Source organism: Columba livia, chromosome 12 (genome assembly GCF_036013475.1).
Source record: "Columba livia isolate bColLiv1 breed racing homer chromosome 12, bColLiv1.pat.W.v2, whole genome shotgun sequence".
In the NCBI taxonomy this organism is placed as follows: domain Eukaryota; kingdom Metazoa; phylum Chordata; class Aves; order Columbiformes; family Columbidae; genus Columba; species Columba livia.
The window spans coordinates 3,075,801-3,206,974 of NC_088613.1; the positions used below are offsets into that span (position 1 = coordinate 3,075,801).

Here is a 131,174-nt window from a genome sequence, read left to right on the forward strand (position 1 = left end):
AGGTACTTTCAGTATGTTCCTTTACCCCACAAGGAGCTGGGGAGCCGAGGGTGGCCAGAGGCTGCTCCTCGGGACTGGTGTCCAGGAGGAAAAGCTGAGGGTCCACACCATAAGGGTTTGCTCAGCACCCTGCAGAGACTTGCCCACTGTCTTGGTTATAGCTGAGATAGTAAATTTTCTTCCTAGTAGCTGGTACAATGCTGTGCTTTGGATTTAGAATGAGAATAATGTTGATGATACACTGATGTTTTGGTTGTTGGTAAGCAATGTTTATACCAAGTCAAGCATTTTTCTGCCAGGAGGCTGATAGTGCAAAAGAATCTGGGAGGGGGCACAGCCAGGACCCAGACTGGTCAAAGGGATATTCCATACCATATCATGTCATGCTCAGTATATAAACTGAGCCAGGATGGCAATCACTTCTCTGGGACGGGCTGGGAATTGATCAGTGGGTGGCGAGCAATTGCATTGCACATCACTTGTTTTGGATATTCTTTTATTATTATTATTATTCTCTCTTCCTTTGCTATCCTATTAAACTGCCTTTATCTCAATCCACGAGTTTTTTTCCAATCTCTCCCCCATCCCACTAGGGGTGGTGGTGAGTGAGCGGCTGTGTGGTGCTTGGTTGCCAGCTGGAGTTAATCCACACCACCCATGCATCAGAACACGTTAAACTGCCTTGTCTGTATATTATCATTCCCTTCTTTTAGATCTCTCCCATTGCAAAAAGGAATCCCCTATACAAATGGATCTTTCTCAGCTGTGTGTTGTGGGTGGGAGACATCAAATATGAAGCAAATATATTTGATCTCCAGAGGGCTCATACCAGAGGGAAATGTGTGTGCCTCACCAGGCAGCCACCCCCTCCAGTGTTATCAGACCAAGGAAGCCCCATGAAAGATGTTTTCTGCAAATCTACTGCTACCAAGGGGTGCAGCTTCAGACCTTGCCTGCCCCTACCAGAGCTGCAGGAAAAGGGCTGGGATTCTCAGGTGAATTGACTACAAATGCACTGTGTGGTACTGGGCTTCCCTCCTTTTCTCTGAGAACTGCTTCTAGGAAGAAAATAATAATTGCTGAATGAAACCCAGAAAAAGCTGCCTCATCAGCCTCTGGGCAACGTAAGTACCCATTTCACAGCTGGGGGAAATTGAGAGAGCTTGCCAGGACACCACAGAGATAACTCCGGTCCCCTGGCTGCCTGCTTTTAGTTTTTTCTTAAGATGTTCATAAAGAGGCCATTTTGGTGATTGTGAGCAAGCCCCAAAATAATCTCTTCTTCTTAGGCTGTGTACGACAGGGCTGGAGATGGCAGCACAGGAGACCATCTGGCTTTGCCCCTTCTCCAGAGGTTAGGTCAGCAAGCTACAAGAAGAGTTCATACGAGTTTGGACCACAGGATCTGGGGATTGCAGAGTGGGCCTGGCTTTGAACCCAGGGTCTGGCATGAAGCCTCTGAGTCTTGCAGCACAGCAGATTCACCCTGGTGGGAAGTTCTGTTGTGGTTCACACAGTGCTGGGGGAAAAGGTGTGAAATGCAGAGGTTGCAGGGATGGTTGGCTCATAGGTTACTGGTATCCACTATGACGGCGGTTCTGGTGTGAGGCATGGCAGGGGCGACAGCACAGCTGCTCTTGGTGCTGCTGAACTTGGTGATGGTCTTCTCCATAGCACTGTGTTGCTGCAGGATTCTGCTCTGCACTGCTGAGATGGGGTCTGGCCGTCCAGCCAACACCTCAGTAGTGAGAAGCAGTGGGCAAGCCCCAGTATTGCTCTGTCTTTCTAACTGACTCTCCTATGTGCTCAGCTGGACCAAAGTCTCTTGAAAATCAGGAAAGTTTGGATGCAGGTCCGAGCTTCCCAGCACTGGCCCCTCTGAGCACTCCCCAGATGGCTTTGCCTCCCCCAGCTCCTGCCTCCTGTGCACCCAAGGGAACCAGGACTGCCTGCATGCTGCTGGCACTGCCTTCCCAGGAGAAAGGTCTTGCACACGGAGGGCTACAAGGTATCCACCCATTCTCCAGGGGTTGGGATGTGGAGGTGGTGTACAAGGTCACTGGACTGCCATGCAGCTGTTCCCTGGAGAAGGGGTGGCTTGCCCGTGATTGTTTGAATTCAATAGCTCTGGAATCAAAGCACTGTCTGCTTTTCCTGCAGGTACGAGTGGGGTTTCAAGGAAAAGGGTCTACACTCAGCTTGTTCTCACGGTCCATGGGCAATCCTGGATGTACTGTGTCCTGGGGCTTGTCCTGGGAGATGGTTGGTGGGGACAGCCACCACTCACCAGCGCAAGAGCTACTGCTGAGGGGTTTTGGTGGTGCTAGACAATGTGTGTTTTCTTTGCAGCCCCTGATGAGTACCTGAGAACCTTCCTGAGGTGTTTCAGTAAGTCTTGACTCACTGAGGCATGCTCTGCCTTTTAGAGAGGAAGGTTGGTGCTGAGCACCCAACATGTCATACAGACTGTTTGTGGTCAGTTCCAGTTTTGTCCTGTGGATCTCAAGCCCTCTATCACCCCTGTTTTCGTGTGGGTTCTTGGTGTGGTGTGGGGGCCATATCACCATCTCCACGAGCATGTTTCCTGACCACGAGGAGCAGAGCTGAAGTAGCTGACCGTTGCACCCCTCTTGCAGGTGGCAGGAGGATGCAGACCTGCGTGTGGTGCAGGTTCAGGTCAGCCTCTCTGAGCTCCCATGCTGACTGTCTCACTTGCTCCCTCCTCCTTCCCCATTCAAAATACCAGGGTGCTGCCTCCTCTCTGGTTAAACAAGGAGAAGTACCCATTCCTTTCTGAATTGGAGTGTGTTGCCATGGCAGCAGCTCAGCATGTTGGGTGAGCAGGAGGTGAAGCGACCTCAGCCATCTCCCTTTGAGGGATGGAGGGAAAACCCTGGGATGCTTTCCTAACACCCCTTCTCCCCGTGACCCACCAGCTCAGTGTTCCTGAGGGTGAAGGCTTCCTTGCCCCACCATGGGAGTCTCCCTGGTGCCCTCCTCAGCGCAGCCCTGCAAGTGGTCTCTGAAAAGAAACCCCTCAGGCTGGTGGTACATGGGTGAAAGGCTCAAGCCAAGATAGTGGTTATTAACCAGTTGGTGCAAAGTGGAGTTTGGGGGAGCATAGCAGTTCTGCCCATCGCTTGGAGCTGCATGGTGCAGGTAAGCTGTGCCAGGGCAGTGCAGGGTGTTGGAGCCAGGCAGCCCTGGCAGGGTCATGGTGACAGGGTCTGAGTTGGATGTTGAAGCCAGGATCCAGAATGGGGCTGGGTGGCATTGGCACAGATCTGGTTGCTTGTAAGCTTGCCACCTCCTGTGTGGGCATCTGCCTAGTCTGGTTCCTCCAGCCTCGGGGATAGGGGGCATGTCTCCTCCATACAGTTGGTTTAGGGTGAGAGCCTGCAGAACCAAGGTCTGCAAGGAGAGATGTTTCTAGGCTGCAGGTCTTCTTCCCTCTCCTTCCTCTGAGACTTCAGTCACCCTTGTCCTCTCTCTGCCTCAAGTGACGTATTTTTCAGTAGCTGTCCCCATGTCTGGCTGTGCCCCAGGATGAACTGCCTGGGTGCTTTGCTAGGTGGGATGGTCTGCACCAGCTCGAGTAGAGAAGGCTGCTATCTATGGAAAACAAGATAGGCTGGAGTAAGCAGAGAAGAAGGAGCCTAAGCATGTGCCTTCAACCCTTCACAGCTTTCCCTGGAGGTCAGAGGAAGCCCTGATAACACACCATGCAGAGGGTGAAGATCCTGCCAGGGTTCGTGACCACGATGTGGATGCAGACCTTGCTGAGGAGGCTGCCGGGGCTGTTTTGAAGGTAAGAAATTTTAAAGGTACTCTGGCACTTCTCCGGGAAGCTTTTGGAGCATATGCAGAGCAGGAGTCCTTGCCTGCAGGATCATCCTTGCTTCTGAGTCCTCAGATGGTGATTCTGCACTTGGGTATCCTGCTCCATTTGTAATCTAGGCCATGGTGGCATCTGCTTGGTGTGTGTGATCAGAGGGATGGGGAGAAGGCTTTCTGTCCCAGTTTCTGGCTCTTTCCCAACCCCATGAGGACAGCTGTTGGTAGCTATACAAGGCAGAGGAGTGGGGAGATGGTGACATGGATAATGCAGAGCAAGAGAGTGGCACTTTCTCACCTCATGGGTGGCTGTAGGTGCTTCTGAGTCTATTCATAGCTCTGTCACTGGCAGAGCGCTGTCTAGATGCTCTTTGCTTGGCTTGTTTCTTGAGATTCAAAGTTTTTGCTCTTGTTGAGAAGTGAGGATTCAGCAGCCACCCTCCTCTTCAGACAGACCCACGTTGGCCAGGCACAGGCAGCCTTAGCTCCTGTCTTGTCATGAGCACCTTCCTTATCTAATGAAATGGATGTTTCTACTGACAGAAACCTAGCCACGGAAAAGACCCGAGTCCCTGGTGATGGCCTCCATCTCCCCCACTCCCATTCCCATGCGAGCTCTAGGCACTGACTTTGGTGCTAAAAACCATCTTCTCGTAGCAGGGAGGATTCAATGGTGTGCAGAGCAGGCAAGCTATGGACCATCTAGACTGGAAATCTGGATTTGCTGGCCGCAGGCACCCTCCTAGTCCTGCATGTACCTGAGTCACAAAGACAACATATTTTGTGTGTTCGCACAGGGTTTTGCAGATGTGAAGGTCAAAGCGCACTGCAAGCTGTAACCTTTGAGCGTGCTGTGCCATTGTTGTAGAAACACATCCCAGCTGTGCTTTCCCCCGTTTCAGAGTTTTTGTCTGCTCACCATCAGCTAGTCTTAAAAATACATGGGGCATGTCAAACTTCAGAGAGGGTTCACGTGGACCTGATGTAATGGGAATCTTGGAGGCTTCTCTGGTAAAGAAAAGAGCCAGTGTCTTGGGGACAGTGTGTTATAGGAGCAGGATTGTTGTAGCAGAAGAGTCTTCCCCATGTTAAGAAATCACAGGGAGCAAGGATATACCCAAATGGAGCTTTGCAGCCCTGTTATTCCCTCTTCTTCTTCCAGGCTCCTGATCATTCTTTCACCCCTGGCTTGCTCTGGATAGTTTTGAATGCCACATGAATCGATACTTTTAATTAGCTGCCATTCCTCATTTCTGCTTTATTGCTTCGGTAAGCAAATTAAAAGTGAACGTGTTGTGGTGAACTGTTACCCTGTGTGGGCTGTAAGCACATGCTGTTTCTTGCCCCTGGGAGGACTGGGAAGCTGTCAGACACTGACAAAGGGGCTGAGAGAATGGAGGGAGGGTTGGATGGGTGGGAGGCATGCAAAGGAAATGGAGAAATTGCTGGCTTCTTTTGGGGTGTGGGGGGAGTTGGGCAAAGCGTCCCCACTTGAGATGAAGAACATGGAGCCACCCAGCTCTCTGCTGGGTGGCCAAGCTCCTCTGTATACCTCCATCTGGTTTTCATGGTAGGGAAAGCCTCTGGACCGAGAAGGTGTTGCTGGCATGGGGCACACGGGGGGGTTTTGCTAGAGTTCAGCAGCTGCACACAATGCCAAGTTTTGGGATTGCACAGTGGGGCAGAATCTGGGGGCTGTCGGGCCCATTCCAGCCTTCAAGGTGGTACCTGTCACATCTACCCCTAGGAGCATCCTGGGGGAGGCTGCAGGAGGTGGGGCAAACAGGACTGGACCCTGCTAGGCTTTGTGTGGGGCTGAGCAGTCCCTTGCTAGCAAATAACCTGAACTCAGCCCTTTCTCAGCCTGCGACACCCTTCCAGCCCTGCTCGGAGCCAGGTTAATGTTGTGGTCAGCTTCGTGGTGCCTGCAGGTGGGAAGACCCAGCAGCCACAGGGGGGTGTTCTTTGTCCTGCAAAGGGATCCTGCTGATCCCCGTGTGCGGGAGCAAAGGTCTCCCTGCTGCTACAGGGGCTCAGCATGGTGTAACACTCTCAGGAGTTTGTACAAACTGGTAACATGCTGCTGTCTGCATGGTTATAGAGATACTCTCCCATGGGCAAACTTGCCCTTCGCAGAAGTTTAAAGTCTCACTTCCCTGCCTCTGACCTGGGCTGCTTCTGGGTTTGGGGCTCAGCCACCTGGAGCATGGCTGATGTGAGCTGATCCCTCTTATCCCCTTAACCTGCCTCTGCAGTGGTATCAGCAACAGACTGAGATTAGAGCTCTGCTTTTGCACTGTGCCTTTGCGTGCCAGTTGCTTTGATGCAAGGAGGGGCTGGTTGCTGAAGGGGCTTTCAGAAGTCACAATGGCTGCAGCGGACAGCTGTGCAAGGCGGAGACGGTGAGTTAGTCTGTGCCCTGACCCACAAATGTTGCTTGCAGTGGGGAGAGCTGTGAGGCATTAGCGCTGATTTTGCCCTGAGAAGGGTGTCTGTGAAGGGGGTGGTGTTGAGCCACCAGGAGGATGGCAGGTCCCTGCATCCCATCCACCCCGGGAGGCAGGGCAGGATCGAGATGCAGTGGCTGAGCTGGGGGATGTTATGCATCAAAAGCTGAATGCACTTTCTTATGCCAAACTAAGAATTTCTTGTTAGTCTTATTAAAACTTTTAGTAATGTAACCAAAATTGCAATGAACAGTTGTTATTGTTAGTCTGGTTAAAGTGATACTAACACTGACAGCCTATTGATTCTTCAGTCAATACTTAACAAATGCCATCAGCAGTGCTGCATTTACGAGCTGTTGTGCAAGTAAAGGCTGATGTTTCCCCTGGCGCTGGGTGCCCCTGGGTGCCTTGGGGTGCAGGGTGGGGGGCAATGAGCCATCATCCTCCTCAGCTCTGCCAGGTACAATGTGCCATTCAGCGTGGGGGTTTCTTCCTCCTCTTGCTTGAGTCCATTTGGGGCTGGTTTTAAGTGTTTTCCAGCAGGTCTCACACTTGGCTCTTTCTTCACTGGTCTGCGAGTTCGTGTTGCAGCTAGCTTGACTAAACCTGGTGCCTTGCATATATGTGTGACCGTGTGACCTCTGCTGCCTGAAGTTTTTGTTACCCTTGGGAGAGATTTTGCTCAACTCCCAAGTCTGCATTGCCACCCATGAGATGTGGGTGGCTCTGGGGTCTTCTGTGTCATTTATGCCCACATTTTGGGGCTTGGGCTAACAATGTTGCCACTACAGCTTATTCTGGGGCCTTTGGTAGCTCACCCTACCTCAACTAAGGACTTTAAAATAATTTTTCTGTATCACAGTTATGAGTAACAGGTGCTATACTCCACAACGAGCCTTTTCTACTCCCCTCCTGCTCTGGTGGTCCTTTCTTCCTTCTGCCTGGTCTGCAAGACCCTGGCTGATGGTTGTCCCGAGCAGGTGTCCCTGGGCCACCCCTTGCATCCTCAGTGCACTCATGAATCTGGGCTGGCATGAGCTACAGAGCCCAGGCATGGCTTGTGCCCACTTTTCGATGCTCAGGCCTGGAGGAGGACTCTGCACCCAGCAACCGGGCTCTCCTGCCTGCTCTGCAGCCCGCAGATGGTGCAGACACATTCCACCCTTGAGGAAAGGCTTCAGGAGCCCTGCTGTTTCCCAATGCTCTCCCCTGCCTGCTTGCCCAGCACACAGTGAGTCTTATTCCTTTTCAACCCTCTGTGATCCCTGCAAATCTCACCATAATCTGGATGCTCCTAAATCTGGGTCTGTTCTGTACCCTGCTACCTGGATAGTGTCTGCTTTGAGAGTTCCTGCTGTGGCCACATGCTGCAGCATCTCCCTGGCAGTAAATTGAATTGTAAGACTTCTGTGTGAAGTTCTGCCTTGTGCTGGTGCACTCTGGTTTCTGATAGTGTGCTGGCCTTGGAGAGAAAACTCCGTTAGGAAAATAAAAACCGTTGAAATGCAAAACCTTGAATGCAGCCAGAAGACAAAGTGTGGTCCGACAGTTGCTTTGGCTTGTCAGAGCCCCTGAGTGATGGGTGCCAGTGGGCTGCTTGTCTTTAAAAACAAAGTTTTGTAAAAGAGAAATTGAGGGAAAATGTTTCATGAAAAAAACCCACAGAACAACAAGCAAACAAAATGCACCAGACCCCAGCAGTTTATGGAAATCTTTCTACTGCAAAGCAATGGCAAAGGTTCCCTGTAAATTTGCCTTAGCTTTATTGCTTTCTGTGAGGACTCAGATTTATGGAACTATTTGCTTGGAGTAGTTGGTTATTATTCCTTTTCCCTTCTCCAACCTTGGTCTCACACCAGGAGGACAGCAAGGCTGTGCTGCTGGTAGACCCCAGGCTGAGACATTTCCTATCTGCTCATCAGCACAGGTCACGTCATCTCAGGAGCCAAATCCAGAAAACTTCTCAGCTGCCACCCCCAAACCCAGTTCTGGCCAGGACTGGTGAGCTCTTTGGGATGCAGGGCAGGGGGATCATGTCAGGTGGAGGCCCTGGGCTGACCTTGGCATCTTCAAAGCCCTGCTGGAGCAAATCCCAGTGCCTGCAGCCTCCCATTTAAACAGCACATAACTGCCAGCTTAAACCCATGCCCTTCCTTCCCAGTCTGTTCTCTGTTTTGGAGTGGGTCAGCTTTACACTTCAGGGTCTTCAAAGAGTCAATGAATTGTATTCATGTTGTTAACGTTCTCTGTAAATTCGGAGAAATTATGAGATGAATATTTGATGAGGCTAATTAAGGCTGAATTACTGCCACACTCCTCCTTCCTTTTCCTCAGTTGTGTCTGTTGTGTGGATAAACATTGGGTTCCCTAATATGTTCTGTCCCAGAATCCCTGGTCTTCCAGTGGTCACGAACTGCCATGTCCCATGTTGGAGCATAGCAGCTTTTAAACCAAAGAAATCAGACTGAGAAGTCCCCAAGACCACAACTTGCTGGAGGCTGGCATCATGGGGCAAGTCTCCGTGTGCCCTTGCTCTGTTTTTATTCTCATGCTGTTTTTCTCCTGGGGCCTGTTATAAAGCCTCAGATTTTGAGGATCCTTGTTCTGCATTGGTGAGATTTAAGGTTGTGTCAGCCTTTGGCTGCTGCAGCAGTTATTTCAGACAAGACCTGGCACTTTTCGGGAATCCTAGAAGGATTTCCCTACCACATCAGAGCTGTGTTTATACCGTGAAGCTGGAGGTTACTTATGACAACCATGTCATTTAACACATGTGAACTTGGTAGGCAGGACAGGGAAGAGCTGCTGGGACCATTTCACAGAAGGTGAGATGTGTCTGAGAGACTCATGCCCTGAGGCTGTAGGGCTTTTCCACTCCAGCACAAGGCAACACTGGAGGTGTGAACAAGCTTACAGTGGAAAAAGTGCAATAATGAGAGGCTCAATGCCAGATAAGGGAGAAGGGGAGCCTGCACTTGCACCTGGTGGTTCCTCTTGCCCTGCTCTGCTGCTGGAGATAGGCCAAGGAGATATGAGGAGTCTGGTGAGTGCTGGCAGCACTGGGAGTAACCATTGCTGTGCAGCCTGCTGAAGCCTGGATGGAGCATCCCTCTGGGACAATGGTGGACTCCAGACACTGTCACCCATCCCGGCCTCAGTTTCTTTGCCCAGGAGCATGTTGGAGAGCACCAGAGAGGTGTGGTGAAACTCCTGTACGGGAAGTCCAAGCATGCACTTTCAAAGACCACAGCTTGCAAAGAGCATGGGAGTAATTTGAACCATTGATTTTGAAGCCCTGGACTGTAGTCTTACACTAGAGTATCCAAAGCTAGAGCATAAACCTTCTTTGCATCCTGCGCCTTTTTTCTGACCTTCCCAAGAACCTAACAGAACTTCTTAAATAAGGACATGCCCTTACAGCCTCACTGTTATTATCCTTCTTCTGTGAAAGCAATTTCCAGCTGAAGTGCTGGGACTACAACGTGGGGACAGTTTTTATTGGAGGCACGAATCTTCTATATCTGTCTGCTACTGGTGGTTGTTTTCTCACTTCTCTCATTTGTGGCTGTGGCAGAAGGGCAAAAAATGGTCTTTGCATCAGTGTCTTGGTTGTTGCTTGCCCAGGCAGGAGCAATCTAGTAGTTCAGACAGAGAAATAAGCACAGCAGCCTTTCTGTCCCTGAGTTGCTATGGGCCATGAAGTAACCAAGGTTTAGCCCCAGGATTTCTATGGCACAAGGCTGTTGTAACTCAGGACATGTCTGCAGCGCTTTGTCCTCCTGGATATCATCACCATGGTGTGTATCCTTCCCCACTCCTGAGAAGGGTATCTGTCTTGGATGTTCCCTTGGCCATATTTTCATGGAGCTACATGTTCCCACTTCAGCCTTTATGAGCACTCCTGGGAGCAGTCACCTGGCACTGCTTGGTGGGGTCAGGATTTGGGGATTTCTGGGGATTTTCAGCCTCACTCGGGAAGGGCACCAGTCTTTCTGTTGGCTTTCCAGGTGAGTCCACATATGTACTTGCTTAGCTTTGCCTGAAGAACAACAGGGCACTTTACAGTTAGGAGCCATCCTTACGAAAGCTGTGATAGACACAGAACACTGAGACTTGCTGAGGATCCAGACCTGTCTTCTGGCCAGGGTATGGGGTTTCCAACCCCACTTTGTCCACCACATGTGGCTGTGGTGGCCACTGATGAGTTTGAGCCCCTGATAGTGCTCCAAGCTCAGTTCCTTAGCAGAGGGTAAACCAGTTTCCAACTGTTAACCTTCATGACAGATGGACGTCCCAGTGGTTTTGGGTGTCAATATTGATATGCTTTGGTGTGCTTCGGCTGTGTCCAGAGATGGGGTCTCCAGCATGCTTCATCCCACAAAAAAAAGCATGAAAATGTGGACCAGACCCTTTGTGAGGGTTTCAGCCCTGCCAAGCCCTGGAGAGACTTGCCAGGGGATGCCTGGCCATCCATCAGCTCAAGCCCTCTGAAAACTGACTGCCTGCTGAGTAAGGAGGGACTTTGTTCACCTGCTCTGAGACAGAAAATCCTTCTCCTGCTCCTTGTACTGCTTGCCACAGCATGGTCCACATTAATGATAATGAGTTAACAAGCCAGGGTAAGTGATAGGGCTTTGTTCTTGGCTTTTTTTTTTTTTTTTTTTTGTTCCCTGTTCACCTTTAAAGACATGAAAGGAGAAAATAAAACAAGAGCAGCTCTGAGGGCACACCTCCATCCTCCCCCTTTGCTCAGTCTTTATTTTCTCCTTTCAGCTGCCTTTCCCTGCTTTGCCCTGATTTAGCCAGCACGGAGAGCTGACACCGCTGTCAAAGATGCCCTTATCTCCAAGGGTACTGCTGGTGTTTTGGATTCAGAAGCGGCATTAGGATCGAGGTTCTGACTAATCTCCTCTGATAAGCTGTGTCACAGCAGAGTTGCAGGACAGAGGGTCCAACACCACAGCTCAGGTGGCTCTGCCTGATTTGTATTTATCCCCTTTCCAAGCACAGTCAAGGGGATGCTCCAGCCCTGCTGAGGGGGAGTTTATTCTTGACAGAAAGCATCTCTGTCTGCTGGGGCTGCTCATCTCCCAAGCCCCTTACCAAGACCTATGTGGGCACCACGTGGTTCCCTGCTTGGTGTCCCTCCTCACCGGGAAAGGGGAACTCACAAAAGGGAGGCTTACATGAGCTACACATTGTAAAGCAGGACAGGTGTTCTGTGGTAAAAGGAGTGACAGGCAGAAATAAGCACAAAAGATTGGATAGATAGGAATGAGAGATCGATAAACCGAGACTAAAGATAGCAAGAGAGATGCACTGAGGGCTGTTGACAGAGAAATAGGTGTTGCAGCCAGAAACATCCTTGAATAAGAGAAACATCAAATGAGAGACGTGAAGCTTAGAGAAGGATAATTTTAAATGCACTTCACTGCTGGGCCAGGATTAGCCCAGACTATACATGTTTAATGCTTCCTTTTTTCTCTCCTGATTTTAAACCCCTGAGTGGTGGGATGGAGCAGCTCCTCCAGCCCCACTCTCAGTTACGGGATTCAGACCTCCATATTAGAGTCAGATCCTTTCTCAGGCACCAGTTTAGCCAGTGAAAAGCTATTTGGAGCAATCTCATGGAGCTGGGCTGTGTAACTGCCGCTCTTATGGTCTGTTGATCAAACCTATGTGCAGTGTAGCCATATTTCAGATTTAAATCCAGTTTAGCCATAATTGAAACCTGCCTTTCTCTTGACCCTGACACTGCCAACTGGAAAGAGTGGCAGTTTTGGAAAAGGATAAAAAATGTAAAATAAGCAGCACTGGGGTGCTCAGGTACAGGGTGTCCTGGGGACACAGCCTGACCAAGGGATGTTAATGGGCAAGGATTTTGATGGATAACGGAGTAAAGGCTTCCCAGGTGTTGATCCCTGGCAGACTGATTTGTTGCACTAAATCTGGATTGGTTTGTTTTTCACCTAATGATGAGTGAGCTTATCAGGGAGTCCCTGAGGCATCCTATAATACCTGTCCCAGTTGCCCAGGTATTCCCAGTACAAGTCTCTGCCTAAAAGCCAATTGAGGTTGAGAAAGCCTCATACTCTGAAATTGCTTTACTTCCTAAGGGCTGGTTTGAGAAAGGAGCAGAATTGTTCAGCAGCTTCAGAGCAGCTGTTAATTTCCTTTTGTTTTCATTAATTAGGCCAACTACTCCCCATCTTCCTCCTTCTCTCTGGGCACTTAAACCCTGTGAAACCACCCCTTCTCTTAATGTGTCCTAGGAGGCCCTGCCAGAGTAGATATCCACCTCCAGGGGCTGCGATGGAGAATCTTCTCTGACTTTGTAGGCTCCTTTCTCCATCATCTCCTCCACAGCAGAAGACCCACAGCCTTCAGCTCTGCTAATGTGCAGCCTGACCATTAGACAGAAAATAACAGCTGTGGATGGGGACAAGTGACGGTGAGCCATGCTCTGCAGGGGTGGGCTTCTCTCCACTGCCCTGCATCTGGCTGGGAGGGTGAGGAGCGGTGGAGCGACTGGCACTGGTGCTGCTCCGGGAGCACCCAAGTCCTCTGTGACAAGGGATGGGGGAACATGGGAACAAGATCCTCTCTCATGCCAAAGAAGTGTTTGCAGAAGTGCTTGAAAGAGATGATAAAGGGACGTGGCTGCAAGTTCTGTGGCAAGGCTTGGGAAGTTTGGAGAAGCCTCCAGCTCCTCCCATCCATTGGAGCATGCTGCTGTCTCATGGTCACTGTCCACGGAGCCCTGCACCCTGGCTGATGTCTCTGCAAACCTAGTGGGTCTGAAAAGCAAGGAGGACTTGGAGGGGTTCATCTGCTCTAAACATGACCTAAAAAGAGAGAGGGTAGATGTGAAGTGAGAGCCTGAGGGGACTCATTTATCTGAGGATGGCTTGCATGCCATCTCTGGTAAGGTGTATCTGTTCAGTGGTAAGAGCAAGGGACGCAGTGAGCTGTGAGAGGGGAGTGAGCCTGTCCTGTCTGGGAGATGCCTCACTCCCCAGCACAGCCCTTCCCGAGGGAGGTATCCACGCTCAGAGCACTTTGTTCAACAGGCTCGCGGTGATCAGTGTGTTGGAGCAATTTATCAGTCCTGATGCATATTTAATGCCAGAATGGTGAGCAGAAGTGGAGCAGTGTTTTCAGACGGGTGAGCTGCAGAGCTTTGCTGTGGCCGTTAACAGTCCTGCATTAATTATGATAGAATAAATAATTCACAGGGCTAATAACAAAGACTTGCTCCTGGAAGAAGAAATGAGAAAGCAATATCTGCCTCTTGCTTCCGAGCCAAGTGGACAGCAGAGCACATGGGATCTGCTGGGGATACCGCACTGGCTGGTGACATTTTGGGGGATTTGTACCCCTTGCTGGCCCATGCACAACTCGGGAATTGTGGCTCTCCCCAGCACCTGCCAGTGTGTATGGAAAGCCCAGGGGATGAGAACAGGAGGCACCAGCTTGGCTTGTGGGCCCAGGCACTTGTTTTCCTGCCACTCATGTCAGTGAGCAGGGCAGCAGCTCCCCAGTGCTCCCTGCTCAGGTCCTGCATCGGGTGTCTCTGCTGCAACGCCTCCATAACCCTTCTCCTGCCCTCCCCTCCGCCTATCACACCTATTGCCAGTGACTGTCTCATTTTACCTCTCTGTTTAACCTTGTCAGGTGGGAAGTGCATGGACCCTGAGCTCTGCAAGGGCATCGACCCCACAGGAATCCTCCCCTGTGAGAGGCAGCTCCTGCTTGGCCCCTGCCTGGCAGCTCTGGTTTGTCCTGCCTGTATCTCCTCTGTCTTTCCTTGAAGCCACCCATTCCTCTCTTCCTTTTCCCCACAACCTGCAAACATTAATATGGATTGTTTTCTTGTGCCACTATTGTCCTTCAGCTTAAATAGCTTTTTCTGACCTCCCTGGTGTTTTTTGTGCAGATGCATTTTTAAAGAAAAAAGTCACATCGCTGCCAGTTTGCTTTACCAAAGCTGAGCAAGATATCTTCTTCTATACTGTTTTGTACCATGTGCCCTCTGTTCACCAGCTCACTCAGGAGCCCTTCTCTGTTCCTCTTTAACCTTCTTTATTGTGGGTAGCCTTCTGGCTTAGCCACCACGTGGTGAGTGACCCTGAGCAAGTCATTTCACTTGTCTTACCTCACCTTCCTTCCACCTATAGGGAGAAGACAGTGACACCATCCTGTGGCATGGGGTGGGTTAGGTGCTATAGGAGGTATAGAAGCTTTCTCCTTCCCAGCCCTGGTCGTTTATGGGGATAGGGCTCATTTCATTACTCTGTGAACTTATATCTCAACAGAAACATAAACTGAAGTGATATGGGACATGAGTGCTGTCCCAGACTGTTGCAAGCAGTCTCAGAATAGCTGAGTAGTCTAAACGAGCATCCAGAGTAGGCTGAATGCTGGTGACCCACCCACATGTCACCAAACACATCCTAGGTCCTGCCTTAAACCTAAAATTGGGAGGAAAATGTAATGATAAAATGTTTTCCAGGGAAAACAACAGCAGCTGGGAACTTGTGTGCTGCCACTTTTCTGATCTATTGGTGCTGAAGGGTTTTCCTGAGGGTCTAACCAGTGCTCCATAGACTGCTGTGAGTGGCATTGTAATGTGTCCCCTAGACAAGCATTTTTTTCTTCTGGGGTCCCATCACACTCATAGTTTATGAGATCGTTTTCTTCCTTGGCCATTCCCAACTGATGAGCCCTTGATGAGCAATGGAAACAGCTGTTCCTAACCCCATGCTCGGGAGCCTGAGCCTTGCGTGCTGTGCTCCTCATTCTGCCTCTTGGTGGGCTCCAAGCTGTCTTCTGCTCAGTGATGGGCTGTGCACCCTTCATGTGTTCCTGCTGCTTTCTGGCTTTGTACCAGCATCAAAAGTCATCAACATAATGTAATGAATGAAAAAATTATTATGGGTCACAAACTCGCTCTGCTGGTACCTTCCCTCCAGCCTCATTCTTTCTGTTTCAGGACTCATTTTTGGCTAGTTTTGGGTTCTCCCACTCCCCATATGTTCTTGCTTTGGTCACTATCCCCCATGGAGCATCAGCACTAAGACCAGAGAGGTAAGATTGCTCTGTTCCCTTTGTCTTTCTCTTTGAAGACAGTTATCACATTAGCCTGAGAGGATGAACCCACTATGTGTTTTAACATGTTTTCTTTTGTGTCTATGCTGTTTGTCACCCTTTTCTTCCCACTCCTGCTTTGCAAACTCCATCTGTTGAGATGGCACAAGTAACAGAGCACACCTAAAAACCAGGGATTGCATTTACATGGATAAATAGCCACCTTTGGACCATTCTCATCCAAGACAAGGGACATTTCAGAGGAGATCAGGATAACCCCAAGCACTGACTCTGTTGACAGAGAAGAATGCAGCAGATTTCACCTAGAAAGTGGCTGTTTGAACAGAGGAGTGCAGCACCGCTCAGTAGTGCTTACGTCTCAAGAGTGGATGTTTACACACGGGAATTGCTTGTTCACCTTGCTATTAGAGCACAAAACAAATGTTTGCCCAGGTAAGTGCAGATCCTAAGCTCAGGTTTTGCATTGGGTGTGCAGCTTTGGAGCTTACATGCAGGCAGGCACTGCCTGAGCAATCACTGCAGGTTAGTTGTCCTGGTCTGGACGCCTGAAGGCAAAGCAGCGGCTTGAAGAGCTGCTCCAGGTCTCTCCCCAGGTGCAGATGGAGTGGGATGAAGGGCCCGGGCTGCATTCACAACCAAAGCAGAGCTGAGGGAGGCAGGACACCATCTCGTTTATCAAGACTTCAAAAGACATAATATATATACTGGCGAAAAATAGCTTTTAATATTGTTGTTATTAGACAAATTCTCTTTCCCTTTCTTTTTCTTGTTCCAAGAGGACTCGGTGAAGAAAGCCCCTGACGGATTTCTTTGTCTTTTCATTCTAACCAACAAATTCATATTGCACTTTACTGAGTCTTTGAAGAAAGTTCTGGGGCTGGTGTCTGAGCTTAATCGCAGTTCTCCTTGCGCACCTGTGAGAGATGGCAGCTCATGCCTCTTTGCATTCAGCAATGGTGTTACAAAACCACCCCAAAAATCAATTTAGGCAGGCAATAAGCCCCAAACAGACTTTATTCTAACCAGAACTATTTGTCAGAGAACCAACTAGGAAGAGGGTTTGTCCAAAATTATTCAGCACTCCAACAACATTATAAAACACAAGTTTGGATACACAGCTGTTTCAGACTTGAGGGATCCCAAAACTCTGGAATGATGATTCAAAATGCAGGAAGCATGTGGGGGGTTATATGTAGGGTCGGGGGTTTCTGCCCCAGCCAGGTGAGTTTGCGTGGGCTTTTGTTGCAGCAAACATCGGTTACTGTGCAGATCAGAGGGAGCAGATTGCCAAAACGGCTGTGATGAGGGCTGCTGTTGTGGTTCTCATGCTGGAGCTTGTGGGCTGGAGAGGAGGAGGCAAACCAAAATATTTATACCATAAGATGTGCACTTTTTTGAGCTGAAGCCTGGGCAGCATCACAGTCACTCCATATGGAGTAGACATCGCTCACCTGATTTCTTTCTCTCTCCGGGAGAGCATGCCACGGCTGCTTGGTTGTGGCAGGGGAGGCAGGCAGCTCTGTGGTTGGACTCTGGGGACATGGGGGCTGCAGTGGCTGTGGCTGCTCTTCCCCTGTCCCCTCGTACCCTGGGGTCCCTGGCTGCAGCCTGGGGCTTCCTTCCTCGCTGCTGGTGCTGGCCCATGGTTGGCAGAGAGTCACCTCATGTGGACCTCAGGATGCAGGGAGGCTCCTGGGTTTGCGCTGTTACTTCTGAGTTCATGCTCTCCAAGTGCTTGCTGTGAAGGCTCTACCCACCGGACACGTCTGCGCTGCCCAGAGCTTGCCAAGCTGTGTGAGGAGCTGAGGGCTGGGATGGGGGCTGGGGGACACGCGGGGTGCAGGCAGAGCTGTGCGTGTGCACTCCAGCCTGGACTCTGCTCAGCTGCACCCCTGTATGCAGAGACAGATGAGATGGGGAAGAGGTTATGTGCAGCTTGTCCTGGTGAGAAAAGGACAATCTCAGGACCTGTCCCTCTCCAGCCCTAGGAAGCTGCTGCAAGGCTGTGTTATCTTTCCTGTGGCTGGAAATGCAGTGCTATTAATCAAGGCTGTGGGAGCAAGGATGTGCAGGGCCACTGGTGTGTGCCAGGGGAACAGGACTGGTGTGATGTCCTCAGTAGCTGAGTACTTTGAACCTTTGAGATGAGCCTTTTGGTGCATCCTACATTTGGGCTGCAGCAGCCTGGTGGCGTCCTGACTCTCCCTGGTCTTTGGGAGAGATGCTGAGCCTCTCCGCAGTGATTTCTGTGTTATTTAACCTCCCTCTCTTTGCAGCTGGCCGAGAGCTGGCCCTCTCTGACAGTGGTGGTCAATGCTTGGCCCTAACCAGCTCTGAAATCATGGGCAGGAACATGAGCTGCTGCCCACAGAGTGGCAGCCAGTGTGGGGGGACTCATTTTGTAATTATGTTGCTGAACAGCGGCATTAAATCTTCCAACCTGTCCGCTGGAGACAGCCCCTCTCATCCTACCTCTGACAAGATTTAAGATGCTCACAGATAACTGACTTTCATTATTGCTGTGCTCATAAATTCTTCTGTTGTCCTCTTTCAGGGGGGCTCCTGCCATCACCTACATGGTGCCCACTCTCCATCTCCAGCAGCATGTCACCTCCCCCTGCTCCCCTTGTCCTGTGGTCTCTGCCCATCCCTGCTGTCCCCTCGCTTCCATGGGCTGTTGGCTGTTGTGCATTTGCTATCTTGTCCCTCCCACACATATCTTCAGTGACAGGGCCAAACTCTTAGCTGATGCAAGAGCACTAGCTGGGCAATTTTCCCTATTGTTGCTCATATGGTTTCCCATTGCTCCTACGCTCTTGCATCTAATGTCTGACACCAATGAGTCCCCCTCCCATCCCTTGACAGTTGGATCACTTGATGGATAAAGAATTGATTGGATGATTGCAGCTAACAGCTCAATGTTCACATGGAGGTCAGTGATCAGTGGTGTTCCTCAGAGGTCGATATTGGGACCAACATTGTTTACATCTTTGTCTGCAACACAGACAGTGGGATCGAGTGCATCCTCAGCAAGTTTGCTGACTACACCAAGCTGTGTGGTGTGGTTGACACACTGGAGGGAAGGGATGCCACCCAGATGCCATCCTTGGTAGGCTTGAGAGGTGAGCCTGTATGAACCTCATGAAGCTCAACAAGGCCAAACGCAAGGTCCTGAACATGGGTTGGGGCAATCTCAAGCACAAATACAGTCTGGGTGAGGAATAGATTGATGGTGGCCCCAAGGGGAAGGACCTGGGGATGCTGGTTGATGAGAAGCTCAACATGACCTGGCAAAAATAAACTTGCAGCCCAGAAAGCCAACTGTGTCCTGGGCCGCATCAAAAGAAGTGCGACCAGCAGGTCTAGGCAGCTGGGAGAAGATTAATGCTGACTGCTAGCTATGGACCATAGCAGGACCCCAGAGCTTGGGGGCCACTGGGGTGGCAGATGAGGTGAAACAGCCATGAATCAAGGAGCACCGTTTCAAAGAGAGACTGGTGGGGAAAATGCAGAGCCAGGGCCAATGCTTTCAGATGCTGCCCTGGGAGCAGGGCCAGCCCTGGCTGAAAGTGTGGGGCCACTGATGCCCAAAATGCAACTGAGGATGGAAGCCAGTGGAGGGAAGACCTGCTGAGCATCAGATTGGGTGCATCCAGGTGTGGAAATCCCAGGGGCTGTTGTGGGGCAGACCCTGCTCTGTGGTCTCTATGGGGAACTCAAAGTTTCATCCATTTGGTTCACAGCTGCTCCTGCCAAAAAATTCGCATTTGAGGTACAAGACACCTGCCAGCTGGATTTAGGTTGGCCTGAACTGTTCTCTGTAGTGTCCAAACAGCCACAGGAGACAGAGCCGGGCTTGCAGACCATCTGCCTGAGCTACTGGCAGGGCTGTGATGCCGGCTCTAAGGGGAGCTGAGCCCTGTGCATGGGGACCGGGGTGTGGGTGTCCCCCTTGGCCAGCTGTGCCAGAACACCAGGCAGCAGGGAGGCCCCATCCCACCACTGGTGGCACAGGTAGAGACAACTGCATCTGGCACCAATGTTATTCCTGGCCATGGCCAGCTGAGCGGGAGGCTGGTTGGGATGCCAGGCTGAAAACGGACTGGCGTCCTGCATTCCATGGGCGCCAGTTTGGAAGGAAAGCACCAATCCCGGGCCAGTTTTCCAGTCCATTTGTTTTTTTCTGTGGCTTGATGGGGAACATTAAATGGCAGGCACTATTTGCCAAGCTTGGGCATCACATCCCTGTGTAGAGAGGCTGGTGATGAGCACATCTTGGGCATGGACATAGAGATAATCATTAGCAAACCTGACGGTAGTTGTAGAGTGGAGTCTATCCGCAGTGACAAACAGAGCCAGTGTTCACTGCAGGAGCTCACGGTCTGGTCCTTCCCCAGCCCTGGCCCAGGTTGTTTGGGCTTGAGACAAAGGATTTGATTTGTGGACTGCAGCAGTCAGGGCAGAAAATGCTTCTGCAAACAGACTCTGAGCTCCAGGTGGGCCACTGACTTCAGTTGTGCACCCCTGGGTGATGGTGAGTAACCCAGGTATTGCAGAGCAGAGACCTCGCATCTCTGATCTGCTCCAATCCAGCCCCAGGCTCTCCCTGCTCCCCACAAATGGACTTTAAACACGGTATGTTTTTCCCCTGTACCTGCCTGCTTATTGACTAGATTTCCAATAAGATCACTGCAGGTCTTGAACAAAGTTTCCCAAGTTAATCCCCCTGAATATAACCATCAGAGAAATCCTTGTTTTTACACGGCTGTGCCTTACACTTTTTAGGAGGTGAGCAGCAGCAGCTGTCACTGAATAATCGTTCTCATTAACTCATCTTTGTACCTTTCTTTTGCTTGATGAAACCCTTTCTCCAAAACACAGCCTAGAGGGCTGCTCAAAAACTAAGCAGACAAACAAAATGAGCTAATAAAGGGAACAAAGAGAGGCAGAAGCAGGGAGGCTGGAAACTCTTACAGATCCTTGTCTCATAGAGAAAATTTAGAGGGAGAATGCGCCCCAGTCTCTCTGGGCCCAAGAGGAGAGGCCAAGTCAGCTGCACAATTCCTGAGACATGGCCAAGGGTCAACATTTCTCCCTTCATCCCTCCCCCTGCTGCCAGTGGATGCAGCAGAGACCCCGTTACCACTTCTCCTGCACTGGCCTCCTTCCATCCCCTGGTGAAAAACTGCTGTGTTCTTTTCCTAAGAAAACTCTTGTAAATCAAATGTGAGATTAATTTTCAGGATGTGCTGTTTTGTGATACGTTTTGCCATCCCAGAACCCAAAGCTACTGGAAGGATGCTCTTAGACTCTGGTCTCAGCTGTATGTCAGCAGCTCAGGGTTGTAGTCCTGGCTCTGCTACTGTTTTTGGTGGCATAGAATATGTGAGATCTCAGGTCTTTTGACTCCTGCAAACTACAAAGACCAGTTGTTTGGCCACACTTAGAGGTGCCATCAAGTGAGTAACCATGTGAAAATAACTTTAGGTCAACGGTTTCAAGCTCAGACCTCGAAGTCAGTTCCTGATTCCAGGTTTTAGTATGGCATGGCGGTCTGTTGGGCATCTGGAGCTCCCACAGACCTGCTGGGACTTCTCCCAGCCTCTGTGTTTCCACTTCCCAAGAGTCCTTCTTTGCCTCCTGCCATTCCCAAGACCCAGCCTCCTCTCAGCCTGCCCTGAGCTGCCCCAGCTCCCTCAAAAGAGGGAACTGCAAGTGGTCTTCTGCAGATGGTGAAACACTCAAAAAAGCAGGTGCAGAGGGAGATGAGGTACAGGAAGGCTCTGAGGAAGGCTCTAGAGGCCACAAGCAGAGAAGACAGGGAGGCACCAGGGCTGCAGGCAGGGCAGGGAAGGTGGGGTGGTGGGCTGTGTTTCTAGCTGTGAGACAGGTTGAAGGAGATGTGCTCATATGAGTGATAGAGAGAGCAAAGGGACATATATGCTAGAGGGATCCCCATGAGATCTGTGGGAATGGCACTGTGACAGAAGTCGTGAGGTGTTTGGGTTGTTTTGTGGCAGAGTCAGAAGGACCGTCTCCTGTCCCCCTCCCTGCAAATTGTTCCCAGGCGCTTGTGTCACTCTGTAGACTTTCCCCTTCTCCCACTCCTCAGCCTTTCAGAGAAGCAGGATCCCTGGGAGCCCATCATGAAACAGAGCTCTCTGCCTTTTTCTGCTCTTCTTGCTGCATATCTCTGGGACACTGAGCAGTTCTGACTTTTATTTGACCAATGGTGTCCTGCTGACAAGGAGCATACGGCCAGGGAGGGTGCAGAGGGAGAAGTGATAGATTATTCTTAATTGACCAGAACAGAGGATGCTGACCTTCAGAGAACAAAGCCGTGAATCTTCAGACAATGGGGTAAGTGCCATGTGGATTTACTGTCCCCTGGCTTTAAAGGCCTGACCTCCACCACCCCTCCCCTGCACTTGCAAGAGAAGAAGGACTAGGAGGATCTGCTGGGCAAAGCCCTAATTTACAGGTATCTTCCCAGCCACAAGTCATGAGCACAGATGAGCTTTCAGGCATGTTTTCCCTGCAAGCTGCTCACAGCTAATGGACAAGAGGGAGAGCAGACAGACAGACATTGAAATAGCACAGCAATAGATAGGGGGGACAGAGTCTTTACCAAGGTTTTCTCTACCCTTTGCTGGAGAAAGAAAATCTCTCTAAGACCAGGAATCTCATTAAAGACCTCTGGAGGAATGTTATTTTTCTGTTGGTGATCATGCCTTGATAGTTAAGCTTGGGGGAAGGCAGTACACCGTCCAAAAAGGATTGACAAGTTGAGCAGGAATATTTGTTAAGCCTTGGGTTGTTGGAAAAAAACTACCTTACAAACCTGGCAGTGCTTCATCACTGAGGGAGCAGGGACCAGTTCATCTGAGGGTACATTCCACATCCAGAGTGATCTGAAGGATCCCGAATCTCTCGCTGCCTTTGTGACAGGGTACTGTGCTCCTGCCAGGACAGAAGGACGTGGTACAGCATCCGCCTTTGACTCTGCTCGATCAAACCTTGTCCTTGATGTGGCTGGGAACAGTGGGCATAGCCGCCTGTCAATGCAGCTCAAGGGCTCGAGCTTACAAAGAGGGATGAGAAGTCAAGTGTGATGGTGGGGTCTTTCTGTGTGGTTTCCCCTTCTGCAGTGCCAGTAGTTGCCAGGTATGCATTGTTGGTGTGGGAGGATTCCTATCAGATGCTTGGCGGCTCTGAGTCAGTGAGGCTGTGTTGATGTGTCTCAGCTGCAGCCTGGCCCCGCCTGCAGGCTCTTGGTTGTGCTCAGTACCAGCTAAGAACCAAGAGAAGATGACACAAGTGGAAAAGAGGAGGGGAAAAAAGGTTTGCTGCCTGAGAACTGCTCTGTGAATATCAGCCAGTTTCTTTGTGGGAGAAGCCAGAAGCATGGCCAGGGTTTGTTTGACTAGCTCAGCTTTTCCAGGGAAGAGCCAGGGTGCTTGTATCAATTAGGACCTGGGAAAGGCATGTCTGGGCCCTGAGCATCTCACAGGGACTGCCAAGGCCAGGAAAGAAAGTGGCAAGAGGGGACAGTGTGTCAACAAGAGACAAACCAGTATCTTAGCTGCAGTCCGAGCATGACAGTCTCTCCGGGAGCTGTGTGTGCAAGTGCTTTCCTTGCTTCTGTACTTCTGTCTTGGTGTTCATCTCTCCTTTCTCCTCTTCCTTGGGGCAGGAACAGATCTCATGGAATAAGGGGAAGAAACTCTAACCATGCTGCTTGGTGTCAGTGCACTGACAAAACACATCTCCTGCAGAAGGCAGGCAGGGTTTCCAGAGGGCGGCACTGCTGGCTTTGCTAGTAGGCCAGACAAGCTTCTGCCTCACAGCTCCACTGTTTGTCATCTGCAGAGCATTGGGGAGGGACAGGAGATGGGGAGTGACAGGTCGACCCTCTGGGTGGTGAGTGCACAGAGAAGGCAGCAGGAGAAAGCCAAGGAAACCTTGGGGTGATCTGCAGTGCCGGAGGGTCTTCTTATGGCAGGAGGTCCTCTCGCTAAGCTTATCATACCTTGAGCTGCTCCATGAGATTCCTCAAGACATGTGGAAGTGTTAGTGGGTGATTTTAGCAGCCACTGAAGCTGTGTTTCAGCTGATGTGCCCAGGTGTCCCCTGTGGACCACTTGCTCACTCCCACATTTCCAGTGAGCCCATGACACCTGCAGCTCAGCAGTGCACAAAGTTGCCCCCATTTGCAAGCTGCACAGTCCCTTTTCCATCGACTTTGCTACAGCAGGCTCCTTCCTGGGCTGCCCTCCTGCCCGTACAACTCTCTTCCCGAGCAGATCTTCCTCCATCCCTTGGCATCTTTCATGGCTCTTCCCATCCTGAGCTGTGATGATCGGGTTGTGCACATGTGGGACTGTGGCTCCAGCTGCTGGTACTCAGCCTGTGGGAGCAGCACCTCTCTCTTACAAAGCAAAGGGGTTTATCTGAATGATGGTTATCTCAGAAACGTTTGATCATGTGAACACAGGGATGTCTCTGAGCATCATTTCTCTCAGTGGGGCAAGGTGGGTGTTGATCATAACTAATTTGGCTACCCGATCATACCGAGTGCACACAGGCTCAGGCTGCGCATCAAAGAGGCCAATAAAAAGACAAAGCCTTTGATGCAGAGGGTGGGACAGAGTGTGGTGGGACAGAGTGTGACTCCTGCTGGCACTGGGGCTCAGTGTGCTCTGAGGGGCTGCTCGCTGCCAGGCTCCCGGCAGTCCTGACTGGGTTGGAGTTGTGCCAGAGGGATGCTCGGGAGAAGCAGCACTTGCAAGGGCTGGACCAGGGAGTGCAAAGCGCTGCAGTGCCCTGGGGTAACACGTCATCTGTGTGCTTCTCTAGCTGATGGGATGCAAAGGTACCCTGAACTGCTAAAGCAGACTGAACAACGTGAGCTTTGGAGTAAGACATCAGGCTGCAGCTTTATCTGTGCCACCAGGGCGGTGGGCTTGGTCTGGGGTCTCTGGGGAAGCTGCCCTAGGATAGGACTCTTCTTCCCTAGCCATGTTTTGATATAAGTAGTTCCAGTAGCTGAGAAACTGCATGTCCTCTCACAAGAAAGAGCACCAAGGACTTTTTCCTTGGTCCTAGGTAGAAACAGAGGCAAAACCTACAGGGCTCGGTCTCTTGCAATACATTAGGGTGTCATAAAAGGTAGGGAGAAAAGTACAGCTGTTAAAGCATGACACAGCCTTTTCCCTGGCTGGGTGACACACTCTATGCATTATCAAACATCAGGTGTCACAGCTGGCAGAGGACAGTGTCCACAGAATGCATGTTGTCTGGCAGTGCAGAGATTGCAGGAAGCAATTTTACAGAAAGGTGAATGAAGGGATCAGCCCTTCTAAGGATGAACCCTGAATCCTGGCGTTCCAGCTCCATCCTTATAGACCCACTGGAGTTGCTGGCACTGTCTGTGTGTACGTATTACACTTTGGTAATCTTTATATTCTGACTGTGCATCACCCAGGGCTTGGAGGGGTTGCTGTCCCCAGGCAGGCAGAGCTGCAGTGGTCAGCGGGTGCTGCAGAGCTTTCTGGCATCTGGACACGGGGTCCAGGCTCCCAGCACTAACTGGCTCTTTTTTTCTGCTGTCACGTCTCTTTCAGGTCCTGCTTATGGTGCCTTTGCAAACTGATTTAATGCTGCAATACCTGGGGCTCATGCAAAGCATGGCTCTGGGGAAAAAAAGCATCTGTAAATCACCTCGGTGGTGTTGGGTTCCCAGGGTGGGCAGCTTCAAGGATTGCAGTGGGAGTGGGAGGGTCTTGGAGCCGGCTGATGGAACTGTTCTGCGGCAGACAGGTAGACAGCAGCTCTGTGGTATTTGCTCTTTATGTGTGTCTTGGAGATGCGACACAGCCACCTATATGTACTCAGTTACAACCTGCAAGTGGGACTAGCAAGCCTCATCTTTTCCAGAGGCGCTGGAGCTATGACAGGGTGCTTGGGAGCATCGTGAGAATGGCTGGGAACTGACAGTGGTAGGTACTGAGGGGTCTCTCAGGGGGTGATGAGACCCACCCGAGAAACTTGAACCCTGCTGCTCTGCTTGGAGACCAGTCCAGACCTTTCTGATCCTCACATGTGAGGCTGCATCTTCGTTGGTGACATGATTTTGAAATCCAGCTCTGTGTCACAGGGACCCTTTTCCAGTTTCCATTTCTGTCTAATGCCTCCTTTCCCTTTTCATCCCTGCCATCCTGCACACTGAACTGTGCACAGAGGGTGACCATAAGGACAAGCCCTTTGTGAGAAGGAAGAGTGTCATCTTCAAAAGGGATGTTCAAAATAGAAACAAGTCTAGGATCCTTCTGCAAATTACTCATCTTCCAGTAGTTCCAGCAGTGGCTGCTGCTTATGTATCTTTCCCAGGCTTTCAACAGGTTTATACAAACTTCATGTTATAAAGACGAATTAAAATGGGGACTTCTGCATTGAATCCTCCAAGTGGTGGCTATTTTACTTATTTCATTTGGGATTTATGGGAAAATGTAAACCCTAGCACACATTTAAATGACAAAAATGTGCAGAAAACCTGAAACATCTTTTTCATTAACCTCTGCTTTCCGAAGGACTGGCAGCCTCATAAGAGAGCAGATTTTCCCAGTGCAGGGTACTGTTGTCATGCCTGTCAGGAAGTCCCACCAGAATTCAGAGACTCTCTGCTGCTACTTCTCACAACCTAAATATATATAATTTTTTTTTACTATTATTGGTGGGCCTTACCACCTTTTCATTAATTTCTTCCATTTTCAATTGACGCTTTCCATTGAAGAAATATCAACAGAGTAGACTTTTCCCTCTTGATTCCTGACCCCCCAACAGACCCTGTTGCACATCCTCTAACCTCTGAAGAGTCTCTCAGAGTTTTTGCTCCATAGTTTCCTTTGCTTAGTCAGTCATGGGCATATTTCTCCCTTATTTGTATTCCGTTTGTCCCTTCACAGCCCTATCAGTCTTGCCACACTTGAGGTTTACTCTCATTGTTAGTGCTATTATGTTTATGTTTATACCCGCTCATATAGTGCTGGTGTTGGTTTTTTTTCCTTCCAGATCTTGCTAAGGAGCAGATGCGATCTCACATGAGTGAAATCTTCTTGCAAGCAAATAAGGTATTGTTATTCTCATTCCCGTTATGCATTTTGTGTTTTATCTTGGTGCTGTACAAACTTATAAGTCAAGCTTCCCTGAAGAGTTTCCCTACTAAGGAAGCATGGCAAAGGAAGGGTAGGAAGGAGGATGCAAAATGCCTAAATGAGGATTTTATGTTTTGGTGAGGTGAAAGCTTACTGAAGATGGTGAATGATTTGGAGTAATGCTGCATTTTCAGTTATCTGCCATCTTTTTCAAAACATACATATAAAATAACACAGCAGTCTTGGCTGAAATGATTGGTCTTGGAAGCAGTTATTAATTCTTAACAACCTGCATCATGTAATAGCCTCACAACTGCTTGCTTTGTTCAAGGTAGATGAGATAGCAGGCAGCGAGACAGCATCCGAAACATTCCCTCAACAACAGATACTGGGAGCTGCTGTGCCCTGCTAAATTTTGGAGGATAAAGCTTCACAGCAGAGTTAAAAGGGAAATACTGATAGGGAAACACTGATAAACCAAACTATTCTGGGAGCAGCAGAATGTGGGCAGCTCCTTGTGCTTCTCCACGGTCTGCAAGGGAGATTATACCCAGGCTCTGAAATTGCTCTGGGGTGGGAAAGTGCAAAATTGGGTCTCTCTTCCCTCTGCCCAGCTGCTCTCTGTTCATCATCCATGTGGGATGGTTCCCTGGTGCCGCTTCTCCCAGGGGTTCACCCACACACAGCTTGGTACATACGCCCCGAGACAGAGGAGAGGATGGAGGAGCAGAGGGATGGAAGAGGGGGGGAGCTGGAGAAGTTTTCCAGTTTGGAAAATCATTCTAAAGCTAAAAAATTGAAAACTAAAATCTCCCACTGGGAAAGCCCTTGGAGGATATCAGAAAAGGAGGCTGAGTAGTTTCTCTGGATCCTGTGGAATTTAATACAGATTTGTCATCTAGCTGTCAAACCCACCAGAAATTTCTCACTTTCTATTAATAGTTTCATAGATTTCAGAGATTTTCCAGCTCAAAAGACCATTCTGTTCATGTCTTCTTGCATAAAATGGGCTGTTCCTATATCAAGCCCATCCACCCTGGCCAAACAGAAGCTTATCTTTCCAAAGGATCTCTGCTGAGATGTGTATACTTCCAGGCACAGAGAATCTGTCATGTATTGGGTAAATTGTTGCAGAGGCTAATGGCTCTCACAAGTAACCATGTCTTTCTGAACATATCAAGTCCTCCAGCTGCTGCCTTTGACACTGCAGGCAGGGATTCAGCAGGTTAGAGAGCCCTTAATCATGAGATTCCCCATCTAGGGACTCATTCCCTTCAGCAGTTTTTAGTCTATGGTCTCCTGAGCTGTGGGACCTTTCTCAAAGGGATGTGACAAGGAACCTGGGAGCAGCTGGTATGTCAGGAAGCTTCAATTAATTGTACATGTGTCACCACCACAAAAATACCAGAGGTCTGCTGAAGAGAAAGAGCCGAAACTATTGGTTTGGGGGTCTTTGGAGAAATGAGATAGGAGTAGGATGCAGTTGTTGCAGTGTCTGCTCCCATGTGTGGGAAGGTGTGGGAGCGGTGGGGAGCTGCTGCTGGAGCTGGTGGAGGTGGTGCAGTTCTGGAGTGCTCCTCCTTGCTGTTTTCCAGAGAATCAGCTGCAAAGCGTTGTGCCAAACCTCATAATTAAAAGCCAGTAAAACCTTCCCCTTGCTGCCATGGCCTCTCCACGTGGCTTGCTGCAGCTGCATCCTGAGAAGTTGATTTAGAAGTGTTATTTGGACTGGGACATTTTTATGAGGTGCTGCTTTCACACCCCACTGCTTGAGAAGCTGAGAAGCCCAAGCTGTCTTAATTAAAGAGCTAGAGGGACACAGCTACGGCTACAAAGATGCCTCTGCAGCATCCATGACCTAGCTGGTCCAGGATGCCCTGAGTGCCCAGCTTGGCCCTGAGGGGTCCAAGGACAGGGCTGGCACCTGCCGGGGGAAGAAGGACACATTTCTACTGCGGGATTATTTTTCAGGGTTCATCTTCCCAAAGCCCCTGGAGTGTTGCACTCATTCTGCCTGGGGATAATTCATAATGAGATGAGCCTCTCTTCTGCACCGGGCTATACTGCGCAGTGATTGTCCTTGGAACCTAAATAGTTTGGATGTATGACTCCAGCAAAAGTGAGACCCAACAGTAAATGAGTGCAGCTATGGGCTGGAGTGGAACTGCTCAGCCTTTTGGTTTGACGTAGCAGCTATATTTTCTCCAAATTAAAACATATTCCACTCTCTGTCATGCCTCTATTGGTTCTGCAAGCTGAATGCCCTGATTCATTAAAATCCGCACATTGCCTGTACTTACTAAATGATAACAAAGTAATGTGTTAATTGAGTTAAATTTCTAGACACAAGAAGCCCAGATAGACATGTTCAGTGCGCAGTTGATGACAGATATTTGTATTTTTCGAAAAGAGCAGCAAATCTAATCTGCCTTTTCTGATGGAGAACTTCATGAACTGCACAATCTCCAAATGCTCTTTAGTCATTAACCCTAATTACTGGAGCTAGTTACATACAAATTTACATTTGCAAGTGGGAGAGCAGGAAATCTAGATATTTAAAGAAGTGTGTAGATCTGTCAATTTTATTAACCCTTCTCCCCGCAGAGAGTTCTGTGATCTGAAAGGAAGAAAGTCCAAAAGGCCTCGAGTGTGTGATGTACCCTGGATTCTAACTGCCAAACAGGTATGGGCTGCAAAGCGCTGTTTCAGTAATGAAGCATCTTAGTTTATTAAGAGTAGGCTAGAGGTGATGTGATAATGGTCTGGAAGTGCCGACATCCAGGGGAAGCTTCTGAGAGGCTCTTTAATCTCTCAGACCAGAGCATCCTGAGACTGGAGAGTTAGCCATAAAAAAGGTTAAAGGTACAGCACGCAATGTGTGTTTAATTATCCAGAGGAACCGTTCCCCAAGGGTGATGTGTGCTGCTTTCAGAACTGCGGGTGGGATCCTGCGCAGAGCCTTGGGAAGCAGCTCCCGCTGCCTGTACCCAGGGAGCACATCTATCTGGGAGCTCATCTCAGTTCCCTGGCTTCCAGGTGCGACTGGTATGTTGTATATTTGTCCCAGGGTTTTGGACAATTGCTTTGTTTTCAGCTCACTGGTTGATGTGTGGTTTACAACAGTTCTCAGGAATTTATGATAGCCTGGGAAGAGCTGGTGAGTCAGGAGGCAGACAGTCATTAATTCCCAGTAATGCCTTCGACAGAGTTCATTACTGTTATCAGAAGATTAAATGATGTGAAAAGTAGATTTATTTATTTTTCCCAGGCTGATGCAGTTTGCTTTTGGAAGACACTGTGCTCTGGGGAAAAGCAGTGCCAGTGCATTGGCAACCGAGGAGCCCGAATCCTCTTGCAGCAGTTTATTCAATGCAGAACCGTTTGCTGTGTGTTTGAAGGAAGAGGTTGTATCAAGGTCACTCCACCGGATTCAGCTTTGCAGTCTCTGTGAAAGGAGAGCTCTCACTGTCCTCATAGATCTTTTTTTACTCCCCTCCATACGTAAAAGGCAGGTCTCGCAATAATAAAAGGTTTGTAGAATGGCACTCTTACAAAGTGTCCTGCTATAAAGAACTGCTCTGAATCAGAAACTGCATCTGTTCCAGAAACCATCTCTGTCTTTCTCACACCCTCCCTCTGGGTTCAGTCCTTGCCTCCGCTTCGTTGCCAGGATGGCAGTTTGATGGTTGCAGAGACGATTCAGGGCTGTTCTTCCCATACCAGACCTTGCAGGGTGCCAAGGAGGAAACGGAGAGGTACCCATTTGAAAAGCATTTAGCAGATTAGAATAAAATTAATCTGGCAGTTGCCATAAAACCTTCAGGAGCTATCCTCACAGAGCATTTTCCTTCTCTTTTTTAATGCTGCATGGAGGATGCACTGGACGGTGAGACCAGCAGCATTTTCCACTGTCCTCCCAGCCATGCAGGAGTAGCAACACTATTTAATTCCTCTGCTCCCTGTGCTGTCACACTGTGCTCAGGAAGTCAATCTTGGTTTGAATTTCATTCCTTTCTAGCAACGTAATGCAGGTGGGGTGTGTTATGGTCATCCTCCTGTTCCTAGATTGTGCTCTGTTGGTGCTACAGGGAGGGAAGCAGCTGTGGACAGACTGAGCCCTGGGAGCACAGTCCCCACCTCATGCTAGGAAGGGCATTGAGATTGTGCTTATCCTGACAGGAGATGTGGATTAATTCATCAATTCAATGTCAGCACTGAAGGAGAGACAAAAGCCCCCATCCAGGCTGGAGGCTGAGCAGATAGAGACACTGATCGCTGGAAAGTTTTACGAGGATAATAAAAAAACATCATAATAAATGGCCATGAATATTTCATGGTGGGTGTAGTGCTTATATGATGTATCATAGAGAAGTGATGGGTTTTTTCAACATTCGGATGCAAATGGGGAACGTGTTCTATATTTTGCAGGTTTCTCCCCAGACACGCTATGTTTTCTAAAAATCAGATTGACTGGGAGTTTTTGATATGAGAAACAACTTCATGCTCTGGTTAGAATAATAATAAAAAAAAGCACAGACAGTATCAGAGGGTTGTTGGTGCCAAAGATGAAAAAATCCCACGCAGATCAAGTAGCTCATCTCCCTAAATGTCGGGCGAAGCTAGTTAAGATTTACCAAAGGGAAATCAAGTGCTTTGCTGTCCTTGGAGCTGGATCTGATTTCTCTACTCGATAACAGCCGCACTTCTGCGCTGCGGACTCCAAAATGTCAGGTGGCTGTGACACGATGCAGCCACTGGTAACTGGAGAGGAGGTGAAAGCAGGGGACCAAATCCTTCTTCCTCACTGCTCGGTGGTAGATGTTGGAGCTTGCTTGGGATCAGCCTGGGGCAGAAAGCAGAAGAATCCCTTGTCTGGAGGGGACCAGAGTTTTTGGGTTGTTGAGTTTCACCCAAACTTGCACACTGAGTTTGCTTTGGTGGAGCCCTTTGTTCAAAGGCATCGGCTGGCATGATGCCTTCATCTAACCAGGTTCCCCAGTACAGACCTGCTCTGCCCCAGAGCAGCACAAACACCAGTGCACTAACACTGACCACTCCTCTTCACAAGCAACTTTCACATACTTGTCCTGTCTTCCTTTCTTTTAATTAATTCTATCAGATCCCCAGACACCTACCAAAATGCAATCCACGTTGCGTATTTGCAAGTTTGGGTGTTGCAGGAGCGGTTTCTAACAAGACACCTGCCTGCTGTCCCTCCTGTCCCTGCACTGTCTTGCTTGGCGCAGGTGGCAAAGCCTGGGTTTGAAACAAGAGATGGGCCAAGAGGGGACCTTTGTGGGCACCTGTCTGGGCAGAGGAACAGGTATGAAGTGGAATAAGCTGCAGGAGACAACCTGCAAGTCCATGCTCTGCTTCATCAGCTGCAGGATGCGCTTGGCTGTTTTCACCCATTGCTGCTTCTCTGCTTCTGTTTTCCCATCTCTATGGCAGGGTGAGTAGCACTCAGACCCCCCTGAGTGAAGCATCGGTGTGGAGGAACTGCAGATATGTGCCTGGTAACAGTAAGATACAAAAAATTACCAGCTAATTACTTCCAAAGCCTGACTTTCCACCCAGCATGGGCTGGGGGGTATCCCTCCTGCCTCCTCTTTCTGTGGGGAACCGCTCCATCCTTCTGGGGACATCCATACAGATATCCCACCAGGGACTGGTTATTTCTCTTCTCTTCTCTTCTTCTCTCCTCTTCTCCTCTGCTTTGCAAGTTGTCAGTGAGCTGTACGTGATTCCTTTGGATTTCTCACTTTTTCCTTGTTATGCTGCTGATCTGGTGGCACCAGTGACGCTGGGTGCTTGTACCCAAAATGGTTGTTCTATGTTTTTGCCCTCCACATTGTATTGGTGGCCTTCAGTGGCCCAGGGCATCCATACTTATTGTCTTTCTAGGGACTTGTTCCAGCTTCCCAGCCACCATGGCCAACATCTTCTCCTCCCCATTTTAATTTCACTCCAAACTACCCGGGTCGGGACACAGCACCTGCACACAGGTGTGGATGCTGCTCACAGGAGCACTTCTGCAGAGCACCATTTTCACCAGCATGTCAATGAATAAGAAAGTCACCTCCATTTGCAGAGCAAACTTTGGTGATATGTTCAGCCAGATGGCTCCTCGGTGGAGTTGGGCCCATCAAACTGCAAGTGCCTTTCCAGAAAAGAGGGGAAAAAAAGAAAAAAAAGAGAAAAAAGAAGAGAAAAACGATGCAAAAGTGCACTTGCTTTTAAAGTCTGTACCAAATGAGGCTGCGAGCTAATTTTTCCCAAACTGGGTGTTGTCAGCTGATGAAAACTCTTCCACAGAGGTGCTAAGCTCACTTGCTGGATCAGAAGTATTTCTTGGAGAGTGCTGATGAGATTATGCCTTGATCAGCCAAAACAGGCCTGATTTGAATGTGCTTTACTACGAAGCAGTCATTACATTTCTCTCTAGGATTCAAACAAACATTTCCTCCATATTTCAGTGGTGCTGAACTGGCTTTGCAAAGACCCCTCCAGGCTTTTGCTTAGGAACTGGTGAAATTATTCTGCCTAATGCCTCCAGAAGTTAAGTTACCCAAGCAGAAACTGTGCCACGGAGGTCCCAGGAGCTGCGTGAAGCAAACGGCACGTTGGTTTCTATGCCAGTCTCAAGGTAGCAGCTGAAGCATAAGCTGGGGATGGGAAAGCGCTTAATGTGTTCACACTCTTTGTTGTTTTGTACTCCTTTTGTCCAATAATTTGTCACTGTTCCTCCTGGAAAACGTGTGGATGAGAGAAGCGGCGTATGTCCATTTTTCCCATCTGCTCTGCTAACACTGCAGGACCCCGTAGCAGAAGAGCCTCAGGCTTCTTGCTCGCTACAGACAGCAGCGAGTCAGCAGTGCAGCCAGGTAGGATGAATTCCAGTTAGATGTTCTGTGCAGTGTTTCTTCCATGTGGAAACTGGTGGGATTAAATCCACAGGTACTGACCACACAAATGCCTGTCAGCTGGACTTCCCACTGCAGGAGGATGCTCTCTGTGCGGTGAGCATCTGCTCAGGTTTCCTTTGTCAACGTTGAGTTTAGCTTCCATAACGTATAGCCATAAAGACAGCCTGTATCGGGTTCAAAATAGCTAGCAGAGCTCCAGGTAATATTTTCTACAAAATCTGAATCAACTCAGACAAAAGATTTCTTAATTAAATTCCCTGAAGTACAGAGCTATAGTTAGGGGCTCATGGGGTTACTCACACGTTCTGGTTTGTCACTTGGAAAGACATTAGGGAAGAGAAAGAGAAATGCTGGTGTCATAGTTTAGCCCCAGCCACCCCCTGGCCAGCAACTAGAACATAGTGGGATGAGGAGGAGAATCAGGAAATGAAAGGCAGAATTCATTGGTTGGGATAAGAATAGTTTAATGGAACCACAAAAATGAAAAAAAAAAAAAGATAGAATATACAAAGCAAGGGATACACAGCGCAATTTCTCACTGCGTGGAAATCCCAGTGTGCAAGATGCCCTTTCGGAGCAAACTGTTCTTCTAAGCAGTAATGCTGAACTCCTGACTGCAACCTGTGCCCAAACCTCCCCATCCGGACAGCAGCTCTACCCAAAGCACAATAGTACCGAACTGCGTGGTCTAGAGAGAACTGAGAGCGTCACGGACTGACCTGCTCTCTGGCAGTGAGATTAAATAAAAAGCCTCCCTCCTGACCAGCCACACAGTTTAAAAACTGAACACAACCTTATATGATATTGAACATTCTTTTGAGTGGGTTTGGGTCACCCCCTCCCCAGCCACCTGTGGAAATTAACCCTATCTCAGCTGACCCAGCACAGCTGGTAACCAACATTTTGTAACCAGCTGCAAAGCACCAAAAGAGAAATCACCACTGTAAATAGCAGGGTCCAGCATTACTGTCTCCCCTTCACCGGCCCTGTCTCTTTTGCTCCAGAGCAGGAGCCCAGCTTCGCACCCAAGCTGGAGCCTCCTGGCTCTGCAGAGGCTTTTTGGACCTGTTGATTGCTCCAGGAGGTTAACTGTGAACTCAGGATGTTACGAATGTAGGTAGCTTCACACCTTGGAGCTTCTTGATTTAAGGTGTCTGCCCTGGAAGGTCTTCGGTCCTGTGCTGTTTAATGGAGCACTTCTGCTGGGGTGCAGAGGAGAGCTCTGAGGAGCCTGCAGTGATTTACTCCCTCCCCATGGGGGCTCAGAGAGTGAAATCTGCCCCACGCAGGTTGGGTAGGAGGTGCAGAAGAGGCCATTACGGATGAAGAAAGTGGGGCAGTTTGCAGGGGGTGCTTTGCTTCTCCCTGGCGGGGTGTGGGTGCCACAATTTCCCTTGGTTGGGGGCTCTGCAGCCCCTCGGTTGGCACGGGGATGTTGATGGTGGGCTATGTCAGTGCTCTTGGGAAGGTGGTGTGTAGTCTCACTGCTGAGGGCTTCTTTATTTTTCAAACCACCAGTTACCTGTGTAGACTTGGCAAGTGCCATCATGCATGTGAAAGGACAAAACATGATAAAGCATCATTAGAACAAGGTCTGGCTGATTGGGAACTCCATCACTAAATGTATGTACCTTCTCCCTGCATTGGTTTACACAAATAAGTCTGAGTCGTTGTAGACCTTTGAGATTCACTCTCCTTACCTTTACAAGGACTAGCTGTAAAAGGAGACATCTTTTTTACTTGTCCTGTGTTAAACACAAATGAAGCGCTTCCCTTCTAAAAGCATTTTAAGACAAAATAATTAACAAGCAGGAAAACAACCACCAGTTTGGAGTCTTGCGAAGCTGTTTTACGCTTCCCCCAGGACCCTTCCTCCCTCTCATCCCATTTCTCTTGCTTCCCTTGCAGTTTATGGCCCTGAGCTGGTAAATCACATTCAGCCCCGTGCCTCGCTCTGCACGTAAATAGTGGTGTGATCCTGTCGAATAAATGTGTGTGATGAAAGTGCCTTTAGCGAAGCGCGCTCCTGCTCTCCCAACCCCCCAGTGCGTCGCCCCCGGGCTTGTGAGCACTCGGCTCACACGTTTATTATTTATCTTGGTGAGCTGTGCTCAAATCCGAGAACCTGACTTCATGGCCCTGAATTATTGCACCAAATCTGTTCGTGAGGACCTGAGTTTCAGCAGTGGCTGATATGAATAGGTCTGCCTGCAGCTAAAAATAGAAAGCGCGGGGCAGGCTTCTTGGCAGAGCTATAGTAACTTCTAATATAAGGTGGCTCTGCAGCAGTTCCCATGGCAAAGCTTCCTCTGACGTGGTGGGGAAAGCTGTAGCGTGCACTCAAGCCAATATTAGACAATAGAGATTCCTTGTGGGAACTGACTTGTGAGGTGCAGGGGCCAATGTTGAGTTTTGAAGTTTCCTTCTCACTCCTACGGGCAGCCCTGCCCTGGAGAAGCGACTCCTAGGATTTGTATTTCTCTGTGCTTTGTTTTCTCCTCTGCAAGGGATTCTGGCTGCTGCAGTGGATGTGTTTTAGCTGCATGGTTTTTTTGCTTTCTCTGCAACAGGGGAGGCTGCAGCACGTGGGCAGATTTGCAGACCCCAGCGAGCCTGGTCTGCCCCATGGCTCTACCCCACACCTTTATTCCTCCTCCTCCATGGAAGTGTTTGCTCATTCCCCTGCTCCCAAGCCCAGCAGGAAGATGTGCTTTCTCAGCATTCCTGGTTATTCTGCTTTCTGCCCCAGGTATTGCTCTATGGTCTTGCTTGCAATGGACTGTTTCCTTCCTTGCAAGGCCAGACATGGCTGTTGTAACTCTGCAAATCTCCTGCATCACGGGAACTTGTTTCTCTGTTCATTCGGGTTTATCTGCTGTGAAAATCTGTGCTCCCCCGGTGCCCCCCAAACTCACCGAGAGTATTCATGCCGCCGGTCATGACAATGGTTCATCACAGCGATGCTAATGGCCACACATGGCTCATTGTTCCCTGCGCTGGAACATATGGTGTCCTGCCTTAACACTGCCCCATGCAAACGCTTCTGCACGAGGAGCAGCTGTGAAAAGGTTCAGTGGATCTCCCCAGTGTCAGCCAAGTGTAATGTCTAGTGCTCTTCCTTATGGATAACTGCGTGGCAAGATGAGGCAGCAGGACAGTAGGGAGAGCTCTGGGGAGCGTGGCTGTGGTCCAGCACAGCTCTCCTCCTTGCCCAGGGGCAATGGTGCTAAGATGCAGCTGCCTCTGGGGTGGGGGGCAGCAGCAGGACAGCATGAGGACAGGAATGAGGTAAGGCAAGGACAAGATCTAGGCCACTACTGCTGGGCTCAGCTTCACGTTTGGACAGAATCCAAGTGCTGTGGTCTTTTCATCCTAGGCAGAATGCTCTGCTCCTGTGTCAACCTGAGCAAGTCCTTGGTGCAGGACTTGGCTCCTCTGGAGGTGGAGGGAGCTGTCAGGTGGAAGATTTCTTGGGGCTATTGCACAGGTAACCAACAGGGCTGGGACCTTCACCTGCAAGAGTGCTTAGTCCTTGTATTAGCATGAAAATAACTAAAAAGTAGTGCTGTGGATGGATTAAAGAGCAGACCCTGCTGCCCAGGGTGTGTGACTTTGGAGGGGAGGGAGGGCAAGTGTGTGCCTCTGGCTGGTTCATCCTGACTCTTCCCCAGCTGGGGAGGGGGCTGCAAAAGCAGTATGAACACTGATGTCCCCCTGGGCACACCCTTGGCATGGCGCTGGGTTCCCCTCGGCTTGCCGGTGCTGTGAGAGGGTAGAACAAGTCTGAGGCTGTCCTGGTCTCTCTGAGCCTCATCCTGCCACCTCCCTGGAGAGGAAGCAAGAAAACAGGTTGGGTAACCTTTATCTCTATGCAGAGCTCAGCAGAAAGAAACAATCCAGCTTTTGGGTAAGTGGGTTGCATTAGACAGGCTGCTACGATTTTCTTGTCCTGCCTTCTCCCCCGTCAAGTAATTTTTGGCTGGCTGTGGCAAGGAAGTTGTCCCTGAGTCTTTTCAGGTGGAGAAGTTGCTATATAAGGGCTGATTGTAGCTCTTGCATCAGCCTGTATGGAAGTGAGCAGCCCTGGAGGGTTTGTGGGTACCAGAGGCATGGAGGGGGAGGAGAGGGCTGCCAGGGAGAGTGTGCAGAGTTTAGAGATTAGAGGTGTGCTGTGGTTAAAGACAACCCTTTATTTGTGATGGGAGCCCTCTACACCTTTGCTCTCCTGTTCCCCTGCTTGCTCTCCTGTCCACAGAAAGCTTCTAGGAAGCCCCAGGACTGTTGCTTTCCCAGCACAAACAGAAGCCTTGCTGGGTAAGCACAAAATCCTCCTGTAGGAAGTCTGTCACTTGGTGTTGTGTTCATGGTCCATCCCTTGATGCTGCATACAGACGAAAGGCAGGATGGAGATGTGCTTGTGGCTGTCCAGGAGCCCTGGTCACTCACAGATCCATCCCTGGAGTAGCTGCACTCCCCAAAGCCCCTGCCATGGGGGTGGCTGATGGGTAAGAGCAGAGCCCAGCCCTGGCTGAGGGGACCTGACCCCATCACTGCCTAAAGGGTCTGACAGTGTCCATAGGGCATGTTTTGATGCTGCTAGAGATTGGGTATGCTATTGAATGAGTCTTCCTCTTTTGCTGTGATATGGCTTTAGGTCTAGGGTGTGATGGATGCACTCCTGTTTGAACTAACTGAGCTTCGGTCCAGGTGGAAGCTCAGCAAGTAGGCCTGACCTAATCCTATTGTGCGAGGCTCTCAGTCAGAACTCAGCACCAATTCCCCCCAAAAAATCCATTTGGCTGGAGACTGGGCTGATAAGTAGCTGAAATGGCATTAACACAGCAGAAGATCTGACTAAAGATCATCCACTTCACACTATAAATATCTGCAGCCATCAGCGTCCACTGAGCTCTCCCTCCACAGCAGCTGCTGCACAGCGGTGATCTCCCCTCGAGCAGGGACCCTCGCAAGGTGACCCCTTGAGGCTGAGAGATGCCTCATCTGGCACCAGACACCACTGTGTTGGTAAGTGACATTTATTGCATGCACGTAACATTTAATATATGTATGGTAAGCTTAAACGACAGTCTTTGTATCCCATACTAACTTTGTGTATTAAAGAGTCGAGTATTGATTACCAGTCCATCTGAACTTACTAAATATTTTACATGCCTAAATTAAACTGATTAGAACTCAATAAACTATTAGTCTAGATCTGTCTTAGTGATCTGTGACTCTTCTTCTTCAACGCTGTGGTTGGCATTCATCAAACTGAAGGTGAGCTGTGGGATTTTAAGTCATCTTTTCTCCTGTTCTTCTCTGTTTTTTCCCTTGCTGACATCCTGCATCTTCTGTTGGTTCAGCCCACAGGGAGATTTCCAGCTTGCTGTGAGTGAGATAGGGTGGATTTGTGTTTTGGGGTCAGTGTTAGCTCCCCAGTCTTATCCCAGCTGAGAGGGGACACTAAGAGGTTTACAACACTACCCCAGTGCAGGAGCTGTCATAATACTGATTCTATCTGGTGTCTTCAAAGGCTGGAATAATAATAGGAAGGATGGACTGTGAGAGCCACTTACAGATGTAAGGTGATGGAAGCAGAGATGCTGTGGTTGCTGTGGCTTGCAGCTGGGTTAGGATATGTGCTGGTGGTGCAGAGCACAAAAAGGAGACCAAAACCACCTGGGTGTCCCATCCCTACCCAGAGGTGGCCCAGGCAGAGTGGGCCTGCTGCAGGAGGTCAAGAGGTGCTTTAGTACTGCTGTATCTATAATGTGACTGGATCCAAACTTCTTGGAACTGTTTACAGAAGATTGCATTAAAATTAAGAGACTTTGAGTCCCTCAGTCCTTTTGGTGGCTTTGAAGACTCCTGCCTGTGTGGTCAGCACGAAGAAGTGCTGCTATGCTGGGACTTAAAGAGTGGCATCCAAGGGATGGTCATGAAGTGTCTATGGAGGAAACCAGACTTTAAATAGCTCCAAAGACAAGCAAGGGCTGGGGCCTGAGCCCTGTTACCTGTACATGTAGATCAGCATTGCATTAGACAGAGGCCTGGCTGTTTGCAGGGGGCTGAATACTTGGTCCATTGCATCATCTCTTCCAGAGTGGAGAAAAATAGCTGAACAAATGGAGATGTACAGGTGATTTGCAGTTCAGGGACTTGCTTTCTGTCTTGTGTTTTTTGGCTTTTTTAAAAATTTTATTTTTTACTGCTGAGCTCTGAAGGGATTTGGATGGTTGACTCTCCCCAGCCTGCTGGCCTTGGCAAGGAGGCTTTAGCTTCTCAGCACTGAATAAGATAACTATGCAATCGTGAGTGTTTCAGCCAGCTTGGACGTAGAGCTGATTTATTACTCAATAGAGCCATTGAGGAGCTGGAAATTGGATGTGATTTGTACTCAGGGACAGCGCTGGCTTGCTGGGATGAATTCTGTTCAAGGCGTCACCTGTGACTGCAGCCTTCCCTCCCCTTCGCTTCCGAAACAATGACACCAAAGGGTTTTACATTGACCTCCCCCTCCCCATGGCGAGCCCAGAGGACAGTGGGATCCCCACTAGTGCCCCCTCATTTTCTCCTGCCTGCCCACACAGGATTAACCAGCACAGATATAATCTCTTAATCCCTATTGAACTGCTGAGAGATCCTGCACTGGCTGCTTTTTGGAAAAAAAGAAAAAATAGAAAAAAAAAAATGTGCAGCTCTTTGCTAATTCATAAAACTGGGGGGGGGGGGGGGGGGAGTTGGGATGGGAAGGAAAAAGAAACTAGGGAGAATAATTGGCTGATTCCCGGCATCCTCAATAGCTGTTCTTAAGCAATTATAGGGACTCAGCAACACCCGTATCACAGCACGTTTCTCAGAGATTAACCATCTGCTCAGCTGGCAATTAGAGCTGGTTAAATGGGAAGCTGCCACTTATCTTTGACTTTGTAGCGGCTGTTTTCACTTCTCCAAGTTGGGCTCCAGGCTCTGAAGGGAGGGGTGTGAATATCTGTGGGGAGGATTAAGTGTGAGCTGCCTTTGCTATGCTGGGAGAGAGGCTTGTGGATAGGGCGGCTGGAAGGAAATTAAAGCTCTGCTCTGTTTTCTTTATGAGTTGCCCCCCTGTTTTTTCTGTCAGCCTGGAAAGCACAGGCTGGTTCCGTGTTTCCTCCTGCTCTAACTTCCCCTCCATCTTTGTTTGCAACCTTGGAAAACAGCTTAGGTTGCTGATGCCATCTGTGAAAACACCAGGGCTGTATGTTTCTGTGCCCACCTCATTTGCATGGGAAAAACGCTGAACTGAGAGACGCTGGTTCATCCCTCTGCCCTGGCCATGGACCTCCTGCTCAGGTCAGTAGGGAGCACTGCACAGTTTCTTTGCTACTGAAGAGGTTTACAGCGTTCCTGCCCCTTGCGCTGTGGTGCATCAGAGGTCCTGAATGATAAAAATCCTTCAGACTCTGTTGCTTCAGTGACTGCTGGTGTATTGCTTCAGTGCTTCGTGAAGACTCGTTAGCCCACAGGAGAGGGTGGCAAGACCTCATCTCTGGCCTCCCCAGCGCTCCGTGGGGTTTAGCAGCACACTAAGGCAGCACAAAGACTCTTGCACAGCTCCTTTGGTGGGGCTGAGGGTTTCAGCTAATGACAACATAAGGACGGGAGTACATACACCAAGACAAGTCCTTGCTGGTCCTCTTCATCCCTGTTTGTGTCCTGTGGGCATGCGGAGCCTTGGTATGGCTGGCGTTGATGAGTCTGCACTGCAAGCCTGGTGCATCGCAGTTTGAACAGCCACCCCTGTCCTGCAGAGCTGGTCCCCTGCATGTGGGGAAAGCCGTGCAGCCACTTGCTTTCCCTTGGCTATAAACCCCACTGACGTGCAGGGCTGTGGCAGCTGCCAGCCGTGGTTGGGTGCTGGCCACCGGTACCCTCAGCAGCAAGGAGGGAGCTGGTGCTACGTGGTGCCTCTCTCCTGTGGGCTCAGCAGGAACCTTGCACTTTAGAATTAACTTCATTTTTTCTTTTTCTTGCTGATTTATCTTTTGAGTTTTCTAGGCCAGCTGTCCTCCTTTATTATCCTCACGCTACCTATTTATCTCATCTGCCCCCTCTTCTCCCCGCTTTCCTCCCTCTGGTTGCCTGTCCGTTGCTGAGCTCTTGCCCGCCGGCAAAAACAAGCCGCAGCGGCGGAGCATGACAGACCCCGCTGAAGACACATCGTGCCCGACAGCTCAGGCCGAGTCAGCAAAGCCGGTCCCTGCTCGATGTCCCCCGGCATCCAGCCCACACGTGGGAGGAAACTCCCGAGGTGCTCCACCACCGCCAGCACCTCCAACACGTCTCCCGTCCCGTCTGTGCTGCTTCTGCACTGTGAGGACAACCGAGGTGCAGAAAGCTGCAGGTAGGAAGGAAGTTGCTATCCCCTTTACTGATATGGGATGCTCAGGCCAGGTCCTCCCCTACCCCCTCCTCTCACCCACGCTCCCCTGACAGCCCCAGGTGACAGATTGAGGGGCAGACCCAGGGCTGTGCTGGCCCCAGCAGATAGTAGGCTGCAGATCATCCCTCCTGGAAGTCTTTGATTATGGTATCTGGGCCTCTAGACATGGTCTTGGTGGCGACAGTACAGCCTGTTTGCACACAAATGATGTTAGTAATAGTATTCTGCAGTTTTATCTTTCGTTCTGGCCATCATGCTTTCAGAGGGAACAGCTAGAGGGGTGAGATGGAGGAGTGTGGGGCCATGTTCAGATTAAATAGTCTTTGTTGTCTGGCCCAGAGTGGCTGTGGATAGGATGCAGGGTCCACAGGCCCATCATCTGGCCAGACAAAACAAACAAATCACGTGTAGTACAGGTGCTATAAACACAGCCTTTGCAGAAGTCTGCTTTAACTTACCCCTTGCTCCTGCTGAACTCCAGCCACCATGCACAGCCATGAACTAGACTGCAGGGACCCATCAGTCTAAGGAGGACCATGGAAGTGGTTCTAGTAAACACTGTTGCAAAATATCCTGCATTTAATTTTGCTTCCTCTTATCCCACATGCCAGTTCTATCCCTCAGCAGAGCTCTCATCTGAAATCAGATATACTGATCGGAAGTAGTCTGGTGCTTCAGAGGTGTTCTTTCAGAGCCTGTAGAGAAAACCAACCCTTCATTGCCCCCAGCTGTAGGACACAGATGTGCTGAGGCCTGGCCCTTTCCAGAGGCACCTGTGCCTGTGTTAGAGCTGTGCTTTTGGGAAGCTTTGGGCTTGCATGTGTACTGAGTGCCAAGAGAAGCCTCAGCACATGCAGGATCCCAGGGGAGCGCCAGAGGGCTGGCTGGGGTTAGACCTTGCGGTGCAGCTGAATTACAAGCTCCAGTCCTCTGGGACAAGGCTCTGCAAACCTGTACCTACGCCTCCAGGTGTGCAGAACATAATCAGCTCCTCTGGCATGGGGAGCAGGAATGAAATTGAGATTAAACGGAACTTTTCTGGTGACACTCCCTTCTTTTTTGTCCTTCTGGCACTGCCAAACTTTGTTGGTAGCCTCCTCACAAGACTTTGGGGTAAAGAGAAAGCAAGTTGTCAAATTCCTTCTAAATTCTGGAAGCAACAGGAAGGTGGCAGAGCCTTTTATGTCTTGTTCAGCTCAGCAGTCAAAGCTGTTCTACACGGCTCTGACTCGGCACAGCTGGAGCAGTGTATGAGCCACATCTGCAGTGCTCACTGTATCCCTCTCTCAATGGAAAGCACAAAGGGCTGTGTGCACCATCCCACCTGCCTGGAGTTTTAGAGCAGTAGATGAGGCTTAATCAGCATGAATCTCATTGGAAAACAAACAAACAAAACCAAAACCAACCAAACAAAACCCAGCAAAAGCTGTGTGGCAGACACCTTGCCTGATGGTTTGAAAATGTGGCTGTGTGCCTTGGATGGGCTGGGAGGGTGGGAAGAACTCTTGAAGCATTCGGAGGTATTTTCCATCAGGAAAATGACAAACCGAACCAAAAAGATCTGGAAAGAAAGCAGACCTCTTTCTTCTGTAGCTGAATTTGCAGGGCTGCTAGAAGTAGAGAACATGGCAACTGCCTTCCTGTCTCCCAAACTAGTATTAAATTTGGAATCTGGAGGTTTCTCTGGGGAAGGTTAGGGCTCAGAAAGGAGGATTTTCAGACCCATGTAGGCTGAAATCCCACACCTGAAATCCAGGAGCCCTTGCTATTCCAACACTGACCTCTCATCAAGGGTTTAGACTTCTTACCACTAGGCTGGAAACTGCTTTGTACTCTGATCCCCTAGACTTTGCCTTGGCCTGAGGCCCACAAAGCCTCCCAGAGACAAGACAAGGCGGGGAGGTCCAGGCAGAGAAGTTATAGGTAGATTGTCAGCTGCCATGTGGCTGTTTCCAGCAGGGTGTACTATTCTCTTCACCTTCTTCATGGAATGGACAGAATATCAAGACACCCACAGTGTAAATTAGGCTATAGATATTGCAGGGAACTTCTTCGAAGTGATAGTGGTCAAACACAGTTTTGTGGAAGTCATTGTCAGCAAGTCCTTAGGTAAAACTGTGCAACTACAGTGTACTGTTTCACTGGGCAAACCATCTGGTGCTCTCATAGGATCTGTTGTTATTCAGGATGCTACACATGAAAGGCAAATGTTCAGGGGATGCAAGTCAGTAAAAGGTGTTTCATGCAACACAGACGGCAGGAGCTGGATCTTTTTGTTGATGGAGGTAGTGCCTTCATTTCTGTCCTCAATGTCTAGTTCCACCACCAGAAAGTAGGCTGAATGTGCCAATGCAGACATCATTTTGCAGGCCACGTGCACATGATGGACTGAGGTGTTTAAGTGTTATTTTTAGGACAGCCAAACTTTCACAGAGAGAGAGGGCAGATTTAATTTTAGTAAGGGACAGCAGAGGCTGTGGGTAACTGCACTGCTTGATGCTATTGTGCTGGCCTCAGGGTTAAAAGGAGCTAGTAACCTCCAGCAGGATTAGAGAGAACATGGAAATGAGAACCCTGAGTTTGGATTAAAGATGTTCAAAGGTTTCTTGTATCAGCAAGCTCTTTTCTCTGGGAGAAATTACGAGTGCAGCTTCTCTCGGCTGCTCTGTTAATCTGGTCTCCATGGAAACAGGATGATGTTAGTGGTGACGTGCTCCCCTAAATGGCTGATCAACAGCCGCGTTACACGGAGAGACTGGCTTTAGTTTGTCATCCAAATCTGGTTAGCTCGTCCCTTGTCGGTCCTTGACAGCTGCTGCTGGGGGAATTTTTACTGCTCGTTTTTTGCTGGTGGAACCTGCCCCAGTGCCCCTGTGCTGTGGGTATTTTGCTGGGGAGTTCTCAGATTCAAGTCTTCACACCTCACTCAGCCAGCCCCAAAAAAGCCACAGACATTTATTTACACAGTGGTGATTTTACTGGTGCTCCTGAATGGGACAGGCTACGTCTCTCTGTCAAGTGTGGCAGAGCTGTATGTCTCCCACTTTCCTACACTGCCAAGGGTGACCAAGCTACTGCTTCATGGTGGGACCAGATTCAGGAGGCCTCCTGGGTCTGCTGCAGTGACCACTCTTGGATGGATGTTGCGATGTAGTCTATGTACAAGACATTGAGCCAGAAATCTTGTCTTAAAGCAAATCAGCCAACAGTAAGCCAACTGAGGCAGACCTTGTCCAGCTTTGCTTTGCTCTGTGCCTGTCTGAGCTGGGGACAGAAGAAATGCCTGGCCCTGGCATTCATCCTGAATGCTCACCCATCTGGCCTCTAAATGCAAACTGGAGGTGCTAATGTGGCCATTCAGGCTGAGGGTGAAATGGTAGGTGGCTTGTAAACGTTCCCTGCATCTTTCTAAATCCCTTTTTATCCTGAGTCATACATGGAAGAAGCGTGGGTGAGTGCGAGTAGGCAGAGAGAGAGGGATGGTAGGGCTGCATGAATTTGGATATGCACATCAGCTATCAAACATAGTGCAAAATTGCTGTGAAAGCAAGGAAAAAAGAAAAATTTCATGTCACAGTCTTCAGATGATGAGCTACTGCTGTTACTGTTTTCTGTGCTAGTGGAGTTAAAGTGGGACTTGTTTGTTGAGCAAGGGGTCTTCTGCACCTCATATCTCCTCTTCCTAACACTTGCCTCTCTTTTTTCTCTCCACTGCTCTACAGTTGCATTTCAAGTCAATCTCAGCCAGGTATGTGGGACTGCTGCTGCCTCTAGTCCTTTCAGATCAGCCACAGGTTTGGCCAAAGAAAGCTGAAACAAAGCAAACAAAACATAGATGACCTTTCTGCCTGACTCCAGCTCCTGCTTCAACAACGTTTTATACCAACAGCTAATTCCATCTAAATAATGGAATCATAGAACGCTTTGGGTTGGAAGGGACCTTAAAGATCACCCTCTGCCATGGGCAGGGACACCTCCCACCAGACCAGGTTGCTCAAAGCCCCGTCCAACCTGTCTGTGAACACCTCCAGGGATGGGGCATCCACAGCTCCTTGTAGGTCCTCTTTAGGTACTGGAAGGCTGCTGTAAGGTCTTCTTGGAGCCTTTTCCAGGCTGAACAATCCCAACTTTCTCAGCCTGTCCTCATATGAAAGGTGCTCCAGCTCTCTAATCATCTTTGTGGCCTCTTCTGGCCCCTTTCCAACAGGTCTGTGTCTCTCTTATGTTGGAGGCCCCAGAGCTGGATGCAGCACTGTAGGTGGGGTCTCACCAGAGGGGCAGAATCACCTCCCTTGATCTCCTGGTCACACTTCTTTTGATGCAGCCCAGGATACATTTGGCTTTCTGGGCTGCAAAGGCAATCTGGAACTGTATACTTACAAAAGTCATGAAACTGAAGAGTCAGGGGAGAGACTTTATCAGTAGTCTTGTTGACCTCCCTGTGAGCTCAACCTTAAATAACACCTCAATGATTTTCGTCCTGGAGACAACTCTGCAGGATCCAAGCTTCCCTCATAGAGCAGCTCAGTGGCTTCTTGGGTTCATCTGGAATTGCACTGGAACAAATTCATGGGTGCTCCCTGTAAAACCCATTGCTTTTTCAGCCCATGTGAAAGTTTTGACAGAAAACATATCTAGTCCAAACAGCCACTTCAGATTTAATATATGAGTGGTGACTTGATTAAATAAACAGCCACAGCATCACAATATCAGTTGACACCAGGAAGCCTATTGAAGAGAGTCCCAGCCTTGGTCTGGTTGTGACTGAGAGCTGGAGCTCTGCACACCCTGCCTGGGTGGCCTTTTCCCAGCGAGCAAGCTCTGTGGAAAGGTTCTGCAGCCTCTTGTGTCATTTTAAGAGTCATTCTGCTCAACAAAGAAGGCAGGAGCTCCCATATAGGCTATAGCTCAGCAATTGTCATCTGTCCCAGTTTATAAATAAGAAGTTTTTCCTTGATTGCCAGGTCCCAGTGACATCTACAAGGCAAGCTGTGGTCTCTGTGGCCTCCAAATAATCACTGAGAATAGTGATCCTGCCAGCTGACTCCTACTTTTGCCAGCTGCACAGCACCAGAGTTTGTGGATGCATCCAGAAAGAGTTTCCTGGCACTACAGCAAGGGAAATGGCCTCTTCCTTCTGGAGCACAGCCCAGCTGGAGATCATCTGGGAGGAAAGCTTTTTTGGGCAGCAGGTTGGTACAGCTCGCCTTTCCTGTCCCTGGAAGGTGTTCCTACCTCTCCCTTCATGTTCATGCTTTCCCTTAGCACCAAGGCTAGATTAAGTCTAAATTTCCTCCTCTCTTGCCCTCAGAAGTCTTCACTGCCTGGCCCATGTGCAATAGCCTCCAGCAAAAAGGGGACAACTTTGGCTGTTCTTTGGCTCTCAATATCTACTCCTGCTCCTTCTGCTCAAGCATCAGCATCTTGGCCTCCATCCCTGGGATGTTTCCCTGCTTGGTTCTGAACTCAGGTAAGTCCTCTGCTCTATTTTTATGTCAGTGTTGTCTTTTCTATGGTCATAAGAGCTCTGCCCTTCATCAGAGTGAAGATAGCATCAGAAACTGTGAGGCTTAGTAACGGACATGAGCTACATCTTGTAGGGTGAGAGACTGGAGCCTGTGTATTTGCTGAGAACAATGCTCAGATGATGCTGCAAGCACTGGCTGGTCAGTCAAGTGTCCTGGGTGCTCTGCCTGCCTCCCCTACTCCATTTGGAGCAGCTGATGGTGTGTTATTTGGTTGCTCTGCATCTCCCTTACAGCCAGGATAAAAACACCTTGTGGAGGTGAGAGTAGATGTTCATTGGCATTTGTCATCAGCTTGGCTGCAAGCACCCTGGGGAGCCCTATAAATAAGTGAGGGGCTGTGATTCAGCAGCCACTGTAGGAGCAGCAGCAGCTACCACTGTGTCCATTTCATGGTCAATTCAAAAGCTTTAACTCTCTTTTTGATTTGGGTTTTTGTATTAAATTTGCAAAAGCTCCCTCCACAAGTGGAGTAGGGGAAGGTGATCTGCTGTGCCTCAGGGGAGGATGGTGTGGGAGTAAACGCTGTGATGACAACACAGCCCATGGGACTGATTGCAGGCTCCACCATAGCACCCTCATTCCTTATTGATGTGCACCTGCATTCATTTTCTTTCTTCTTCTGTTTGCTTGGGTGGATTTTCCTGATGTCTGTTACCGCTGAGAAGAGAAAGGCACTAAAAGAAATTGTTTAGGTCAGGTTTGTGGAGAAGCAACCAGGTATCTGGACACGTTATCAAAGTAGCAGCGCTTTTGCATCTGCCACGTCAGTGATGGGACTAATACAAGACTGGGTGATCTGAGTAAAAAGCACAAGTGTGTACACCTCCAGGCTCTGAGCAGCAAAATTGTGGCTTGGAATTAGGTTCAGATCACTGAGTTCAGCTTTGCTCATTTAATTCATCCAGTGTTTTGGGACATTATTGACAGTCGTGCTTTTGTAAGGCTGTGTGGGCCTGTGTCTGCTGGGACACGTTGAGGTAAAGGTCCTTTTCTGTGTTTACATTAGCAGAAAAAGTGTCTGTGTGCGTAGGAACTTCTGTCAGCTACAGCATTGAAGCAGTTCTGCTCTCTGTGGCAATTTTATGGTCTGTCCTCCGCTAAAATGTTCTGAGTGAAGGCCTGGGTTTTGTTTCTGTTTAGGAGGGAGGATGTACGCCTGTTCCTTGTGTCAGGGTGTAAATGCGCTCACAGTCTGTTAGGGTAAAGCTTGCTGAGCAGAGTTGTCCATTTCCTCACTGATGAGAACGGGAAGATGTCTTGTGGGCAGCAGGAAGGGGAGGCAGTTGGCATGGAGATGGACAGTCACCCTGAGAGCACCTGTGAGACCTGCAGTGCCCTAGGAGATCCTAGTGATCCCATGTGGATCCAACTGCAGCAGCACTGAGCTCCACTGCTGACTCAAAACTGCCTGGACATCAGTCCCACGATGCCTTTGCAGCTTGGCGAATGGAGACAAACACTATGCCCTGGATGAGGACATGGGGAAACAGCCACAGAGGCATCACACAGGCTTCTTGCTGACGCACAGCCAGTGGGGAGGGAAGATCTCTCAGCAGGTCATCTTCCCACTCTCCACCTCTCTAATGAAGCCTTGTTCCTGGTGGCCACATGGCCCTTCTGCTTTCAAGTCAACAAATTACAAAAAAAAAAAAAAAAAAAGTAAAGAGCAAAGAGGAGTAGAAAAAGACAGAATGATATATTTTTGTGCACACTCTCCCTCTCCCTCTTCATTCCTTTGAGCCATTTTTAACCCAAGCTAATTCAGCTGGAAATATTAATAACCCTATAAGGACGCCACCTCCTTGTAATGAAGTGTAAAGGTCACTTCTGCTCAAATCACACAACTCTTTCATTTTGTTCTCTGCGAGGAACAGCTCCTCTCTTTAATTATTCAGTTTGCTTTTATATTGCAGTCGCTGCTCTCTTGTCTCTAATCTCTGACACTTCCCCATTACGCAAGCCCCTGGGAGGCTGGGCGATGCGGCCGGCTGGGTCGTAACGAGGACCGTGGATGCTGTGAGCAGCAGTCAGAACTTGTCTGAAGGAGGAAGGAGAGGCTGGATGTGGAGAAGGAGAGCTGATTCTTGTTTTTCAGAGTTATTTCTTTGATGGTGTGTGCCTGCTAGCGTTTCTTCAGGGTGTGGGCGTTGTGAAATATGTTAATTTTTGGTTGAGTTAAATCCTTAATGAGTGAGGTGCCACTTGATGTGATGGGAAGGAGAGGGGCTGGAAAGGAGTGGGGTCATTCCCATCCTTTGGGGTCACCTGGTGGGTGGATGGAGGTGGGAGGCTGTGGGATGGGAAGTGACCTCTGGCTGTTGGCTGCTCACTGGGGAATGTAGTTGCTTACAAGGCCCTGAGATGAAGCAAAACCTCTGTCATCAGTGCAATGTCCTCAGGTGTCTCTTGGCCTGTGATGCCCACAGCCAGGGACAACCTATGGAGAAATCACAGCAGCGTGCTGCAAACGTGAGCAGTCCCGTGACAGGCCGTGGGAGTCACTAGCATAAAAACAGGTGGTGGATTTGGGGAAAGTCATTATTTGGGAATGAATTTGGGGCTGCATGCAAGTTCTTCTTGGACAGGTGCCCAAGAGAGGGCTGAGGAACAGGGCCAGCTGGACCACACCGTAGCTCCCCATTTTCCCTAGAGAGGCTTTGGTTTAGCAGGTCCTCAGGGACCTTCTCCACTCCATGCTGGCACCCAGCGAGTCTTCCCAGGAAAGCCGCAGCATCCAAACCATGTGCTCCCTGCTACTCTCCTTTGAGGGAGCAGCACCCACTGCCCTCCACCCCAGGCCCTTTTTCACATATCTGGAGGGTGGTGGGACCTTGGCTGGGGTGGTCCCTTCTCCCTGCTGGGGCCACCAGCCTTTGCTTTCTGAAGGGTGCAGCAGGGAGTCTAAGACCACAGGCAGGGAGGCCAGAGACTGCATGGGAATCTGTGAGGTCCTGTGAGATCTTCTGGGGCTGGAAGGGGTTATTTTAGTGGCTGAGATAATTATTGCACTAATTATTACTGTGGCATCCTAAATAATTAATAGCCATAATTAATTATATGGGCCCAAGAGAGGCAGAAACAACTTTTGTGGTGGCTGTAACCCCTCCCTCCCCTGAGCACTGCTCCCTCCAGAACTCCTCTGTGGTGTTTTATCTCCCTGAATGTTTAAATGGCTTGAGCGATGTGGGGTTTCCTCCATTTCCCCATGGGACTCCTCATTCTCTGCTCTAATTATAACACCACAGCAGCTATTAATGCCCACAAACAAACAGAGGTCCTCGGTAGCCAAGTTCAGGTTTATATAATCATGTGAAGATCTGAGAGCTGAAAAGCCTTTTACTGTGCACTGCATTAATCATTTAAAAGGAGCCTGACTGATGGTTTTTGCATGTGTGTGTGGTTGTTTTCTTTCTTCCCCACTCCCCATGGAGTCCAGCTGTTTTTGGCTACGCTTGGTGTGCTCAGAACCAGCCAAGCCATTGCTAAAGCCAAATGACTTCCAAAGACTCACGTTCATGTTAATCTGGTGATGTGCTCTTGCAAGTCATGCACTGTGCTGGTAGCAAAGCAGCATGCCAGGCCCTCTGATGGGAACATGCACAAGTTTTGCGTGTTAATGGTAAGACATATTTTGTGGTATAAGAAGTCTCACACTGAAAGGACAGAACTGGCATGATCATTTCCAAATCATAGCTGGTAGCTGAGACACAGACACATGGGAAGTCTAATGAAGAACATAGCAGTGACCAGCTCTTTGGCTGAGATGGGGATGTCTTCTTCCAAGGTGTGCTAGTGCCAGAGGTTTGCCCTCTCATTGTCCGTTTTGGACAAGCTGCAGGAGCAGTAGCATGACGGTTAAGTCAGACTACCAATTTAAACTTTGAATCTATTTTCTATTATGTTGCCTGATCACTGGGCTTCAACAGCAGCCATCCTTGACACCACCAGCTGCAGAAGATAACAGTTGTCCATAGCATAAGTTGTGTACTGGCATCATCCTTCCCTCCCTTCTCTTCTGTGATTGCTCCAGCAGACCAATAGCAGCAGTGCCATATGCAGTAGTGCAGGCCAGATTGGGGCACACTTTGCTCTGTAGCTTGGTTCCAGCTGACAGGCTTATATGACCTCATTTCTATAAAACCTGATCTTAATCATGCACCATTCATTCATTCAGAACCTCTCATGGACATAAAATCCAGAGTTAAAAAGCTGTAACTTTCCAGAGATGGGGAGGGAGATTTTAGGTGAAAATCCAGAAACGTTTGACTGTGGTTTTGCAGATGTAATTTCTGTGCTGCAGAACCTTTGGAGGGTCCAATGTGAGGTTTAGCACCTCTGCTGACACAACCCTCTTTCCAAGCCCCTAGGCATGGCTCACAGTCATGAGATTTAATGATATCAAAAAGTCCTGGAAGAGCTAAGGAAAGATAATCAGGGCTAGTGTGCTGACAGTGGGGGAAGAAGCTGAAAGAGCGGGGTAGGGACTGTCACCAGGGTGGCTTAAATGTCACTTTCCAGAGTCATCATTAAGGCAAATCCAGTCTTCTGGCTGGAGATATGGACTATTTTACTAACGAAGACATTGGGATTAGAAACAGAAGCTGAGAAAACAAAGGGATTTGCTCAGGCCTATAGGTAGTAATGCTCTGGGTAGTTCAAGTCCTAAATGTGTTTCTTTGACAGCATTTCTGCTGAAATCAGTACGGCAGGTATTCCTGTGGTAACTATACATTACGATGCCTTTTGTCCCACCCAAATGCATTACAATCAAGGAAACAAACGTCAGCTTTTCCTCCTGGTCTTGTTTAATACCCCGGTTGTCTGGTGTGGTACTATCTTGCTCTTTGGTGGGTGGTCTGTGCTGCACAGTGATAGCCCTCACCTGGGCGCAAATGCTGAGCACTGGCACGCATGGACTGGTGTAGCTGTCTGTAACCTGGGGGAACAGATGGCACTGCCTGACAAATGCAGACTGTCCCCCCCTTCCCTGCTCCTTTCTGCTGCAAATTGAGGCCTTAAAAAGGATTGATGGGGCTAACAACAACCTCATCTAGGATGACTCTTTGAGGGATTAATGACTAGTCGCTGGGGAAAGGTTTAATGGTCCAAAGAGATCAGCAGTCTCAAGCCAGTTTATTAATCAGCTGGGGCTAAGACTATTATAGCTTAACAGCTCAGCTTGCATGGGGGTAGAGGAAGGAAGGGGTAGCAGTGATCTGTCTCTACACAGAAACAAACCAAACAAAACAAGGAGATCCCTAGAATCCAGTAAAGAAACTCATTGATTGTCAGGGACTAAGATTTAGCAAGGAAATGCAAAGACTGATGGGCTTGTTTCATTTATGCCTGATACACTGCAACCCGCCTCGTGTCCTCCCTGCTGCAGTGGCTCCTGAACCAGCCCATGGGCTTCCAGGCAGCTTTGTCACTAGCGATGGCCACTAGACACCACTAAACCCTATGCTGTTGCCTGCACGGTTGCGGACTACTATTGGGAGAGGAAATTTCTTTCTAACACCTTGTTCAGAGATCAAGTTTCTGCCCTGGAGCGTGAAAACTGAAATTCTTATTATTTTTATCGCAGCAAGTCAAAGCGCAGAAGCTATTCTTATTCATATAAATGTCTAATCCTACTCTGATTCCTCCTGAGCTGTTGCATTTGCTTTGATTACTTTTTCCAGTTATAACTAAAATAAATTTTGCAGTATAATGATCTGCCTTTACAATGCAGCAGTCCCTGAGATGAGGAGAGGAGGCATTGAGCAGGTCCCACCATGGTCTCTGTCCCATCTCGGGGCTCAGGGAAGCCTTGGCTGGAGATGCCATTTGTATGGAGGAGCGGGCTAGAGCTATTCCTGGTCTACCTGATGCAGGGTCTCAATGCCTGAATCTAATTATTTGCTCTTCAGTTTGGTGCCTTTGGGGGGTAATCTGTAGCAGGATGTCTGAATAAAGCACAGGGATAAAGTAATTTCCTCTGGGGCACAGTGTGGGTGAGCAGTAGGATCGCTGGGGAAGGGGATCTGCTCCCAGGTACCAGGGGTCTCTGAAGCAGTTTTCAGCTGCCTCCGTGCAGTAGGATGGGCCAGGGTCACTGACTTATTCTGGCCAGGCTGGGCTGTGGGAAATATCACAACAAGCTGGTATGGGTGGCTTTTGGGGTCAGTAGGTTCTTTATTTGCTTGAAAGTGAGGTCCCTTGTGATTCATCCTCACAGAGTCTGTTTTAAGCAGCCTAAAAAGAGTCTGATCTTCTGACAAGAGCTCTGGCTTTGCTCTAGAATCTGATCACAGTGACAAATTGTTTTCATTCTGATACATTTTTAGGTGGCCGAAATTTTACATTATTTTTGGATTTATTTTTTTTTTTCTTTTTCTGTGCTTGCTCCATCCAAAGTCATGAACTACATGTGAGAGCAGATGCCTTATCTTTCATTCATCTGCTGTCTTTTTGCGTAAAGCTTCTTCTAAACTTGTATTCTGCTGTTCCTCTTTCTTTCTGTAAATGCACATATCAGCCATATGCGTTTCTGCTCACTTCCTAGAGAGCCTGGACATCTGGCTGCCCTAAGATGGTGAAAACCAACGTGCCCTACGTGCTCCAGTGCCCCAGCCTGAACAAACAGGCCTGTACACCACTACAGGCCTCTCCTGACTTGGGGTTTTCAAGAGTCACCAGGACAAATTCTTTCCTTTAAGAGAAACCTGGACCATCAGCAGGTGAAAGATGCTTCTGCAAGAGGTAGTTGGTGGCAAAGAGTGTATTTGTGTGTGTGTGACTTATGGAACAAAGAGAGTGAGCAACCTCCTGTGTCTTTGGATGGTTTCTGCACATCACTTAATAAAGATTTCTGGTTTGCAAGGGCAGTAGCCTAAATTTAATGAATCACAGAGCAGAAAGAAGGTGGCGGGCACCAGGGACAAGGTGAATTCATGGAGTTTCCCTTCTGGAGTTCTGTTCTGGGGTCCCATTGCTTTTTAACCATCTTTTCACCAATGGGACAGTGTATGTGGACTCAGTTTTCGGTATTTTTGGATCCCAAGAGGTCCAAACTAGATGTTTCTATTTCTTTAGCTAACAAAGAGTGGGGATCGATGTATAAGATGTTGTGAGCTGTGATTCTATAAGATCAATCAAGATGTTGTGAGCTGTGATTCTATAAGATCAGTCAAAATTCAATAAGATCTATAAGACTTCATAGCATGTGCCAGAACTTTATGCCCTTAGTTCAGCTTCAAAGGTGACAGTTCTTGGTGGTCTTGCTTTTTATGACTACAAAGACTCACGCTATTGAGTCTGATAATGATGTTGGCAAGACAACACATGACCTATCATTGGAATTAATCCAGTATAAAATCTGCTGTGTTCTGTTTCTTGAAAAACTCTGGAGAAGCCAACAACTAATTCTTTTGCATAAGCCTGTAGTCTCTGTGCACCAAGTGGAAGAGCAGATCTTCCTCAGATGTGACACGCTGGCCCTGCTTGGACCTCCCTTTAGACCAAATTTTGAGGTTCAGGAAATGATGTTAGAAATATGCTGAACTATGTTTCAATCTGCAAAGTTTTTCCCTAATATAAACATATGTACTGGTGCTGAATTTAAATTCAGGTCCTAAACACTGTAGAAATGCTGGCTACCTATAGTCCACATGGAATGGTGACCCTATGGCCCCTAAACCCAGCAAAATGTATTAATGGCTTATCTGAAGTCTCTGTAGCAAACATTTCAGTCACTTCAGCCAGAGAGAAGTGGGTTACTTTGTGAATATCAATGCAGATCAAATACAACTTATCTCAAGGACAATGTATTTGTCCTGAAAATTTGGTCAAAGAAATCAGAAATAGTTCTTCAAAATGTATCAGCAAAGAGCAAGTTTTTATCTTCCTTTTTGCGCAGTGAAAATTGGTGATCAAGCCATTATTTGAAATATGTGGTAGGAAGCAGCAAAATTAATGCCATTGAAAATGCCTTGTGGTTTGGACATATGGATCTGAAGATCTGGCCAAAACATGTTCTCTGTTCTACAGCCATTAGGCTGTTTTCGTATCATTTGACATCATATATATGTAGCCACCCTGGCTTGATTTGCACTGATCACAAGAACTCTTGTGTTCTCTTTGGCTTGGTTTTGAGGGTGTGGGAAGGGGTGGTCGTATTGGGCACGGTGGCAAACATTTGGGGAAAGGGATAGTTATTTTATGCATTTGGCATAACTGGGTCATCAATCTCAGAAGAGTGTGTACAAAGTGTCTAAGTAGAGAGTTACAAAAATGCGATTGCTGCTTTCTTCTTTTACTTATGTAAAATGGAAGTAAAAGTCTTGCCATGTGTCACCGTTTATTGTGGCCTTTTAGTACTTAAAGGGGGCTTATAAGAAAGATGGTGACAGACTTTTTAGTAGGGCCTGTAGCAATAGGACAAGGGGTGATGGTTTTAAACTAAAAGAGGAGAGATTCAGACTAGATATAAGGAAGAAATTTTTTACAATGAGGGTGGTGAGAGCCTGGCCCAGGTTGCTCAGAGGGGTGGTGGATGGACCATCCCTGCAGGCATCCCAGGCCAGGCTGGATGGGGCTCTGAGCAACCTGAGCTGGTGAAGATGTCCCTGCTCATTGCAGGAGGGTTGGACTGATGACCTTTAAAGGTCCCTTCCAACCCAACCTGTTCTATGATTCTGTGACTCAACCTGCTTGGCCAAAGCACCAACATATGGTCGTACTCACAGATTTATTCACCAGGAGTTGTACATGTTCTTTTGAGATGTGAAAGTTCTAACTTACTAAATTCTTCCTACAGATTTTTCTTCTCACACAGTCTTGAGTTTTTTTACCTGAGCTGTTGACCTCTGTTGGACGCTATCAGGGGCTGGCTGAAGCTCTCTGATGGAATGGCTGGCTGGTTCGTGAAGGACATTTCCTGGACAGGAGCAATAGAAGATTTCCATTATGGCAAGGACCACAGCAGGTACTTACCATTTTCAAGATGCTGACTGTAAACTCTTAGGTAGGGATTTCTGGCTTTCTGGCCTGGTGGGTCTCTGTTGCCATATATATTCTTCGAGGCCACAGGGAGCTTCTGTGGCTAAAATGGGAGAAGAGTGTAGGCCCAGTTCTGCCTTAAAATTGATTTCAGATCTGCCTGCATACTGCCCAGCTGTCAACATAGTGAAAGACCTTTCTCTTTATGATGGACACAGCTGAAAGCGTGGCTGCCAGCAGCCCTGAATTTTGTGATCTTGAAAAACAGATTGCAGTGTGAATACCTGAATTGCTACCATGGGTATTTCTTTGACCAGACCTAATGTATTTCTCCGGAAGAGTGATGTACGCAAGGAAGCTTGTACTTCTGATGGTATCTGAGAAATGATTGCACAATGCCATCAGACACACAGTGTGAATTTTGGGGTTGTCCTGTGCAGGGACCCTTGTGGGTCCCTTCCAACTCAGGACAGTCTATGATTCTTGTCCACAGTGACTGCATTCTCTTGGAGCCCTACAGACCAGATGATATGTATCATCCAGAAACCTCACACAGGGGCACCCACCATATGCTCTGTGGGTTTCACACCACATACAACTTGTAATGACAAGACAGGTCCATGCCTTCTCCCTTGCTTCTCTACAGCTGGCTGATGCACCTTGGACCTGCCAACCATTTGAGTCCAGCAAAGGGTGATCTGATTACAGGAGAGGTGCAGCTGGGGTAGGAACCTTCTCTCATAGATGACTGGTTGGCTCTGCTGTATGATTTCAAATCTGTCTGCCCTGAAATGTGGTGTCCCGTGCCTTGGTTCAGAAGGCAGTCAAGAGGCCTGAGTTCTCTCAGATAAATGGCTCAGCTTGGAGCACTGTGCCTTGATGTTCCTGAAGCTGCTAATCCTAATTAACAGCTTTTCTAAGTCCATTTTACACCACTCTAGCAGCCCAAGTGGGCTTTAAAGTGAATGGAAATGACCCCATGGAGAGCTCTCTCTGGAGATGTTGCTATGCCGACCTGCTTACAGCAACTATTAAGGCTTCGGTTGCTCTCTTCCATACTGCAGTGTTGTTATCGTTACATGGGCTCAGATGGTGCCAGAAGTGTGCCTGGAACGGATGAGGCCTGAACTCTGTTTTTCACTTTTTAGGAAGATATGGGGAGAAGGGGGAAAAAACAAGGAGAGAGGGGTAAGATCCCCAAACCCCCTGGGTTCCTGGGTTTCCTCACCCAGTCTGATGGGAACACTTGGAGCCTAGCCCCGTTATACCCCAACACTTCACAGCTGGTACCTCCTGCCCCAAATAGGTTGTCAGAAGTTGTGCTGTGCTGTTGGGCAATTGATACCATTTCTCTAAGAGGGGACAACAAATTGGTAGCTCCTGTCCCAACCATGTTGGGGATGTGCAGGCAGAGGTGTTCAGGTCTCCCCTCTTGCCCTGTGGAGCATATATTAAAGCATTTTTGGCCACGTTCATTCTCCTTAAATTCAACCTTCCCAAAGCCTATAAATCTGAGGCACTAAGAGGAAGAAAAATTATAATGAATGTATTTTAGGAATATAAAAAGTAAGGACTAATATAACTTTATCTTCTCCCTCCTCTCCCCACCTTCACCATCTCTTGTTTTTAACATTTTGGGAACTGTCAAAGCCTGAAGGGATATAATGTGTGCTGCAGAGAGGAGGGATGTTTTCCTTTCTGAGCTGATGTGAACTGTGCCTGCAGGAAGCTCCTCCATGAGACAACAGGCCCTTTGCCCTAGGGCACATGGGCACCCAAATGTGGGGAAAGAAAGGGGAAAAAGCAAACATATTAGAAATACTATTTTGTAGTTCAAGCACCTGCAGCAGCACTGCAGCCGAATGGTTTCCACAGTGACAGGGGAGGGAGGGTGAGTTCTGAGCCCTCGTTCATTGGGAAAACCCTGGGTGGCCCCAGACGGGGTGGGTGGCAGGACAAAACCCATGAAATAAACTCCCTAAGAAAGATTAAGAGGAGGAAATATAAGAGGTGGGAGGTGACATGGGCTGCAGCCTCTTGGAGACAGCTCAGCCCTGCTCCATGTAGTGGGTGCAGTAAGACGATGGTGGGGACACATCCCCCCACAAGTTCATGGAGCACATATGGGTTGTAGGGGACAGGTGGAGGGGTCTTCTGGGTGGCAGGCCATCCTCAGGCAGGCCTCCTGCAATGCTTTGTGTACTACAACGGTCTTGTGGTTTTTTTAAGGGAGAGGGGGCTTTTTCATTAACATCAGTGCTCCCATCTTCCCTTGGTAAATTGCACATTTAGGGGAGATTTTAGGGGATCTTCAAGGCTGAAGGAGTGGTGGCAGCATGGTGGGGCTGTGCAGGACACAGTGAGGGACACAGCGCTGAAGGAGACAGACAGTGTTTTGGGCGCGGGGATAGCAAGAGGCCAATTAATTTCTCTGTCACATCAGGCATGACTAATGAATGCTTCTCCAAAGGAGCAAAGGGTGAGATTTCCCTTGTGTGGCTGTGTGGGCCCAGAGCTGGATTCAGCACCGCTACCTTTGCTCCTCCATGCGGCTGGGTGGCACTTGGGGGAGGCCTTCTTCAGACCTGGGGTGTCCTTTTGATTATGATCACCCCAAAAGTCACCAGTGTTACAATGGGGAGCAGAAAGGCAAAATAAATTCTGCCAAATACTAATGCCAAACCAACCCCAAAAACACTTGGGGAAACAGGGCAACAGACTGAGTGGACCAAACAAGGGTTTATCTTGAATTAGAAACAATGATTTAAAATGGTAGAGACAGTTTCTGTGCAGTATTGATTTGAAGCAGCTTTTGTCTTTCTTTACTACAAAAAAAAACCAAAAAAAATCAGAAAAATCCCCCACCAACCCCCAAAATATCAGGCCAACATTTTTCCCCACTTTCCAACAAGCTATATTTTTCTGGGAAAATAAAAATATTAGTCAGCTCCAGTAACCTCATCAGGAGGGGAATGCAGTACAATTGTTAGTCTTCTTACAAGGTGTGGATAGACAATGGTGCTGAAGATGGGTAGTCCATACTGTTGTTTATTATCTATAATAAGTAGCATCCAGAAATCCCAGTTAAGGATCAAGCTGTAGTGTGCTAGTCCTTGTACAGATGCACAATAAGAGAGTCCCTGCCCTGAAGAGCATACAGTCTAAAAATGGTGCCTTACATGGCATACTCTGCAAGGGTAAGATTGGAATTGGAGACAGAGAAATGATAAATCAAACTTTTTCCTGAATTCCTTGCATCTTTCAAACAAAAGCCATAAAACATAAGTGCTGAGATAATAATTTCTGGTCCCCATCATTAGCTAGATGTTAGAACCATAGAATTGTTTCGGTTGGAAAACACCCTTAAGATCATCAAATCGCACTATAAACCTAACAGTGCCAAGTCCACCCCTAAACTATGTCCCAAAGCATCACATGTACACATCTTTTAAACACCTTCAGGGATGGTGACTCAACTACTTCCCTGGGCAGCCTGTTCCACTGCTTCGTTAACCCTTTCTGTGAAGAACTTTTTTCCTAATATCCAATCAGAACCTCCCCTGGTGCAACTTGAGGCTATATCCTCTGATCCTATTGCTTGTTACTTAGGAGAAGAGACCAACAGCGTCCATGCTCCAATACCTTTTCAGGCAGTTGTAGACAGTGATAAAGAGCCCCAGTTCTCTCCGCTGCTTCTCATAACACTTGTGCTCCAGGACCCTCAGCAGTTTCGTTGTTCTTTAAACTCTCTCCAGCACATCAATGTCTTTCTTGTCATGAGGGGCCCAAAGCTGAACGCAGGATTCAAGGTGCAGCATCACCAGTGCCCAGTACAAGGGGATGATCACTGCTCTGGTCCTGCTGGCCACGCTATTGCCACACAAGCCAGGATGACACTGGCATTTTTGACCACCTGGGCACATACTGGCTTGTGTTCAGCTGCTGTCAACCAGCACCCTCGGGTCCTTTTCACCAGGCAGCTTTTCAGCCATTCTTCCCCGAGCTTGTAGTGTTGCTTGGGGTTGGTTGTGGCCCGAGTGCAGGACCCAGTACTCGGCCTTGTTGAACCTCATACAATTGGCCTCAGCCCATCAATCTGACCTGTAGCAGCTTTTTACCCTCCAGCAGATCAACGCTCCCACTCACCGTGGTGTTATCTGCAAACTTACTGAGGTTGTGCTTGATCCCCTTGTCCCTATTACTGATGAAGATATAAAAGAGAACTGGCCTCAGTACCGAGCTCTGGGAGGCACAGCAAGGAAACAGTTGGCAGTGAGCCACACTGCTGATGTTGACACCATCCACTTAAAGAATATGGTCCTCAGGTGCTATTCATCTGCAGCAATGATGCAATCCTGCAATTCTTCTTGAACGACATTTCCCAGTAGGGTGTCTTTACCCCAGCTGTCCTCATCCTCAACTCTTCTGCCATGTCTTCTTGGTGAATTTCAGTTGTTTTCATTTCAGCTGTAACTCTAACTCTCCTAGAAAGGTCTTCTTCAGCCTCCTCAAAAGATGGGTTGACCAGTCCAGCCTCTGCAGTCTCTAGTGATACCACTTCAGCTGCAGAACTTTCTGCCACTTGTGGCACTGCTGGGAAGAGAGCCTTTTCTGATCCACAGGACAGATTTATATTCCTGCATGAAGTTTTCAAGGCATTTGAAACAGTACATATGTCCACAGGTTGGAGCAGAGCCTAAAGACAGATATGGCAGATGAATTCATCGTTGACTTCATCCTGGAAGTTCTAGAGATGATTATCCAGAAAGACATGGAACTGACCCTGTTCACAGCAAAGTTCCCTAACTTTGGATGCAAGTTCTGCTACAGGATCAGCCGTGATAGTCAGCATCAGACACTCCTCAGCCACTGGTAAGGAAACTTGTAATGCAGTGTTCGTCTGCATGAGATCCTCTGTAGGTGTTGGGGATGGGAAGGTGACTCACTTGTCCCCAGGAAGGGCAAGGGAGGTGAGGAAAGCCCAGCACCAACTCACCTGTGATGGTGGCAATACATGGCTCCTCCACCGAGTTTCTGTGTGGGGAAGAAAGTTGAAACCTACATAAGAGGAGGAGGCGGCACAACCACCCAGGTGCCTCCGTCCCTCCTGCCCGGTACAGCTCGGCTCAGCCCCATGTTCTCGGGCTGTGGTCTATGCTGCTCTAGCAGGGGACCAGTGGGGCTCTGCTCTGGCTGCCTTGCTGAGCAGGGCCACACACAGCTATGGATGTCTCTGTGCCTTGGATTCCCTGCTCATAGCAGGGAAACTGTTTTTCAGGAAATTGGAGCTTTGCAAAGTAGTTCCAGAAAATGGTGGATTTTTCTTAGCTTCCTTTTTCTGAGATACTGTAGAAACTTCAAAACATGACTGAATTTGTGCATGCCTTTATTTATTGAGCTATTTATGATGGGCACAGATTTCCCTAAGCCAAAAAGCCCCCTCCCTCCTCCTTCCCCAGCCTTAGTAATCAGCTTTTTTGTGCTCCAGCCCACACTAGGCTATTTTCCTCTGTTAAATCCTTCATCATTGGTTAAATTACCTAGGTGTGTGTTGGCTTTATCTTTTTTTTTTTTTTTTTGTGAAATCTTATAATCTTGCAAGTCTACTTTGCCCAAGGCTCTGTCATCCTCTTAGGTCTCTTGTACACTCTGCTTCTCTACTGGCTGATTCTATAAAAGGTCTGTTTCAACAAGCTGCTGCTCTTAGGGCTGATGTCTGTACTCTGGTGCCCATGACGATCATCTGTGTCCATCAAGGCTTCTGAGTACTTCAAAGCTGCAGTGAACTGTAGACGTTTGGAGTCCTTTGCACACAGGTGTTACGTTCTCCCTTCTACCATCCCTTTCTCAGATGCTTCCCTTCCATATTTTGCTGCCTGTGTTCATCGCAGCCTATATTGCCTGCATACCTTTTATGCCACTGTACTGCTAATGAGCATGTTTGGCACAAGCCCTGGTTTGCTATTGGGGTTCCCCTTCCCATGCACGTGCCAGCAACTGCCTTCTGATGCGGGAAGACAGGCTTTGCTCAGAGCTTGTCATGTGGGCCAGTTTTAATATAGGATGCTCTTTCCTTTTGGCTCCACGGAGAGATGACAGGACCCTGTTCAATACAGCTCCCCGTCAGTGTATGGTTGAGTCATAGGAGGTTTTTCTGTTGCTACATCTAATAGCGCTTTGCTATGAGGAGCAGAACATCAACCTGCTTGGCTGGGAGTCGGCAGCTTTCCTTGTCTGGAAGTTGTTTTGATTCTTTTCTTAGACTTCTCCCTCTCTGTGACTTTCTTTCTAAAACATTAATTTCCTCTAATTAGAGCCTCCTTAACAATTCTTTTTTCCCCTCTCCTCAGTTAATTTCCTCTAATTAGAACCTCCTTAATAATTCTTTTGCTAAATCAATTTCCTCAGTTAGAACCACATGCCATAATTTCTTTCCATCCTTTCGAAAGCTGTCGGAGTAGCTAAGCAAATTATGCTTCTGGGTAACCTTTATCTCTTACTTGGTATTTTAAAAGAAGAACTATAACAGGTTAGACAGGCACAATTTCCCCTTGCAGAGCTATGCTGTTCTGACCCCCATTAGGTTATACTTACTGAGTGTTGTACTATTGTATACTTAATTAGGCGGTCTAGCTGCTCCTCTGGAACCAAGGTAAGGATGTATTTATGAATGAATTAAACATGACACTTCATTACTCAGATCAGATTTAACAGTGTCAAAATCCATCTTTAAACCAGATCAAATTGCTCTCTAAGAATATGTAAAACCTCCTGCTCCTGTTAGCTGTGCTGTGAGCCAGCCATTCCTAACTTTTTCTCTGCAACCCTGCCAGCTTTATTCTCCTGACAAGCTTTTTAAGTGCTAATTGTTTCTAAAACATGCTGGTTTTAAAAATTTATTTTTTGTTTGTAATTTACGCAGTAACTATTAACGGCACATTGCTTTTCACAATCATGCTGTGGGCCGCATCAGCAGTTGGTATAAATGGGGATGTAGCTGATTTACACGTTATGGACCCTGAGCCTAAATTTCCTCTTGTACCTCGTAGTTTCTTCCCCATTGAGACTATGTTATGCATTTCTCTAGCCCTTTAAGATGGGTCATAAGGAACCATCTTACTATGTCTGGCCTTCCTGAAATATACCAAGGACAACTCACTCCATTTCCTGATTTTCGGGAAGAAAAGGGACAAGTATTGTTGGGAACTGGAAAGAGCCATAGTGAAGTCTTAGTGAAATGTCTTGTAGTGAAGTCAGGTTTTTTTATGTAATTAAAAAATAAAAAGAGAAGCAAGGAAACACACTCAAGCTGCAGGAAGACCCTCTCCCCACTACTGGTGGGTGCAGCACTGGTAGCTGATCCTGTTTTGTTTTCTAGTATCCCTTTTTCAGGTTAGCACCTACGACCAAGCACAGATCTGGTGGTTTCAACAGGTGTTGTTGTGAAGGAGAGCACTGCCCTGCTACAATGTATGGTACAACCAGGCCCAGCTCACACAAGACAGGCCAAAGAAAGTCGCCTCACACCTGGCTCATGAGACTTCTGGTTTTTGTAGCGTAAGGACTTTCTATGGCTATGGACTTTCTTTTGGCTATGCCCAATGTACGCTCCATAGCCTGCTTGAAGTACTGATAACAAAGCTGAAAGTCACCGTGGGCCCTGAAGTCTGCTCCAGTAAGGTAGATGGGCCCTTTATACTTGTGACGTGCTTTTTACCACCATCTCATGATAATTAGCGATGCCTCTGTGGGTGGATGCCTTGGGTGACACTTGGTATAACAAGTGGAGTGATCCATGAGGAATGCTCCCCAGATATCCTACAGGGAGCTGGTGGAAACTTGCAGCTATTCCATCCTTGTCCGTGCCACTGTCAGCTTTCTGGACAGGTTCAAAACATTTTAGCCAAGTCTAGCTACTGTGGGAAAGCTGTCCTGCTGCTCTCTTTCACACTTCTTTCTGTCTGGCTTTACCAAGCCTCTAGCACTCCAAGAAGTTTATTCTGGTTGAATTGGTGCAGAAGTTGTAAGATACACTTTATTTCTTCCATAGTCTTAAAAACTATGCAGAAAATTCCATTTGCCATCGCTTCACATGGATTTTTGGAGTAAGATTGGGTGGAAAAATGAAATGCATTAAGGTTTTTGTTTTTGACAAAATCCCTAATGTTTGAGATGGGAATAAAATGTTTTTGGGCAATCTTACAAGGAGTAAAATGCTGGTGGTGCTGGAGAGGGAGTTGTTTGGGAAAGGTAGATTCTCTAAAAGGGTATGTTAGAAGGCTAAAAAAAAGGCGTCTGGTTCTTCTCAAAAGAGATGAGAGAGCAGAAAGAGGGAATCACCAGATTGGATTGTTCAGACCGACAATCAACTATGATGGAAGAAATGCTGTTCTCTATTTTCCTTGAGAAGCCCATCTTGCTGGTCTCCAGTCCAGTCCAGCTGAGGACAAAGAACAGCTAGAGATAGAGATAAGCAATCCAGTAGACAATGTTGAAGAGCAGGAAGGCAGTGGGGAAGAATACACGGGAGTAGGAGTCCAGGCGGGAGATGTGAATGCGGACCCTCCCTTCCCGCCACATTCCCGTCTGACAGTCCTCAATGCAGCAGAAGAACCTCTCGCATTCCTTTCCTTCCAGGCATGGGGAGCCAGGATCTTCATCCTCATCTTCCTCTATCTCTGTGGGCCAGTGCATGATGTTGTTGATGTTGATGGTGGTAAAGGACGGCATCACCTGTGCACTGGCAGGTGGCTGTAATGAGGAGGGGTAGGTGGATTAAAGGGAAAGAAAAGGCAAGAAAACATGTTCTAGACACCAAAACTCATCAAATTGGCAAGAGATCAGTTCATAGCTTAGACACAGTTCAATGTACGTGGCTGTAAATCACCACCTTGCCGTACTGTGGGGACTGCCACCTCCCTGTATGACTGTGAGTTTCATCCCTGGCTCCCTAGGGCATAGCCTTAATCAGCAAAGATCTAGTTGCTCTGATTCCCCACCTTTGTCACTAATAGTCAGTGCAGAAACAGGACCTGTCCGGTTTCAGCTGTGCCAGCCTCTTCCCTCATTCCCCCCAGCTTCGCTGTCTCTGAATACACAGCACACAGTCCCCTCTGGTTGCTGTCAGTTGCTGGAGAAAAGCTGGGGAAAGCCTGTGTGTGACTCCCAACCTCTGGGCCCAGGAGAAGAGACATATCAGCCTCATGGAAGAGCTCTCTCCACCCATGCTGGGAAATGAGGCTGGCACAGAAGAGATCTGTCTTTTTCGGTTTCAGTTCTGTCCCGATTCAGAGGCCTGTTTCAGCTGACGTGTCTGTCAGCAGTACCTGCCATGAGCTTGGGCAGATCTCAAGAGGATGATGACCACTCTGAGTTCACTGTTCCCACACTCATGATGTCCTCTGGTGGAAAGACCACAAAATAAAGTAAGTTTCTGCATCTCTGTGACCTAAGATATCTCTGTAATCCACAAAGAACAAATCAGTAGAAGTGAAGAACCTGGGTGTGGATCACCCTGTCTTAAAGTAGACATTTACATTTGGTCATGTGAATTATCCTAAACTATACTGATAAGCTCTCCAGCAATTTTGAAGAGATCACAGTGTGCCTGGCACTGCCAGGGACCTCCTTGTTTCGGGGGAGCCTCAGCTGTTTTTTCTGGTGCTGTCTCACCTTTCAGGTGCTCAGACCTAGCACATACAGTGGTCTGAGGACCTTATGAACATAGTATTGGGTCAAGCACTAAACCATGTCAGCGGTTCCCAGTGGAGGCTCAGGAGGGACATTTCTAAATATTTTGAGATTCTAACAGCATCCACCTCAGCTGGCACCTTCAACCTACCAGCCTGGCTTTCCTGTTGTTGTGCTCAAGTGGTTTCTTGTTTCCCACCAGGTAGTTGAGAGTAGCATACTCCATGAGAGCTGCAAAGACGAAGATGAAGCACACAGAGACAAAGAGGTCCATGGCTGTGATATAGGAAACACGGGGAAGGTGCTTGCGGGAGATTGTACTCAGGGTGGTCATTGTTAGCACAGTCGTGATGCCTAAGAGAGAAAAGAGCTGGTTTAAGTAATGAAGAGGAGCACTTCTGTCTTCTACATGTATCCAGCCCTCAAAACACCCCCAGTTTTCCTCTCTTGTGGGAGAGAAATTCCTCTGGTTGCCTGGTCTTATTTTTGCTCTACTTAGCGAGACTCTGGCCTTGAGGTGCCCTCTAACAATGCTCCGTGGAAAAAGAGCTGTTCAAAACCCACATGTCAGACAGGACATCAATGTGGACTGGTAAAGGAGTGGAGAACTCAAGCTCTGCTTAAGGCTGTGGAAAAGAACAATGGCTTGGATGATGGGAGCAGTGTCCAAAGGAAGGACATGCTAAGAGGCAGTAAGACTCACTGGATGGCTTTGGGCAGGCAATGGGTGAGTTGGGATTCAGTCAGTGATGTTTGGCTGAGTCAACAATAAGCACGGCAATGTCTCAGACGACACAGGACTGCTGTTTTTGTCTGATGTGAACCAGAGCTGGAAAGCAAAAGCCCCTGTTCCCTTTGTCTCTGAGTATTTGCTACCCAGGATGAATTTAACCCAATGCAAAGCTCATCATAGAATAATTTGGGTTGGAAGGGACCTTCAAAGGTCATCTAGTCCAACCTCCCTGCAATAAGCAGGGACACCTTGAACAGGGTCAGGCCAATCAGGCCAATCTACCCTCTTCTAGTTTAAAACCACCACTTGAATGGAGCTTGGAATTGTTTTTGCAGCAGCAGTAATACTCACAGATCTGTTTCCAGAGATCAGGAGCCAACAAAGGATCAGCTGCAAGAGTTGAGGGACTGGACTAGATGATCTTTCGAGGTCCCTTCTAATCCCTATCATTCTGTGATTCTGTATTGTGATCTTATCCACTGTTTTTTAGGTTGTGGAAAAGAAACAGAAACTCCACCTGCTTTTCCTTCTCTAACAGTTATCCAAATCCACCTGCCACCCTTACTTCGGGTCACCCCAGTGGCTCTGGATGGGAGCATGGCAAGGGATTTTCATATTTTCCTGCTATATTTGCATTAGCAGATGTGATGTGACTCTCCGTATATTTGAAATGCCAATGGAACCGGTCCCATTTACATCTCCTTAATGTAGGCTGATGGGCTTGAAATGTACCAGGGATCATTTGTATTAAGTACAACAGGGGCTGTGGAGAGAATACATTATTCTTGATGTGCTGAGGTCCTTTCCCAGAGAGAAGGGCCCCCCTCCTGGGGAAACTTGCCTTTGTTTTTTTTTGAGACAGCCACCACAGTGGTGTCTGCTGTGCAGAACACTTTGCCTCTTGCTGTTCAGAACACTTTGCCTCTTGCTGTTCATTCCTTTCCCTGCCACGGATCATGGCGTAGCCTCACCTCCATTGGAAATGACACCCCATTCCTCCTCCTGCTCTCAAAATAAGCACCGAATAAATTGATTTTGATAGGGAGGTGGGGAGAGATGGTCATAATGGATGGGCTCTGAATAGTCCTGCCTGATGCTGTTGGCCCCTCGTCTCTCCCCTCCCTCCCTGCAGAGGCTGCAGGCAGGGCTGGGAACGCTACCTCCAATTAAAGGGAAAGTCGGTGGGGCTGATGGGAAGGACAGTTCTGAGAAGCAGAGCTTGCTGCAAAATGCAGATACAGCCAAAGAGCATTAAAGATTCATAAAGACCTCTCTAGTGCCTACCAGAGCGGGATTCAATCAACATAAGCTTTTTCCTGCCTCAAAGAGCCACCGCAGGTTGCTGAGAAAATCTAAACAATAGGCAGAGCTATTGCCACGTCCTGTACTCCTAGTGTGGTGTGACTGACAGAGAAAGGCTGGACTTACCAGCATTCCGCATCCTGCCAGAGCTTGGGACTCTGTGTATACAGCTTCACTCATCACCCTACAAGCTTTATGTCACTGGTCCTACACTGAACCCTTGAAAAGTCACGAGGAAGTGCAGATCACCTGCATGTGACAGGAGCCCTTTGGCCAACGCTGCAGTGCCACAGCTCACCCCTTCCCTCTCCCTGTTGGCACATGAGAATACCACATTGTCAACTTGGAAAAGATTGTGCTCAGGTCTCAGATCAAGATATGAGTGTTGTGCTATCCTGAAATAATCCAGTAGTCCAAACCAGTACAGCCAGAGATTTGGTTGAGCTTGAGGATGGTGTAACACACAGAAAGATGCCCTATGGACTATCCTCCAGTAAGCTGAATAATGCCAGAAAACAGCAGAGTGCTCTAGGAGATTTTGTACCCCATCAGTGCTAGTCTGCTAGCCTTGCAGAGTTCAACAAGTATCAGGCACGCAAGAACCCATCTCTTACCCAGAGATGTCCTGGCTGGTGTAGAGTCTCTCTTGATCCAGAAGGAAACCCAGGAGAGAACAACCGTCAGGATGCAGGGAATGTAGGTCTGAATGGCAAAATAACCCATACGTCTACTTAGGTCAAAAGAAACTGTCATCACCATGTACTCCCCTAGGAAAAAGCATCAGAGACATTGGAATCATATCATGTAACTTCCTAAAGCAAAAAAAAATCAGCAGTTGTTCAGAATTTGGAGTGTTTCTGATGAGGTTTTCTTGTTTTAAGTGCCTGGCTAGCTGGTTTTGTTTCTGGCTTTGTGGTTGCCCAGGTTGTTACCTTCACGGACAGACGTGTGTCTGGCTGAGCAGGTTTGGTGACTCGCTGATATTGTGGCTGTCGTGCTGGTTTTGTGGCTAGTGGACTCTGCGGCTACCTGGCTGGTTCTGTAGTTGTCTGACTTGACGTCTTTGTGATTAATTTAATAGCTGGCTTTGTGGTTGCCTAACTGGCTATCTGCCTGTCTGGCTATGTGGTCATGAGGGTGCATTTATACTGGCCCGGCTGTGTGTCCAAGCACACTGAAAAGCATACTGGAAAAATTTCAGGGAAGAAACTAGAGAGCATTCATCTTCAGCTGATTGCTGCAAGGGTTTCTTTTCTATAGAAGCTATTTAGCTGTAACAGGCTACACGGCCTGGCTTGCCAACTAACTACCTGAGCTGTGACAATGGAAGTGTCCTTCAATAGCTTTCATTGAGACCCTGGTTCTGCCCCTGGAAAAGGCATGTGGTGCTGTACATCCTAATTGCTCATTTAGCAACTTAGAGCTGAGGTTCTTCCTCTTTTTCAGAGGCTCCTAGTGAGTATTGGAAGAAAGCCACCCGTCAGCTCTAGAGTTAAGATGAAGCTTGCAAGCAATTACCAAAAAAAGAGAATTACAAATGTCAGACAGCCACTGGTGCGCTCAACACACTTTCACTGCACCACTTCTTCTCCCAGTTTGTGCTGCCTTTCTACTCCGGTTAGAGGCTGGTGCTGGTGTCGGCAACAGCAGCTTTCTGCAGAGTGGAAGGAGAACTACCTGAACTTGCTGCTTCAGAGGGCTTAAAAATATGAGCTCACCCTACCTGCAGGAACCCAAAGAGACATTTCTCAGTTGTCTGTGGGAAGGAAAGGGGATGTGAGCTATTATGAGGAGGAGAAGTTGAAGGGCCTCCATTCCCTGGTTTCTTCACACTCTCAGCCTTGTTTCTGTCTCTTGAAGCATAATTCAGGTGTTCACCAGCCCCACATAACTTTACATAGGGGAAGACTGAGGCCTGCAAGTTCTGATTTCCCCACCCCTGTTCCAGTTATAAGCATCACCCATGGATCACATAGTATGCACATAGTGCAGCAAGAGAGGATCCAAGCTCCATCTCCTCTCTCTTCTGACCCTTCAATTAGGGATCGCTCCATTCACATCAGCATTGTCACCCCACAGTTCACAGATATCAGTGGTTCTGGCCTACCCCTGCTTCGTCGTCCCCTCACCCCTCATCTCTATCGCCTCTGCTCCCTCTAGTCCACCCCTTCATTTTTACATTTCTCTAACTGTGCTGTTTTGATCTCCCTTGCCCACCACCGTGGACCTGTCTGATGACTCCTTTGCCTCCCACAAGGTCTCGAACACATTTCTGTGGGCTGCCTCCCTTTGCCTCACCTGCCCCAGTCCTGAGAACTTCTGAGGTGTTCCTCAGCCCCGTGAAGTCAAACTGGTAGAGCCTCCAGGTGCGCTGGTCGGAGACCTCAATGGAGTAGCGCCTCCAGCGATAGACAATCTCCTCACGTGGGTAGCCATCTGCAAAAAGCGGCAGGGACATAAATGAAAGGGTACGTCATGTGCCTCAGTGTCATTCACCACCCTGGCTGCAAAAGCACTGGCATCTCACTCTAGCTGTTTTCTAGACACAAAGCTTTCTGGCAAGTGTTTCTGATGCCTTTTGTTTAGATTCCCTTAGGCATCCCTCCATACAGTGGGAGTAGGGACAGCATTTCCCTTTGTGGGCTGCTTCAAATCCATGGGGTGGGAAAAGCAATGATAGAAATGGAGCCTTTCTAAGGGCTGTACTGGTGGGAAGAAGACTTGAGTTGGTGTAAGAGGACTCACCTGGCCTGGAATCTTTAAGAGTTTTAGCTCCTTGGGGCAGCATGGGGCCTTCAACACTCCACATGTCTTCCCTTCCCAAGCATGAGTACAGCAGGGACACAGAGCTACCAACACAGGCAGTTACATAGCTGTGGCTGGTCTGACTATCTCTGTACCTCTTGCCCTGGGAGCTGATCTGTGTGTGGAAGAGAAGGGGTGCATTCTTCATGGAGAAGGAGACCTGGCTCCTGCAGGCTTGAGCATGGCTTCTTCTGGCTCTGGCTTTCTTGACAAAGAAACAAGCCTACTGTGAAGAAGGGACCTCAACACCTACGAGAGAGTTCCTCAGAGGAGGGAAGGAGCAAGAGCTTGGCAGCTAACTAAAAGCGTGCTTCTAATTATCAAGCGTTTATGGCATGTACTGTTAATTAGCAAAGAATGAGGGATGGTGGGAGATGAGAGGATGGTATCTCCTCAGCATGCTGCCTCCCACTGAAGCACCTCAGAGCCACATGAGCTCCATCTCTTCAGTGGCAGGGGAAGCAGGAGATGTGAACCCGAGCTAAGATGACTAAATCAGATTTCCAACCAACGCATGAGGAGAAGTCTGTCTTGGTGCAGAAAGTCTCCCTTCAAAATTACCAGTGAAGATGTGCCAACATCAGCAGCCCTGTTTGCTGATGACAATGGACAAGTGAAAACTAAGAGGTGAGGTCTTATCACCCCTCTTTTGTGATGGCTTTGGGTGCAGAAAGTTGGCTTGTCTCTGGGCTGAGGTCTGGAAAGCCAAGCTGTCCCCTGAGAAAGCAGCAGAAGTGGGAAGATGCAAGGCAGGACGGGTGCCAGCTGAAGGGATACATTCTGTCTAGTAGGTCTGAATGACCAGACGGTCAGTGAAATAATCACCTCCAGCCATCCAGTCAAATTAAGGAGCAACTCAGAGGTGCTGTGAATTGTCCCTGAAGACCTCTGCTAGGCCAGGGGTAAAAGGATGCTTCAGGGCATAATGGGTAATAGCAAAGGACAAGAGCCATAGAGACTAGGTGAAAAATGTAGCTAAAAGGGAGGATGGTTTTCCCGGAAGAGTTTTATTCTACTGAGGTTTCTCTGCCTGCCTTCTAAACCTATTTTAAAAATGTGTACTCACAACTGGAAAAAACCAAAGGGCAGGAATGAGTGTCCATTGGGAAATTCTGCAGCTGCAGCAGACATTCAGCCTCGATCGTCAGCCTGACAGAGGAAAGAGAGAGGGAGATCAAGATTTTGTGTTGGTGACAGTGGTTTGATTCCAACATCACAGTGCGACAGAGGGATGCTCACTTCCTTGAGAGAGAAACACTGATTTGTTGAAAATCAGTCTGTCTGCAGGAACATTTCAAAACAGCAGCCAAACAAAACATAGGTTGGGATATTTTCAAAGTGAGAAAAACAATCTAATTTTCATGTTCAAAAAGCCTTTTTGCTTCATGAGCTTTTCGGATTCATTTATGCGAATTTATGGGAACAAAAGCCAAATGGTTATTATAAGTATCAAATGGCTGGACTGACCAACATAAACTTTGAAAGGATTTTGGTTTAAGAAACCATTTGTAGGTTTGACCTTTTTCTTGGTGTGGTACGGAAAACCAGTTTGATTTGTTTGAAGCCTTCATCCAGGGAAGAGGAAGCCCATTCTGTAACCAGTACTGCTTGTGTACTCCCATCAGCACGGGGAGACACCTCCACTATGTCCCAGGGTACCTGGAATTCTTCTCTACCTTCACCAGCTCATTTTTCCCTCGCCTCAGCTGCCAGCTACAGTGCCTGCTGGATGTACCTGAGCGTGTAGAGCACTTTTCCATCATTCCAGATGCGGAGGAGCTGATTAGGAGTGGTTATCCAGTGAGAATCAGCCCGCTTCGAGTTCCTAAAAAAGGTATCGGGGATCCAGATGCGGCTCACCATGTTGGTGTTCAGTGTGAGGGCCTTCAAGGTGCTGTTGAAACGAAGACGCCGGTCATACCATGTCTGAGCAAAGAAGATATCAATGGTGTATTCCTGCAAAAGAGAAGGAAGAACATGTCTTTTGAGAGGGATTCAGGCAAAGCATAGCCCTGGCCTCTGCTCTGCAAGCCACCATTTTGGAGTCATAGCTGGAACATTTGCCTTTTAAGTCTGGAAGCAGGTGCCAGTGATCACTGACAACTTTCCAGACTCATCTTCAGCTCACGATCAATGTCACACAACTGGGGCACTATGGTTTTTGGACCAATACCCCTTGCTGAAGATTAGAGAAGGAAGCTGGGGCAGGGCTGCTATGGACCCAGCTCTTGGAGCAACAATTTCAAAAGCTTGAGCCTTTTGCAGACAGAAAATAGAGTTTCCACCATAATGAGAACCTTTAGTTTTGCTGAGAGACAGGGTGTCCTAGCTCACCTATAAACAGCATTTCTGGGAGGCAGCACCTGTCTGGATCAGGCTGGCAACAGCCCACATCATTAGCCCACCGTTCTGCTGCTTACTGCTGCAAGTCAATTTGCTCCTTGTTATTTTCAGCCCGGCTGAGAATGTGTTAATTAGTGCTGTACAGGAGCATGTCTGGCACTCAGTGGCTCTCTGAACAAGCCAGTTCCACCAGCCCACACTAAAGGCTGTCACCTGCTCCTACAGCACCTCTCGGACTTGGAGTTTGCTTCCTTCCACTCCTTTTAAACCCTACGACCGCAGAGGCATCATCTCCCTCTCTCCTGTGGGCAGAGACAAACAATGTCTGACTTTGCTCACCTCTCCCTCCCATTCTTTTCCTCCCTCTATTTCCTCCCTCTATCTATCTTGGTGGAATTTTTACGACTGCAGCATGTCCTCCCTCCGTTGCTGGTTCAGAGCTGACTGCCACAGCGTGCTGTTAAAATAGCCGCAGCACTCTAAGGGTGCTCCTTTGAACAGCATGTCCTGCCCAGGCAGGCAGAGCAGGGCAGCGCACAACTGCCCGCTTCATTTTCCTTGCCCTTGCTCCACTGTCAGCCAACCGGTGATGAGTGATTTGTACCTAAAATGTCTCGTGTATAGGAATGAGATCAGGAGAACAGAGCATTTGCCATCATGTCATCAAGTCACTCTCTGGACTGATCCTTCACCCTGGTTAGACACAGGGATAAGTAAAGGTGACAGGGACGGGGTCCTGACATATGTCTAAATTGGGACAGATGCAGCATGTTCAAAGTGATGGTGTTGCCTCTACAGTTCGCTCAAAACAGACATGAGGAGACACAGAGCTGGGATAGCAGCAGCCCCCAAAGTCAAGAGCACAAGCTTGGCCACTGCCTGAAAACGGGAGGTGGGGAGAGCCCATTCCAGCATCTGAATGCTCTGGATTGCACTGGGTAATGCATGGACATCAGGTATGTGGTGATGAAGGCATGGATCAAGTTGTGAAGCAGTGAAATAGAGCCCACAGTCAGGCAAAGAAGCATTGGCACAGCAGAGACAAGATGGGGTAATAGAAGCCCAAGAAAACTACATATATGGGAAGGGCTGATTTTATTCTGTGTGAGGACATTTTCTTTTCCTTGCCAGCTCTTGGGGCCAAAATAACACAACACTTGACGTATTCTCCCCCAGCCCTGCAAACCTGGTTTGAGCCAGCCTGAGCTTACATTGCTTCTCAGCAATAATTCCGGTGTAGGAGAAAGCAACCAAAAATGCAATAATAAATCCATGTTATGTGCCACTACCAGCTTCTAACTCTTAATGGGAGTCATTTGTGAGATCTCACTTCTGGGCTGGCTGCTCAGGTCAAATATCCTATTGTAAAATTCAGCATTCAGCTTTGGGATAACAAATGCTAGCATTTTGGGAGAGTGGAGGGTCAGCTTTCCTAAGGGTTTAGTATTCGTTGTCAAGCCCAGATTTTCTGAAGGGATCACCATTAAAGACGTCCTCTTCTGCTATCATAGCCAGCCTTTACAAGAGGTGTAGTGCACGAGTCATTCAGCTCTTCTGAAAAAATCTGAGCTGTTATTGTCTCTGTCCTGTAGTTTGATCTAATTTCAGTGGCTATTATAAGCACAGCTGTTCACGAGGAAGAACGTACGAGCTGAGCTGGCTCCCTTGCCTCTAGGTGGGGAACCCATTGGGAAATATTGGCATTTACAAATGTGTTTTCTTCAGAATTATCTGAGGCAAGATTTATACAAAAATTCTCTGGCCTTTGGAAGCACTTTTATCCTTCCAATTCTCTCCCCCACCTCTCTGGGAGAGAGTGAGTGAGTGGCTGTGTGGTGTTTAGTTGCTGGCTGGGGTTAAACCACAACAGTTCCTGAAGACTTCAGCACCTGTTCCCACCAGATGCGGTTTGCATTGTTGCTGAGGGACCTTGCATGACTGCGGCTCTGCACTGATCAGCTGTGGGACAGTGCTCAGACCTTTCTCTGAGCATTAATCAGATCTCACTCAGCTGCAGGCATCTGACCAAGGTGATTAAAATAGGTGTTTGACCATGGGTTCCCTACAGTCACTGAAGAGGGAGACCCTAATATGAACCTAGTGCAAATTGTCTTCTGGAAATGCCTCACACTCTTACTGATCTTAGAAGAGCTCAGACGGATCAAGGCTGAATAGCTGAAGTTTGGCAAGATGAGCTCAGCCCATGAAACTTATGGCAGTGCTGCTGCTTGAACTCCTGCAGCCCTGTTAGTTTCTCTCTGCCCTTGATTCATTCTCAAGCATCAGAAAGAGACTTCACAATACCTCAAATTCGCCATGAGGAAAAAGGTTATTGTAAAATACTCCTCCAACATTACTGTACCATCTGTTATGCAGCACATGGAGGTTGTTAACTTCTCTGTAAAAGCATGGGCTTTTTTAGTGTTTTCAACAGAAGGAGCTAGTGAAATAAGAGGAATCGCTCTAAGAGTTAGGTTGCACCATTTGGATCACACATGGGGTAGCACACACATGTTGGTATGCATAAAATTCTACATCAAACTTTAACCGTAAAATAATAAAGTACCCATAAGACAAACACTGAAAACTACCCGATGCTGAGGAATACCCTGCAGCGTTGCTGCTACTTGTGTGGGCTCGTGTCCAACTCAGCCTTTCAGCACATCCCTGCTGGCCCTTGGTCACTGTCACTGCCCAGCACATCCCTGCTGGCCCTTGGTCACTGTCATTGCCCAGCACAACCCCGCTGGCCCTTGGTCACCGTCACTGCCCAGCACATCCCTGCTGGCCCTTGGTCACCATCACTGCCCAGCACATCCCTGCTGGCCCTTGGTCACTGTCATTGCCCAGCACAACCCCGCTGGCCCTTGGTCACCGTCACTGCCCAGCACATCCCTGCTGGCCCTTGGTCACCGTCATTGCCCAGCACAACCCCGCTGGCCCTTGGTCACCGTCACTGCCCAGCACAACCCCGCTGGCCCTTGGTCACTGTCACTGCCCAGCACATCCCTGCTGGCCCTTGGTCACCGTCATTGCCCAGCACATCCCTGCTGGCCCTTGGTCACCGTCACTGCCCAGCACAACCCTGCTGGCCCTTGGGTCACCGTCATTGCCCAGCACATCCCTGCTGGCCCTTGTTTTCCTCATGTGGGCACCACAGATGTTGGTGGAAACCCAATTCTAGAAAATTATAAAATCTGAATATATTTAATGGAAAAAAAACCTTGTCCAGTAAAAGAGCATTTGTGGGAAATAAGGGAATATGGAGTTGATAAGAATATTTCATCTTGGAAGAAACAAAAAAAAACACTAACAGAAAAGACTTTACTGCACTCTTAAAACCTTTCATTTTTAAAAACATATTTTAACAGAAAAGCTATGGCGTTTCCATGTGAAAAGTCATTTCAAAGAATATCCCAAATTTTTCAATCTGAAAGAAAATAAAGAGGTTCAAAAATCAGCCTGTCCCCAGCACTAGAGAGTTGGACTCCAGCCACTCTTCTCATTGTGTGCTATCCTGAGCCACATTCCTTGGGTCATCCCAGCCCCAGCCACTCTGCTCAAACCTTCATGGCCCCAGAGAATTATACACCAAATAAACACAGCTGTGCACTGCCAGAAGATCCTTTTAAAATGGCTCAAAGTAAGCTTGTGTGTGCAGTTCAGCTGCCCCCTGTCAAGGATGTAATTAGGGGGATACAGAGGAGTTGGGACCCCATGGTTCCTCTGTATCCATCTATGAGCTTCTTTCTCTGTGTTCTTTAAGAGCTCAGCTTTCTGACAAATGCCAAAGTGTGAAGCAAAGCCATGGGATGAAGGTGTCTTAGATGTCTTTCTAAATTAGGATTAAATTAAGCATTTAAAGATGCTTTTGCAACTTCACTAGTATTCAACAGCAGTGAGAAAACCTCCAAATAGAGGAGACAGAGACCTGGGAAACAGGTTCCTCCATTTTTCCCTGCTGGAGAGACAGCTTGGAAAAATCCTGAATGACAGTGAGGCTGAGAAATTCATATCCTAGCCAGTCTCGTTCTAGCTTTTATTGTTCTGATATTTGCCTTTATTCGTAGAGCCCCCTTCTCTCTGAGCCACCAAGCAAATCCCTCGCTGCAGTACCATAAATCAAGCTGCTCTCCTGGGAAGTATTTTGGCCAGTATTTTGGGTGAGCTGATATGAATTAGATGGGTCTGTGCTGCCAGTCACAGAGCAAAGCAAAGCACGTGTTACAGGCAAACTCTTTGGGGTGCTGCAACTGAGGAAAATCTCAGGAGTTACTGGAGGAGAGCCAGGAATGGGGTGTATTTCTTTCATGGGCTGGTAGGTCACTCTGTGCTTCTCCCTCGTGCAAACCCGGGGTCAGCCCAAGCATCCCTCCTTCAGACAGATCTGCTTTCAGCAACTCTACACCCCACAGCCCTACACAGGCAAGCGTTTTACTCTCCACAACATCCCACACATCCCTCTCAGCCTGCAAACGTCTCTGACAAACCCTGGGCTGCTCGCAGCAGCCAGTTCTGCATCCCAGGGAGCACACTCATAACAGCAAAAACTCTCCACACTCTGGTACCTAAATAAAATAACGTTATTTTAGAATAAACTTCAAATCTGATGCACAACTTCTCATCCCCACAGCTCGCGGGCAGGAATGTATTTCTAGCACGACATGTGCAAGCACTCTCCCAAGGCAGCAGCAGAGAGGACATGTACTAACAGCACAGGCTACTGCCTGATGCTGACCACTGCAGCAAGCAGTTGGGCAGCATTAGGCTTCGCTCAGTTCTCCTGTTAGTGGTGTGAGACTCCTTGCTTGTGTCCCCAACACAAAGAGCAAAAGAATGAGAATTTAAGTATCATTATGTTTCCAAGATTCTCCTCTCTGCAAATTCAGACCCCAGAGAGCTTTCTGAACAGGATGCTGGAGTGACTGGGGGAGTGTGCAAGGACAAAAGGAGCAGAGCTCTGATGTTCTGTGTTTTCAAGGTGACACACTGAACTTCCCATCTGTTTCAGTTCTGCAGCAACACTGGCAGTGCTGTCCTTGTCTGAATGTCTTTCACCTCTGCCCAGGGAATTTCAGTTGAGACCGTGTTCTTTTTATAATCCAAACGTGCTGTTAAAAACCATCACCATGTCCTGTGATTGTGCCAGGAGCCTTCAAACAAGACATGCTGTCCATGCTGCTCTGTTGATTGCAAACTCCCCAATCACGGTTTGCTCACATTTGGAGTTTCTACAGGTGGGAACTGGACAGAGCTTTTGAAACCAAGTGCTGGCTTCTGAGATTTGTCCCTGCCCATTCCCACACACCTCTGCTCATGTCAGTTTCCACGCATGTGCAAGCAGGGACATCTAAATGCAGGCTTCTATACTCATGACAGCCAACCTACCAGACTGGTTCTTCCCTTCTATACCCTTTCTTCTGAGCTGTTCCCTTGTACCATCACTTGCTGTCCTCCTCACATTCAACCCCAGGATAGCTGCTGATTGCCATGGTGCCTGTTATTCTTTTCATGGGAACATACCCCAGCACATGGAGTCTCCCACTGTGAGCCCCAGGGGCCTGTAACCTAGACATGTGTGTTTTAGCATCTGATTAACAGTCATTACCCAAAGGATCAAGGAAAGTCCTTGAGTCGAGACATGACATCAGCCAGACTCTGGTTTATGGAGGCACAGTCTGTCTGCGCTCTCCCTGATGAGGTTATTACCAAAAAGGCAGAGGTACGGACACAGGATGCTACATGCAGATGGAGCAGAATTAATTAAAAGGGACGATACTGAACACTTCAATGAAGTTTTATGCAAAGCACCATGGGGAACGAGCCGCCTCCTTTTAGTTTGTTTTTGCACCACTCAGGACAGGACATGGGTGGAAATCGTGTGTAAGCACTTTCTGATGCAAACAAGGATGCGGCCCAGTTGCCGTGATCTCTAAAAAATGCCTGAGCTGCTTGCAGAGCAAAGCCATATTTTTCCAAAGTCTTCTTTGCATGTCAAACCTTACTGCTAAATGCTTAAATGCCCCCATGATGTCATGTGCGAAGCACATTGTGCTGCAAGAATAAAGCAGGTGGGGCAAGAGAAGAGGTGAGGACAGAAGCACATGGATAACTGGAAGACAATACTTAGCACTCCAGGCAGGTGCTCTTGTTGATTTGTCCTTTAAGCTCATGGGTTGTTTGATGAGACAAAAAAGAAATTTCCTTTGAAAGGGCTAGAAGATAAACCTTCTCACTGAATACAATTAACTCCCCAAGACTGGTCCTTCAGGACAGCTTGGCAAGATTCAGATAAGAAGCTGGAATTTCTTTAATTGCGCTTCCCATTCCCATGCCACCCACAGAAATTAAAATGAAACACTGGGATGGGCAGTCTAATCCTGCCCAGGTCTGGGAAGGCAGCTGCTGCAGCTCCCCTGTACCAGGCAAAGGAAGGTAGGAGGTCCCATTAATCCCTAGAGGTGTCCAGTCCTAAACAATCCCGGGGAGGGGTGTCTGGGATGGTCAGTTTGTCCCCATGGAGACTGTCTCGCAACTGGGCCTGTCTCTGTGCCTCCAATCTGGTACCTCATACAAAAGGGACCACCACTGGCTTTGCCAGACCCCAGTACAGCCTTCTGCTCAGGGACTGAACCACTGATCCACTGCCCAATTACCTTTGCTGGTTTTTAGATCTTTCCAGGATTTCTTGGGTTTTCCCTCTTTTCCCTTCACTCTCTGTTCTAGTCTTCTTTCCTACTCCTCCTCTCCATGTTCCTCTCCACATTTTCTTTGGTCTGTTGCTCCCCAGTCTTCTCCGCCTCAGAAAGAAGGACATTACCACCCTGCCTCTACCCTTCCTTGGACAGAAACAGCTTCACTTGTAATGTCCCTATTCAAGCATCACATCATTTCCCACCCCCTTCCAACCTTCTCACAGGACTTTGCTTGGTCTAACAAGGCTGTACGCTCTCCAGGGCAGGGATTGCCTTTCTCTGTGGACTGAAAGGTGTCTAGTGATCTCAACTGGATGCCGATTGTCATGCAAAGATAACAAAGTCTCTCCTACTGCAGTCGTAGTGATGAAGAAACTGCGTAGTGATGAAGAAGCTGTGCTTTGAGATCAAGACAGGAGGGAAAGGGTGGCAGAGAGGGAGCCATAGAAGCTCTGCTTTCTGTGTGGGTCAGAGCCAGGAGCATCCTTCCAGCGCAGGAATTGCAGGGCATGGCACAGCAGCATGCAAAAACAGAGGGGATAAGAAAGGGCTAACAACGTCATGCAGTGTTCCTGTGTCCCAACAGCCTTCTACAGTGGCGAGTCACAGGAGCTCAGGAACGGTGTATAAGGAGCACGAAAATCACTACAACCTTCTCCTAAATCTGGTCTCCTCTGTGAGAACCACTCGCTTCCAACAGGTGCTGAGCTCTGTCAAACCCCCTTCATGGGCAGCATGTTGGCAGGGGGTAGAAGCCAGCAGAGCCCAGAGCTGATGCTGAAGAAGCGATGCTCACCACCAGCCAGGGGAGCTGCCCCGCACCTGGGAGTTGAATCACAAGCTGCGATGGGTGAATGGGTTGCACCACATGAGGAGTCACAAAGCATCACGAGGACACTGGCCCTGGGTGGGCAGTAAGGTTCAGCTCTTCCAGAACCAGTGATCCATCTGAGAGAGAGGTCCACCGCCCAAACCCTGATGCTACTCTGTCCTCCTCCCACCAAAACTAGTCTGAGAATGCACCCACTTCTGTAAGATGCAATCCATTGTACAGAAATGCCTGTGCTGGTGAGGAGGAAAAACACCGTTTTCCTGTATAAATCCTCTTCTAATCCGCATCCTCAAGGAAAGAAGAACATTCAGAAAATCCAAGAAAGTTCTGCTTTCACAGACGCAGAGGGTTTTGTGCCCTCTGCAGAAATCCTCACTTCTGACGCTGTTCTCTCCTGGCCCCAGATGAAGGAGGAGGTGGGGACAGTGTACTCTGCTCCACTGACTCTTTCAAGGAAACCTGTTTCATGTTGTCTCTTGTGTGCCCTTGCTCTGCTCACCAGCTTTCTCTCTCTGCCCTGCCAGTCCCTTGATTTAGCTCCTCCCTGCTTCTTTTTGTTTTTTCCTTTCGCAGTTCTTCTTTTCAAGCCACCACAAAAATCACAGCCCAGCCCCAACGAGAGTTCAAGGGAGCACCAGGCTGAGAAAAGCAGCTGAGAGAAATGAATCAGGTTACAGAGAAAGTACAATTTCTTTCTGTCTCCCCTGTTGAGTATTTGAAGGGTAAAGCAAGCAGGACCACAGTTACAGAAGAGACACCAGGAGAGCTGATTCTCCTTTCCAGACACACATCCACACCTCAGGCCAGCTGTGATGGTCTTTTGGAAGCCAGGACACCAGCCACTGGGCAAGCAGGACCTGCAGAGCTCGCTGCTCTGGGCTGTTCTCTTCCTATGTCACTTGGTGGCTGGAAAAGACTCTCCTCAGCAACTGGGGGCTAGTATTCCCAGTAGTTTTTTGAAGCTCTGAAATGTTTTGTAGAGACCCAGCCTGATGCAGATGCATCCTTTAAAACTCCACCACTCTACCTTCCTCATCTCCCCTAGATGGCTTTAGGACAGTGGGGAGTAGTGAAAAATATGGAGGTTCAGGTTTTCTACACAGACATATAAAGAATACACTGGCAGAGCCTGTATATCCCAGAACCATACATACTAAGAAACCAAACAATTTTGGCTCTTGAGCTTAGTTCAAACTCCCAGGAGCTGGACAGCCCATTCTCTGCTGCTCCAAATCCAAGAACTTGGACCTGTCTTTGTTTTTTTTTGTGACAGCAGCAACACTGAGATATCTCCATCTCCCCTCTTGCTGACCAGTGTCTAAGCAGCCCCCGACCTCACTGCTGCAAGAAGAGTTTGGCTTCATGCAATGGCTCACTCCTCCCTCGCTGTGCAAATGCTGTACCCAACACCTCCAATCCCAGTGGTCCTCCCAGCTCCTACCTTCTCTGCAGAGACCCTTCCTCCCCAAGCCTCCTGGTGAGCTTTACTCTGCAAATCCCTCTGGCACACTGCTCCAAGCCATGTCACCACTCTTGCTTTTAGTGGCAGAGAGACGCAGAGTCTATCATGCCTTCTCACAAGGTGCAGATTCATGTGATAAACTAAGGCACCAAGCTCTGGACAGGTCTGTCACTCCACCACTGCCAGATCACAAAACAAAACAGTTGTCTTGAACAGTATGTTTCTTTTTGCCTTCAGATTTTCTTTTCAAGGAGCAATGAAGAGAAGATCAGCAGGCTATCATCTTAACTTCACCCTCCAACTTCCCTGCGGCTGTAGGAACCTAAGTCACACAAATTTTTCCCAATTCTCTACCCCACTGCTCTGTTTCCTTTCCTTGTCCTCACTACACTACTAAGGTGGCTTTGTGTGTCTGTGGAGGAGAATGACAGACCAAGGGACACAGGTGTGGGAGGTGTAACAGGGAAAGAGAAGCAGATTAGGGGGAGGTTTTGGAAACAAGGCTTACAACACTTGCAAAGTCCCTGCTCTGACCTCCCCGGTTCCCCAGCCACATGGACACAAAATGTTCTCCCACCCACACCTAAGTGTTTTGGTTCACGTATCTCATGTGCACCTGCCTGCAGGTGAGCCATTATCACCATCCGCAATTCTCCTGTCGAGCGAAGCTGATCATATGGTTAGAGCCATTGCCAGCCAACTGCAAGTCAGAGAACAAGCACAGAAATCCTTACAGCAAATCCCTCTGGACACAAAGATGAACAAGCAAGGCTTGTACCAGCTACCATCAGCTCCATGCTACCAGCACGCACCAAGGCCAAGACCCCTGACCATACTTATTACCCCACCCACAGTGCCCCATGCAGCCAGTATGATTTCTCTGGGGCTTTGAGAAGCTGTTGCATTGGGAATCGGTGGGGCCAGTCCCAGCAGCACTGGTCTGAAATGGCTGCAGCGTCCCCAAACCAGCAGTGGGAAAGAATGGGCTGGTGCCAACCAGCGTGAGGCATCATGGCAGATGACTGTGAAGATCTACCTGCCCACCCGCTTGCTGACCCTAACACTTATCTCCTACCAGCATAAAAGACACCAAGTTGAAGACACACAGACATAAGGAAGTGCCTGGAGGCATCGCGGAGATGAAGGGGCTGCAGGGAGGGGAAGCAAAGCGCTGTTCATCCCAGCCAGCCCCGCTGCCATGGGGAGGCTCTGGCTGGCAGTATCACTGCTCCACTGCTGCTCGTTTGCAATTTGTATCATGGGCAATTAAACCCTTCCTGTGCACGGAAATGGGATGCAATAGTCTGAATATTCAGCCTTTAACATCAGGGCATGGAGAGGTCCTTGAAGCATATTGCCTCTGGTCACCCACAACCACTGAATCCTGAGAAATGGTCTCCATTTCGTAACACATTTACAGCAGGCAGATTCCACATCAGCCTTTTAGGGCAGATGGTAGGACTGCTTCATCTGGCGATGCAGAAAATAAATGGAACCGATTTCTACTGAAAACAAATGAAGCCTTGTTGAAAATAAATTAAAATTGTCAAGATCTAAAATGAATTACCTAGACCTCATCATTTCATTCAGAACTTTTTTCCTTCAGTAAACTAACAAAAGATTTTGCCTTACCCATTTCTATTTTATTCACTTTATTTTTATGTTTATTTTCAAATACTCATTTTCATGCTTTACTTATAGAATTTATCACCATATGAAAAGCCAATCAAATCAGTCTGGTGCTACTAAATGTAAATGGTTTGATTGTCCCTAAATCCACTTTCCCTCAAAAATGTTTAAGAATTTTAGCTGTTTGTCCCAAGTGGGAGGGGAGAGCAATACCCTTTCCCTCTACAATGCTAGACCAGAAAGCCCAGCCTCTGACTTGGCTCTTGCATACCTGAAATACCCAGACCTCTCCCATGGAGAGATCTAAAGCCTTCAGTTCAAATAAATCAACTCTGCCTTAAAAATAATTCAGCCTATCAAGTGACAGCTATTGGTACAGCTCAAAGCCTATATCTTTCAAATTTGACACGATAGTGCTTTCCCTTTGACTTGGAAGAATCAATTTAATGAGGTTCAGAGGACAGATCAGTACCCAAATCAAACACATGCTTCCTGGCCTGTCCACGCGCACACGTCTCCGTATGGAGACGCGGGGCTGTTGGGGAACCACATCGCAACTCCTTTAGCTGATGGGCTCGTGATGGACGCGGCTGCACCTGCGCTTTTCTTCAAAAGATGCAGCCGCATGGGGCAGTTCTGAGCCCAAGCCCACATCTCCCAGGCACGTCCCCACCAGAGTGTGATGGGCAAGGCTGCATTCCCGCTGCCCAGTGACTGCACAGGGCAAAGCTTCTACCAAACTGACCTGGGTTTGGCTGGGAGAGAGTTAACTTTCCCAGGGAGCTGGAAGGGGACACAGCCAGAACAGTTGACTCAAACTAGCCAAAAGAATATTCAATACCATATGGAGTCATGCTCAGTATATATATATATCAGGGGGAGCTGGCTGGGGGAAGAAATTGCCAGGAGCAGAGCAGGCTGGGCAATGATTTTCTGGGTGGAAGGTCATCACATTGTGTATCCTTTGCTTTGTATCTTATTTTATTGTTATTATTGTTGTTGTTTATCTTTTCCTTCACTGTTCTGTTTAACTGTTTTACCCCAACCCGCGAGTTTTACCTTTTTTTCCCTGATTCTCCTCCCTGTTCCACTGGGGTAGGGAGCAGTGAGCAAGTGGCCATGTGATCCTAGTTGCTGGCTGGGTCTAAACCACGACACAAGCCAAGACACAGCTGCTAGCTGCCAGGGAAGGGGACATCCCTCCAGCCTGGTCCCGGCTCCAGTAAGGAGAGTCTCCTGGTCATTGGAAAATATCATCATGGTCTATTAACAAGCAGAAACCCAGTTGCTGTCAGAGACCTCTGGAGAGGGAGACTGGGAACAGCTGCTGTGGTCACAAGCTGCATTAGAAAGATTTTCTGTGAGTAAGAGTGAGGAATTATGAGTTACAATGCTCTCAGGCCGGGCATGGCAAGCACACTGGCTACTTGGAAAGCACCTACAGTAAGCGTCCTTCCCAGACTGCCTGCAAGGGTTCGGTGCAAAAAAACCCTTTGCATTCAGCCTGGATGAAGAAATGTGAATTTTCTGCAAAGGCTGGCACAAGATGAATGCAGGATTGAGCGTTACTGCCAGTAGAAGCCCAGAAATTGAATTGATGTAGAAAAGTACAAGAGCTGCTTACTTAGGTATGAACGGTGATTTACCCCGTGTTGCCCCAGGGCCAGAGGCTGCCTGAGCTGTGGGCTCTGTAGAGGCACCTGTGTGCCAGGACTGATGCTGAAGTTTAAGAAACTTGACTGAGTATGGCCACATTCCCATTGAGTGTCAGACTGGGGAGCACAGACGTTAATTAACTTCAGGGCTTTTCTCTCCAGAAATGCCTCTGAAGAAAAGCACATTTCCCCCCAGGAGGCAGCTGTCCGTATTTTCATATTTTATTTAGCTCCAAACTTTAGAGGCAGCCCCCCTGCTTTTTGTTTGTTTTCCCTGATAACAGACTGGTTGTGTTTTCTGCACAATAACCAGCCTATAAATAAAATACTGACATGGATGTCACACAGAAATATCTAGAGGGGATTAGTGTATGTTCTGGATAATAAAAGGAGCTGGTTGAATTATTCATAGTGAATAAATCATTCCTTTTCGAGTTGGGAGCAGACCCTGAAACTTGCAGAAGCTCTTGGGATACCTTCCGGATGGACGTAACTCAATTCTTTCATTAGACCTTCTGTTGCAGTTCGTGATTTGTCCTGGAAGTTGTACGTGACTGGTGCTATTCCTCAGCGGCCTCGTGATTCCTTTTTCTCTTAAGACAATGACAAACGATGGCTACAGGACAGCCGCTGCCCTTCTCTGTGTACCCAACCTCGCCACACACGAACACAAGCAGCTACGTGAGCAACAGTCACTCTCCTGGCACTTGGGCACACAGGAATGGGCTCAGGTGAGCGTTCCTGAACATTAAGGAATCCAGAGATACAGGCACTTTCCAAGCAAATGAGTATTTGTGAAGACATTATAAATGCACCACCAGCTCCGGTGGCACAGAGCCATCACTCAGGCATGGAAACTAATGGCCAGAAAAAGCACTAGGGTCCTTAATGAGCAATACCTATTTCCCAACATTTTAAATTTCTACGATATGCTTCTTTATCAGGGACAAAACCTGACCTAGCTTATTACAAAGTGCATGTCTTGTGTGACTTTATTAGATTTATGCTGATGCCCAACTCTTGCTGCACACCAGGCAGGCCAAAAAGAGCGTGCAGTCCTTGGCAGAGCACTGTGGCATGCTTCAGGCACTGCAATCCGCCCTAGAAGTGGGTGCATCTGGGCTGTTGCCTCCTAGACAGATGATTTGTAAAGCATTTCTAAGTCTCTTCAGTTGAAAAGTGCTGTGCAGCCGCTGGAGTCTATTATTATCAGGGAAGAAGTGGGGGGAGGCAACAAATTTCCTTTACCTATAGGCTTATCTTGTGCTCCAGAGCAACACATTCAAGCATCTTAAAAACTGTGCCATTTTCATTTCATTTCCTTCCTACTTATTCCAAAGCAGGCAAAGCTAAGTATAATGAAGACTTAAGCATTCCTCAGAGCCAGACAATTATTACCGGTCCTGGTTTTCCCATCTATTAAGAAGAAAGGAAGATATTTACCCAAGCCTTACAGTGGGACACCAGGGCTGTAACCCAAGGCTTCCCATGGTGGCTCCCGCACTAACTGCCTTCCAGCCGAGCACAGCCACTGATTCTACATGGAGATGCCTCAAACCACCTAAGGGCTCTCTGCAAGGGTGGCTTAGCCCCATATGGCTTTTGTAGAGTCTAGATCCACCCTTGAGGATCTGTGCCCCTGCCATTCACAAGCAGCTGCTGGCTTGCTGAGCACTTTGGTAACATGGCACCAATGGGCATTTTATTCAAAGAGTCCTGATTCAGCAGCTCGGCCACCTGCAACTCTGAGCGGGCAAGGAGGAATCCTTGGAAGAGGGTGGTGTGTTCAACCACTGTCTCCCTGCCCCGCTGAGCCTTCCCTGCCCTTAGAGCACCCATAAGCAAAGTGCCCCAAGTCCCCAAGCTGCCTTTGTCACAGCAGCCTCTTCCTCATTGCTACTCCTTGTCAGCTTCAACTTTGAAAGCTAAACCTCCCTCCCTGGCTCCTCGGGATTTACATGAAAGCAGTCAGTGGGGAGTTCTCTTCATTCATGCTGGGCTTATACTTCTAAATTATAAAGTGTGTCAAATGAGGATTTAATTTATATTTAACAAGACAACGTTTGTAAATTAATTATTCATCAGCTGATAACGAATAAACATTTCCCCCTTCTCTCCCTCCCCTTTTTTCACAGTGTTTTCACAAATGCACCATACATGCAATCTACTAAATCTTTTCTGCAGTACTTCAGACGTGGGAAAACACATTCCTCATCCTCAATTTCGTTAGTGTTGCATGGTAACTAATGCAGCCGGCACAGTATTATGAATTTAATAACGTGCAGCATCTCCTTCCTAAAGAGGAAAGGGCTGAACATTCAACACGTGTATTTGGACATATCAACCTCTTCAGGTTCCAGTCCCCTGCTCACAGGCAGAGCTAAGAAAATAATTTGCTAAAATAACAGAAGCACAAGCTTAGCTCTGCCCCCTGGAAATCACAGGCACTTCAGATGCAGCAGAATCTGGCCCCTGGTGGATGATGGAGGCCAATTTTGCTCTTTCCATCTTACTATCATTAAGTAATGAGATGGAGGTTGTGCACAATCCCAGCAGAAGAGCTGTCATCAAGTTTTGTTACAAAATCTGGCACACAAGGGCATCTCCTTGCACGTATCAAAGAGAAGAGTCTCCAGCATCTAAACTAGCCCTGGTTGCACCACCTCTGATCCCAGACACCGGAGACAGGTAACCAAGACAGGTCCCTGGATGAGGAGCTCTGGGCAGGAGTTGTTCCATCTCCAAGCTCAGATCAGAAGCACTTTTTCCACTCCCACACATGCTGGCTCTCATGGACACTTCACGGACATCCTCAGGACTAAAAGACACTCAGCCCCAATAGTTGGCAACCACTTCTACAGCATCATTTTCTGAGAGTTAAGCATTCCTAAGAGAAGGTGATCCAGAACTCTAGGTGCCCTTGACACCAGTTAAAGCTATAATCTATAGCAATAAAGCCATTACAAAACAAAACCAGGAGCAAATCCCTTCAGCAAACAACCAGTCAGTGTAAAATTTGAACCCAAGGTCTCCTCCATCGGTCCCCACTGACACAGCCCTCCCTGGCACCTCTTCCCACCAACATGCTGGGGGAACCAAAGTGGGTCTTTGCACCAGCCTCAGCTTTGTGATAAGCCAAGGACACCTACACGCTATCTGTGTTAATGGGAATCTAATTGGGCATCCAGGGCCACGACACAGCTTGGAAAGCTGAGGCACCGTGGGCGATAACTCATTTGGCTTGATGTGCTGCTGGCCAGCACCCAACGACAGCAGGCAGCTCTGGAAGGGCCGAGCGCATCCTTTCCCTGATGGTATAAGTGGAGCTTCTCGCCACCCTGAGAAGTGCCAAGTGCCCCAATCCCACTCAAAGCCAACAGGTTCATGGGGATGGGGAGGGAGACCCAGGCCATGCAGTGACTGGAACAAACAGCTGCAGGACCTGATGGTTCCACTTTTCTGCACCCTTTTCCCTCTCAGCCTCTCAACCAAGCCTTATCCACTCGTTATCATTTAACTGCCTCCTAGCTTTATTTCTGGTCACTGCCACATTTTGGCTGGCAGAATACAGAGGGTCGTTTCCCCAGGGAGTAGAGAATGTAAAATTTGCTCAACTACCCAAATGGGAAACAAGACTAACATTCTGATCTACAAAAGATACCAGGAAATCACTTTACATTTCTTCCCCCTCCAAACCTGCCTGCCTTCTGCTGACTTCTGAATGTTAATGTTATTTATGACAAGTGATTGATGAGGGAGATGCAAAATTTACACCCAGCACAGGGCATTTTCAAATCACCTATTCATTTTTAAGGGCCGGAATCAGTTTTGTATCCTGACATGATTTATCATTTGGAGGTTGAACAGCAGCTACGTGCGGCCAGCTTCCCAAGCCCTGACAGAGCATCATGAGGCTGAAGGCAGCAGTGAATAGTTAACCCTTTGAGGTGTGAGCAAAAGATCACAGGACACCAATATTCAGACTACATTGCTTAATTGGAGCCTTCTATTCCACCTGCATGTCAGGCCATCCTATAGCTTCAGATGCACAGACCATGTTGGTCCAAGCTAATAGCCGCAGTAATGCTGATGTATTTCTTAAAAGCAAAACAAGGTTTTTATTTTCTGCATAGCCTGGGTATGCGAAAGAGAAATATTTATGTAAGACCCTGTCATTGCAATGCACCTAAAAGAGATCAATGGGACATTTCCCCTCCAGTGGACCTTCCAGCCTACATGAGCGTCTGTATCTGCAGCACAGAGAAATCTCACCATAGGCTCAAGAGATATCTAGCCCCTAGCCACATTCTGGCTCCCTTCCCTCAGAAATGTGCATTTCGGCAGGTTGCGTATGGGAAAAGGGAAAAATTAGGCATGCAGGATGGGTCTGACAGCTGGGAGAAGGCAAAGCTTCTCAGGTTGGGAGAAGCTATATAAAAAGGGACAAAGTGGGAATGACATATCCCCAGCAAAGACAATCTGTATCATACGTTTAATGCCAGCCTGACAGTGTCTGGCACGACCTGCAGAATGACTTAATTCATTGCATCATCATGGAAAAGCAAACAAACACAAAACGAGTCGGTGAAGTAGCCAAGTCCAGAGGTGACACTGTGGCAGCTTTTTCACCACACTTTTCTCTTGCTTCAGAAGACACTATAGCAGGATGCAGCCTCTCACATGAGCAGGGGGAGGTATTTGGAGTACAGATAGCAGAAAGCTGCCATCCAAGGCTGTAAAACCTGGGTCTAGCTGTCCTCAGTACTTTTAATATCAGCCCAGCATCTCAGGGAGAAAGGGTCTGCAGCTCAGGGGCATCACACATTCAAGCTTAGGAATTACAGAATCATCAAATAGTTTGGGCTGGAAGGGACTTTCAAAGCTCACCTAGTCCAACTCCCCTGCCATAAGCAGGACCATCTTCACCCAGCTCAGGTTGTTCAGAGCCCCATTCAGCCTGGCCTGGGATGTCTCCAGGGATGGAGCATCCAACACCACTCTGGGCAACCTGTTCCAGTATTTTACCACCCTCATTGTAAAAAGTTTCTTCCTCATGTTTAGCCCGAATGTCCTCTCCTTTAGTTTAAAGCCATTACCCCTTGTCCTCTCACAACAGGCCCTGCAGGAAGGAGAGACTCTACTTAGAGACTTGGTGAGCTACATAGAGACTACATAGTCTACATAGAGACTCTACTTTCGGGGTCACATGGAGGTGTGTTCAGATCACTGGTGACTGTTGGGACCCAGCAGGGACACCTAGACTTGTAGCATCTGAGCACTTTGGAGAGACAGCGCAACCAGTTGTAACTGATGCCACAAAATCCCTCAACTGTCTCTATGCTGAGTGGTTTCCTTTCCTGCCCAAGCAGCTCCTCACCATGCCATTCCCACAAACAGCACTACCTTTCTCAGGTAGGAAGGCTGCAGAAGGGTAGATTAGGCCCATGGCAGCAGCTTTCCCAGCAGAACCCTGAAGATGTAGGTAATTTCAAGAACCAGTCTTGCCTTCACACTCCTGGTGTGCTCTAAGTGTGCTGGGACCCTCAGGATCCTGTGCAGTCATGGAACCCCACTTCATGAAGCATAAAATCTTCTGCTGACTCTTAGAAAGAGCTAAACACATGAGATGAGCTGCTCTAGGATTGATCAAGGCTGTCTTCAGCAACGCCCTCCCATATGATTCTCCAGTGTCTAATAACAGTTGAGTTCACACATCCTCAGTGGGGTTGGCTGTTGTCACTGCCTTGCATCTTGTTTTCACAAAAATACCACAGGTGCCGAGTACTCCTGAAGCTCCTATAGCTGCAGCCACATATGGTTGGTATTAGCCCAGTGGATCTAAAGTACTGAAAGAATGGGATGGACGTATGCATGTTCTCACACACCCATCACCATGGCATAATCTGTGTTTCTTAGGAAACCAGACTAACAGCAGTGCCTGGTATCTCTGTTTAGGAGAAGAGATGAATGCTGGATGCAAGACCGGATTTTATAAGCCACTCTCTACTGCTACCACCCGCATGGCTACGTGGTGCTCCTGTGACAGAGAGCAGAGCTTTCTATAAGGGTGAAAAAGGGGTGAAGTAAATGGGTGAGAAGGAGAGAGAAGAATGAGGATGAGAACATGCAATGTGGTTTTGCATGGTTTTCTTGGCGTGTCCTTGGGCAGTGCAAAGCAGATGGGAGAGCTACCTATAACATGACCCTTATGCGTTACCTCCAGGCACAGCAGTGGCTGGAGACCTGAGTACTCCCAGTCCCTGCACTGCTGCTCCTACATCACTGTGGCTTCATGTCCCACATGGGATGGAGGAGCTTGTAATATCTGGCCCAGACAGGGATGACCTCTGCCTAGCTTGGGCTGTGGTTCTCCTCCCAGAAACCATGTCCACATAAACAATGAAAGGAATTTTTTTTTGCCTTGAGGGCATCCCTGCTGGGCCTCCTGATGGTGCCCTCACCATGCGAGTGAGTGCCCAGCCAGGTGCCAATCTGGTGGCTCACAAGCAGATGCTGCACATGCTCGGTGGTGGCCGGCCAAAAGGGCTGCTTCAAAACACTTTTTGGAGTGAAAGTGGTACTACGATTACAATGCCATTTCTCCATCCTCAGAGGGGTTTGTTCAGTGGAAATTTTCTACCTGGGAAACTAAAAATAACATGCCCATCCTGAGATGGTTTAAGGGGGCTGGTTTTATTTGTGCTGTGTTTTGCATTGAGAAATACAAGAAAAGTCAAACTGTCCCAGCTGTACCTCTCCTTTGTACTCTCCACCCCACTGCCTAGTGGACCAAATAAGTCTTTTGAAACCTGACAGCAGTCAGGTCTCATTCTCAGTAGAAAGAGGAAAAAATGACTTTACAAGGAAAATAACAATGGAAGTTACCTGACAAATATAAATAATCAACAGTTTCTCTCCAGTGCATGGCCTGAAGACTCTTCAGACCAAAGATCATCTCTGAGTGTTTCCACAGCTCCCAGTACAACAGGGTCCTGAGCCATGAGCAGAAACCATCACAGTTGTGGTGGCATCAGTCTAAGGTGCTACATACTGAAGAAGAGCTGTCGGACCTGAGGCACCTGCCTGTCCCTCCCTGGCATCGCAGGCCAGGCCTGGGCACCCCAGTCTCACACCATCAGACCATTGCCATGGAAACCACCTGCAGGTACCTGTTTCAGTCCTCCTAGGACATGCACTGCTCCCCGTTCCAGCCACCATTGCACTGTTTCAAGAAGGGTGGTGAAACTTGCCCTGAGTGCCCTGGTGTCAAAGCAAGAGTGTCTGTCCACACATTGCCAATGAAGATCAAAGAGCATCATCATCCTTCTCCCTGAACTTGTGAGCATGGTAGAGTTGCTGAGCTGACCAAGGACCGAGCACTTGAATATCTTGCTCCTAACCATGGGTGGCTATCAAGACTTCCTAGCTCCAGCTATCAGCAGGTGAAAGCACCTCTTCCCAAGGAAAGGTAAACAAATACACCTCTTCTCATGAGAACATCACCTTCATGCCATGTCTAGCCAGCACAGCACAATCTGCCAGCAGCGCTGGGCCAGCCACCTCCCACGCTTTTAGTTGTGGTGCTACCGTGACACTGCAGCAATGACACTACTCACCATCTGGATGACAGAGACTGGCCCGATGCTGTTCACATAGATATCCACATCAATAAACGTGGGCTTGACTGTAAAGAAAATAAAAAAGGTACTGATGAGCTGGGACTAGGATCATTTGTGAAGGGCTGAGGAACAAGGGAGCATCTGGGATCAGCAGAGCTCTGACTCACCAACTATCCCAACTACAACAGCCATGAAAGCAAGGAAAACACGAGACACAGCAGAGCCAGGTCAATACCCATGACAGGGAGCTTCAGAGGACACTTACTGCCAATGTCAGGCCTCAGCTTGTTGTCATAGTTCTTCAGCAGTGAGTTGAGGATCTGTGTGGCATCAGTCTCCTGTGCCTTGGGAGTGAGGACCCAGGTTTTATTGATGCTGAGGTAATCGTAATCGTATTCCTCTGTGCTCTCGCACCTGGAGTGGAGTTAAAAGGAGAAAGACATCACTGTGGCATCTCTCTGGCACTCTGTGGGTGTCGACGCACAGCTGGGTTTCAGAGATACTAAAGGAGGAGCATGCAGTGCTGCTGAAGAGCAGAACATAAGGAGCTCAGGGATCTCCTCTCAGCTACGCTGCTGAGAAGACACGATTCACCTGGTGCTTTTGCTCACTTCAGGGTCCCTAGAGATGCAGGGGCCTTCCTGCCAGCAGACAGGACTAGCGGGCCATAGGGTGCTCCACATCCTTCCCAGCTCCTTTGGGAGGCACGCTGCTCATCCCCAAAACACAGAGCCCTCCCCTGTGCTCCTGCCCCTCCTCTGCTGCCATCAGCTCCTGCAGCTGCTTGTTAACCCCAAATACCTCAGCTGCTCTGCCTGTCACCTACACCTGAAGTGGGCTTCCTCTGACAAAGAAGTCAGAGAACAAACAGCATTTTTAGGGAGCTAGGCATTTATAACAAACTCATTTTAGAGAAAAGGGGTCCTAAAAACTACCAAGCAGGCAGCATGCATGTCTGTCTTGCCAGGAACACAACCATCTGCCCTGCACAGAGCCTAGGAAATTAAAGCCTTATGCAAACTCCTCTGCCCTCAGGCCAAGACCTGCCACAACCCATTCCCTGTACTCACCAACCCTTCCTCCCCTGCCTTTGGCGTGAGTTTCCACTTAAAGATGCTCCATCTTCCTGATCTTCCAGTTCCAAGCCATGCAAGGAAAGCCTGCATCCTCTTCTGGACACGATCCACTAAGCAACAACTTCTCCCATTGCTTTGCAAATCTGCCCTTTCTAAACCTTTCACACCCCCTCCCTTTTCCTGAAGGAGTTTTCCTAAACCTTCTAATTAAATTAGGTCCACATGGTCACCCAGGAAATTCTAACCACCTGCTGCTGTTCTGGGCAGCTCATTCACAAGATTGTCCCTGGAACGACACAGCCATATGTGGGAGAGGATGCCGAGCAATTCCGCACCCGGCACACCCCCCTCGACGTCTGTCATGTCAGCGTGTCACCTGCTCCAGCGCCAGAAAGGGTCTCACAGCGGGAGCTGCCACCGTGCTGACACTTCCCATCTGGAGCCTCGCAGCTCCGAGGTGCAATCAGGCAGCACCGACACACATCTCCCTTCAGTGCCTGGGGAGGCAGTGCCTGGCAAAGGTACTCCAAGGGGGAAAAAAGGCATTAAATTGGCATGTTGCAGTCAATTTATCAGATGCTTCTCTTTTAAAACCCCAGATAAAACTTGATTTCACAGTTGCTTTAAAAGTCTGGATCTCCCCAGCTTTCAGGCACTGGCATGGGTCCCCCAACAAGGGTTGGGCTGCAAGCAGCTGGAGTCCTGCCGCCAGAGCTTAGATATTGGCACATCAGCTTGTTGTTTCCTCTCTGATTGTGCTGCACTTTCTAAGGATGCTTAAGGAGCCTTCAGTGATGCTGTCAGGATGCACTTCTCTATCTGAGCAGCAGCAGCGCGGGCTCGTCTGGCTGACGTGCCTTCAAAATGCAGCTGAGCAGACAGCTCCACAGCACCCAGCAGCTGCAGGGGACACTGGGGACCGCTGCTGTGCCCACCCAAAAGCTGGCCAGAGCCAAAATCTGGGCATGGCCCTGCTCCTACAGGGCACAAAGAGAGACAGGTGTGTCTGCCCACAGCCCAGCTCGGGGCAGGGAAAAGCAATCCTAACTGCCTCCCTTGCTGTCAGTGTTTTGGGTACTGCAGGCTACGGAGTGGGAACAGCTACACCAAAACCTTGTCTCAGTGTTCCCTTGACTCTACTTGAAACCAGCCCAAGACAAGTCACCTGCCAGCACTGAACTGTGCGTATCTCACTGCCCTGCCAAAATCCACTTCCTACAAAGTGTAAGGCCACAGTAGAGTCCAAACCACCCCTCAGGGGCTGAACAGAACCAGGCTGGTTAGTCTGACCTCAGCCTTCTGGCTTGGCCCCATTTAGTGCTGCTGATCAATACCCTAAGGCTTGGGGTAGCATTTCCTGGGAGTCACATCCCTATTACAGATGCAGTGATGCTACCAAAAATATGCTTTTTGCTAATACAGCTAATCCTGGACTACTAAACCATACTAAGCCATCTTAGCATAAGCAAGCCAGCTTTTGCTGGAGAAAATATGCTTTTGCTGGATGTCTGTGCATATATAGACACATACCAGCTCTTGCTGGTCAGGAGTGTGACTCTCATGCCACCCTATGCAAGCCCCTGCCTCCTCCCCTGTCTCTTTTCCCAGTGGCTCCATTTCAAATCAAGAGGGGAAGAGTCCAAGAGCTATTGCAGAGGAGAGGAATTAAGGTGACATGCGCATGTCCCCCCACAGCTGCTAACGGAAATGTCACACTGCAGACCTGCAGCGATCCCCAATGTGCTGTGAACACTTGCTGGCCCAGCGGCTCCATCTCCTCATGCAAAGCGACTGGCTCAGTGACAGGGGACAGCCAGTTCTCATATGTCTCCGTGCAGCCAGGAGGAAAGGCAGAGCCGTGTTTCCTCACCTCCGTTTGTCAAACTGTCAACATACCCGCCTCATGCACTCGGCCATGGGGCAGCTGCGACTGTTGGCAGGGGATGGACAGAGGGATGACGGCAGGACAGAGCTGAGGAGGTGGCAAGGAAACCCCTGGTCTGACAGATGCGGTTGGGGATGTGGCAGGTCCTGCTGCTGCCCAGAGCAGGAGGCCTGCGCAGCAGGGAGGTGTCTTTTTGGATGCACTCACAAATATGGATGGGGCTGGACAACCCTCCTGGGGCAACCCTTGGCATTACAGCAGGACAGAGCTCTGACTTGCCTCCCTCATTCTGTTTTACTCAAACAGACACTTGTTTTGCTGAGGTTTCCAAGAACACTGATGACCAAAATACACCTGAAGAGCTGGTGGCTGGCTCCCTCCCTGACTGCCTAAGCTGTCTGACAAGATTTCCCTTGGCAGGAGGAGGGGAAGAGCAACATGTGCTACAAGCCTTTGAAGACACTTCTGCTCCTTGCCTGGTTGGACAACTGGTGGTGCTTGACCAGGATGCATACACACTACTACTTGCAACCTGGTGTGTTAACAAAGTCTGAGACCAGTCAAATTTTGTACTGAGACCTGCACGTCCTGGGGAGGTGACACAGCTACTGCTGAGGCAGGAATGTCCCAGAGCAGATGCAGATACCTGGGCTGTGATTGTCCAGCCCCTCTGCAAAAGCAGCTCAAAGCCTCCCCTGCTCCCAAGGAACAGACAGCAGTGAAACGCAAGAACAACATTTCCTTTGGTTGAAAAGCACTGTAGTCAATCCTAATCACCACATGCTATGTGTCCTTCTAGCCACCCATCCCAATGCCTCCAAGGGTTGTAGGCACAGGAAAATTACCCTAAATTAGAAGCAGGCAGAGGATTTAAAGATAGGGTGATCACTAAACTGTACCCTACCTATTTCACATGGTTTTGCACCTCTCCTTTCACAGCACACTCCATGAAGCCCCAATGGTCAAGTCTGCACACTTTCAACCATCTGCCAAGCCCAGCTTTCTGGTGGTGTGATGCTGTGCAGGGATCCTGCCTTCAGAACTCAGACTTGGGTGCCTTGGTCCCAGCTGAGGCTGTGCCCTGGGAAATGCTTCTGAATTAGAGTCTGTGGTGGGCAGATCATCTGGGGAGTGCTGAGTCACCTGCCACAAAGCATCCAGCCCACTCCAGCACCAGGGGACAGGTCTTACAGCTTGTGCTGGGAGAAGAGCTCTCACACACACAGCACCTGAACCGGGCTCCTCACCCCAGCGCCCACCGTCAAGTGCAGGGCAGGTGAGATTCACCCTGTGCAAGCTGAAGCCAGCAAAAACACAGTGAACACGGAGTAAGACCCTGATATAAGTTTCTCCTTCTTCCACAGGCTTCCTCCCCTGCTCCATCACCCCTCCAACATGCACAGACACTGCTCCTGGCAAAGCTGGGCTCAGGGAAGAGGTAGACATGGGGAACTGGGCAGAAGGGAAGCTGGGCCAGCTACAGGATAAACCTTCCTGCTCAAGGGCACATGCATACATGACCTAACTGCTCCTCCATGTGATCTTGCGGACTCTCACCCTCTCAAAATGCAGTGCGCTGCAGGGATGGTAGGGCAGAAGAACCAGGACCACCACGGATCCCCCTCTTGGCTCTCAAATGCCTGCTGACACCAGCGCACTGATGAGAGGCTGGGTGTCGTGGCACAAGCCGTGGGACAGCTCTCGCTGTCTTGACCCCAGGAAGGCCAAGCCCTGAAGGACAGTGGCAGGGATGGACTTTCTGCCCACATCCGAGGTTGGTAAGCCTTGGCAGAGCAGACCATTAGTAGCAGGATTCATGCTCTCTGTCCCTGACTGCATTTGTAATGGGATTTGATCGGCTTTAAGGCGGCTTATTCTGCCAATTAGCTTCAGCCAGTAAAATCCCTCTTCCCTTTAGCCCCGGGGGCAACAATCTGCTGACAACATGTTCTTTCTCCGAACTAGCCATTAAACTCACCAGCAAGGTAAGGAATTGTAAAAGAGAAAAAAGGGAAAAAGAAACTTGAAAACCCCTTGTGTGTGGGGCCTTTCGTTGCTGTTTACAGAAAAGCGCTACAAACCGCTGGCCCTGGGAGAGAACAGTAATCTGCCAGCCCCACGCTCCACTCGCCTCCTCACCCAGCTCAGCAGTGGCTTCGGGCTGGCAATGGGCTCCCAGCGGCACTCGGAGCTGGGACCCGGGGCCAACCTGTAGAGCAACGGCAGGAGCCCACGCTGCCCTTCTCCTGCCAGGCTGCAAGCCCTGCAGGGGCTTTCGAGGTGCCAGGGGATGGAGTGTAGGGAAGAGGATACAAGCTCCTTCCCACCAAGCCCAACTCCGCATGGAAATGCCCCGGTGATGGATGGAGCCTCCGGGAGGTGCTGAGCTCCCTCTGGTCCTGCCCTGGGCACCCCCAGAAGGGGCTCGGGCCCCGGTAGGATTCAGCCAGTGAGATGATGGTGGGGTGGAAAATGGGTGTCTTCTGGATTCCCAGCATAAGAAGGGGGGACCTGGGGTGCACAGGACATGCAGGCACTAGGTGCTGCCGCGACCAGACCTGATCCCGCCTCGGAGCCGGCTGGAAGGAGCCGCTGGGGGCACAGAGGTGCCCAAATGCCCGCTGAAACCGGGGTGAGGAGAGATTCTGCGACTCCAGCCCCCTCCCGTCCCATTGCCCCGACGGGTAAACTGAGGCGGGGATGGGGCGTCCCGGTCGGCGCGGGGGGAGCTCACCTGGCGCGCAGGACCGGCCCGAGGGCCAGGCAGAGCAGCAGCACCGTCCCGGGCATCTCGGCGAGGAGCGGAGTGGCCCCGGGGGCGCGGCGGCGGCGGCGCGCCCGCCCCGGAGGGGCTCAGCGCGGGGCCGGGGCGGGGGCGGCAGCGGGGCCCCCCCTCTGCCCGCTGCGCTGCGCTCCAGCCCCGCCACCGCCCGCCCGGCACCGCGCTCCGCGCACCGCTCCGCGCCGCCGGGGAGGAAGGGGAAAGTTGGGCATCTCTTCTCCGACTCCGCGGCGGGGAGGGGCTCAGCGCAGAGTCCTTCCTACCTCCCCGCACAGGGGCTGGCTCCCCCCGCGCCCCCCCGAGGGCTGAGCGCCAGCGGGGGGGGGACGCACGGCGGAGTCAAACCAGCGTTTCTGGCTGCTGCCGGGGAGCGAGCACCGTCAGCTGGTGTAAGGATCTCTCACTCCCCCTTTGCGTAACGAGGAGCTTCATTTCTCTTAATAATAGCATTTATTTTTTTTTTTTTAATGCACAACAGATCAATTTGTTGTTTTTTAGTGTTTGGTTTTTTGTTTTTGTTTTTGGTTTTTTTTTTCCCCAAAATAAAGAGTGGGTAATTATTGTTAAAATATATGAGGCGTCAGTCCCCGTTGGGCTGAGATGCAAGGGAGATGCAGCCAGGAGAGGGTCCTTTCCCACTTGTTGGGGCTGCTGGCCCACAAAAAAAGCCAGGAGGCTGCGTGGGAGGGTAGGGGTCAGCCAGGGGTTGCGGGTGGGCTGTGGATTTTCAGCCTGTCACTCTCCACTCTCACAGTTTACCAAGCTATACTGGGGCATTTCTTTTCACTGCTGACATCTGACTTGTAAACAGGAATAACAGATTCCTTCTTGGTGAGTTTAGCTCAGAACCAACTTTGTTACAGCTACATGAGACATCAATAATTGTCCTTCACCATCTGGTGACAGCCACGAATTGCAGGAACCTGTCCCTAGCGGGGCCTGGTCCCACATCTCCCATAGGGTCTGGTAACACTGACAACAAACGGAGATTTGGTGCCACATCTCCAGACTGACTGTCACTCCTGGCCCTGTCACAGCCTTTCCTGCAGGAGCATGGACAAATCACTTCTCTGCTCTCCACCTGCAGCATCCTCGTAACCACTGACACATTTGCTTAACTTGGCTGGATAAGGAGATACCTGTTCCTTAAGCATGTTCAGTGGCTAATAGCCAGGACCAGTCTTGGTGGGGACTAGGAGTGCTACAGGAGTATAAGCAGTAAATAGGAGCAGCACACCTGGGGGATTTTTCAAGGCTCTTCCTAGGCAGGCTCTCCCTTGTTGATTGTTTCAATAATCACCTTAAACCCTCAAGCATGAGATCTGAGCAGCCTCACAGCCACAGGAGCCAGCTGCAGGCATCTCAGCTCTGAGATGGCATTTCCCTGTAATAAAGCAGCTGCAGATTATGTTTCCTTTATAACATGCAAAGCCACCAGCTCTGGGACAGCAGAGTTTACAGGAAGCACATGTCAAGAGAGTAAATAATGAATATCAAAGCAGCAGTGAAAGTGAAAAGAGCCCCTTAAACTTCAAAGCAAGCCATCGCATTGCCCCAGAAGTTCTTCAGGGATCCAGATGAAGCCGAAGTTGAAAAAGGTGCGAGAACAGCTGCTGGGAGGATGTAGCTGTTAAGGAATTCTGGTCATTAATAGATCACAGAAAATCCAGGGGTTCATATATGTGCTCTCAGCTCCCCCTCAAGACGCAGGATGTGAAATGGTGTGTGGGGAAATTCATAGGACTGATTTATTTTGACCACCACTTTCTGCTACCTGAGAACGGAGACGGGGGGAGGACTGGTGCTTGGAGAGCTGGAGATGGTCTGAGCAGTGTTAAAGAAGCACAACATCCGTTTATGATGCTGTTTTGGAGACACCTTCCAGGCAGTTGTATGCTCTGGGAGCATCTGAGCAGCTGTCCTCCTTGGTCTTCTCCTTACCTCCAGTTGTTTCTTCTTGTAACTGGCAGTGAGTCTTTTACTTGGACCAAGCATAAGAAAGAGGCAGGTTGATGGTGTAGCAGAGCAAGGGGAGAGCGCTGCTTTTCAAGGAAACACCTTATTTACCAGCAGCACAGGCTCAGCCTGGGAGAAACCCATTTCAAATTCATGGTGAATGATTTTGACCAGGAAAAACCACGCTCAGTCCGAACGCTGAGAAGGACAAAATGTCCTGAACTAGTGGTTTGGGAAGACACAGCCCCTATTTTCCACTTTGAAGAGACATTTGTTTTGAGGTCTAAAGTCATGGCATTCTCCAAACATAAACAGGAGATGAAATGTTTTATTCAAGATGCTTTTTGTCCCTTCTGATATTTCAGTCCAACTGGCAAACTAATAAAACCTAGTATTTACAGAGTCCTCACGAGCACAAAGCATGGTGGGCCATGCTGCCCCGGTGTCTGAGGATTCCATCATGCAGTTCTCACTGCAGGATTTAGACCTGTGGGACAAGGAGACACGTTGAGCCCTGGCCCAGGATCTCAAACCTTGCAAGGCGTGCAGTGCTTTCAGAGGGAGCCACCCTGCAGCCAGAGTTCCGTACGAGTCTGAGCACACCTGCAACCCTTTCTGAATCCCGCTGTGCTCTCTCAAAAGCTCCTTTGCAGTGTCAGTCATGAAATCTGTGCTGCCTGCTCTCGTGTTGGTGCATGGTCTTGCTGACTGCAGGATGAAGCAGTATGTGAAGGCAGAAGCGATGCTCTGCCCTCTTCTTTCTTACTCGAGGGGCTGGTCAGTCCTTGCCTCAGGCAATGCCAGAGACAAAAAGTGTCTCTCTCCAAGGAGACTGCTCTTCTTCTGGGCCTTATCAGGAGTGCTGTACTGTGGGGAAAACAGATACAAGTGGAGAAAAGTATTAACCCAAGGTGTTTAGGAGCTTGTTTCTGAGAAAACTCAGCATCTTGGCATTTGCAAAGTCCTCCTCAGGCAGGTGGGGGAGCAAGGTGACCCACAGTGGGGCTGGAGGACCCTGGGCAGAGACAGATCCCACAGGGCTCTGCAGGGACAGGTCAGACTTGAGAGAGCTGCTGGTAGAGCTGGGGACGCCAGGACAAGGAGCTGCCAGGGTGTTTGCAGGCAGGCACTGCCAGGGCTATGCAGCAGGCAGCTCTGAAGTGCTGCACGGAGGTGAATTTGCCTTCCCCTCCTCCCATCACTGCTCCACGTCATCTGTCTGAGGACAGAGCACGGTTAGAGTCATTGTCCTTGATGCTCACTCTCCTGGTAATGAACCGAGGCTTGTGCTGTAACCCAGCCAGTGCATCCTCCGGGAGCAAGACAGGTTCCCACGGATCACCTCCCCATGCCCAGACCTGTGGGCTCGGGCAGAAGGCGGAGGTTGGTCAGGCTGCGAGTGTCCTACGGCAGCATCTGTGAGGCTGAGTGTGCCGACACGCCTGGGATGAGAGCGATGAAGGACATCTGAGGAGAAGCTGCTTACAGGATCCCTTTGGAAAACCTAGAGGATGAAAAACTCTGTATAAGCCTTGACCCTTTTCTCCGAGTTGGGGCACGTCCTGCATGATAGAAACATTTGTTTACTCCACCAGGGCATTTGTCCAACATAGCCAAGGTTTTGTCTTGTTCAGGCTCACCAGGCAGACCAAGCACAGCAGCAGATGCTGCATCTGGGCTCACACGACATCAATAACCCTCCAGCTGGGCTCTGGTTTCCCACCGTTATGGACAGCAATGATATATGAAGCAGACAGGACACGGTTTGGTTTTTAGGTGCTGGATTGAACTTGCAGTGCTGACAGATTAAAAAAATGTGTTTGGAGCCTGAACAAATATGACGTGAACACTTTCCAAGGAGAATGAAGGTGTGGGAGGACAGCCCAGGCCGTAGCAAGAGCTGGTGCAAGCTGTCCCAGAGGGTGACAAGAGTGTTGACAGGAATGCAAACTTTACTTTCATCCTCTGCTGCTACATCAGGCCAGGCCTGAAGGAGTCTCCACATCCCTTCCACTGTGGACAGTCCCTCTTCAAAGTTAGTTGCTTAGTGGGAAGAGATCTCCAGACTGATGGGTGATCTGATCCTGGGTGTCAGAGCAGTTCTTGCTGTCATTTGGGGATGGGAAAGATGCCATTTCCTGTGCTTGTATGGTTCTGACCTTTCTGGTGCGCTCCCCAGCTCAGGGCTTAACATGTTACATTCCTCCTAGGGATCAATACATGAAAAGAGAAAATGTACATGGGAAAGGGTGGGGAGGGGAAGAAAACTGGCAACATTCGACAAAAAAAAAGGGAAAAATTTCAGCAAGTTGCGTACCAGGTGTTTCAATACCTTTTCAAATGGAATTCACAGCTATGCGATCTGTATGTCTGATGTTGTATGCCCAGTACAGGACCATGAGCTGGTAGTTTGTCATCTTGCCCCCAGAATAACTCCCAGGCAGTACATCTATATTTTAAATACTGTGCAACTGCTGACACAAACTTCTGGGACATGCAGCTGCTTCTCTTCACTGTAAAAATGTGTCTGCCTCTGTATGGAAGCACACTGGTTCCTTGTAAAACTGTGCCACAGCAGTTCAGGGTAGGGAAAAAGGAGCCAGGAAGGTCATGGAGGCAACAAAAACTGTCACTGGGGTGCAAAGTGTATTTCATAAAGAGATTCCTTCCAGGCTTGCTCAATAGCTGGGAAAAACCTGGGTTTGGGGCTCTGCAAAGGACACGCTGAGATTCGGAGCAGAGCCCACACATGCAGAATATTGTGCTCATGACTACAAGCCTGCGGATGGACCTCGCCAGCAGTAACCCTGCCTGACCCTCTCCTTCCTGCCGCTCCAAAGGCACAGCTGTGGGCTCATCATCACCCTGGCAGCATTTAAGAGACAGAGAGAGGGAGGCACAGTTGCCTTTTATTGTTAATACCCTTAGGCATTTCTGTCCAGAGATGCAGGGATTTCAATGACTTCCCTTTACAATGGCTGGGGAACGTTTTTACACCAGTAAATAATGTTAACTGCTCATCTGTGGCAGAGTTTAGCTGTTGCAATTACAACCGTTTCCAGCAGCTGGTCTGGGTCCTGCACTCTGCTTTGCCTCTTGCCCTGGCTCTACGGTTTGCCTGGCAGTTTGACATTTTGACAGACTGAGCATAATGCAGGGTGGTTGGCGAGTGGAGAAACCAGTGAAAGCAGTTTTCTCCCAGAGCTGAGGCAGAACACGGTCCCTCCTGTGGCAGGTATCGGGTGATCTGACTCAAAAGCCCCGGCACAGATGCCTCTCTGTTCTTCAATCTTGCAAACCTCCAGTGTCTCCTTCAGCAAGAGGGAAATGCCCTTCTTGCTCAAGTGCCTGAACTCAAGGGACACATTTTGGAGGGGCTGTTTTTCATTGCGTTTTAGGGAGGCAGTGGGAACTGGATTAGCAAGAGCTCACCAGGGAAGTGGCCAGCTGAGAACAGGCTTGGCACACCTCGATCCACTTCACCCATCCAGCACACACGTACTCAGGGCAAGGGCAGCACCCGCTCCTCGCCTAGAGCAGCTCGGCAGCCCCTTGTCCACCCCTTGCCCAACACATCGTTCATTCATGGGGAGAGAGAGCATCCTCTGTGCTGCCACCACCCAATCCCAAATGGGAGAAAGCAACAGGACCACCTCTTCTTCCATCTCTTAGCCCAGGTGGGACAGAGCAGGACAGTTGCCCCCCATGGCATCCCTGAGAGCCCCCCATGGTCACGTCACTAGGGTTCCCCACAAGTCCACGACAGAGCAGGGCTCCTAATCCAGACCCCATCCAGCGGCCTGCTGCCCTTTGCTGTTGGCACTGCCATTTGTGCCCTTTCCACCTCCACACCTTTGTGAGCATCCGTGATGCTCCTCAGCCCGTGCCTGCAATAGTATGTGGAGGAATGCCAGCACCACTCTCTTCCTCAGCTCCAGGATCTCCTGTGAAACACTGACCTAGATCAAGCCTGTGCTGCACACGAGTACGGGCTGTGCTGCTGTGGCTGCCGGGCATAGCGAGTCCCACTCAGGTACCCTCCTTTTTTGAGATTTTACTTTCCAACTGAATAGTCTTCACACCTCATTGCATGGAAATCCAGACCCCATCCAGCCAATGCAGCTGGCGCCAGAGTGCCCAGCATCCACCATCTCCATCACCCTCAGTTTTCTCCCTCTCCGTCCCAGCCCCTCTGGGTGTTGAAAGCAATTAGTGACAGCTGAAGTGCAAAGAAGCCGGCACTGCGAGCCGTGGCTTTCGTGCTCGGTGCCCTCCAGCTCCTGCACTCCTGAAGTCATTGGAGCAGAAATGCCTGCACACACAGCACCTCTCCAAAAGAGGATCTGGTAATTGCCAACACGTCAGGAATGAGAGATCTCCTAATATTCACTAAGCTCCAATCTTAATCTTGTTCATCACTGTTAAGTCTCAGAGAAATCGGGCCAATTTGTCGAAAGAAGGTAAAATAAAAAGATTCAAGAGGAGACTGAAGTCTCTTCAAAAACCAAAGAGAAATAATCTTCAAAGGTTCCCATGAGCCTGCAAGTCCCAGCCTGGAAAAGCAGAGCAGATAAACACTGAGAACAGCAGTGGGAGCCTTGCTGGAGCTGTTTTCAGTCTGGTATTTTATGGGAGGAGACAGAAGAGTTAAAGCTGAAATATCAGAAAGCAGTTATGGGACCTCAGCACCCAGAGCTTGACCCCTTCCCCTGGGACCACAGCTGCCTGACAGGCTCACAGGTAGTTTTAGCCTCCCTGACAGCCCAGAGCAACACATTGCCATTAAATAAGGTTCTGCTATGAAAGGTGCTGCACTTTCAGCTTGCAAAGTGCATGCCAGAGACCAGGGATCACCCCTACATAATCCAAATGCACCCCAGCGCAGTGCGCCAAGCACACACCTTTGTCTCACGCTCTGCAAAGGGATGTGCCCAGCTGTGGGGTGTTCGCAGAGGGGTCACAGTGCAGAGACATAGATAAGCTGAAGTAGATAGTGTCTGTGCAAGCAGGGTGGCATCTAACGGGGATCCTGCAAAGTGGGGAAAGCCTGTCTGCAGGCTCTTGGCTAGAGCCTGCAATGGGGAGGCAAAGCATCGACTCCCCAGGCTGCTCTGTCAACTTCAGGCTTTGCAGCAAATTTTGCCCATGTGTTTGGTGGACAGGGGACTCCTGTCTTCTGTGAGGCTGTCAGAAAATGCCTTTCAATAGCAGTCAAACTTACCCAAAAGAAAAAAAAGAGCAAGCCATAATTACACCCACACAGCTCTCCACACTGCGCCAAGCTTCACCCCCTGTCAGAAATGCACCCGCACCGATAGAGTGGATATGTTGATTATAAGTCCCCCAAAATGAATAGATCAAGAGAAATCTGCCATACCCCTGCAGCAAGGGTGAAGTGCTTTTTAATTAAGGACAAAGAGATGCAAATGTCCTGAATCATCGCAAGCAAACAGCAAAATAGCACCTGTCAGAATATTAAAAAACAAGCACTCAGCGTTCCCTTGTGATCAGCTTGAAGGAGGCCTTGTATTAAAAAAAAAACCCACAAAAAAACACCACAACTCCACTGAGAGTTGAAAAATTTAATAGGCTGAGAGCGAGTGAAGAAAACGGCTCGATAAAAACAAGCGGGTATTACTTGCTAGTGATTTTGGCGCAGGAGTGTGTCAGCGCAGCTGACAAAGGGTCTGGATCATCCCTGTCCCCAGAGCAGCCCGTGCTGCACCCGCTGGGGACCAGCACCGGCCCCTGCCCGCGGGGATGGCAGGAGGCAGCGCTGAGCTGCCCAGCCCGCGGTGCCTTCCCATCAGCAGCAAAGCCCCGCTCCTCCCAGGTGCCGGATCCCTGCTGCCACCCTACAAAGCCCGTAATCACGAGCACTCAAATAACCCCAGTCAGCTGGGGAAAAAAAATGACTTAATGCACACTGAAGTGCTTTGCTGGAGGATCAGCCTCAGGGCTGCTCCACGCCGATCCCCTCGCCTGTGTCAGACCTGCCCGTGCAGAAGGAGAGGGGATTTAAGTCTTTCTGGGTAATGAAGGCAACAAGGTTGAATTTCAGAGCCATGCAACAAGACCCCGTAAGCCATTCTCCTCCTCACTGTGAGTTTGTTTGTAAGGCAGCCTGGGAACACACAGGAAGGGTCCTGTATGTGTCCAGAGCCTTTATTATTATGATTGATTACAGGGAAAACTGGTCTGAAAGGATTCCTGAACGCTGATTCTGCTGGGGAGAGCAGACAGGCGGTCTAATGCTGAGCAGGACAGACAATTATTTTCCAAGAATGAAAGGGTTGGATGGGGAGATTTGGGGAATTCTTTTGCATTTTGGATGTTTTCTTTGCTATTGCTTTTTTCTTTCACCTAAAATCAGGTGTTCAGGTTAAAACCCCAGGCATGGGGGGACATAGTACTGTGAGGAACACCCCATGCAAGCAACCTCACCTCTGGCTGCACCCAAAAGTAGTGGCCTTGAGCACCCCACAGCTTAATACCATGGCTGAGGCCACTGCTGTCCCCACTGCTGTACCAGAGCCATGGGGGACGAGGGCTGGGAAAGGCAATGAAAGGAGCAAGTGTTGGGAAGCACGGCGAGAGCCAGCACAGCCCAGAAGCAGCGACAAAGGGCCAGGGCTATGAAAGGAAGGCAGAGCAAGAGGGAAATGCCTGGAATAATAAGTGACGGACGGATGCCTCTGAAGGGGGCTCTGATATCTTGGGTCTCCCGCCTGACCTACTTAAAACTGGTGTAATCTGATGAAGGAGCATCCTCCGGCTCTAAATATAAACTTCACTCCTCTTTATTTAAATTCCTTCCCTCTGCCACCCAGGGGTAGGACTGTGGTCCACAGCTGGGTGCAAGGCAAGGTACATATTCCATAGGTCCCAGAGTCCTGCAGAAGGGACCCCCCCCCCATCCTGGGGAGGGCTGCTGGGAACCCCAGGGAGGCTGCTGGGCTCTTCTCCTGTGGGAACAGCAGCGGCACTAGCACAGAGCCCAGGGGGATAGTGTTGGCATCGCACGGTTTTCTAGCAGCCTATTTATGAACAGGAGCAAAACCGCACTCCGCAGGGCATTGCCTATGAGGGAATTACGGGATGCACAGCTGTCAGGTAGCCAGCCCCAATGCAAGCTGCAGAAAACTGCACATCAGGACCTCAAGGTCAGGAGTCTCCCATTAGCTCCTTGTATACGCATGATTTGCAGTCAAAGATTTTTTCATTTTAAATGAACTGCTAATCTAGTGCACAACAGAGTCCTGAAGCAGCTAAACAGCTGGTAAATTTGGGCAGAATTTGGAAATAAGCTTATGTGAGAAGAAAAACAAACAAAACCACGATCTAAGAAAAAACAGCTGCAATCAAAGCATTTTTTCCAACCTGTTTTGAAAGAAAACGTTTTCCTTAAGAATGCCAAAATGTTTCATCGATCTATTTTCTAAATTAAATGCTTCAAGTTTTTCCACTTCAGCACACCATTGTTCATTTAAAACTCCACTTTCTTTAAATAAAAAAAAAAGTAGAAAAAGAACCACTGTTTTGGTTTGAACAACATATTGAGATGACAAGATGAATTTTTTTCATTTTTCCTGTTTCACTGGAAAGCCATATTAAAAAAAAAGATGTTTTGATTCAATGTGAACCAAATTTAATCCATTCCTCATTCTGCTCCTGAGCAATTTCCATATCAGCAATGAATATTCCCTGGGGGGCCACTCTCGACGCAGCCCCAGCCCCATGTGCTATCATTGTGCATGGCCAGGATGTTCAAGCAGCTCTACAGGGGTGACAATAAAACCCTGGAAGATGTATAGTTAACCTCCTCTCCCCCTCACTTCCCCCTTTTGCCCCTCCCTCTCCCCACTTCCCACTCAGGACAGGCCATCGGGAGGGAAAGAAGGACAGAGAGAAGAGAGTTGGAATAATTAGAAATGTTTTACTAATGCTGCTAATAAGAATAGAGAAAATAATACAAAATATACAAAACCAATCTTGAAAGTCTCAGCAACTGCAGAGCCGGGACCTGCAGTCCTGGACTGGACTCTGCAGCCAACCAGAGCTGGATTCAGTCTCTCACTAGGCCTCAGTTGGCATGGACGACTAGCAAGGTCCTCTCCTAATGTTGGCCATAGGGAAAAGGGACGAGATCCTTGTGATCTCCCACTTTTACATGAAGTATTCACATGAATGGAATGTTATACACAGCTGGTCAGTTTCTTGGTCACCGGTTTCTCGTTGCCCCTCTCACAAGATGTCCATCCATGCTTATCAATAAGTTTGCATTCCATTGCTGTGTTTACCAAAACATGTATCTGGTTCTCCAGAAAAATGCAGCGAATATGAAGCTTTAGCTGACAGGCAAATTCACTAAAAGAGAAACTTGTTTTTTAAACAAAACCAGGACAGTGAGGAATAGTCAGTAAAGACCTATAGTATTGTTTTACCAAGGGCTTTTGTCAAGCCCTTACAGCTCCCAGCTCCTTAAGGAAATAAAATTTCCAGCTCATAGACTCCTGAGCTATTCAGAAACCTTTATATGCTTTATTCAACTTACTTGCTTTGGTGGCAAAAATGTTTGTGGGATTAGAAAGGAAAAACAATTAAATTAAAAACCAAGTCATTACATAAAGCTAGCAAGCTGCACATCTCAGTACCACCATCAGAATTAGATGAGTTTGTTCACTTTGTGGAGACAGGCCCCGTTAATTTTCTTGGCAGGATCTCCCATGTTAAAGCAACAAGGCAAACATTTGCTTTGACTTTTTGACAGTATTTGTGAACCCTGGGAAGCTTGGGGGGAAAAAAAAAGGAAGAAAGATAAATTCTCTTAATCTGAAATGTTAATTTTTGCAAAGCTGAAGTTTAGGGTCAAATTTGAACTGACAGTCTCCTTGAAAGAGGAGGATGGGCAGAAGGTAATATTTGGTAAGGAGAAGGATGAGACAGGCAAAGTGGATTTTTTTTAAGCTTGCAGGGAGATACTAAGCTCAATAATCAGACAATAAAGGCAACAAGCAGCTATCAAAGCAGCAGCCGTTTTAAGAGCCGTACTCATCTGAAAGCAACTTCTAGTTCTTGTGAAAACTGCCGCCTTAACAGCTGTCCCAATTAGAGCCAGCCGGAAATTTCCCAATAAACCAACATTTTTGTCAGAAAATAATTTGCTGAGTCTGAAACGCTCCAAGTTGGCTGAACTTTTGTTGAATTGCAAAGCAAGGCTCCAACTGGGCCCGGCGCTCAGCTGCCAGGTTTGCGCTACAAGCGGCAGCACTGACGGAAAAGTCAATTTTGCTGAGCAGCTGCAGGCGCCAGGAAGCGCCTGGTTCCCATAATTTATGTTTGGGATTTGGTCTGAATTGGGGAAAAAAAAAAAAAAGATAAAAAGGCAACTGAGTTTCTTATAAACCTGAACTTGAGCCAGCTGGATTTGCTCATGCCATGATCCCATATGCCTGACCTGTTTGAGGATCTGGCAGCTGGATCTCTAGGGAAAAAGGTAAAAATAGGTGGAGTGGAGAGGCCAATGCTGTAAGTGGCCCCTGCCAGGAGAGGCAGCGCATGGCCATGGCCATGCTTGCCGGACCCTGAGGCCAAAAGGTCTCCTGGGGTGTCTCTCCTTCCCTGGGGTGGCCCTACCAGAAACATCCTGAAGACACCTTCCTTCTCTTTTTAAGTATAGCAAAAGCAATGACTGCAGTTACTAGGTTTGTTTTTTTTCAGCTACATCTTTGAAAACTGATGTGTTACCGCTGGACACATCACTGGATTTGTTCCAGCTGCCTCACTGCATCAGAAACTTATTAAAAGATGGGAGAAGTCAAAAAGACTTAGTTGAGGAGACCCTGTGCAAAGCTTTGCATGAGCATGGAGAGATTTTAGCTAGCTGTATTTAAATTATGTTACAAAAAGTCACAAGTCAGGACAACCAGAGCTGTTAATATTCTGTGTGACTCCTGACTAGCACGGAAGACCCTTTTTGTGAGTGGTGATGACTAATTACTAAGGATAATTAACCTAAAACAACAGTGTCATTCAGAAACTAGAGCAGAAGCACACACCCCACCATGTGCAGCTCTGAACAGAAACAGAGCCCCTGCCCCAAAGGGATTTCTTCTCCGAAGTGCCTAGAACTGATGACTGACACAACTGGAGCTTTTCCCCACACAAGCGCTCCCCAGGGGTGCTTCACGGGGTACAGAGCCTGGTTGTAACAGCAGTGTCCCTTCCCATGCTGTGACTGTGACTCATGGAAGGTGTCTGCTGCTTCACCGGGTGGCTCTGAGGACATCCCTGCAGGTCTCTGGTGCACCAGGCATCCCTGTGCCCCAGGAACGGCTGCTCCAAGCACAGCATCACCAGCCAGGCAGGGAGGTGATTGCCCCACTTTACTCTGCTCTGATGCAGCCTCACCTGGAGCACTGTGTGCAGTTCTGGGTGCCACAGGATAAAAATGATATTAAGCTGCTAGAGTGTTCAGAAGAGGGCTATGAAGTTGGTGAAGGGTTTGGAGAAGAAGCTGTATGAGGAGTGGTTTGTTCAGCCTGGAGAAGAGGAGACTGAGAGGAGACCTCATGGCAGCTGCAGCTTCCTCACAAGGGGAGCAGGAGGGGAAGGAGCTGAACTCTTCTATTTAGTGACCAATGACAGAACCAGAAGGAATGGCAGGAAAATGTGCCAGGGGAGATTTAGGTTGGACATTAGGAAAAGGTTCTTCACCCAGAGGGTGCTGGACACTGGAACAGGTTCCCCAGGGAGGTGTCACAGCTGCAAGCCTGAGAATGTTCAGGAAGAGACTGGACAATGTCCTTAGAGATGTGGTGTGAACTGTGGGGTTGTCATATGCAGGGACAGGACTTGGACTCTGATCCTTGCGAGTCCCTTTCAGCTCAGGACACTATGATTCATCGGGGCACCATGGCCACCCTATCACCACTCCCATCTGGTGTCCATCACTCACTGGCCCCACCACCATGCAGGTGCAGTGCCAACAACACCCATCATGCTGCCACTCGGACCAAAAGAAACAAAGAAGCATGGGGCTGGAGCTTGAAATCATCCCCCTTTGGCCCATTAAAGTGATGCTAAGGGCCCTCTCTGATGCTAGGGGAGAAAAAGCATCTGCCACATTCTCCATTTCATCTTGCAAGTTGTGAGATCCCACCGCTCTCACTGCCTATCCCCGCTGACAGCCGTGCTTCCTACAGAGCAAATGGGTTTGAAACTCCACAATCAAAGGCATTTGCATTGATTTCCATGGCCTGGTTTCTCTGCCTGGATTCTCCCCATCCCTGTAGCTGCCCTGCCGCAGAGTGAGAGCACCAGTGTCTTGCCTGTTTAGGGGTTTTCTGTATCCCTGTTTCCTTCTCAGAGGAAGAAAACAAAATACTGGCGCTGCACACCAGTGCTTACCCGCAAATTTAGCGGCACATATACTGAGCTGCTTTTGCTTGACCCAGTCTCGAGGAAGATGTTTCTCAAACAGCTTCCCCATCTCTGCTCCCTCACAGGTCTTGTCAACAGCTCATCTGTCCCTGGGATCTCTGTTTCCTACCAGGCTGGCCCCAGTTTGTGCCCCCTAACCAGCTTACCCCCTCGAAACCCACTGGGCTTTGCTGTAAGGGCAGTTGCCCCAGTGGGTGGCAGGTGGTGTCCCAAGACCAGGCAGTCCTGAAAGAGCTGCTGCTGCTTTCTGTCTTGCTCAGAAAAGGATCACAAGAGCGTCTCTCACTCTGGGAGAAAAGAGGGTCTCCATGGCAGCTGGTAGCAGCACTAGCATGACAGTAAGACTGTACAAGAAACTTGATATTTTTTTCTTAGAGAAAACACTTCTATTTTTGACAAAAGGCCTTTTTGAGGCATGAAACCTCTTACGAAACTTCTTTCACATCAGTGCTTTGCATAAACTATTTTGCTGTAGTTGTGTTATTCATTGCACACATTTTACACCAGCCTGAACTAGTTTATCTCCAGAGAATGGAAACCAGAGCCTGGCTGTGGGACAGAGTATCTCATTTAAAACATGCCTATCACAAACAACACTTCAGCCTGATGCAACTCCTCCAAACAGGTCAGAGCTGTACTACAGAGTGATAAAGGGGTCCCACCAGCGTGAATATCACCTTTAGCTGTGCAGGAGGAGAGTGTAAATGGGCTGGGAAACATCACACAGGTGCACCCTGAGTCACAGCCTCTGCTGGTGGGAGCTGTGAAGGTGAATGTTGTTACCCTGACATGCTCCTGCAGAGCCTGTGGCCCTAGAGTATGTGGGGAAGGCAGCCAGCTTCATCCTCCTAAGGATTAACAGGGTGAAGAGTCCATTCATCGCATTAGTATCACAGCCTTATTTTTTTCCTCTGACTCTGAGATGCCAGGGCTGAGAGCAGATTGTTTCATGGCAAATGTACAGCGGTAGGTCAGGGGAACAAGTGAAAATGCCACCTTTGAGGGGAATTAGATCATTAAAATGTCACAGTAGTACCTTGGGAAGCCAACTGGAAATTCCAGCTGCAGCTTCTTGCTCCCTCTGCTAGGAAAAATAAATAACACCTGCCAAGTGAGACCAGGCCTTTCTTTTCTAAAGAGATTACTACTTTTTTATGTCACCATTGTTTCACACCACTCTACCAGCAAGAGAGAGTCATGATCTCATTTTCCCTTACCACAAAGTCTGATTTTGGGAGAGTAAAAGCTTTCCTCCAAGCCTGGACTAAAGGATAAAGTGAAAGCACAAAAGGGAAACCCATACACCATCCCACCTCCCTTTACATCTGATGAACATTAAGTTAGCGGCAGTGCTATGCTATGGTTATTCCTTTTTCTAGCCTTTCACCTTCAGTGCATATTTTTCCAGCAGTGATTTGACTCTGTGGCTCTTTGTTTCTGCTCCCCCATCCACATCGCTACTGCTCACCATCCAAGTGCCCTAGAGATTGCCAGACCCTCCTCCCCTCATATGAAGAAGTATCATCCATGGTCTAGGGCTGTTTTAATCTCTGAAGCTGTCTTGGTTGGAGCCTGCAGGGGATTTCTCAGTGCTCAGCTCCCCAGCTGTGTAATGGAAGAAATAATCCTTATCTTTAGCCTGTGCCCTCAGCACTGATAGCAGTGTAGTGTTCCCCATCGACTACTGTCCTTGTTAGCAATTTTCTTTCAAGGTACATCTGGAAAGAGATCTTCACAATAATAGCACATTTTAGAAGAGGCCACAGTGAGTAAAGCCTAGTCCTTACTGTGCCTCTTGCCCCACCTCCCAGTGGCCGCCCAGAGGAGATGCTAAGGACAGGTGCCGGTACACTGATGGTTCCTCGCTTTCCAGGAGGACCCTCCGCACTTCAGCGAGTCATCTCCCACGAGTTGCCATTGTTCCGCTGCCTCTTTGCTTTGCCAGGCTCACACTCCCCTCTCTCCCTTGGCAGAGCTGGGAATTGCTTCCCGTACCAGCTCAGGATGGAGAAACAGACAAAAGTACTTTGACTGCCCTCAGGCTACCTTAGGTAACCAGTCATGGGACAGCTAACGGCAGCAGACGCCACCACTCCTGGCTTTTGTCTGCATTCCTGTCCTTCTGCTCCCCATCCAGAGGACCAGCTCCACAGCCAGCCCAAACCTCCCTAAAACTCAGAGCACTCCAGGCCTCAAAGTGGTGATCCCTTTGCTCTCCCCCTGCACCGTACCTCAGTGCCTAATTGTTCTAATAGTTTTTCAAAGACTTCATTCATCTTTCACCAGAATTCAAGTCTTTGTTCTGCACCACAGTGCAGAGGAAATAAAGCAGATTGAGGACAATGAAAAGAATTAAAAGAAAAAAAAAATCAGACACTGAGGGGCAGATGACTCCTCCCCTTTGACCATGCACACAACAAAAATCAAAGCTACCTGTGGCTTTATTTGTCAACACCAATCTGGTCCAGGCAAGATAATAACCACAAATGCACAGGGCTCTGGTACAAAGAATAGGAAGGGAGCACACTATTGTGGCTGGCTGAATGGTTCAATTGCTGGCAAAGCCAAGCCTATTGTCCGCTAATTCTTTTCCTAGCAGATTAGTTCATTGGTTATCTTTGTGTTTCCCTTGTCTCTTCTCAAGCATATTCCATCTGGAGGATATTTCCAGAAGTTCAGGGGTGGCCAGGAAAGTGTAATTCAAAGCAAGAGCTGAACCCCACCTTCTAAAGGCAACATTAACTCTGCACTGGAGTCCGACTGCACCAGTTGGGTTCATCCTGGCAAACTTTTAACTTGTTGCCCAGCACTTTTGTTGAGCTAATTTCAGCCCGTCAGGCACAGATGAACCATTGGGTTCATGTTGGCAAGGTGTTCTCCATGCCGCAGGGTCAGCCAGTGAAGCACCAGCCAGTCCTTTCCTGTCTCTGAATGATGGGATGATTATTTTTATTTTAAATCAGAAGAGTCACAGATGGCAAATAAAAGTTTAAAAAAAGAAATTAATATTTATTTATGCTGAAATTCACTGCCTCTTTTTTTAAAATATATTTGTTCATCAAGTGGATTGTGATTGTTTTGAACCTCTATGACCAGCTCCAGCCTGAGCACAAGAAACAAGCTCAGAAGATTTGGAGTCATGCCACACAAGCAGGTTCAAGGCAGGGAAACACCTAAGAGCCAGAACACATTAACAACTGAGGCTTTGATTCTCAAATCCTGCTGGTGTTTACAAGGAGGGGGAGAGACTGCTTGCTTAACTTTGAAACTCCAAAACGGCCTTGGTGTCCACAAAGGTTTTAGACAGTGCTTGCAACACAGCAGGAGCCAGGGATTAAGCTCTAAATCCATGTTGTGTCCCTGAAAAGCTGTCCTGATCACCAATAAAGTGAACTCTGTGCTCTGAAGAAATATTTATCTACATCATTAAAACTCCCTGCTATTGTTGGGCATGACTGGCAGTCAGCAGCCAGGAGCAAAACCATAGAAGCCCTTTAGCCTGAGCTTGAAGCATTCCTGCTGAGCAGATCAAGGGCAAAGAGAGGGTCAGAATAGCTAGGGGGTGACGATGGGGACAGAGATGCCTCGTCAGAACTGTGACAGCGTCATCAGCAGGCTGAGCCAGAACAGTGGGGAAGCTGAGGTCAGGGCAGAGGGAGGCTCAGAGGCAGCATCTCCATGCTCCGCCACTGCCCTCATGTAGCTCTCATCTGTCCCCCATTTATGTAAGCCTCATTTACCTCAAATGCTGCAAACAGGAAAGAGCTGCAACATGACAATATTCATTCGGTTGGCTCCTGCAAAATACAATACCCTGCAAAACAGACTCTGCTCCTCTGTAGCTCATTACAGGAGGTGGGGAGCCCTCACGTGCAACAGGTTGTGACTCTGCAGCCTGTAAGACCAAGGGGAAAGGTGACCGTTCCCCAGAGGGTAGAGCTACAGTCAATGCTTGCTACTGAAATTTTGGCTGGGAAGTCACTTTGCACAACTAGTGTGAACAGCACAACCTGGGTAAGGTTATCAGAGAGCTGCAGCCCTTTCAGGCAGTTGGAAAACAACGGAGCAGGGGGACCAAGCCTACATGGCACATGGGAAGTCCTAGCACATTCTGGGATATCCCAGCCTGATGTGAAGCCATAGTTCGAAATGCTGTCCTAGAAACCATCCTCTGGTGTGCTGCTGCAGGAGACAGTTGACAGGAGTTCAAGGAACAGTTGGATCAATTCACAGGACAACAACAATCCAGAGTTATTAGAACAGAATATTTTCAGTTGGAAGGGACCTAAAATGATCATCTAGTCCAACTGCCTGACCACTTCAGGGCTGACCAAAAGTTAAAGCAAATTATTAAGGGCATTGTCCAAATGCCTCTTAAACACTGAAAGGCTTGGGGTATCAACCACCTCTCTAGGAAGACTGTTGCGGTGTTCGACCACCCTCTCTGTAAATAAATGCTTCCTAATTCCATGTCTGAACCTTCCCTGGTACAGCTTTGAACCATTCCCACATGTCCTACCACTGGATACAAGGGAGAATAGATCAGCGCCTCCTTCTCCACTTTGTCTCCTCAGGAAGCTGTAGTGAGCAAAGAGGTCACCCCTCAGCCTCTTTAACATAAGGACAGCATAATTAATCATAAGGATGTGGCTTTTACAGGCAAGTCCCTGAGCCACAGATTGCCAGAGGCTGGGAGAGTACCCTGGTGAAGCTCTGCAAGATGCAGGAGAGGGAAAGAGAGCCTAAGATTATAGGAAGCATCTGCTGTTTGACTGCTATCAGAAATCACATACTGTTTGGACAAGGCTTTGGGCTCTCCCAGTACAGCGGCTCTCCTGTACTTGCAGATTGTGAGCCCAGTAAACACTTGCACTAACATTGAGTTAATTTTCAGAATACCTGCCTTTTCTCCTGCACATATCTGGGCAATATTTTTTCAGTAAATGACTTGTTTGCTTTAAATAAATGCAATTTCTAGGCATCCACAGTGATTCAAAAATTCAGGTCAAGTTCTCTGAATAGCTTCAGCCACCAAAAAAAGCAACAAACACTCTGAAGGGTTGAGCAAATCACATGGAGAAGGGTTGGAGTCCTTCGGAAGCACTCCTTTTTCACTATTTCCAAAACGCTTCTATTTCAGGCTTTTTCCCATACACACCAGGGACAGGCTTCCTGTGAGCCCAAGCAGCACAGATCCAATTTGCTGCTCTACCCTGGGGTTACACCTCCACAGAGATTCCTCTTTGCCACCAAGCTCCATCCTGCTGCAGAAACCTGCTCTCACTCTGCCGGGGATGGTGCAATTCACAGGAGCTGCTTTGAACATCCATCATGCTGGAGCAGTGCCCTGAACAGAAACAAGACTGTTCCAGCTCCGCCACAATCCCCGCATGGGCTGCAGTCTTCTCCAGCCTGTGCTCCAGAGAACCCTTTGCTTGAAAACCTGTCCTGAAGAGTCTGCACATGGTGCCTCTGCTTCCTGCAGCAGCCGGGAGGTTCAACAGGGTGGCACCTGGGCATTTCTACAGGTCCACCTGGGTTTCACCTCATTATCCCCCTCCTTCCCCAAACCACCAGCTGCAGCTGAGCTGGAACAGCTTAATTTCCCACCTGCCTTGAAGAAAATGACCTTTTCTATGCAAGAATTAAAGTATCAATGGATTCTTTTAGCTTTGGAGGAAAGTTCCCCTAAACAGTCACCCTATTTCAGGCAAAGGAAGAGACACAGCATTTCAGGGGGGTATAATTTATGCCGAAGAGGGTTTAGATAAATACTGCAACCTAGATCCTGGTAACAGCAATGCACCTGGTTCTCCTTTCACACTACAGTCTGTACAAACACCTTTGCTTGCAGATCCATGAATGTCCCATTAGAGAATATTTGGGGGCTACAGAATTAAAGACCCCTGACCAAAGTGTTGGCTGGATCCAGATGCCAAATCGGGAGTCCTCCCCAGAAGCCCAGGGCTTTCCAGTTGGAAATGTCTCCCTACAACCCCAGTTCAAACTAACTCATATCCAGAGGGGCAAACAATCACAGTTTGATTTTCAGAGAAGCCACAAGCATTCATGATCAGATCTCCAAATAAGCATGTAAATATCTAGCTCTGAGTGAATATCTTGGCTTCCAGAGTACTTTGACTAATGTAGCACATATTGACCCAAATTTTGGGAACAGAGAGACTAATTGATTTAGACTGGGTAAAACACAGCATAATTGTGGGGGATGTATTTGGAACAAATTAAAGACTGTTCCCATCAGACTTCTTTCTGTCCCTCTTCATAGCCTCTCAGCACATAGGTCACCTTACTGGCCTAGCCCTAAGGGCCACTGAACTATATTCCCTCACAGGGAAAGGTTATTTTCTCTTCAGTCCTGAGTTTTGGGAACAAACCAGCATTAGCATATGCTGATTGTGTTTAACTCCTGTTATTTTGGAGAGTGCTTCACAAAACCTTAGTTTTCCTAAAAGGTATTTTCTTCAACTAAATTCCACTCCGTTTTCTTCAGGCAATAAATTAACTTTGTTTACAGAGTACTTCAGCAAGACTCGAGATTTCATTTATGGAAAATGGGCCTCAGACTTCTGAGGCATTTGAAACCATGGTGAAATATGGCAATTTCAAGCACTTACCTGACTCCTTCCCACAAGTCTCTGAATCAAAGGTTACCATGACAACAAAGCCCACTCTCGGTCCAGCAGAATGAATTGTTTTTACGTGACGTCATTATTAGCCAAGACCCAACAAAATTACCCAAATGAGTTCCCCAGACAGCAGGGCTGAAAAAAGACCAAACAAGCAGCCTAACAATCACACTCTAAACTTAGCAAAGGAAGGAAAATGTCACCCAACTTCCCAATAATCGTTCCCTAAGAAACACAGCAAAAAGGCTGACCTCCTCTCAGTACCCCTGCAGGGCTATAGAAGAAGAGCAGCTCTGCCCTGTTACAAGTCAGACTTGATTTCCACCCTGGGAGGTGACACAGTTGGCTGCAAATCCCAGCAGACAGGCACTAGTGTCCCCAGTGGGGATGCTGACTCCCAGCACGCTTCCAGGAAGCTGTTTTGCATTATGCTGTCTACATGGAAACCCAAAGAGGGAAGGGAGTTGAGTTGCTGTTTTGAGCAAGATGCAGCTTCTCACCACCTTGAGCATCCTATGGCCATCACATCATGAACCCAGGGCTCCTTCGTGCTAGCATCTGGAGCATCCTTACCCCAAGGTAAGGGTCTCTACACACCTCTGCTACTTAACCAGCACATCACACTGCCACCCACCATGTGATGACAGACCCCTACCTCAGGGCTTCCTCTGTCCAGGACCACCACAGATCAACCTCCACTTCTCCTCAGAGCGAGGACCCTCACAAACCATATGCTCAGAGATGCTTCCCTTTATAATAATGCTCAGGTGAACCCAATCCTCCTCTCCCAATGGGGATGTCAGTGGGGTCCTCTGATCCCAGTTGATTGAGGGTTCACACTTGAAAATGAGTGTATTCTGGAAGCAGCTGATCTTCAGAGGAGGGAGAGGGAGTCACTCAGCAACGACTTGCTATAGACGGTCATTCAAGCGTAATAAATCCTCCTTATCAACCCTGTCTTGCTACCCCTCGTGAGTTAAGCTGGATGTAATAAGGCAGTATGAAGGCAAAGGCTAGCTTTACAGTCAAACTGGGGATTACAGTCTGGCACAGATATTTAAAGATTCACAATAGCAAAGAGAAATTATAAGAGGAGCCTAAACAGCTTCCCTTGACTGCTGGGAGATGGGCAGATGAGTTATGGTCATTTCCAGCACGGGTCTGAGCTGATGTATAGCTGAGCTGGGGTCAGACCAGAGACTTACTGCTCCCAGGCTTCTTGAGCAAGTGTAAAGCCTGAATGTGCTGAAAAAAATGTGCATTGATTTTAGAGAAGCTGTCTGCCTGTATTATATACATTTTTATATCTTCTTTCTTTTTCTATTTATTTTTTTAATTCAGATTACTGTGTGCTTTTCTTTCTTCCTCTGAATAAACTCAGCCATATTACAGGGTGTTTAGAAAAGCTGGACCCGATTTCAAAGCAGTATATTTCATGATGGCAGCATGTTACAATTAACAGTCATATGAAGCATTGCAAGTTCTCAGCTGGCAAGTGGTGATCAGTTGAAACTCTATGCCCTGCCCTTTCAAGTGGTAAGAGTTTCATTCATGGGTGGTTCATGGTTGCAGAGATGTAGTGATCTCAACTTGGGTCCATCTCTTTGAAACACCTTGTATTTTGTTTTCTGTTCTCCCTCATTCTTCCCAAAAGTCCAAGAAGTACCTTTCCCCTTATAAGCAACTTGCCACTGTGCACAGGGGTAAAAGCTTTTGCTGTCTGATTGCCTCACTAAGGAAGCTAGCCCCAGGACTAAACCTGAACTTTACGGCACCATAACTGAAGGAGAGTTTGTAGGCCTGAAAGCTTGGTTTCTTTTCCCCAGCTGTACTATCTATATCATAAAAAATATTGCTTTTTCCAACCAGCCTTGCCTCACTTATGTCCTTAGACTATCACAGCCGCAATACCACCTCTGCTGAAACCACCGCTGTCAATTCGTAGATTGCTATTTTTTGGGGATCACAAAGTGCTTTTATAAAATACCTAATGCCCAGCTACCTCCTACATGTCTCCTCTTCAGGAAGAAAATCACCTGGTGCTGTTTTTCAGAGACATTTTCTCTCTGATAGCCAGAAGGGCAGCCGTGGGGATGGGGGTGGCACAGCCCTGTTCTGCCCAGTGTCCCTGCCACCCCCAGGCTGCCTGACTCACCTGTTAACATGTCACCTGTCCACCAAGCATGAAAAGAGAAGGTGGTGGCAGCAGTGGAAAGTCACAGCCACTTTTTTCCCCACCTCTGATCGCAGCGTGAGTGTGCGCTTGTGGCGGCGAAGCCTGGTTTCCCCGCGAGCCCCCGCAGCCTGCCAATGCGTGAAAGTGTAAGGGAGAATGAATCCCAGCAAGCCACAGATCTGCCAAGCGAGGGTGTTCTCTGTGGAGTGGGGAGACCGCAACGTCTCAAACCATGTTCCTGCTGACAAGCTGCTGATGGATGAGTTCGGTCAGGAGAAATCGCGCTTTGCAAAAGCAAGCACTGTTTGCTTACAAGAGAGCCAGCGTGGTGATGGTCCTGGGAAGAACCCTGTGAACGGGAGTCATGCAGCGTTTCGACCTACTCATCTTACAGGGTAAAGGAGCCAGAAAAGGAAGTTCCTTCTGCAGAGGAAACTCTGCCTTGATGCTGGGTTTTCTGATCATATCACCCAAATGCATGAAGGGCTCATTTTGGGGCACCCACCCCCGCAACATGCGGAAGTGCTTTGCAGAAAAGGTTTCTTGAACAGCCACCCTTCGAAGGCAAAAGATGACCACTTGTGTCCCAGGGAACCCATTCCTTCATGGGGCTGTGGGACTGACCCATCCACGCTGGCCACAATACAGCTTGACATAGGGGACAAATTTATTTGCTATCTGACATCTGGCACCTCAGTAGCTGCACATCAGCGTTCCCCCCCCGCACCGAGCACTGCTGTAGTATCAGCACCTAATAATAAAATCTGGCTATTGCATTCCTAAGACACCTGTCAGCCTGAGCACTAAGTGCTGGGGTAATAAATACTTGCTCAGCTATGCTTCTGCCAATTCTCCTGGCTCTGCCTGTTTTCATTAGAATTTCTTTTCTGTGGACACTGCAATTACACTCTGTTCCTCTTCAGGGCCCTTGTTCCAGGTTCAAATAGAGAAGTGATAATGCAGGGAAGCTTTTCACATCGCTGTTTATTTTTGTCTTCTGAGTCAGGAAGATCTTTTCAGGCTGGGACCAACCCTCTGTGGTTTTGACTGAGGAAGGAGTCGGGTAGGGAGGTGGCAGGGAAAGGAGTAAAAACTTCAGGTTCCAGCTTTTATGGTTTAAACCAGTGGTGGGCTCCTTCCTTGCCTGCTCTTGCCGAGGTCACAAGTGATGCTCCTTCCTCAAGAAGACATAAGTATGCAGCCTGTACCACTAAGACCCGTGGTAACCATCCATCTGCCACAGCAGCTGTGAGCTCCGGTGCTCCCAAGCCTCTTCTGTCATCTGAATCTCTGAGCAAGGAAGAGGATTCAGCTGAATGCAGCAAATTCAAATGTGTAGCTTTTCTGTTCAAGGTTGCAATATGTTTGGAGATATTGTCCCGCCAGCAAGTCCCTGGTGCGGCATCCAGATGGTGCTCAGGGAATCCGGGCAAGGGGGAGGGCATTTCGTTCCTTCTTCAGGCATGGAAAACAAGTGATGATGCACTGGAGTTTTTTGCTGCTTCTGCTATTTCCCAGTGGTAATTGAGGGGGAAAAAGCCCTCATTGAATATGTGCGATTTGGGTAAATCATCGATATTTTAAACTAAGAAGTAGGCAAAAATGCAGAAAAAAAATCACAGGGCAACATGTTTCAAATTTAGTGCAACAGGAAGAACTTCAGCATTTCTTGTAGATGATATTTTTTTTTGCTATTGCATTTGGAGAGATTTACTTCATTTCAGATCTTCCTACCCAGTGAGAAAAATCCTTCTTTGTATTAGTTGCTAATTATAACTTCTCATGCATCCAAGAACATGCAATGAAGTGTCCAAATGAAGCCCCTACACCTTGAATTTCCTTGACAGGAGACCGCAGCATCACCTGAATGTATGTCACACTGTCTGAGTGATGTGACCTGGCCAGCTTACGTGCTGTTAAATGTCCCAAACCAGGGTAACCACAATCAGAACTCCCTGCAGCAAAGGTCTCTGGACCGTGGTAAATCATGCCTGGAAGCTGTTTCACAGAATTACAGAATATTAGGGTTTGGAAGGGCCCTGGAAAGCTCATCCAGTGCAATCCCCCATGGAGCAGGAACACCCAGATGAGGTTACACAGGAAGGTGTCCAGGCGGGTTGGAATGTCTGCAGAGAAGGAGACTCCACAACCTCCCTGGACAGCCTCTTCCAGGGCTCTGACACCCTCAAAGTAAAGACGTTTCTCCTTGTATTTAGATGGAACCTCTTGTGTTTCAGCCTGTGAGAAGATCCCTACTCACCGAGCATGCATGCAAGATTTTATGTGTACTGCACCTTTTAAACCAATGCAAGAAAACTTTAGCCCAATAAGCTTTGAGTAGGCACAAATATGTATCAGACGTTAGGAGTAATTACAAGTTGAAATGTGTAAATATGTAACTGAGACTGCCTCTGGTGTGCTATCTTCGCAAAAAAAAAATCACCCAGCACCCTTTTCTGCACGGAACTGCAAAGAAATCAAATACCTTGACTTTGTGTGAATTAGTGTCTGCACGCCGGGTAATGATCCCACCTTTTGGGACATTTTCTGGCACCCCAGATGGGACAGTCACAGCGGCCTTGCCCCATTCATCTTGCTGCTTCTGACGGGAGGAGACAAGGATCAAGTGGGACTCCAGTGCGCACTGACCTATTGATGGGGGACTCCGCTGGCTCCTCTCCCTCTGTCAGGCAGCAAGTGACAGAATGATGCAACATGCTCTAGAGGTATTTGGAAAGAGGTAAGAGAAGGGGAGGGCAAGGTCCCTTGGGATGCAGATGGTATTTGGGCTCTGCATAACAGCATCAAGACGATGCACAGCAGTACCGTATATTTGTTTCTATGTGTAGACACGTGTCAAAGGGAGGGGCCCTTTGCTGGCGAAGAATCAGAGCTGAGTATATGAAACACTGGATTAAGATGTCAACATCATTTGGCTTTGAGAAACAGACCACGGATAAAACAACAACACTTTCTTTTTTTTTAAAATATGAGTTTTTATTTGTTTTGATCGGAGTTCAAGAGAGTGGGGAGAGTGGAAAAGCAGAGTGATTTAATTCAGTGAAGAGGTCTAGTCCTGCCTTGTGTGTTGTATCAGGAGGTTATTATGTGGCCAGAAGAGTCCTCCACTCAACTTTCTGATCTTATTCGTGTAGCTCCTGTTTCGGATGTTTCCTAATCTCTCTTCAGAACTTCACTGTAATTTTTTGAGACATTTTTCTGTTGCTTTAACTTATTGAAAAAAAAGCTAAAAGCTGAAAAAAAATGCAGGACTCAAAATCCTGCCAATTAGAATGGGCAATTGTTTTTTTTTTTTTCCAGCAAGGTTGAAAAATACGATTCAAAAATACAAACAGGCATTGAACATTCCACCAAAAAACATTTGAAACACAGATCTCAGGAAGAGAGAGAGAGAAATAGAAGAAAGGTCACAGTTTCCATGAGAAATCCCTTAAGAAAGTGGCTACCAGCTAGTCAATAGAGAAAATAAAGTCAACAAAAAATTTAAAAAATGCCTTTTTTTTTTTCCAGTTGTTAATTATTTACAGCTGTAATAACAGGATTGTCATGCATTAGACTGCTGCCGGCTAGATTCTTTCTCATAATGGAGTAAAGAGAGTCTCACAAGATGGAAAACAAAGCAGAAAACATACTGGGGCACAGATTGAACCTGAGGCAGTGAAAATGAGCATATTTGCTGGCCATTTGTTGCGGTATGCTTGTTCCCATGATGGGCTGTCCTAGTGTGATGCTAATGCAACATTCCTACACTGGGTACAAGGGATGCAGCTAAAGAAGCAGCAGGAGCCCTCACCTTCAGATAGGACGTTTGCCTGTGGCTATCCCCAAGTCAGTTAACAGTGAAAATCTAGTAGATGAAGCGACGCTTTGTGAGCACCTGACTAGACTTGGTGGGCTGAGAAACTCCCTCGTGACAATGGAGAGAAGCCCTTCAATTCTAAATACAACCTGGCAAAGGCAATGTGGCAATGACTTGGGTTTCCCAACTGTGCCCCTACTTTTGTGTGGTTGAAAAGATCGAATAATTCAATATATGATTGCCGTTATGTTTGCTGGGTGCCCTGCAAAAAGACAGGAGGAATTAATGGACTTTACAGGGGAAATGGAGTGCTGGTAGAAGCATAACATAAACCAATGGACTTATCAAGTTGACAGGACCTTCAAGGAGCAGTGAAGGGAAGAGCCAAAAGACTTTGAAGACTGTCAGAGCATCCTGATTCATGTAGAAAACCAGGGACCAGGCTTCCCTCTCTAGGCAGATGGGATCATTAAAGCTGAGTGCAGAAGAAATCTGCACTGGCAAAGACCGAAACAATGGGGAAGAGGGAAGAGTAGCTAGAACATCATATTCTGTCCTAGAACTTCATGAGCAAAAACCAGCATAACCCCACTTTTGGTGAAGGATGACAGGTCAAACATTAGGACTAATCCAAGCCTAACGCTCTGTGCTGTTTATAGCAGCATGGATTCCCATGGTTCAAGGTTACCACGGACCTAGAAAGAAAACCAGCTTTCTTTGCTTATGGGTGGTGACATCCTTCATTGTTATGGCTGGGACACCACAAGGCACAGGCAGCGATTGCTGCTGACCGCAAGAGCCTTTATCCAGCAGCAGAAGAGGGAATACAGGAGTTATAAGTGCAGTTTCAGGATTGCTACCTAAATGTTTCTCCTAAGATGGGGGAGACAAAGGTGCAATGTTAAGGGAGCTCATGCTGGGTACCATTGCTAAAGGCTGCACACAACTCATTTACCGTGGCCCCAACGCTCATGGGCTGCTCAGCATCTGTCTCTGGTCCTTCTTGTGCCAAGGTGAGATCAGGTGTGGGTCCAGAACACAGCGGCAGCAAAGGCCTGTGCTTCTGCTGAGCCCTTCCACAATTAGCACATAGTCACGTACCAGCATATCACACCTGGATGAGCAGCAAGCAGTGGCCAAGTGCCAGCACGTCTCTTCTCTTTGCAGAAGAGTCCAAGCTGAAGTGCGGCCCCTACCTGCCGTGTTCCTCCAGCCAGGAACAGCTGGAATGGATCTCACTAGGTTTTGTGCTCCCTCAGCAGGCTCAGGGTAGAGACCTCACACCCCTTTGCAATGCTCAGCTACACATTCCCTGGTTGTGCTATAGGGTAATGACTAACTGCTTATGGCATTCAGCTGTTGAGAAGCCACACTGCCTTCCTGGTAACATCCTCGAGTGTGGGGCAGGACAGGGGCTGTGTGGGAGAAGTTGTGGCATCTGGGACTAAGTTTTCCTGAAAGGTACCAGGCAGCACTGCCAGCAGTGACCTTGGTCCATGCAGCAAGCCTGCACTGAGACCCCAGTGTGAAGAGACACTCTTCTCCTCGCTCCCTTTGTTCCTACTTCCAAAGCCATCTGAGGACCATCGGAGGGGGATGCACCTCCTTCCAAAAGATTTAGCAAAGAGAATGAAAGGGAGGTAAAACAACTGAAAGTGCCATCTGCTCTTTCAAAGACAAAGAGGTTTGACTTTTAGGTATAAAGAGTTTGTGAGAATAAATATACACATGCATGTATATATATATATATATGTAAAAACATTTGGCTGACTGAACAAGGTCAAGCTGTAAATATTTATACCTAGAAGCCATCAATCTCATCTGTGCTGTGGCTTCTTGCCAAAAATGCCTTCAGGAGTAGTTTAGCTTGATACGGAAAGATGATTGGTGAACTGTTTGGGTTTTTTTCTCCCTACTTTGACATTAATAGATGTTTTCATGAATGTGACCCTCACCCTAGCTGAGCCCTTCCCATCCCCAACAGCCATTAAGGAGTCAGGGAAATATTGTTTTCTCTTCATTCTGCAAAATACACACAGGTGTTTGAGTGGGTGGGTTAAAGTGTGGGCCTAGAGAGGCATACAATTTGGGGAAGAGGGCCTCTCCACCAGTCCCAGGACCAAGCATGTGGAGGGGGGGGCACTAGAATGTCCCTCCAAGACTGTTCCCCTAGTAGGTCCTTCAAGAGCTGCCAGGTCCACTCCTGCTCATGGCATGCCCTGGCAAGCTGGGAGAGTGCAGTACCTGTCCTCAATAGCCACTTTGACCATGATCCATCCGTTAACAGCAACGTGTGTTTAACTGCTCTGATCCCTCAGCAACTGCAAAGGGGCCATTTCTACAGCACCCCCCTAGGAAAGGTAACAGCTCCATGTTCCTGAAGGTCTCAGTGAGGTTCTTAGCAGAACAGAGGGTTTTCCCACATGAGGTGATGTGGAGCAAGAGAAACCTCTTCCTGGTATGTGTTAGAGCCCTATGATCATCCCCAAGGGATGGCTGAAAAGAATCCAAGATATGGGCACAAGAAACAAAGGCAGCAAATGAGAAATGAATGCACTTTGTAGAATAGGCTTAAGGAAACAGGCCAGTCCTGACCTTGTTCACATCAATGGCTTGTGTCTGGGAACGCCAGCCGTGAGGTCTGTTTACACAGGGCCTGTCCTACAGCAAACAAACTGGGACCCCGCCGGTGCCACCAAGCTGGCAGGGATTGGTGCAAGAGTGGCAAAACCAGCTTTGCTTATGTTGAACTCAATGCATGGAAAAGAACTGGGCAGCTCTGTCTCATGTGTCACAGTCCTGCTCGGTTCAAGAAGCTTTGAAGATGTTATATGGGGGTAACTACATCAGCCCTTTAGAATAACGAGTGGCACCGGTAGACCACTTTTCCCCATCCTTCTCATGTCACCCCACAGAAATGTCACAGCAGCCACCACATGCTGCCTCCCCTGCTTGGAGGATCTCAGCTGAACCACACTGTTCTTGCCCATATGCAGTTTCAGAGGAGGGAAGAAGCAAGCTACCAGTGCCAAAATGTCCCTCTGACATTTTCAGAAGAAATCCAGCTGCAGGCTGGGAATACTCTATGTGCATCCCAGGTGGTGCAAGCTACAGAACAGGAGCCCAGACTGAACAGATAATTTTTATCGCCCTCAAAGACTCCTAATTCTTGCCTGGGAGACTCTCATCAAGTCAAGGAGGCTTTGGGCCTTGCCAGAAGAAATATTGAGGTTCACAGTGAAATGAAGGGCACACTCTGTGTATAGCTGTGATCAAACTATCAATGGCCATGTACAGATCTATTCCTATACCGGACAAATTATAAAAATGGAGCCCTTAGATACCATCACAGCACACAGTAAAACCCAGTAACTGATGCTAGGTTAGCTCTGGCCCAGCATGCCTGTAGAAGAAGCCCCCATCATCAGCCTCATGTCAGCTGGGAAGGAAACATCCCAATTTGAGCCACTGACAGATTTTTAAAAAAAGAACATTATCTTCTCTGTGATGTCTGCTTGGCAGGAGATGTTAAACCACTTATTTATAACTATCTGTCTTCCCAAAATGCTTCCCTGCTTGGAAGCAAAACTACAAATCCTGTTTGGTTTGTTGTCTTTAAGCAAAGGATGCCGGTATTTCTGCTTCCAGCTGGCAGAAGGACTTGGAGCCAGTGCCAGGCTTTGGTGGGAACAGACTTGGCTTTCAAGGCGTGCTAACACAGATCTAGGAAGGCAGCCTTTTATCAGGCAAAGTTTTTGGAGTCAGGAAGAGCAAAGATGAGCCAGCAGACAGGTGTCACCGGCAAGCCAGATCAGTGGAATGTGTCCTGGACAAGAGTCTCAGTGTCTCAGGGAGGGAAGGAATGGAGGAAGAGACAGGCAGGAGGTTCACCCTGACAGTTTGGTGAGACAGATCGGCTCACCCGCAGGAAGGGAGGAGGCTCAGGCGCTGCCCTGATGCTGTGCCCAGCACCTGGAGCGTCACCCCGCGGCACTGAGCCTGCGCGACCCCAGGTGGGCAGCAAAGGCAGCAACCACAGGTGCTCGGGCTGCTGAGAAGCTCATGGTAAGACCTGAAAATTTATGGAGAGTTCTGCAAAGCAGACACCACCAGACACAAGAACATGTAGCAAGGCGATGCATGATAGGATGTGGCTCTTGCAGTAGAAGGGATTTTAAGGAATGCCCAGGCCAGCACAGGAGATCACCTCTGTGCTGGGGCCAGCTCAAGTCAGCTAAGTCACTAGATCCGTATTTAAACTTGCCTTTGATGTAATTCTGTTAGTAAACACAATATATTCTTTGTTACCACTTTATTATATTTGTTTTACTTTTTTTAGGGTTTCTATTCCATTCACTTAGGCCTGAGTATTATAGTGACATGAATGTTTTATGAGATACACTTCATCTAGCTTATTTAAAAAAAAATGACATCCAAGTTTTTTCCAAAACAAACAGCCTCATGGCCAGTTAACATAGCACTTCCCGCTGGAAAATCCAGGGAGCAGAAGGGTGGTAACAACAGCACTCGCTGCTGGAGGGGATGGTGCTGGCATGGAGGGAGCAGAGGGGGCCTTGGTGGTGAGGGGTACGAGGCTGCAGTGGGACCAGGGCCAGGAGGAACCAGGCACCCCAGGTCCAAAAGCAGCTGGGACGTCCCCCCTGTCCAGCAGAAGGGCTGGGGAGGGTGCATCTTCCCTCCCTCCCTCTGCTCCTCAACCCAAAACTGGGTACAAAGCAGGAGAGCTCCCAGGCTTTCCTCTCCTCACCCCCCAGCGGGGAGCCCTCAGGGGTGAAAGGCACTGTAGAAATGTCATGGGTGGTTTGGGGTGCAGATGCTGTGAGGGAGGATGGGGAGAGATGGTTTTCTTAGCATTGGCTTGTGGGGGGGTTTGCCACCTCTTGCCCAATGCTGCCTGCTGGTGTGGATGTGCTCACGGACTGGACGCACTGGGGGCTGAGCTAAATATCTCCGAGCTCCTCTCCTCACCGCAGGAGTTGAGCTGTTGAGCCAGCAAGATTGGGAAGGGATGGGCAGGACACACACCAATGCTGCCCATGCTACAGGACAAAGTGCCCTGGCTTTCCCCGCTCCGTCCTGCCATCCCCATGGATATTCCAGGTGGGAAAAATCCTGTGCCTTTGCTCAGCCTCACTCCTGCATGGGCAGGGGGAAACTGAGCTCAGCACAGTGGCTCAAAGCAATGCCGAAGACATCATTTTGGGGATGCTGGAGCCTCAGCCTGGCTGTATGCACCTGAAATGTGCTGGGGACAGCTCAGGGGGGAGCCTGAGGGTTGGAGGGAGGCCCAGGAAAGAGGGGGTGCATCCCACACTGGGAGCAGGGCTGCTGACAGGATCAGTGCTGCCCATGGGTGGGGAATGAGAACTCACCAGGCACAGGATGTCCCTCCTTGTAGCAGGATGGTTTATCCATGTGTCTGGACACCAAGGAGGGGGGACAGATGGCTTGGATGCCACCATCTAGTGCTGCTGCTGGGAAGGAGACAACAACTGGTTCGGGTCCTTTACTGTGGTGGCTGAGAAGGGAGAAAAAGCCTCTCTCCAAGGCACTGGAAGGCTTTCCTTGGAAGAGAGTGCAGGTGTTAGAGTTGGGTCTTACCTCAATGGCTTTGTGAGATGCCACCTGGCTCACATGGTTCTCCGGGACAGCAGTATCACCCTGCTGTTTCAAAGACCCCCTTTGCTGCTTTCCCATGGTGCTGAGGATGCTCAGCATTACCTGTTCACCAGGGACAGGGAGGTATTTGTGGACCGACTGTCCCGTTACCCACCCTCACAGTTGGCACAGTGGTCCCTGGTGTGTGCCACAGGAAGCACCTTGCACCTGGGCTGGCCTGAACCAGCATTGCTGCTGCTCTGGTGCACTGGAGCAGGGATGCGCCATGAACTGGTCTTCCCTGGGCTGTGCTCCTCCTCATAAGCGTGGCTTACGTGAGAGGTAGGGGCTTCTCTGCCTAAATCCACTGGCAAGCAGTGAGATACTACTGAAGGCTGCTGAGTAGCTAAAGGAAGATGAATGAGGAGCTGGAAGAAGGGGCTGGGACAGAGAGGAGATGCCAAGAAGGCTAAGTGGATGGGGCCAAGAGAAAATGATGAACCACTCATCTGAACATGAACTCTGTGACTTCCAGTCCTGATGCTAAATGCATGCGGCCTCACAGCTACTGTCTCCTCCAAGGCGTTATAAAGCTCCTGCCTTGGCTTC

General features: G+C 48.6%; 1 protein-coding gene and 1 long non-coding RNA gene across 2 annotated transcripts; one reads left to right on the forward strand and one right to left on the reverse strand.

The window, feature by feature from the left end:
* Window positions 1-3,677: 3,677 nt before the first annotated feature.
* Window positions 3,678-56,379, forward strand: LOC110355665 (uncharacterized). The gene is made up of 9 exons (XR_010475610.1): window positions 3,678-3,808; window positions 26,460-26,518; window positions 29,147-38,493; window positions 40,668-41,851; window positions 45,613-45,638; window positions 46,855-47,082; window positions 47,202-47,360; window positions 53,963-54,159; window positions 56,216-56,379. It is a non-coding gene; the product is annotated as an uncharacterized LOC110355665 (long non-coding RNA).
* Window positions 56,380-59,425: 3,046 nt separating this feature from the next.
* Window positions 59,426-99,258, reverse strand: GABRE (gamma-aminobutyric acid type A receptor subunit epsilon). The gene is made up of 9 exons (XM_065077454.1): window positions 98,858-99,258; window positions 93,428-93,576; window positions 93,160-93,227; window positions 72,663-72,883; window positions 71,994-72,076; window positions 70,421-70,558; window positions 68,737-68,889; window positions 66,239-66,441; window positions 59,426-65,148 (listed from the first exon to the last, which is right to left on the reverse strand). Exons 1-9 carry the CDS (start codon window positions 98,911-98,913, stop codon window positions 64,855-64,857), a joined length of 1,365 nt encoding a protein of 454 aa, XP_064933526.1. The 5' UTR covers window positions 98,914-99,258; the 3' UTR covers window positions 59,426-64,854.
* Between the last annotated feature and the right edge of the window lie 31,916 nt (window positions 99,259-131,174).

Excerpts from the sequence above, each read along its gene's own strand:
- GABRE (XM_065077454.1), bottom strand. The coding sequence starts at position 98,913 with ATGCCCGGGACGGTGCTGCTGCTCTGCCTGGCCCTCGGGCCGGTCCTG. Across the intron at positions 72,077-72,662 it reads AAAGTGCTCTACACGCTCAG|GCTGACGATCGAGGCTGAAT; the intron begins GTACATCCAGCA and ends TTCCTCTGTCAG. Across the intron at positions 68,890-70,420 it reads AGTTCTCAGGACTGGGGCAG|GGGAGTACATGGTGATGACA; the intron begins GTGAGGCAAAGG and ends GCTTTTTCCTAG.